Here is a 142,935-nt window from a genome sequence, read left to right as displayed (position 1 = left end):
TCTCTTCACTCTCTGGCCACTGCCCATCTACCTCCTTGGTTCCTTCACACATCTTGCCTTTCCTGTGTCTGCCTATCTGCGTGTCTTCCATTTGTGTTTGAAAATCTTCCTTAAAGATTTCTCCACTTAGGCTCACGACTCTTTTAAGATTAGACGAGTCTTACATGACCACCTGTCACACTCTCCATTTTACATGTGGGTCACCTCAGGCTCGGAAAGGGGGTGTACCTGCTCTGTGTTTTGCAGACTAGATGACAGTCTGGCCTGGGCCCAGCCCTGAGTGTGGCCCTGCTGCTGCTGTTCCCTGGGCTTTACTGGCTTTCGTGTATTCTGTTCATATTCTGTTTTCATGTACTCATGTATACTGTTGTCTTGTATTCACAGATGGGCATTGCTGAATGCTATGTAGAACCCGGTTAGAAGTCCCTGGTATCTTTCCTTAACCCATTTTGGCATTTTTCTTGTTCTTATTCCAAGGTACAATGTTCACTAGGGACTTGCTGGAGACTTGCTGAAGGTGGTGGGAATTAGCCAGTCCTTGGGTATTAGTTGCTTGTCTGACTACATTGCTTTTGCATTGTGCTCAGGTGGGATGAGTAAAGGAGATAAAGGTGTCCCAGGAGCCAGAAAGCAGAGGACACAGGGCAGCCTCGACTTCTTTCTCTTGATTAAATGTTGGCAATTGTATACATATATAGTAGTGTATCATGATTGTATTCATCACGATTAACCTTTCTTATCCCTATTTTACTCCCGCTTACTCCTCTTTTCTCAACTAGTTCTTCTCCTTGCCTTAACACATATGCGCGTGTGCATGTGTGTGTGTGTGTGTGTGTGTGTGTGTGTGTGTGTTGTGTTTGTGCTGTGAGCTCAAGTGCAGATCTTGTGCAGGTAGCCACAGCTGCATCATGTTTACACAATGGTGTATGTGTTTGTGTGTGTGTGTTTGTGTGTGTGTGTTTGTGTGTGTGTGTGTGTGAGAGAGAGAGAGAGACAGAGACAGAGAGAGACAGAGAGTGACAGAGAGACAGAGACAGAGACAGACACACAGACACAGACACACACACAGACAGAGAGACAGAGACAGAGACAGACACACAGACACAGACACACAGACACGCACACACACACAGAGACAGAGAGAGACAGAGACAGAGAGACAGAGAGACAGAGACACAGAGACAGACAGACACACACACACACAGAGACAGAGAGAGACAGAGACAGAGAGACAGAGAGAGAGAGCGAGACAGCGCTCAAGTGCAGATCTTGTGCAGGTTGCCACAGCTGCATCATGTTTGCAGTTGCAGTGGCCACACCTTAGCCAGAAGTTAGCATTCCACAGCGGTCCTCTTCGTTCTCCAGCATCCCCACCCCTGCCTTCATTTCTGGCCATGTGGAACTTGTGGCGCTTGACTGAGCCTGCACCTCCTTCAAGCGAAGTGCTGGTCCCTCTGTCTGGCATGCAGTTTGCCTGGTGAAAATGCAGTGGAGTTTGAAATGTCAGTCAGATGCTTCCTCCTTCCAAGCTCTGTGTGTTTCTTCGCGTGGCTCTTACGTGTCCTTCCCTCATGGGGCGCTGAGCCTCACTGACCTGCTTCCCAGCCCCAGCGTCCGTGCAGCTCTACCTGATGTGTGTATCAACCAATGGCTGTCTTCACCAGAGAGCACATCACCCAAGGAAAGAATGTGTGCTTCATTCTTTGTGTGTGTGTGTGTGTGTGTGCGTGTGTTGGTAAGTATCAAACCAGTCTTACACACTTTAATTAAATATCTGCTGCTGAACTACATCCCTGGCCTCAACCCTCTAAATGTGTTATCTTGTCTTTTCTCTCTCTCTCTCTGACTTTTGAGACAAGGTCTTCCTCTAAAACCCAACTGGCCTTGAACTCTCTCAGCAATCCTCCTGTCTCAGTCTCCTGAGTGCTGGAATCGGAGGCATGAATCATTATGCTCAACTATTTAAACCTTTATGTTCTCCCCTGGCACATAGTGGGACAACCATACGTAGTTGTTGAATTCATTAGGTACCACTGAAATTACACTCAGGGTGGAACACTTCTTGTTGTGGTTATTTCTCTCATGGGAGGAGTCATTTTAAATTCTCTGGAAGTGTCAGGAACAATTAGGGTAAGAGACCGCTAGGCATTGTCTTTGATAAGATTACGGTGTGTGTCAAGCGGTAGAGGGGCTGGCAAGGGAGGGAAGAAGCAGAAAGGACATAGGCACAGCTGGGTGGAACCAGCTGCCACAGGAACAGGGTCACAGAAGAAAGGTGGTGATGACCTCAGTGCATGAAAGATGATGGGATGAGCCCACTGCACAACTGTCTGCACTCAGGAAGCACCTGCTCACCACAGAATTGAACTTGTCTCTCATCCAAGTGAGATTCTCCGTCAGTCAGGCAGGAACAGACACTGCCCATTGCATCGTCCTTCTAACTATGGCCACCAAGAGAAGAAAATGCACAGGGTGTGTGTGTGTGTGTGTGTGTGTGTGTGTGTGAATTGCTAGTGGTGAGCACTTCCCTTGATTGTGCCTTCAGATCCTGGCACTATCAAACATAGATAACAGATACTTTTTAAAAGCATAAAAGAAGAGCTGAGGGTGTGTGTCTGAGGCAGTCAGATGGAGAGTTCAAATCCAGCCAAAGGCTGTATGGTAAAGACCCATCGTTAGGAAGGAGAATGAGTTGGAAGCAGATCTTTTTTTTTTTTTTTTTTTTTTTTTACATCTGCAGGATGACAGTAGCCTAGATAAGCAATGAAAAGTTCTCAACTTTCTTGATGCTTGTCACTCTCCCCAGGCTGAGTGACCAGCAGCTACGACAGAAGAAGGGGACCTTTGACCTTTTGAATGGTAGAGACCTGTCTCATTTTCACCTGTGGACATGTCTGCAGAGGCGGAGTATTCTAAGCTGCACAGAGATACTTCTGGCTAGGAAATGCTGTCTGGGGTGGATAGTCTTCTGAGACTCTTAGGCCCTTGGAATTTTCCTTTAACGGTGAATCAGATCTCCTCAGTCAGTGATGCCTGGGAAGGAACACCTCACTCCTCTTAGCATGGCCGACCTACCATGGAGTATTTTGGCAGCACTGTATGGTGGGCTTAAGCCCTACAGTGCAGTTGCCTAACTGGCCTTGGATGTTGAAAAGCCTGAGCAGGAAGGGGAGGTTGAGTAAGTGACATTCAGGGAAGGTCATTTGCATAAGGAAGACTGGACTGTTTGGCTCCAGGATTCTTAATGCAAAAACATCAAGGAAAAGAGAATAGAACTTGAATTTCAATGAGAGAATATCATTTCCTTTAAGTAATGACGTTTAGCTTGGCATGGTGCCACAAGCCTGGAATTTCAGCACTGGGAGGCGTAGGCAAGCTCATCGGTTTAGGACTGGTGGATTTGAGGCCAGTTTAGACAACGTGAAACATTGTCTCAAAAACCAAAGCAACAAGAAAACCAACCTACTCCCACTCCAACCCCTGACTTTAGAGGAAATTATATGTGAAAAAAATGTCTATATGTGTTACTTTTTCTTTCCTGTAATGACAGAGCTTTTGGTTTGTTTGTTTGTTTTTTCATAGTTTTCTTTTAGATTTAAATTCCAGTTTTTTTAAAAAAATTGTGATTGTCTCTTGAGGCGGAGACTCACTTTGTAGTCTGGTCTGCACTAATTCCACAGCCTTCCTTCCTCCTGCTTCCTCTGTCTTTGCTAAGATTGCAAGTTTGAGCCACCATAGCCAGCCTTGAATGTTCAGATTTAGACCGTGGACGGCAGGCTCTTCAGATCGCATCTTGTCCCTTTGCTCAATCTCTGGTCCTTCCAATGCTTGCCTCTCATCTTTCTTCGGTGTATAGACCATCATGTGAAAGGGGGGATGGGGCGGGGAACAGCATCAGTCACAATAATTGGGGTCCAGAGGCAGGACTGAAGGGACTTGAAACCAACCTGGTTTGCAAAGTGGGTCCCAGGGCAGTCCGAGCTACACCTGAGACCCGTCTCAAAAATCAGAAGGAGAAGAAAGGATTGGTTGGACATGTGGTAGGAGTGTGACATTGTGTATGTGTATACTCCACTAAATTATTCAAAGCCTAAATAAGAGGTCTGTGGGTGTTTCAGCTTCTGTTTGCTTTTATTCAATGTTCCGAATTACTTAATACCTGCCATGTTCATGTTAGTAACATGCATGATATTATTAGAAAACTGTCAAAGCGGGGCCATCCAGATGCACGTGGCATGAACATATACACCCCCATATATATATATATATATATATATATATATATATATACACACATATATATATATAAATAAACTATATATATATATATAAGTAAACTATATATATATATTTGGGGGGAGAACTTTCAAAGTGACCCAAACATGATGTTACACACCAATAATCCCAGCATTTGGGAAGTGGAAGTAGGAGGTTCAGGAATTCAGAGACAGTGTGGTCTACATAGTCAGTTCAAGTCCAGCCTGTGCAGAACTTGTTTCAAGACAAACCAACCCCCTCTCAAAAAGAAAAAAAAACCCATAAAGCAAAAGTTACCAAAAATTCTTGACTAGAACAGGATAAGGTGGGGCAAGACTGAGAGTCTGAGGCATGGCGTGCATGAGTTCCCGACCAGCCAGGGCCGCAAACTGAGACCCTGTCTCAATAACCTACCACAGTCCCCCCCATCCCCACCCCTCAGGTGCTTCACAGGGAATATAGGCTATCTCGTCTTGTATAGAATGTGGCTGAGAGGACAAGTCAGCTGTGACTCTGTCCATCTGCCTTCAGGACTAGTCCGTGATGCTATTTCCTTCCGGGCCCTGAGGGCCGCACATCAGTTAGAACGTGATCAGAGTTCTTGGTTAGGACTGGTTAGGTTACTTCCAATTGGAAACTGGGGTAACTGTTTCCCTATAAGCCAGTTTTTTTTCCTTGGGGCTGAGGGCAAATGAAGAATGGCGGGGTGGGTCAGAGATGGAGAAGCAGGGAGCTGAGGGGGGTGTTTGTCCTCGAGGTCAGTGGTCCCTGGGACAAATTGTGACAAGGTTTATGTGTCACCCTCTTACTTCCTTGTCCTCTACTGGGTCTCAAGAACCGATCCTTCTTTGTAGGTACCTTAACAGGTCCTCTTTTGGGTTCATGTGTCCTTACATTTTTTGGCAGAGTTCAAAGCTCTTAAAATCTCTCAGACCTTGTGACCTTTTGTGATTCCTATATATTCAGCCTTAGTGTGTGTGTGTTGTATGTGAATGAATGCGTTCCTGGGTGCAAATGCTGGTGCACATGTGTGTGCATGTAGAGGACACAGATAATATCAGGTATCTTTCTCTACGATACTTCACCATTTTTCTTCTTTCTTTAGATAGTCTGTCATTGAACTCGAAATTTATTGATTTGACTCGATCGGCTAGCCAGCAAGCCCTAGGGATCCTCATGCCTCTGACTCCTCAGTGCAGAGATCACACGGCTTTTATGCGGGTGCTGGGGACCTGAACTCAGGTCTGCACACTTGCCATGCAAGCATTTAATCAATTGACTGAATCGTCTCCCTAGCCTCATGTTTTAAACCTTTTCAGAGGTTAAGTCAGAGGGACACCTGCAGTAGGTAACAAAGTCACTGTTTGGAAGTTGCAACAGCAACGGTGAGAACTGGCATTGTTAACAGGGTGTGGTCTTGGGTCAGCTGAGAGGGAAGCGGAGTCTCCGGCCTCGGCTGCAATGATCTCGCAGTAGGTCAGTGTTGCTCTGGGAGAGTCAGCTGCCAGTTGACTCCAGGCTGGCTCCTAAGTCAGTTCCCGAGTGTTGCTGGCGGTCGAATGAAGTTGGCACGCGGCTGGGACTGTTTCCTATGCTCGTCTGTGGGAAGAGGCCAGCCAGCAGGGCACAAGAATCCTGCAGCTGGCCTGGCTCTTGTGAGTCTTGTCCTCGTGCCTCTCTGGAACAGCACTGGCCTCTGTGGTCTCCAGACTTCTTTTTGGGCTCTAGGCCAAGCCTTCACTGGCCTCCTAGAAGTCATAGAAGCCACGGATCTGGAGTAAGTCCTGCTCTGACCTGATTCATTGTTCTTCCCTCATTGGTTTGCCTGTAGGTTTGGTTTTTCTGGTTTCTCCCCCCCCTCCCAACTGGCTGTTGAGACACATCTGTTCTTAAGTGTAAGATTTTTTTTTTACATACGTGGTCAAGTGACCTCAGTGTCTATGACACCTGGCAAACTATCTCACAGTGGTCACTTAACATGCGTCAAGGCTTCTGCTGTGTTTGACTTCTAGATATTCTCGCTTCTGCTGACTCAGTTAGCAGGATGAGTGTTCTGGTCTCTCAGAGTCCCCCTGTCCTTAACCCGAGATCAGATCTGTCCAGAGTTCAGTCAGTGAGGTCATTTCTGCGTCCTGCTTTGTGAAGCTCCAGGGTGAACACTGGAGCCCAATACAATAGTGGGCTCAGAGCAAAAGGACAGAGAACGCAGGGGCAGAAGCCTTGTGTCGAAGCCCTTATTTTCTAGTGCACACAACCATTTTATCTTACATTTATCAACCATTTTATCATACATCCCCCTGAAGTCTTTTTCTTCTTTAAAATATATAGACCAATGTATATTTCTTTACTTTTTAAAATTTAACATTGGGTCAATCGTGATAGCACATGGGAGACGGAGGCAGTAGGGTTAAAAGTGTCGGGATATCCTTGGCCTCATGGAACCTTTCAGGTATTGTGTCTCAAAAAGCAAGGTAGTAAGGCTTGGGCTGAAGAGATTGCTTAGTGGCTAAGCAGAGGACCCGAGTTCCGGTCCCAGCACTTTCATCAAGTGACTCAAAACTGCCTGTAAGTCCAGCTCCAGGATAATTCAGTGCCTCTGGCCTGCAAGGACGCCTGCACTTTACATACATACGTATAATTAAAAAATAAAATAAATCTTCCCTCTCCATACGAAGAAAGACAGAAAAGGAGAAAGCAAGCCAAGACATTATATATTGTTTTAAAATATAACATATAATGTTTCTACGTCTTAATATTTCCACATATGCAAATAGCATGTATTAATCACATGCAGCCTCCCTTGAGGTGCCGAGATGGCTCAGACACTTGCTGCCACACCTGGTGACCTGAGTTCTATCCCTGGGACTCACATGGCCCTAGGACTCACTCAAGGGCAAGTCAGCCCTCTGACCTCCACTTGTCTGCCACACAAAAGTATTTTGTGACATACACAGAATAAATAAAAATATAATTTAAAAGGTGATTTGAGCCTGGAAAGAGGCATGTCTCAAGCTGCTTTACTCATTGTTTCATTGTTGTTTCGTTTTGCAGACAAGGTTTCATTAAGTAGCTCTGGATATCTCAGAACTCACTACGTAGACCAGGCTGGCCTTGAACTCACAGATTGCCGTTTGACGCTGTCTGTTAGAATTAAAGGCATGTGCCACTGTGCCTACCTGGCTTGTTTGTTTTGAAAAGCTGCTTTAGAAGGTTATAGGAAGCACTCTGGGCATATTTGTATCCTGTGGTAGACTATAACGTCAGCCGGCGAGAGCTGATTATGTTTGTCATTTTCCAATGCTAATTCCAGGGACATGAGAAACCAGCCATGGTGGAAGTGTTTACACCCCAGAAATTAGCAAATGATTCAAATCAGTGAATCTAGTCTGCTTGGCAAACACTTATTAGCAGACTGAAAGAGACAAAGGTCTATTTTAATAGAGTGGGACTCAGTCATTTGCAAACCGGAGTTTTGACTCTTTGAAAACCAAACAACTAAAACCCAAACCAAAGCAATGATAAAATACCCCATTCGGTCATACTTGGGACCCCTTGGGTCAGAAGCCAGGATGAACAAGGAATTAGGAAGGTATTTTTTTAAAACAGTCTCCAATTGATGCAGCCAGAAAAGACAACAGGAAGTGATTAGGAACATATAGTCTGCCCAGACCTGCCTCTATTAGCCTACTTCCTCTCCCTGAGTTTCTTATCCTAAAGAACCCACCACTTCGCCAAATAATAACAATGGCCGGGAAGGAAGTGTTCAAAACATGGGCCTCAGGAGACATTTTATACGTAAACCACAACACAAGACAACCCATGCTACATTTCTTTGAATTTTCTCAATCTGTTGTGGTCGAGAAGTGTTATTTGACGCTGTTTTGAAGTTCTGAATGGTAGTTAGGTGTCATTGACTAGAAACACGGTATGTATGTAGGTTAATTAGAATCAAGTAATGTGCGTGTCTTTAGAACATGGCAGCTGGGGATACAGTTTAAGGATTTTTGTTGGGGAGAAGCTAGGGCATTGTACAGAGCAGACACATGGTACTTGTGTGTAGTCTTCACCCCCAAGAGAGGAAACATATGGAAAAGCAACTTGACCTCCTCTTTTAGATTAGGGAACCACAGCATCAGAGTGTTTGTCTGAATTGAAAGTTGTGAGGTGTCATAGTTTGAATATGCTTGGCCCAGGGAGTGGCACTATTAGAAGGCGTGGCCTTGTTGGAGTAGGTGTGTCACTGTAAGCGTGGGCTTAAGACCCTCACCCTAGCTGCCTGGAAGTCAGTCTTCTCCTAGCAGCCTTCATATGAAGATGTAGAACTCTCAGCTACTCCTGCACCATGCCTGTCTGGATGCTGCTATGTTCCTGCCTTGATGATAATGAACTGAACCTCTTAACCTATAAGCCAGCCCCAATTAAATGTTGTCTTTTATAAGACTTGCCTTGGTCGTGGTGTCTGTTCTCAGGGGTAAACCCTGACTAAGACATGAGGTATCTTGCATTATCATGGCTTTTACTTGCCTTGATTTTGAGCCTTTCCTGCAAGAGTGTACTAGCTTAGGCGAGCAAGAGCTTTTCTACAGGAGGGCACACAGGATGTTCACAACAGGAAGGGGAGAGACACTCGTGGGGGGCAAGGTTTATGAGGCCTGCTGTCCAGAGTCTTGACCAATCCTCGCAGACTCTAGGTTCTGAGAAGGGACTTGGTTGACCGCATTACTTCCTTGTGAAAGATTTACCTCTGAGTGACCTGGTTAATTTGCATTTACTCTTTCAAGAGTATGTAAGATTCACTGTGAAACTGAGTAGTGGACGGAGGCCAAAGCTGCTGTAGGATGGTGGAAAGTAGGGGAAAAGCCGTGAGCTGCTTCAGCTAAGAACAGCAGACGGGAGCTGGAGCCGAGACAAATTCTCTTACCCCTTTCTCAGAATTCATTCCAGGAATGCAATGGGGTGAGTAGAATTCTTTTAATTGTGTGGGGCCAGAGGTAGCTGAAGAGTTCTTTACTCTTTGTGAAAAAAATACCATAGCACCGGGCATTGAATAGAATATTTATTCTTTCCCCAGCCATAGTATAATTATCTGTGTCTGCCATAGGTTGTATTGTGATTGGCATGGAGATCTGAAACTCGTACCATTCAATAGGAGGAGCAAGCAGTAGGCGGTCTCAGCCTACTGCCAACCTTTGTTTCTCGTGTGTACTTGGAGAGCCTCAGCCCTACCTGATGAAGGTTCTGTCATGCATGAAGCGCAGCTCCTGACCTTTCATGACTGAGAGACAGATCATGTCTTTGGCATGTGTGTAGGACAGAGAGGTCGCCGATGCTTCTGTTGTCATGGCCTCTTTGTCTGGGAGTCTATACATGTCTGGTTGGCATCTCCAGATCTCAGCATCGGGGCTTCTGTTCTTGAAGCAACAGTCACAGGTGACCCCTTCCGTGTCCTGGAATGTTGAGTGGGAGCCTTTCAACCCTGGTGTCTGGAAAAGGTTGAGGAACAAGGAGGCAAGTACACAATCTGTGTTGATTTGAGAGCACTCAAAAAGTCATGGGCTAGTGGGATAAGCGTGGCCCACCACCACCTAGTAGTGTTAGGCACTTAGAATGGAAAGAAATCGCAATTAAAATGGTACTTTTACATTCAGATGATTATTAGTTATAGTGAAAATACAGTGAAGTGAAATTATTATCATATATATTTTTTGAAACGTGGTTTTGTTGTGTAGCTCTGACTATCCTCAAACCAGAGCCCTTCCTGCTTCTGCCTCGAAAGTCCTGGGATTACAGATGTGTGACACCATGTTTGTCTGTGAAGCAAATTATTTACTAGAATCCATCTAAGCATGACAAACATGAAAAAGGCCATTTCAGGGTGATACATGTTAGAATGTAGGTGGTAGTCATCAGGAAGACTTCTTTCCTGAAGCTTCTAGTTTTGATGAATAATGAATAATGGAAGACATGATATCTGCATACATAGTGTGTCTGCTCAGTGCCAGCCTGTCTTGTGAGTTTTAACTGAACTCCTGTAACACTCCAATAATGTGGACGCTATTTTGTAATGTGGGCGTCTTTTAAGGGTTGAAATTGAGCGCCCTAAGTGATCTTTCACAGCGTTAAGATCTGGACAGGCAGTCAGTCACTAGAGCCAGTGTTTGGCTCAATCCTTAGGCCAGTGTCACCTCAGGGTAGGGATCATTGGGTATATTGAACAAAAGAAAGAACTAGAGAGAGTATGGGACAGGCCAGAGAAGGAGTACATTCAAAGGCAGAGACAAGAAGCATGGGTGGAGTGAAGCTACACGTAGGAGATGAGAGAGCTGGGAGGTGACACAGCAGTCAAGCCTCTGCTAAGATAAGAGTGTGAACTTTGCTCCAAAATTGTGTGAAGGCCCAAGGGTGTGTATGTGTGCGCGTGCACAGGCATGCATGTGTGAAGGTACAAGCATGCATGTGAGTGTGCAAGCATATGCACGCTCCTTTTGGGGTTCTTGGAGTCAAACCCAGGGGCCTGAGCACATTGGGTAAAGCTCTCTAACCACTGAACTATATCCCTGGGCTAGCCCCAGGATTTTAAAACAGGAAATGACCTGAATCAATGGAAACACCTTTGTCAGTGATATCACTGTCATTGTAGAGGGTGGGCTGGAAAGTGGCCCAGACTGGCAACAGGAAAAGCAGTTGAGAGTCCATTAAAGTAATCTGGGTGTAGAGTGCTGAGAGACGGATCTGAGCAGCTGAGTGAGTGACAAGTCGACCATGGGGATCTGGGGGACAGAAGGAAGTACAGTCAGTCTGCCGGCCTTGATTGTCGAGTGGTGTGTAGCTGTATTGGGAGTTTCTGTGCCCATTTTGTTGATGCGTATACATTAATCAGGTCACGCAGTCTTTGTAAGGAGCCTTTTACCTTAGGTCTGAACAGACAGGCCATGGGGATCGAGAGGGGACTTAGGCTTGCTTCTCTGAGTTGCTCAGAACACAAGTGGCAGAGCTGGAATGCCAGTCCTAGGTTTGAGCTGAAAACGTCTTACTCCAGTAAGGCTCTGGAGGAGAATACGAACATTCAGGCTGCCCACTACAGAAGCCACTAGTCCTGTGTATGTTGAGTACCTACAGGGCAGCTAAGGACTGCATTTCTAATTAAGCTAAAGTTACACAATACTCCTATTGTGGACTGGTGGCCACTGTGTAAGTAAACTCAGCTCTGCTGTCTTTGGGAGTTGAATTATCTGTCACAAAAAGGTGAAGGTCACCCCCCACCCCATATGGATTACAGTGGATTTTCTAGTTGCTTGTAACATTAAATTATATTTATTCATTTACTTATTTGGTTTCAGGGGGCAGGGGCAGGTTTTTTTTAAAGATTTATTTATTTATTTATTTATTTATTTATTTATTTATTTATTTATTTATTTGTGTGTTTTGTCTGTGCATATACCTCTGTACTACATGGGTGCCTCATGCCAGCAGAGGCCAGAAAAGTGTAGCAGATCTCCTGAAACTGGAGTTACAGACGGTTGTGAGCACCATCTGGGTGCATGATAAAGCACCCATTTTATTTTATTTTATTTTAAATACGTATGTGAGTACACTGTAGTTGTCTTCAGACACACCAGAAGAGGACATCAGATTCCATTACAGATGGTTGTGAGCCACCATGTGGTTGCTGGGAATTGAACTCAGGGCCTCTAGAAGAGCAGTCAGTGCCCTTAACTGCTTAACTCTTAATAGCTCTCTCCAGCCCCCAAGCACCCAGTTTATTATGTTTTGACAAAGATTTAACAACTGTGGAGCAGTGTGTTATGTTAATAGTGATGAAGAAAAGGAAAAACAAGATTTGCAGGAGACCCCCCCCACACACACACCCATGCCCCCTTTAAAGGGCAAACATGGAAGCTGAGCTCAGTGCTGCCTATAATTTCAGCTACACGGGAGGCTGAAACAGAAGAATCTGGAGTTTGAGGCCAGCCTGCACCACATAGTTGAGGTTCTGTTTAAATAACACAAAACACAGCTAGGCATGATGGCCCACACCTGTAATCCCGGCATTGCAGAGGCAGAGAGCAGAGGACCCCTGCAACTTTGAGGCCCACCTGGGCTACATAGTTAAATCCCAGACTACAAAACAATACTTTGTCTCAAACTGAGCAAAGCAAACCCAAATCAAACGAAGCACAGGCAGGGGCCATGCTTAGAGGTGAAAAGAAGTCTTCAACAGAGAAGTGTTTGTGGATTTCGGTGAGTGGGGAAAATATTGAGCCGCATTCTGAACGCGTTATAAGTCTTTGTCCAGCTACTTCTCTTGACGGCAGGTTCCCATGGGAGCCGTTAAACAGAGCGAGCTTCCAAAGCCGGTAGGCAGATTGGCAGTTTGCTTCCAGCCTGTGATTCTTTTCCTAAGCACTATTTGAGACTATTAGGTGTGTTGTGTAAGAAGCTGGCAGTCTGTCACAATGTCCCAATCACATCTGTGTACTTATTTCTATTATTAGACTCTCCCATACTCGCTCGCCAGGTGACAAGCCGAAACTGATTTTCTTTATTTCTCCACTTCTCTGTTAACTCCTTTCTCTTCCTGAATGTGCCTCCCTACCTCAACTGAAACTGTAAACCCTAGAGTCATGTGTATGTGGAAATGTAATTCGGCACGGGGATGTAGTTATCTCTTCCAACTGTGATGGCCTGGCCCCGTTTTTTCAGGGGGAGGAGACCCGTTTTTTTCTCATTGAGCATTTCTCTTGGGGCTGAATGAGGGGACTCACTGAGGACCTGAGTTCAATCTGTAGGACCCACATGGTGGAAGGAGAGAACTGATTCTTATAAGCAGTTCTCTGACTTCCACACACATGCTGTGACGAGCATATATTCCCGCCCAAGAGAAAAATAAAAAAAGAATTCCCTCTGTATGGATATAATGGCTCAACAGTACAGTCTTTTCCTAGCGTGCTTTAGGCCCTAGATTTAACTCCCAATACTGCAAAGGCGCACGAGCATACGGAAATAAGAGCAGACACCAAACGCCTCGCCAGTCTCAGTTCTTACTTTGTGGTTCCTTGGCAGTTTCAAAGTATCTCTCAGGCGAGCCAACCGTGACTATTCAGTACAATTGGTATTCTCCACCTGCCACCATCTCTACGGTTTCTACAGCTCACTGCACTCTTATAGGCATGTGTGGTTACACAGCACATCTGACTTTTCGGAAAGAGTAAATCCCCTCTCTCCCTGCTAAGTGGCAGAGTCGAGACTAGAACCTGAGCCTTCGTGATTCCGGGGTGCGATGATTGGATTTCCTCGAAATTTAATCCCCAGCTCTATCCATTGAGGATTAAGTCATGACTAAGCACAGTAAGTCTTCATTTCTTGAGGAATTAGGCTAAGAGAGGATTAAGTGAGCTTGGCCCTGGGGAGTTAGAAGGCCAATAAGAAGCAAAGGAAGGGAAAACTCAGGCTTGTCTGTTCCTACCACATCCACAGTTCAAGAGAATTTATTTCTCCTTGTTTATTAGTCAAAGACAGCCGTAACTGTCACTTGCAGTGTTCTCAAAACTCCCAATTAGCGTGAGATAATTGTTGCTAATGCAGCAGTCGACAGATTATTGCCAAAAGCAGAGAAATGGGCACTTTCTTCTCTTCGGTCTGGGTGTGGGTGGCTTCCGTGAAACTTGGGGAATGCTGAGTTTTATCTTGCCAGCCTCATGGCATCTTGGGTCCACCTGAATCTCAAACACCCTCCAAGTTTAGGAGAACAGAACATCATTGCCTGGGAAAGGAAGAACTACCATACTCAGGAAATACCAGAAAAGGCTCTGGTCACAGTGGTGCCACGTGCCTGGGGTCTGAACTACTGGGGAAACCGAAGCCGGAAGTCTGGAAGTTCAAGCCCAAGGGATGTTGAGGGTCAACCTGGGAAACTCAGTGGTGCTGTCTCAAAATAAAAGAAGGCCCATGCCTCCGTGGGAGAGGACTGGTCAACACAGGAAAGGCCCTGGGCGCTATTGCCAGTACTGCAAAAATAAGACACTAAACTAAATAAAATATGGAAAACATAGCAGGTTCCATCTGCATCAGAGGGAACACGGGCATCTTCTTGTAGCTTATGAGGTCAGCCTGTGTTTGCTACCTGCGTGTCTGTTCCTTGGGGTGAGGAGAAGGATGCCAGTGTTCAGTGGAATCAAGGGACTCTGTCCAGCATGCATTTCAGTTTCCCCCACCATGGCCGGCCTTCTGGAGCACGCTTTGTGAATCACTGTGGATTTTCCCCTAGCCCTTTCCTGTGTTTTGAGTATTAATGAGACCCTATAGGACAAGCTAGTACTAGGCACGAGGGGAACAAGACTGGGACACTGCTGGTTCCTTCAGATGTGTGAAAGAATTCTGTGTGGGTGGGTGTGCATGTTAGTGTGTGTATGTGTGTGTGTGTGTGCATGCCTGAGTGTGTGAATGTGTGTCTGCGCATATAAGAGTGTGTGTATGTTAGTGTGTGTGATGGTTTGTACATGCTTGGCCCAGAGGGTGGCACTATTAGAAGGTATGGCCCTGTTGGAGTAGGTGTGGCCTTGTTGGAGTAGGTGTGGCCCTGTTGGAGTAGGTGTGGCCTTGTTGGAGTAGGTGTGTTACTGTGGGCTTTAAGACCTGCATCCTCGCTGCCTGGAAGCCAGTATTCTGCTAGCAGCCTTCAGATGCAGATGTAGAACTCTCAGCTCCTCCTGCACCATGCCTGCCTGGATGCTGCCCTGCTCCTGCCTTGTTGGCAATGGACTGATCCTCTGAACCTGTAAGCCAGCCCCCATTAAATGATGTCCTTATAAGAGTTGCCTTGGTCATTGTGTCTGTTCACAGCAGTAAAACTCTAAGACAGTGCGCCGTGCATGCGTGTGTGCATGTGTGCTCGTGTGTATTAGTGTGTTTGAGTGTGTGTGCTTGTGGAATGTGGAAGCTACATGTCAATATCGAGAGTCATTTCTCAGGCGCTGTCTCCCTGGTGTTTGAGCTAGGGTCTCTCACTGGCCAAGTCCTCTAGGCTAGCTGGCCAGTGAGCGTCAGAGCGCTGCTTGTCTCTGCGTTCCCAGTCCTGGGATTGCAAGCATGAACCACCTAGTGGACTTGGGGTATCTGACTCAGCTGGCTTTGAACTGCCCTGCCTCTGGGTCCTGAGTACTGCGGTGACAGGCACGTTCTGTCTCAATGCTTGAGTCCGTCCTGTTTTAAATTGCAATGCAAAAATCTCGTTGTCGAGACTCTGTTCTTTTACTGGCTCCAGAAAGAAATGGCCTGCTTTCTGTTCTCAAAGCTTCTCGTGCTTTGTGAAAGTCATCACTTCTCACGCTCGAGTGTAGGATCCATGTCTGAGTCACATCTTCTACCTGTGCAAAACGGCGCGTCTTCCATGGTGTGCCATCCAGCCTTGCACAGTGGTTAACGTGTGTCCCAAACCCTGGTATCTAAGCCTCACACATACCTGTTCTTATAAACCTTACTATGGCTTTGTGTGGGAAGAAGGACCAATCATGTCCCCTATCCGTAGCTGTCACTCGGGTAAGAGAGGAAAATATCGTGAGATAAATCACTCAGAGTCATATAAGTAAGAAGTGAGGTGTGATCCCTGGGAGGTTTGCCCTTTTCTGAAGGGAAATGCAGGAGTGGACTCAGGGGAGAGGAGAGGTAGCTGGGAGGGTCTGGGAGGAGAGGAAGGAGGGAAAACTTCAGTCAGGATATAATATATGAGAGAATAAAAAAAAGTGAGGTATTAATTCAACCTGTAACAGAGTGTACTGGACATGAGTCCCCTTCCTACTACAGGACCATGCTATGTGGCCTAGGCTTCATGGTCTAGACTCAATCATTGCCTTGATACTACCCCCTGTTGGCTTCGTTGAGTGTGTGCAGGCTTGTGTTCTTGTGTGTGTGTGTGTGTGTGTGTGTGTGTGTGTGTTGTGTGTGTGTGTGTGTAGAGTGCCAGAGGACAACTTTTGGTAGACGGTTCTTTCTCAACGCAGTATGAGTTCTGGGGATTGAACTTAGGTTGCAGGTCTCAGGGCTTGGAGGTGTCTTCACACACTGAGCCACCTTGTTGGCCCCGACTTGGTATTTATCAGTTACTTGGAACCACTACACATTTTGAAGGGGACCAATCATTTTTATTTCCTTGTTAGCTGAATTTTCCAAACCATGGAAAGACCAGAAGGGGGCGCTCAAAACTCGACTTGTTCTGGTGACCGAGGTGCTGGCTTGGTTATGATTTGGGAAACAACAGTGCCATCTAGTGGAGTAACTTGTTAATCTCAGGTCAAATCTCTCCCTCTCCTTCCTCCTTCCCTCTCTTTTTCTCTCCCTTCCCACCTTCTTTTTCTGAGACAGGGTTTCTCTGTGTAGCCCTGGCTGTTCTGGAACTCACTTTGTAAAGACCATGAGAGCCTCAAACTCATAGAGATCCGACTGCCTCTGCCTCCCTAGTGAGTACGGGGATCAAAGGCGTGCCCCACGACTGCCGAAGTATGGGATCTCTTTGAATTAACTTAAGTTTTATGCTTTGGATGCTAGAAGAAGGGTGTGGTGAGTAGGACCTGCCAACCTGTTATTGCCAAAGTAGACCAAGGCCAGCCTATTCCTCAGAGAGGCTGACATGCTCATCTTGGTCTTTCGGGTCAGTTGAACCCGTTGTCTATTATAAATGTTGTAAGAACCCCGAACTCTAGACACCCCTCTTCTGCTTTTCCTGCCAAGTACTTTCCATGGCGTGCACTGGCCCATCTATCTCGAGGATTGCCTCTGGAGCTGTGCGACTTGGAATTTCTTCCCCAGCTCCCATCCTCCACGGCGCTGCATAAGAGACCCCAGTATGAAGTTACACGGGTCAGCAACGCTGGAACAAAGTTCTGCTACGAGATGTTTTAAATATATATTATTTAAAACATATTACCAGGTTGTATAAAATTCTGCATTCTGTTTTGAGACAGTTTCTCTGTGGCCCTGGCTATCTTGACTGGCTTGGTAGATCAGGCCTGCTTCAGACTCACAGAGGTCCGCCTGCCTCTGCCTCCCACGTGCTGGGATTGGAGGTGCGTGCCATCACATCCAGCTTTAGGACTCTGCTTTTGAACTCAGCTCCGTATTCATGCAGCCCTCAGAGTAGGAAGAGCAGGGGTTGTGCCTGTCCCCTCCCTCCCTCTCTGCCTTCCTCCTCAGGCAGGGACTTGGTAGGTGGGGCAGATCCCAGTCAAATCTTCCTGGCAATCTCCCTCTCCGGTACCTTCCAAACCCTTCCCTCTCCTACTGCACCAGCTCCTTGTGGGCTTGCGTGAGTTGAAGAAGAATCCTGTCCGATTGCTTGACTAACGAGGTTGGAAGCTGTCAGGGCTTTGCCTACCGAGGTATACATGCTTGGGGATTCCGGAAGTAAGTTAGGACCTCCCTTCTGCAGTCTAGACAGCCGCGCAGCTGCCTTGGGCATCGTGACAGCGACGGTCAGCAGTTAGTGTCTTTTCTCAGCGTGGCATCCCGCTTCCACCAGAATGGTCTGCTCTCACTCGGGCTGGTAACCCCATTTCTTTGTGTAGTTGAAGTCTGCACGACCTCTCCCAAGGGCTGAGAAAGCTAGAGAAGTGTTAACGGTTCGCCTTCTGTGTCTTCTCCTCAGCAGCCAGCAGAGCAGCCAGCAGAGCAGCCATGACGATGATTCCAGCAGGTTCCTGAGTCCTCGAGTGCGCGAAGAGAGGTAAGTTTGAGGAAACGGGAGTATCGGGAGTATTGGGGGAGGAGTGGGAAAAATGGCTGAGAAATGGGGTGAAGCACTTCTGATGGATGCCTCTGCTGTGTGTGAGCGCTCCGGGAAGTGGAAGAGGAGGTATCTGGCCTTTATCCTTGGAGAATGAGTGGAAAGAGAAACTGTTGCCCAAGAATCCAGGGGGAACAACATTGTTGCAGATGCTGAAGGCATGGGGCCTCTCCAAGGGAGGAAGCCAACTGCAGACCAAAGGCTCTGGGCACGTTTAGGAGTTGAGTCATGCTTTGACTAGGCTCTGAAAAGAGAGGGTTTCTCTGTGTAGCCCTGACGGTCTAGAACTGGCTTTGCAGACCAGGCTGGCCTTGAACTCACAGAAACTACTTGTCTGTGCCTTCTAGGATTCTAGGATTAAACGTGCGCATTATACTTTAAAGATTGAAGGTAGCGTGGCTCAAGTAGGGAAGAGGGATTTTGTTTCGTTTTTGTTTGGGGTAAGAATGTTTTGTACTTGAGCAAGTCGTGTGTCCTGGGGTGGGCACTCATTGTCCCTGAAGGCCAGATCATTAGGAGTGGAGCAGATGTATGTGTTGGGGGTTATTGGAGAAGCGGTTGCTATGTTGATAGAAAGGCTACAAGGAGAATATGAAGGCTCCTGAAGAATTCCTGGAGAATATGAAGGCTGGGCTGAGGATTTGAGAGCTGCTGGTTCTGTGTTAGGGCTCTGAAGACCAGCCAGGAGCTGTTTCATTAGTGCTGTGAGTAGAAACCTAAGGGTTTCTAGTTGTGAATTAAAATCGGTTTTTATGTACATCAAGGAAAGATGATTGGACCTGCAGTGCTGAACCTTGACCACCCCCCCCCCCTGCCCTGAGCCTTTAGCACACAGAACACACACTCTGAATTATAGCAGGAGAGAGCAGGGCAGCAGATGGGGAGTTAAAAGAAAGCCTTAGTTGGCCTACCACAGGGGCCCTAGGGTTTGTTAATTTTTGGGTCAGCCTCTTGATAAGTAGCTTAGCCTGGGCTGGATTTGAGACCCTCCTGACTCAGTTTCCTCAAGCCCAGGAATGCCACTGTGCTTGACTTGAGATGTGTGTGTTTTAAAGGAGAAAATCAATTTACATTTAGAAAAGGTCATTTACTTAAAAGGTTTTCTTAAAAATTACGTTTAGTGTGTGCATGTGCGTGTGTGCATGTGTGTGTGCCTGTGTGTGTGTGTGCCTGTGTGTGTGTGTGTGTGTGTGTGTGTCTATATGTTTGGATACATGTGGAGATTAGAGGACCATTTTCAGGAGACTCTTCTGTCTTTTACCATGTGAGTCCTGGAGATTGAATTTGGTTTCTCCGGTTTGACGGCAAGCCCCTTTACCTGGTAAGCCATCTTGCCACCTCAAGAAACGTTTTTTTTTTTTTTCTTTTTGGCCTTGGTAGTTTTTGCCTGTAACCCAGCACTCTGGAGTCAGGGGTAGGGATAGGAAGATCCCTGGAAGCGTAGAGCCAGCCTGGTCTACATAGCTGCAAGGCTCCCCAAGTCACTTATACAGACCTTGTTTTGAAAAAATACAAACAAAATTATTTCGCAAGTCTAATATTGACTAACTTGAAAGGATTTCCTATGAAAAAGAACGTGGGGATTTTACTTATCAGCCAATGACTGACCCCGCTGCCTGGATCTCAACTGCTAGGATTACAGAGCGACCCTCCCACACCCTTCATCGGGTGGTCTTTGAAGGGGGTGTGCACGATTGTGATCTGCAGGAAGCTGAGCCGATCGAGTTACTGTATAGTGATCTGCTTTTCCAAAATGGATTTTACAGTCAAGACAATGGTTCTGAAGCAATGTCATTTCAAGAGCTGGTTGAAATCTGTGAGCTGGTGTCACACACCAGCACTCCAGGGGAAGGGACAGGTGGATCTCTGTGTTCTTAGCCAGCCTGGTCTTCAGATGAATTCCAGGACAGCCAGGGCTAAACAGAGAACCCATGTCTCAATAACAAAAACAAACAAACAAACAAACAAGAGCTGGTTGACAGAAGGAGGTTAGACCTGAAACGGCGATGTTCTTGGTGAATATAATGTCACTCACTTTTGAGCCAAGGTCTCACTATAGCTGGCCTTCCATCCTGCTGGGTACAGTCATGGGCTGCCACTCCCAGCTCTACATACAAAATCCTACAGAACAGAGTTGAAATAGAATTAGAGTAGCGTGAGTTGTAAAAGAGAAGCATCCCGCTCAGGTTAGAACGAAGGTTCATGCGACCCAACAGGCCTCACCAAGTAATGAACTCCCTCCCACTTTACAGGAGAAAGCAAGCCAGAGGCGGGGAGTGGGTCACAAGAGACTCTGTCCTGAACCAACATGCCAAGCTCTCTCTAAATGCTATGTTTGGATTCTTTTGCATTCTGTCCCATTTCTCATTTTTATGCCCATTATTAGCCCAGTTCATCTAGACTGGTTCAGTCCAGTCTAGATGAAGTCATTGTGGATAGGTAACCCCCCAAACACTAATTAGTCAAAATAATCAGTTTTGATCCGAGCATTCTTTAAACCAGAGTAGCTTATGCATTTGTATGGCTGTACAGACTTTTGGCATGAATACCCTAAAAATAAATGGCCGAGAGGTCCCTAAGCCAGCGCTCTGTGCCTGTGTGCTGAGTATCTCAGGATGAATACTGCCCAGTTTTTCAGTGTGATGTCCTCAGCTGTAGTTCGTCTTTTGGGATCTATTGCCAACCCCTCTCTTCCTGCCATGCTATCGGGAGCTAAGTACCGAATTACATGGAACCCCGACAGCAGCCTCCCCAGGATATCCTGTCTCTCGAATGCTGCTACTTGAACAGACCTGCTTTTGGTTGGCTGCTCAGAAACGGACACTGGTAAACATGACATTCAGCCGCCTTGTCTGGCCATGTGTACCTTCCTGAAAGGTTCACCTCTAGACTTGTAGCCCTCAGAAAACCCTCCTAAATTTCTTTCCCATCCAGAACCTGCCCAGTTTCCTAACCTCTCCAAAGTGGGTATGGAAATTATTTGTCTCAACTTGCTTGGTTTCTTAGTGAGGGTTGTACTACTGTGAATAGACATCATAACCAAGGCAACTCATAAAAACAACCTTAAGTTGGGGCTGGCTTACAGGTTCAGAGGTTCAGTCCATTATCATCAAGGTGGGAACATGGCAGCATCCAGGCAGGCATGGTGCAGGAGGAGCTGAGTTCTACATCTTCATCTGAAGGCCACTAGCAGAACACTGGCTTCCAGGCAGCTAGGATCAGGGTTTTTAAGCCCACGCCTACAGTGACATACGTACTCCAACAGGACCACATCTTCTAATAGTGCCACTCCCTGGGCTAACCATATGCAAGCCATCACACTTGACATCTGTCAGAAGTGTGCTTCGGGAGGGGTGGTCCCTGTGCGTGCTCCCATCTGAGCTGCCCAGAGCTGCCCTGAGTTTGCCATGGCCACTCCCAGTGAAGTCCTCCCTTCTTGGGTTCCTTCTACTTGTGAGAACAAGTTCTCAGGGTCATAACCTATACTTGATTCTTCCTTTAATACATTTTCACTCATCATTGGGCTGTAATGGACTGAGATTTAAATCTAAAGAGATCTTCTGTAGTAATAAGAAGGAGGGAGGCCTGATATTGCCTGTGCCCTGGATGGTCTCTGTCTAGCCCTACCTGCCCTTGGGAGTAGAGGGTGAGTTGGGGCAGAGTCAATGACACAGACTTGAGGAGCGTGTGTGTGTGTGTGTGTGTGTGTGTGTGTGTGTGTGTGTGTGTGTAGAGAGAGAGAGAGAGAGAGAGAGAGAGAGAGAGAGAGAGAGAGAGAAGAGACCGTCCAGCAAGCTCTCTCAGCACTGCTGCAAGCTCCTTTAATACACTCCACCCCCATTGGTCCCAAGAAAGCATCTCTTCTAAACAGCACTGTCTGATTGGCTGGCATTATTTGCACCAGCAATCCTTGGTCTCTCAGGCAGTCCTCAATCAGGTCCTCTTGCAGGAGATGCTTTTGAGTTTTTGTAGCGTCCAGCATTTACATAGGGGCGACCCTACTACAGGCCATGTGCCTTACTCTGATAGCTGAGCACGCGCTCTCTCTCTCTCTCTCTCTCCCTCCCTCTCTCCCCCCTCCCCGCCGTGTGTGTGTGTGTGTGTGTGTGTGTGTGTGTGTATAGAGGGCCAGTGATGCTGGTGGAGGTCAAAGGTCAATCTCTGGTGTATTTCTTCAGGTGTTATCCATTCTCTCTCTCCTTCCCTCCTTCCATTCTTTCTTTCATGTAGAAGAGAGGAAAGGTCTGTCATTGGCCTGGAACTCACTGATTAAACTAGCAGCAGGCCCCCGGGATCCATTTGTCTCTGTCTCCCCCTTGCTGGCTGTGATTATAAGCTCAGGCTCCTGGAGATGGGACTTCTGCTTATGTCAGCAAGCATTTTACTGACTGAGCTGGGCTTCCAGCCCCTCACTTCTCTGGAAGACTGCACTGTGTCATTAACAGCCACGTTTCCTGTGCTGTAAGTCTTTCCTGTAATCTTCCCATTTACTCTGTGACATTCCTCTGGGGGTGGGGTGGGCAGAAGCAGTAAGGACTATTACAGATGGACGGTAACCAAGAACGAGGCCATTTGTGACTGCCTCTAATACTCTGGATCATGAAAGCTCGTTTCGTAGAACAGGCGAAAATTAATATTGATTTTTTTTTTAAAAAAAACTTAAATTCTTTAAAATTATAGTTTTTTTTATAAGATGCTCTTTTAGTTAGTTTAATAAAACATTGATTCTTTTCAGACCTGTACAAAGTCCAGGAGGGACATAGTGTTTAGAAACAAGATAACCACCTTACACCAACCATACATCACTTGACAATAGAGTAATCCCCATGTGATTGTCTCATTGTGTGGCTATTACGGAATGCTCACATAAATGGAGATAGTTGTAACATTTCTATGAATCTAATCTTCCTGGACTAGCTCCATGGTGGACTGAAGTGAGCTGGTGTAATCTGTGACTGTCTTAACAATTATAAATGAACCATCCCTCTCTGGTCAATTATAAATGAACCATCCCTCTCTGGTCAAATGGGGCAACAGTGGTTTCTGGGGCAGCCGTGATGTCAGGGAGAAAGGTTAATTTTATGTAATGACTCCATTTACTGGGAAATGGGTAAGGAGTCAGAAGGAGGGCTGTCTCGGAAGTTGGACACTGCTACACTCCTGCCAGGTTTCCAGTAAAAAGGAAAAGTTGTGCACGCGTGTGTGTGTGTGTGTGTGTGTGTGTGTGTGTGTGTGTGTGTGTGTGTGTGTGTGTGCAGAACATTAATCCTGCTTCTAGGCGAGACCAGTGCCAAGCTGAAATACTAGTCTTCAGGTTCACCCTAAACTAGACCAATTAGCTTCTCAGGTAGCCAGAACTCACTCAGTCTGTCTCTCCCAGTGGCAAGGACTTCTTAACAAAGCCCAGATTGTAGGAAAAGAGCTGTTTTACTGAGGACCCTTTGTGTGAGTCAGGTGAGTTTCATGAGAACGTGGGCTCAGCTGACCTCATTACCTGTCAGCAGCAGGAAAGTTGAGAGCTGGAGAAGAGGTGCAGGTATGTAAATGCCAAGGCCAGGCTGCAGTTCCCTGCCCCTGCAAGCAGAGTCTGCACTCATGTAGACATCGCTGTGTGCAGGCATGCATGCCACGAGGCTTTATGAGCGATCCAAAGGATACAGCCAAGCTGCTCGAGCCCAGCTACAAGATGGGTGGAGGAGTGCTGGGTGCTGATGGGGCCTGCTGTATTGGTAAGGGCAAATACCTACACCAGGCATATTTTATTAGCAATACTTTTCTTGTCTCCTGAATTTTTGTTTCATTTTGTTTTCAAGACATGGTTTAGCAATCCAGTCTGGCCTCAAACTAATTGTATGACTGAGGATGATGTTGAAATCTTGTTCTTTTTACAATTTCCAAGTGCTGGGAGTAAAGGTCTGTGCCACACCTGACTTTATTTCTTCTTAAAATTTCTTCTTTCATTAATTAATTAATTTGAGGTGCTGGAGATCAAACCCAGGGCTTTTCAGATGGCAAGAAAACTCTCCCACTGAGCTACCTCCCTGGCTCTAAATGCTTTCTCATTGTTATTCTTTTGAGATAAAGTCTCACTACAGATAACTATGTAGCCCTGGCTGGCCTACATTGTAGTTACAATGTAGTTCGTGATGGTCTTTGATCTTGTGACAGTTCTGTGGGAACCTCATGAGGTCTGGGATTACAGGTATGTATCCCATCATGTTAGGTGGTAACTGAGTATTTTATCATGTATTTATATATATAATTCCTTGTTTTTTCACTCACTCACTCACTCACTCACTCACTCACTCACTCACTCACTCACATGCTTGAGACACTGCCTCACGGTGTAGCCCTAGCTGTCTTGCCACTCGATACATACAGATCAGTCTGGATTTGAACTCACAGAGATATTCCTGCCTCTACCTCCCAAATGCCACCATAAAGACATGCCACCACGTCTAACTGTAACTATACGGTACTTGGTTCTTCTCAACTTTAGTCTTTTCGTTTGTGAAGGTCTACTGTTTATAATACCTAGGGAAGAATAGCTAAAATACTGTATGTGAAGTGCTAGACTTTAGGTAGGTGATAAATAAACTAGGTACTTAGTAGGTGTTAAATAAATGGGAGGTTTGTTTGTTTATGTTGCTGTTTTTACTCTCATTTTGCCTCCCAGTAAGACTTGATTCTTGAGTGCAGTCATGCAGTTATGCTCTTCTGACCTATGGAAGCAAAGGCATGGAAGGTCTCATGAAGCCTGGCTGAGCTGAGAATGATTGGCAGTCGATAGCCACGGGGTGGCTCCAGTGGGTGTCGTTCACCCTTGTTCCTAGGGCAGCATTAATTTGGACTCAGTGGGGGGTATAAAATAACAACAGTAACAAAGAGGAGCGGAGTGAAGTTGGGAGGAGATGGAAAAGGAACGTTCGTGGAGGAGTGGGTGCTAGATATATGATCAAAATACATTATATGCATATGTGAAATTCTCAAAGACTAAATAAAAATGCATACCTAAGAGACCGTCCAGATAAAAAATGTGGGTGGGATTCGGAGCGCCTTCAAATGCAAAGTCCAGACAGTGGTGGATAAACAGACTAAGGAGTGACATCACCCTTCAGTCTTGTTGGTAATAGCGAAACACACTTGCAAATGGCTGTACGATGTCATTATGGACTTGAAATTATATGTTCAGTAACAAAACAATCCTTGTTAAGTTCTAAACTATGTGGTGAGTCCTTTCCATATTTTCTTAACATAGCACTCTTTTTGTGGTTGTTGTTGTTTTTGTTGTTGTTGTTGTGTTTGTCTTTTTGTTTTTCCCAGTGTTTGGGAGACTCAAGGCTGGAAGAAGTTAAGTACCTGCCCGGGAATGGCTTACTGTTCTTGGGGTGGAAGCTAGGAGGTGCGTCCCCACAGACTCTGGAGGGGGATGCTTCAGCTGAGAGCTCTGGGATGAGTGGGAGTGTCACGTGGACAGCCTTCCTGGGAAAGGGACAGGATGTACACAAGCACGGGGTTGTGAGAGAGCCGGAGAACACAGAGGGAGGGAGCTCAGGAACCACAGATACCTAAGTCTGCTGTCCTGGGAGGGGGCTTCTGCTAAGAGACTGGAGAAGGTTATCTGAGCAGGTGGAGGGGTCTTTGACGTGGCCATGTGAGGAGTGCTGTGGATTGACAGGAAACCTTGGAGGGATCTGGACAGATGGGATGCCCTGTGTCTACCTGGGCAAACTTTATAAGCAGAGGTTTTTCTGAGGAAGCCTCAAGTTGCTCAGGCTGGCCTTGAACTTCCCTTGTAGCCTAGAGTGGCTCCAAATGCCTGGAATGCACTTGCAGAGTTAGTGTTTAACGGGGCCTGCTTTTTCTTCTCTGCCTTCCGTCTTTCTTCTTATTAAAGGTAGGAATGAATTAGACAAACAAAAAATGCCCCGTTGAGTTTAATCTGAGTCGTTTACAAAATTGTTGAGGGTGTATTTACAGATGTAGGAGCCACCTATCAGTGGCTACACCACTGGAGAAATGTCTTTTCCTCCTCCAGCAACCATTAACTGGGTATAAATCCTCAGAGAAAGGTGGGGCCTAAGAGTCCCTCGCCCTTGTGCATTTGTGTGCACGGGGACACAAAGGTGTGCCTGTGAGGGCTACGGATCAATGTTGGGTGCCCTTGTTGAGGTGAAGTCCATTTTTGAGATTCTGGTGTTTGCTAACTGAGCAAGGCTGGGCGACTTTGCTTACCCAGCACTGGGGTTACAACTGTGTCTGCCTACAAATGTGTGGACTTTATTTCTGGCTGCCAGAGACTGAACTCGGAGTAAACACCTCATCGACTTCGCTGTCTTCAGGCCTTCTTGAAGAACAAACAACAGTGGTCCCACTGCGTGGCGAGGCTGGCTTCTAACTGGCAATTCTTCTGCCTCAGTTTCCCAAACGCTGGGGTGGCAGGTGTGTACCAAGATGTGCAGTGGTTTGAGAAATACACAGTTGGAAGTGCAAACAGATGAACTGGAAGCAGATAACACTTCGCCTAATCCAGTCTCTTAAATATTTACCGAGTGTGCACTGTATGCCATCCACTCTAGGCATTATCTATACAGCCGCAATCAAGTTAGCCACGTTGATGCTTACTGTCCAGTGAGCGGGAATGGACACCCAAAAAAGAAGCTCCCAAGTAATAGGAGATGCTCTGTAGAAAACGAAAGAGGGGGGATAAATCCAGCAAGGAGGGCGGTAGGCGGGGAGGACTTACTACCATGGCAACATTGAGACAGAGACCAGATGGTATATTTCTGAATGGTGGTAGCGAGGACAGAAAAAGAGGAGCCAATTAAAAATGTGAGAAATAGAGCTGACGAGAGTGACATCCAGGTTGGGAGGCTGTCCAGGATGAACTTGAGTCTTTCTGGCTTGTGCAGCCGAGAAAGGCATCATGGTCTGGAGGCTCAGCCCTTCCTGTGCTGTAATCATGGCGGAGCACGGTGGTTCTGAACCTTCCTAACGCTGCGACCCTTTAACACAGGTCCTCAGGTCGTGGTGACACCCCACCCCCTCCAACCATAAAATTATTTCATTGCTACTTCATGACTGTAACGTTGCTACTGTTACACATAGCAATGTAAATATCTGATGTGCAAGCTATCTAGCATGTGACCCCTGTGAAAGGGTCCTTTGACCCCCAAAGGGGTTGGGATCCATGGGTTGAGAACCATCGTCCTAGCACATGCGATACTGAGGGAAGATACCTGTGTGCCTCACACGTCTCCTTTGTAAAATGTGTGCAGTAATCATACCTCACAGGCTTGTGCAAATTAAACCCTTTGCATGGGTGATGATCTATAATAAGGATATGCCTGCTCCATGGCTAGTGTTTTGTATGTGCTTGCATTAAGTATTAATATATTGTGTATGTTCAGAAGAAGTTGGAGCGCAGCCATGATTAGTGGGTCTTAAATTCCAGCATCCAGAGTGTGAACTGCTACTTGGTACATGCAAATGGAGAGGCGGACTAGGCAGGGGTTGTGAGCTTCAGAGGGCACCTCTTAAAATGTACTCGTTTGGAGATTCAGGGTAATTTAGTGGAGAAAGACTTGCTGTAGTGCATTGGAGGTCTCCGATCCCTTCCCCAGCACTGCAAACATTCAAAGATCTGGGTTAGGCTGTGAAAGAATTGGATGTGCACATAAGGGTGTGGGAGGAGGGAGGTCCTCAAGAAGGCTGAGTTGAATCCCAGGCTGCTCTCCTGGGCTGTGCTCCTATCGAAGTGTCTGGAAGCCAGGTGTCGGGTAGGTAAGGAGGAGAGGCCCAGAGGGTAGGGAGAGTGACAGCATGATGCATGCAAATGGCACAGGTGCAGTCATAGGTGATGGAGGAGGGGAGACGGTAGCTTCAGGATCTCTTCTTCTGAGTAGTGAGGAATGAGATATCCCTAAGGTGGGATGTGAGTAGTCTGGAGGTCAGGTATTTGTCTGTCTGTCTGTCTTTCTATTTCAATTTTAAAATCACATCTCTGGCTCAGTGGTTAAGAGCCCCGACTGCTCTTCCAGAGGTCCTGAGTTCAATTCCCAGCAACCACATGGTGGCTCACAACCATCTGTAAAGAGATCTGATGCCCTCTTCTGGTGTGTCTGAAGATAGCTACAGTGTACTTATATATAATAAATAAATAAATCTTTAAAAAAAAATCACATCTCTGTCTCTCTGTTACTGTCTCTCTGTGTGTCTGTCTGTCTGTCTCTGTGTGTCTGTCTGTCTCTCTGTATGTGATGTGTGCATGTGCATGTATGTAGAGGAGCATGTATATCAAGGTGCGCATGTAGTAGTCAGAGACCAACTTTCAGGAGTCACTTCTTTCCTTCCATGTGGGTTTCAGGGGTGCCACTGAGGTTCTCAGTCTTGGCGTCAAGAACCTTTGCCTGCCGAAGGTCTAAAAACACCTAACTATTGTGCGTGTGCCTGGACAGGAATTTGTGCTCTTTTCCATCTCTCTAGTTTGAATGCAGCTCTCCGGGTTTGTTTAGCAAGAGCCTTCATTTCAGCCTGCTGAACAATCTTGCTGGCCCCCTAATTTAGTTGTTTTTTTTTTTTTTAAATCATCTAAGCAGTGGTAGTGCATACCTTTATTACCATAACAGCAAGGCAGAGGCAGGGAGATGTCTGTGTTCTCAGCCAGCTTGGGGGGAGGGGTGGGGAGAGAGAGAGAGAGAGAGAGAGAGAGAGAGAGAGAGAGAGAGAGAGAGAGAGAGATATCCAGGACACCCTGGGAGAAATCCTGTCAGGAAAAACAAAAGCAAGCAATGAATAAATGTCACCCACTGGGAGGCTGAAGAGAGAGCTTAATGGGCAAAGTGTGAGGACTGGAGTTTGTGTTTCTAGCGTCCACAGCCGTGTAGGGATGTAGCCCATCTGTAGTCCCAGTACTTAGGGAGTGGAGGTGAAGTATCCTTGTGGACAGATTAGCTAGCTGGACTAGTTGAGTCATTTGCAGGTTCCTTGAGATCTTGCATCAAGTAAAAAAAAGAAAGAGGGAGCAAGGAAGAACCTTGAAATCAGTCTCTTGCTTCCAGATGTGGGCACGTACACACAGACAGACAACCGTATCAGTTTCTCTGCTGAGTTCTTACCTTGGTTTCCCTCAATGATGGACTCTAGCCTGTTAGCCATAACAAACCCTTTCCCACACAGCAGCTAAGAAAGTCAGTGGCCATCATGTCCTGCTGGGAGAGTACCGTTGCTTCTGGCACAAAACTTGCAGATTTCTGCAGCGCAATAGCGCCACCTACCTGCCTAGCCCCTGCATTCTCCACTGACCTGCTCGACTCAGGTGATCTTTACCTTAAGGAAGGAGCCAAGTAGCAATCCCTCTGGGAGCAGTGCCAGCTGCCCCTCCTTTCCCTCCAGCGCCAGCAGCTGACATCACATGCAGGTACACCTCCGTCCTCCCTGTCTGAGGACAGAGGGAGCAGGAGCTTGCCAAGTGTCCAGACCACTGCCAGATGTGGAAGGATAGGAGAGGGCTCAGCATGGAGCCGTGGCTCAGAGAGAAGGCAGGGGGGACTATGATGCATTAGAACACACAGACCCTCTCACCCCGGGCCCGTTTTCTGTATGGGACAGCCGAGCATAGAGATTGTGTGGGGAGGAGTGCACTATCGTCCGCTGGGGCAGTTGCAGAGGCAGGGCATCCATGCTCCTCCAGAGTGAACCTGCAGCCCTCGAGGTCCTGGCCGCCATGTGGCCAGCCCTCCCCTGAGCCCGGCATGGTGCAGAATCTGCACACAGAGGCTGTCTCCTGCAGCACAGCCGTCAAACGGACTTGCTACTACCGTGTCTCCTGTCTGAGGAAGAAGCTGGCCTTTCTGAGAGCCAAGTAAGTGGTAGGGGCAGGTTAGGATTGGGACAGGTTGGGTCTCTTCACAGAGGCAGAAATAGTTTGGAACTTGGCTTCCAATGATTGCTCCCTGTTGAGTGACAGGTACGTTAGGGAGAGACAGATGTGTTGCAGGAGGCTGAAGGGGAAAAAGCTAAGGTGGACAGCTGATGAGGTGTGGACTGGGAGATTTAGTCTGTGCCCCACTGTGTGATTCCTAAGAGATCACTCGCCTCCCTCTGCTCTTCCTAAGTAGCCAGCTCGATGGCAGCTTTTGTTTCTGCCGTGGAAGATCAGTCAGTAAAGAGTTTGGAGTGCCTGAGAGAAAGGTGCTGGATTCTGAGTGCTTGGTCTCTGCGAGTGCTGAGGATTGCTTTTGACCGATAGGGACTTCAAGATGGAGGTGCGTGGGTTGTCCAATTCATGTTGTCATCTATTGTGCCTCTTTGCTTCGGGACTGGGTGTTGACACGGAGGTGTGAGTATTATCCAGATGTGGGGCACTTGTCTTAAGGCAGGCCCCTAATCTGGCAGAGCTGTGCTACAGTGGCCCCTTGCAAGACCATGCTATACCTTGGCCTCTGTGACAAGCAGAGAGCAGGAAGCTGGCTGGAAGGAAGAGGTTCAAGTAGTGAACGGGAGCCATGGCAATGGCTCAAGGGGGCATATAGACTTGTGCAAGCTGTGGGGAGACAGGGCATCTTTCTTTGGTGTGGAAACAAGGGCTAGCATTGCAGAAAGGGAGAATGGGACAGAAGAACGTGAGGAGAGCAAAGGAGAAAAAAGAAGGTAGTATAGGAAGCTAAGTGGATTTCAAAATAGGTAGGGAGCAGAGGTTGATTTTGACTTGATCTCGATGTTCTGTGTCTCTGTCTCCGTCTGTCTGTTGGTCTCTGCACACACACACACCCTCTAGTCACACAGGAAGCACAGACACAGATGCTTGTCACCATGTAGCCATGTACTGACTGTTCCCTGCCCAGGGTTTCTACTTTCCTCATGTTTTATGGATGTTGAGCTGGGCTGAGTCTCTCTCCTCAGCACAGAATGTGCCATGCACACAGTAGGCCTTCAGCAGACAATGCCAGTGCTGGTGGCCAAAGAGAGTTCTTCCTTGAGTGAGTTTAGCCCCTTCACTTTCTTCTCTTTTGTTTGTTTGTGTGAGTCAGGGTGTCGCTTAGTAGCCCGGACTGATCCGTAACTCAAAGTGATCCCCCTGCCTCAGCCTCCCAAGTGCTGGAATTACAAGCGTATGCCACCACAACTGGCTTTACTTCCTATCTTGGTACTAATCACTGACCTCAAGTGACAGCTGTACTTGTTTGTTTGATGCTTTAGTTATTCTCTCCCGCATTAGTCCTTAAACTTCAAGAGAGCCGAGATTGGTTCTCTGATTTTTTTTTTGTATTGTTGATGCTTAGTTCAGCCCCTAGTACCCAGTAGGTCCTGAAAAGATATCTATTGAGTGAGTCTGCACCACTGGATGACTAAGGCTTTTTTCTTTTGTTTAAGTTGAGACAAGGTTTTCTGCTGTAACTTCCAATGTCTTATGATCACGAGGTTCAGCGACATTATCACAAATAGAATAGTGCTATTAATCTTTGGACGTTCCATGACCGAGGAAATGGATTGATCGCTGACCGGCCGCCATGCGCTCCTTCTTCATCTGACCCACATACTTTGGGGGAGTGCTTGGTCTTGTGGTCGTGGGTAACAGAGAACTTGAGACCTGGAGGCGTGGCAGGGAAGCTCGTGGATGCCTCTGCCGCCCCTCTCCGTGTTTCTGGCTGAGCGCTGCCCTCGCTGGCTGGCAGCTCTGGTTGGTTTTGTAGCTGTCAGCAGAACTGTCTGCAGGTGTAACCATCACCTGCTCTGTGTTTCTCCTACTCCAGCACTTCTTCTCCGCTGGAGGAAGGGGGCTGTTAATTATAGCTCAGCGAAGCACCCTCTCTCTGCTGACACCATAATTGGGATCTAGCGTTGGACAACTGGCAGGGTGGAGGGTAAGTTTCGTTCCCCAGCTTTTCGACTTCCTGCTCGGAGGAATCTCATCCTCCTACCAGTTACAGTAAAGAAGGAATGTGTGTTGGAGACAACTTGGGCTTACGGCAAAGACTCCAACATCAGGCCGGTCCTACTCTGTGCTTCTGTCTTCCTTCTTAGACCAAGGCTGAGACGGGGAGTTGGAGGCCAGCGTCCTCTTCTCAATTTCTGATTCACGATGGAAGCTCAGAGCAGCTCTCTGCAGCTTACTGGTCTAAGCCCTGCAGTTACTGGACCAAGGGGTGATCACATCAGCATAGTTGCAGAGCCACATTCAGTGCATGTTACCAGTGCGTGGTGCACGTGCTCTTCCGTACCGAAATCTCAGTGTGTGGTTTGTATGGTGATGGGGAGAATTTAAGTACAGGATAAAAATACTTATAAATCCAAGTTATAACGTTCCCTGCATACGAATGGGTTAGTGTCACATCCTCTGGACAGTGAGCGATCCATTGTGTCTCCCAGGCTGTGGTTCTCAGCCCTGTTTGTGTTTGAGGCTTCTAAGAAGAGCTTGATTAATGTGCACATCCCTAGGCCTCCACCTTAACTTCACGTATGCCTGCACAGGCTCAGGAGTTTTCCAGTTTAGTGGGTATCACGAGAACTTCTGATGCAAGTTGTCTTAGACCTTGCTTAGAGGAACATATCCTTAGCCCGAAGCCTCCAGCGGCCCTGGTCTAAGCATTAGTTAATTTAATAGAACTGTGCCTAAGTAGGCTAGGCACACAACTTCTGTTTTCTCACTCTCTGTCTGGTGCATGGCCCAGGAGCCACTAACCATCTGCAGCAAACAGAAAGATGGTGGGCTGGGGGTGGGCTAAAAAACCAATCGTTTTATCTTATCTATTGCCAACTCTCTAGGTGACTTGGCGTTTCTTTTCGCTTTATCCTCAGGCCCGTGATTCCTATGCAGTGAACTGCTCAGTTCTCTGTTCTTCTCTGTCACTTCTCCTTGGTCTGGAGGCCAATGTCTTCCGTCGAGATGGAGGGAAACCCATTGTGATCCTGCTTTAGAATGGTCAGGGGAGCTGGGGAAAGAGGTGGAAGGAGTGGAGGATGTTTCTGTGCACCTGTGCCCCAACCCCACAAGTGCATAAACACAGATGCTCCCTTGGGCCGTCCTTTATATGACAGAGATGGATGAACTAGTAAATGGGATTCAGCATTGGAAACTCTGAGCTTGTTGGCTGACATCTGAAATTCTGTGACACGGGTGCTGAAGGCCCTACGATGGGAGTGACTTCACTTGCTTGGTTCCCGTTCCTCTAGAAATAAAACTGACCTGTTACCCAAGCTTCCTTTTCTAAATTACAGGTGGGTTCTCACCTGACTTAATGCTGTAAAAAGTTATTTTGATTATATATGTTATTACACAGCTATGAAACACTGGGCTAGAATTTGAACGAGGCAACTAGACTTTAGATTTGCTCTGTTAGTCTCTGCTAAGTCCTAGAGGCTGAGGTGAGGTAATATCATTACTATTCATTCATTGCCCATGAGGGCTAGGGAATTGCTAGCAGGTAGGGAAGACAAATCTCTTCTTTGCTAATTTTACTGTTTTCCCAGAAGTGTTTCAGGTGCAAGGTAGGGAGGCTTCCCAAAGCAAGGTGCTTGGGAGACTGGTGACCTGGGGTTCCTTTTCCCCTTAGTCGGCAGCACCTGCACTGAGGTATCCCTAAGGTTTTCTATGGCTGCCCTTCCTCACACTGCACAGGGGTTACATACACTGATTACAGGTGGTTAATTTCTAAGGCTTGGCCAGTTCCCCTTTTCCTACTTTGCCCCTTCCTACTCCTGTCTTCCTTCCTCATCTAAACTTCTTTAGAAACTCTTCCACTCTAAGCCCCCACTTATCCAGAGAGCAGCTCAAGTTTGTAAGACTGATTTGAACCTGACCCGTGCAGGGGTGGCTCTCAGGTCTCTGGCTTTTCCCAAGCCCGACAGTGTCTCTCTATCTCCAGCTCTCTGGTGCTCCATCTTACCCTGTCATGGTCGTTCCCACCCAGATTCTAACCACTTCCTCTCCTTTCCCCTCCACGCTCAACCAGGTCCGTGTTTCTGATCACCTTGTAGATTGTGGGGTTTTTGTTTTGAGGGAGAGAGGGGTCTCATGTAGGCCAGGCTGGACTCAGACTCACTATGCAGCCAAGGATGACTTTTAACTTCTTATCCTTCTTGCCTCCTCCTCCAAGTGCTGATATTACAAGCAAGTGACAACACGCAGGGTTTTGTGCAGAGCTGAGCATCCCGACTCAGGCTTCGTGAGCTGCATTCCTGGCTGGCCTTGAACTCATGCTGTTCCATCTCCGCCTTCTCAGTGATGGGAATACAGACCTGTACATTCATTTATTTTGTGTGGCCCAGCTTTCTCTTAGCTTCTAGCACCATTGGTATTGCCCTGTAGCATCCTTAGTACAAATCCTTATTCCTGGTCTTATTCTAGTGACCGTTTTGTTTGCTGTGCCTGCTTCAATGCCTCTGTTTAACCTCAAACAGCAGCTGGGTCTCTCTGCTGCCTACCTGCCCCTACCATGAATTCTGGGAGAGACTTAAAGTGTACACCCTGGGGCAAGGGGTTGTGTAGCAAAGGGGAAGATAGCCATTGAATAACAAAACAAACACAGACACCAACTCTGACTTAGCGTGTGTCAGACACACATGCAAGCCCTGTACAGTGTTTTCTGGCTTCATACGTGCTTTTTGAGTCTTGTAGCATCCATGTCTTATAGATAAGGAGACGGGGACACCGTCAGGCTAAGTAATTTACCCAAGGTTACATGGAGGTGAGCGGTTGAGTCAGAACCTCAGCGTTTCCTTATGCTCAGTGCTTTGCTGAAGGATGGTGGTTAACAAGCAAAAGATGAAAAAGTCACTCAAGCAGACATGCACTTGCAAGGGAACGCCCACTGCCCTTGCTCTCTTCCTGTTTCTCCTTCCAAGGAACCCATCTTTTATAACCAGAGAGTCTTTTAGACTCCCCATTTGTTTTTCAAGTTCCTTACAGTTCTTTGAATCTTTCTCAGCCTCATTGCCTTCTTTTCAGTTTACCATAGCACTGCATTCTAGAGAGAAGGGATTTAAGCGTTTTGGAAAAGACATCTGATTGTAGATTTGTAGTCTTGGTACAGGAATCAAAATCCAGTTGTATACTCTGCAAGCAGTGCAAACATGGCTGCCAAATGCCTGCTGCTCAGAACTACAATTCCCAGAATGCAGTGCTAGGAAAGTTTCTCTGACCAGGGTTTGAAACAACCACACTAGCTTCCTTTGTAGTCCAACCTCCCAACCAGCTGCTGCCATGAAGGCTCTTCTAGCAGAAGCAGGTGCAGCCTTCTGCGTCAGATCTGTGCTCAGGGAGCTGGAGACTGGATTTCCCATATCACTTTCCACTCGGCTGTCAAAACCCAACTTTCTCAAAGGCATCTGGGTCTTTATCACTTCCTCTCCTTAACTTGGTGCTTAAGTGCAGTGATTAAGCAGAGAGTGATACCTAGGGTAGAGCAATTCGTGTGAATAATTGCCCTAGACAGAGAATATTATAAAGGAGTGATTCTTTCTTGCACTTTCACTAACTATTAGGCAAAATGGAATGGGTGGGAGAACAGGGAGCTTCAGATCTCTAGTTTTAAAAGCAAGTGTATAGGCTGGAGGGGTTATTTCCTAAAGAATCTCTCAAGTCCTTTTTTGCTAAGTAGAAGAGTTATGGATCCAATGGCCCCTGCAGCAACTGTTTCTCCTCTTTTAAATATCATTATCAGTCTCTTCTTTTATTTCTCAGACTTCTCTTCGTACTCTGAAATAGATTCCTCCCCCACCATTGCAGGTTCTGTACTAAATTACATTCTGACTGAGACCAGGGGTTCAAGGCCTGAGCTGCCTTAGGCTTCTGCTGAGGCTCTCTGAACACTGCTGACACAAGTTCACTTTCCAGGAATACATGGCAGGTTTGGGTTTTTTTGCCTTATTGAGTCAGAGCTTGCTAAGCAGCCCTAGTTAGCCTGAAACTCACTATGTAGACCAGCTAGGTTCAAAGCGTGTGCACTCGCTTCTGTGTGCACCACCTTACCTGGTGATCGTCCTTAAGAACTGAGTAGGTAGATGGGTTTGAGTCGTCGGGGAGACGAGGCAGACTCCTGTTATCAGGAATTGGTCTCTGTGTGATTTTGATGAAACAGAATGTACTCCTTAGTAGGCACGGGCTTTCTGCCTTCTGTCTGCATGTTTGATTGTCAGCCCAGGCACAGAGAGGGGATTTGAAGGCCACACAATAGCCAGAGGGAACTTGTCAGGCTTCTGAGTAAAGAGGACCGTGTGATATAATCTGTGGAGTGGCACAGTCCCCATGCTCTTGGCTTTTTAAAGGAGTCTAGTAGGGGTACCCTCACTAAGTAGGAGAAAGGCCTCTTCTTGTCCCCCCACCAGTAGACTCAACAATGACCATAGAATGGGGGTGTATTTTAAAAAATTAAGCAGAGTTATGAAAAAATATTCGTAGACCTAAATTCTACTACAAGGTGAGGATTTTGGATTTTGGAGCATTTTAAATATTTTGAATTAGAACGGGCTCACGAGGAAACTGATGTAAGTATCTCTAAATCTGACACGATTTTTGGATGTGCAACGTTTCTGATCCCCAGCACTTGAGGTAAGAACCAGCACTCTGATCTCACAGAACACATGTATTAGGTGGCTGTGGCGGCATGAAAATGGATCTTCAGGTTTGAAGAACGTGTATCTGTCTCTTGCCTTAATTGTTGAATTGAGCATTGGCAAGGCACCTGGCTCTCCTTCCCTGCCTAAAGTGAACAGGGGTGGACTGCGGATTTGTTTTTATCTAAAAAGCAGTCCTCACTGGAAACCCCTCTCAGTCTGGACTCCAACTTTCGAGTTCTAGGGTTAGCCATCATGGGAGACTTCTTTAAATGTGCACACGAACTCTTCAATGATCTCAAGCTCTCTCCTAGTTTTTGATACTATTTTATCTCATAATTTGCCGTCTCAAAAAAAAATCTCAAAGGCAAATTGCATCCATTGCCATTTTATAGATTAGAAATAGAAAATTACATTTCATTTATCATTATTACTATGTATGTGCTTGACGCATTTATATATGGGTGCTGGTGCACATGCGCATGCAACAGTACACGTGGAGATCAGAGGATAATTTTCAGAAGTTGGCTTCCTCCTTATACCATGGTTTCTGGGGGTTGAACTTGACCTATCAGTCTTTTGTGATAGGTAGAACCTTTACCTGCTGAGCAAGCTATCTATCTATCTATCTATCTATCTATCTATCTATCTATCTATCTATCTATCTATTCTATATAAGATCTATCTGTCTGTCCATCCACATCTATCTATCTATCTATCTATCTATCTATCTATCTATCTATCTATCTACCTATCTTCCTATCTATCAATCCATCCATCTATATCTATCTATCTATCTATCTATCTATCTATCTATCTATCTATCTATCTATCTATCCTATATAAGATCTATATGTCTGTCCATCCACCCATACCATCCGTCTGTCTATCTATCTATCTATCTATTAGAATTTGTTTTGTTATTTGTGCAAGGTAGGGTTATATAGCTCAGGCTGGCCTCAAACTTGCTATGTAGCTGAAGATGACCTAAAACTTTTGATCCTCTTGCTCCAGCTCCTAATCATTGGGATTGCCGCATCCATTCCTGTTCCTGTCCATGAGCTGCTAGGGGTCGAACCCAGGACTTCATGCATGGGAATGGAGCACTCCACCAACTGAGCCTCATCCCCTGCCTCTCACTCGGTTTTAAGTGATATTTTCTCTTTTCTAAGTCTTCAGGAATTGGGAGGAGACTGAGGAGGCACAGAGAAGTGTCGAGAAACTGGGAATAGGTTTATGGAGGAAGATATGCATCCAGTTCATAGGAGGTTGAGTTTGGTTTTCAGTTGCTCACTGTGCGACCCTAGACAAGTCATTTGACAGCTACAAAGCTCAGGTTAGTCACCTTTGCGTCATGGGTCATAGAGTATCCAAGGAGATGCCGGGATTTGGAGACACAAGTGAATTATGGAGCCGTGTGAAAATGGAGAACAGACAGTTTTATTGCTCTGGTCATCAAGCCAGACTCATACGTTGATGCATACTGGATAGTGTCTGTGTGGTGATGTTCTGAGGAAGAAAGTAGGTCATTTTCTCTGTAATAATGAGGCAGAAACTCAAAATGTTAACAAAACAGTCGTTCCCTTTAAGGGCTATACCCACTGTGACGGATTCAAACAACCATGACCAAAGGCAGTGCTGAGATTGGATTCCAAGAAACTTGTGTGTGGAGTCAAGAAGACTTCGTGGCTCATAGACCACCTCGCTTTGTTACCTGGATCACAGGCAGATACGTTGTGTCTCCTGCAGGGGAGTGGGCAGCAGGGGAGAGAGACATTGAGGCGCCTGTAGGTGCGATGCCATTGTAAGGTTATGAATACTTGGAAGTGTCCCTTGATGATGAGTCTGTGTCAGGAAGATTTGTCTCCTGACAGAAGGGAGCAGGCTGGGCTTAGCAAGCCTGCTGTCTTATAGGGTCAGATTTTCTCCAGCATTATAGACACCATCTTCCCGATCGTCTAGGTAATATCGGGGAGGCATGGCCACACTTTAGATAGAAGCATCAGATCTAGCTGCAGCCAGCCATGTTTGTCTTGACTGCTGACGTTTTGGGCCTGTGTTTGCGCCATGTGCTTTTGCGTGAGGCCCTTGGACTCATGGCTGTGACGTTGGGCTTGAATACAGTAAGGTAATAAGAATGGAGAGAAATGAGGGAGGGGATGGACAAGTGATTATTCAATCCATGATTTCTTTCTCACCCTGGGTTAATGGACCCTCCTGGTTTTTGTATGGTTTAGGGGCTGGATTTTGAACAGGGTCTCAGGAAGAAGGGAAAAATTTTGAATTGAAAGAAAGACATCATTTCTCCAAGAACCATAGCTTTTTTTTTGGTATAATTTTATCTTAAAAATTACATTTGTGTATGTGCTTGTCCACACATGGCACAGTGCTCACTGTAGAGGTCAGAGGACAACTTGTGGATGTCAGTTTGCTCCATCATGAGTGTCCTGAGGACTGAACCCAGTTCTTCAGGTTTGGCAACAAATGCCTTACCCACTGAGCCATCTCCCTGGCCCAGTAATAGATTTCCTGGTAGATTTATTTAGTAAAAGCCTACGTGGAAATGACTTCTAGAGGCTGACATTCTTGCACTGATCTACTAGAAAAAAAATTTTTCCCCTCTGGGACTTAGATCCATAAGTTGTAAAGTGGACCTGTAAGCTTCCATTTTTTTTTTTTTTTTTTTTGGTCGCTCTATGGGCTTGAAATGCTGGACACACGGGAATCCATGTCCTTACAGTCAGGACAGGTGGGCCTTACTCACAGGGAGAAAATGACCACAGGAAGGTACTGAGGCATGCTTGAGGGCGTGGATCTGTTTTTCCACACCTTACTTTCTGTGGGGGAAGCGCAGCTTACAGCTTCGGCAGAGTGTTCTCTTAGGAGTGTTACTGTCTTCCATCGGTGCTCGGGCGGCGGCGGCGGCAGACTGGGTTCTTACAGCGGAAGACCTGTGCGGTGCTTTGGGTGCGCATTTTTTTTTCTTAGCAGCGTGAGCGGTCTGCTCTGCTTTTCCGCGAGACTGAGAGTACTCTGGCCAGTTCCCTTTGCTCAGTGGCCCTCTGACAGATAGAGCCTATCCCAAGCTGCCTGCTTTAAGGGCCAGAGAGGAAGCTGTAGTTGCTGCAAGCTGAGCTGACTGTCCCTGCTGGGCAGAAAACCTAGAGTGATGAATGGGGCTGGATGAAGTCATCCTGCTCCGCCAATCAGGCTGCTCCAACGGAGCTAGGGGCCTCTGCGGATCCAGCTTGGCTGCCTGCTGCTCTGATGTACCTTTAGACAGAGGCTGTGAGTCTCTGGGAGTGGAGTTGGGGGTGTGTGAACGGCCCGCCCCTGGCTTCTGTGTAGGCCTCAGTCAGTCTGAATGTTATTGCAAGGTGAGTGGCTTCACGGGGGAGTCCCTTTCTTTTCGCCGCCTTCTCCACTTGGCCGTGCCACTCAGCTCGGTGCCTCAGCTCCTCCTCGCACAGGACCCCTGCTTCCATCTGAGTGCCTGCACCTTAACACCTGCCCCCACCAACCCACACCTTCGCCCTTCCTCCTGCCCCCGCACTGGCTCAGCACCTTCCAGGAGCCTCGGTCCACATGTGCTCCTTGTCCTGATCTCTGGGTACCAGCTGGCAGTGATTGGGGCAGGGCCTCCACTCTGCGTCCTCTCCCCCAGCAGGGGGAGCCTGGGGAGACCCACACTGCCCTTCTGAGACCAAGTACCAGGGGAGGGGAAGTGAACTGACTGGGTCTCATGGGCATGTGGCAATATTGACTGCCTGCTTCCCCAACTGGCTGGGAACCCTAGGGTTTTTTCCCCCATTGCCAAAGGCACCAGGGGGCCCTCTGGAGAGTGGAAGTGGGTCTCATTCTCCTGGCCTTCCTTCCAGAGGGGTGGCATCCTCTTTCTGGGTGGACATTTGTGACTCTGCCTTTTCTCCCTGGATGGTGCTGCTGCTCCCCAGGCCAAGCCGGGATCATGGATCCGGCCGACATGGCGACGGCAAAGGTAGGATGGAAATGCTGCCGGCCGCACTGTGCGTAAGTGGTTTCACTCTGCGAGTTCCGCCTTTGGTTCACTTTCTCTTCCCCCCCACTTCTCCCTCAGCCCAGCACTCAGGAGCAGTCAGGACTGTGTCAGGAGAGGGAAATGACCTCAGGAGAGGGGAGGGGTGTGTCTTGTGCTACACAGCACACGGACCTCCTCTTATCAATGCATCAGACCTGTGGATAGAGGAGGATAGGAGTGTTTGCCTGGACTCACTTTCCATGTCTGATTTTTTTTTCTTTTCTTTAGCTTTTCTCTGTTTTGTTTACCTTCATCCTGTCTGCTTTTGGCTCTCCTGTTCCCTGTCTTCCTCCTCTGCCTCTTCCCCACTCTCCTGATCCACGGGCTCGTCCCGACAGTCTCTCAACTTCTGTGTTCTTCCCCTTGCTGTTGTGTAAGGGCTGGGTGGGGTGTTGTGGGCTGGACAGCCTTAGGAGTGGAGACAGCTCATCCTGCAGCAGCAGACATTGGCCTTGGGACTGGTGAGGCCTTGGTGCCTGAGTGACAGGCACTTTCCCCTCCCCAAGCTCCTGAAGGGGAACAGTGGCTGGGTGTTGTGCCTGTGGTCTTGGATACACCAGAGGGCGTTGTTGAGTAGCGTTCTTATTCTGGATGCTGCTGGCAACTAGAATTCTGCTTTTCTGTTTATTTGTCCAAACAAGGAGCCCGAGCCATTGGTGGTAGATGGGGCACTGGAGGAGGCAAGTCTCAACAGCCCTTCCCCAGCCCCTGTCCTGTGTACAAGGAGACACCTGTACTATGGCCTATGCTGGGGGGCCTGGCTGTTTGGCCAGAGGGCTGAGTCTCCATTCTCACAGAGGTGGAAGACTGGAGGAGGCTCAGACTTCTGGAGCAGGTTGGGCTCCCTGCGATGTGTATGGAAGAGAGTGCGAATGGTGGTCCAAGCAGCCAGGATGTTTGGACGGGTCTCTTGGAATCGTTGGCTTGAGTGATTCTTCCATTCCTCTATGCTGTGGGATTGGAAGCAAGTTACTTAACCTCTCTGAGCTTTCACCTTTTAGTCTATACGAAGGTGAAAACGACATTTATCTGTTGTTTACGTCAGATAAAATCTGTTGCACACTTGAGGAGAAGGAGCAAGGGAAAGAACTCAAATGAGAACAGATCACCCAGGACTGCTTCTCTCCTTCCCTACTTTCACGAATACTTAAATAACCAATCAATACATGGGATGGCATAAGGGGCTGGGCCCTGTTCCCCCTTGGCAATGTGCATTGGCTGTTATGAGAACAGGCATCTGGGCTGTGTTTGGATCTGAAAGAGTTTGCTGTAAGCAGTTTATTGTCTGGTTGGGATGCCGCTGTCCACGATTTGGGTGATGCTGAGGCCAGAGATCTAGCTCTTGAGGCTGTAAGTCGTTTGCCATCAACCTGCCAGCTATTAGGGCATGGAGGTGGGGTAACGTCTAGGCAAGGCATGGCATGGGGGGGCACTGGAGAGTTCCAGAGTGAGTTTGGAGACATGTGGTCATGCTGTGTCTTTATTTGCATGTGGGGGCAGAAGCATACACAGCCCTGTTTTTCTATACCTTAGTCTAGACCTCAGGTCATCTCCAGTCACCTGCCATAGAACCAGAACTTAGCTGGATCATTCCTGAGGTTAGCCTTTGCTCTCAGGTCCTGGACCACGAAGTTGCTGGAACTGAAACTATTCAATCTGAGGATTTCTTTAACCCTCTCTGATCCAAACAGTTATTTCCGGCATCTTCCATCTTGGCTCATGAACCATCGAGCCATGAATTGACATATGAGTACAAGGCCCATGAGCCTCCTGCACTCCTAGGCGGGACTTTGCACAGTATAACCTGTGGGGTGTTATGAAGACATCACCTGTGGTTTCCACCGGCTCTGCAGAAAGCTTATAACTCAAAGCTGGGGAATCTCGAGCTGATTCAAGATGCTTCTATAAAGGGGTTGATTGGCTAGGCCAGGCAGAAAGCCTGAAGCCCAGATACAAAGAGCCTATGTTATGACTGGATGCCCTGGGCCCACGAGAGTGTAAAAAAACCTCCAAATAGCTGAGTAAAAATTCCTCTTGTGACTCAGAGGTCCAAATACATGTAAATGCTCCTCCCTCTTACCTTAGCCCTCCCTGCTTTATTTCTGAGTTTCTGCTTTCAGAATTTGCCCCAGGTCTAACGCACAGAGCTACGTTGCTACAGAAAGAAATAGCTTTTTGAGGAGGCGTGGCCAGTCCCGATGACAGCATCCTTATTTGATTCTGTTCACTTCCTGGAGGAGGGCTTTGGAGGTGTGGCTTCACTTCCGGGAGTCTGGATTCTGAGACTCCCTTCTCATGACACTGCCTGTTTCGTTTTTTTAAGGTTCCAGTTTAAGGTGGAGGTGTCTCATGCCTTTATCTGTAAAGGTGTAAAGGATCAATTCTGCTCAGACAGGTTTTTGATCTCTTGAGATGAGAGACCAGAAGCATTTATGGGTCCTTTATTCGGGGAAGGTGTTTCAGAGAATAGCACATGGTCCTGAGGGTGGGTGGGCGCTCACTAGTTTTTGGGGACGGCAGGTAAGTAAACAGATATGACAAAACAAGATAATGACAGCCAGCTGGGCATGTTGGCACACTTTTCATCCCAGTACTTGGGAAGCAGAGGCAGGTGGATCTCTGTGAGCTCGAGGCTGGTCTGGTCTTCATAGAGACTTCCAGAACAGCCAGAACTACCGACTAGAGAAACCCTGTCGTAAAAGCTGAAGCAACAGCAACCACAACAAAGAAAAGCAAACACAAAACAAAAAGCAAGGAGACGAGGGCCAGAAGAGAAATGGCTGTCCCTGGGGGAGCACAGACGTACTTTTTGATTGGGCAGGCTGGGAAGGAGGTGGTCAGGAAAGTGGTAATGTGCTACATCATGTCGGATATAGCTATGACTGGGGGTACACAATTCTGAGTGCAGATGCTAGCACGTCCATCCTCTATTTCTGTGAGCTTGAGCGAGTTACCGTGGCCTTTGCTGGTCTGTTTCTTTGTGAATAACGACATCCGAACCGTAGAGCTGCCATGGAGATTCAAGGACATTGCTGAGTTCAGGTTGATAGTCACAATGGAAGCTGCTCACGGACATCTTCTCAACAGCAGAGAGGCAGGTGTCTCCATGGTTGGGCTTTAGCATGTGTGCAGAAGTCAGGGCTGAAGAGTACATGAGAAGTGCAAACACGGAGTAGAAATGTTGGATGTTCACTAATGGCCACTGCTCATGGATGCGCGCTCCCCCCCCCCAGTGGAAAATGTATTTTATTGCTTTTTGGGACTGAAAATGCAGTTTTTTCCTTTTTTTAAAAATTAATCATTCCATTAGTTGACATCTCAAATGATATCCCACTTCCCAGTTACCCCTTCACCAGCCCCCCTTCCCACATCTGCCTTCCCCCTCCCCTTTGCCTGTATGAGAATCCCCCCTCCCCTTTGCCTATATGAGAGTGCTCCCCCACCCACCCACACTTTCCCACCCCACCTCTACAGCATCCCCCTAAGCTGGGGTATCAAGCCTCTCTGGGACCAAGGGCCTCTCCTCCCGTTGTAAGGCAAGGCCATCCTCTGCTACCTATGTATCTCGGGCCATGGATCCCTCCAGGTACAGTCCTTGACTCTGGGAGAATTAAGTGGTCAGGCCAGCCTATATTGTTCTTCTAATGTGGATGCAGTCCCCCTCCTCTCCCATGGAGGCCTTCTCAACAGCAGAGGGACATAGCAAGCAGGTGTCCCCATTGTTGGGGTTTAGCATGTGTGTAGAAGTCAAGGTTGAGGACTAAATGAGAAATACAAGCACAGAATAGAAATGTTCCAAGAGCCTCATAAGATCCTGAGATAGCCAAAATACTAGGGATAGGAACTCTGAGCTATCATCAGACCTGCTTAGGAGCAAGACCCTCCCACTCCCTGGTAGAAAAACGGGATCGTTTCCTTATTTTGCTCCAGTCTTGATATTTTATTTACATATCAATGGAATGTTCTTTTGAGGTACATAGCCCAGGGTATCCTGAAACTCAGTGTGTACTTCAGACTAGTCTTACATTCAAAATAACCTCTCCACCTTAGTCTAGCCATTGCTAGGATTACAGGCATGAACCATCATGCCGGCTCATTTTATTTTATTTTTTAACATGTTGCTCTTTCTGTTTTAGGGCAGGAAGTCCTTGAGGACTGAGCTTTATGGGCTTTGTTTGTTTGTTTGTTTTTGTTTATTGAGATAGGGCTTCTCTGTGTAGCCCTGGCTGTCCTGGAACTCACCTGTAGAGCAGGTTAGCCTTGAACTCATAGAGGTCCACCTGTTTCCACCTACTGAGTGCTGGGGTTAAAGGTGTGCACTACCATGGCCCATTGAGTATTATGCTTTTTGCTTTAAGTCTACAGAGTTTCTGGCATCTTCTGCTTTCCACAGGAAAAGATATACTACTCAGTAATGTTCGTTGGATTAAAGGTAAAGACCAAGTGGGAGAGAGTACAGCTGCAGATAGAAAGAGGAGGACTCATGGGTAACAAACAGTGGCAGAAGAGAAACTTTAGCCATGGTTTGGACCTAGGGTTGACTGGGCTTACAGTCTAATTGAATGGGAGACGAGAGGGAAAGAACGGAAGGTGAGGTCTCCATCTCTCAGTGGATATCTTGATAATGATGCTGCCATTCATTGAAGTATTACATCAGGCTGGAGTCAGGAGGTGTAGACCTGGAGTGAGACAGTTTGAGTGCCACGAGCCATCTAGGTTAAGCTGTTCAGGAACAATGGAACCTGTGTCTGAGGTCAAGGGAGTGGTTGTAGATGGCTCACATAAACGTGGGTGGCCATCAACATTTCCTCCGAGGCATTCTTAAAGCATTCACGTCTCATTGGGAACGCCTGTGACCCAGATGGCATTAAAGCACAGAGATTTTCGGAAGACCCCGTCTCAGTTCTCAGGCACCTGTAGCTGATCAGGAGGCCTCTGAGTCACACAGGGAGACATTTCCAGATGTTTTTTTGAATCCCCGAAGGGCAACCATGCTAAGATATAAAATGACCACTGCCCCTACTTACACTTAAAAAATAATTTAACATGAAATTAAAAAGGAGGTACTGTTGAAAGTTAAAGAATTAAATATATTGATCCTTTTGAAATTTATTGTGTTTCCCTAACTATCCCTAAGCTCTCCATGGGTTCATGTACAACCTCCAGCATGGGGAAAAGGTGTAGGGTGGATACCTTTAATCCTAGCACTTGGGAGGCAGAAGCAGGAGCATTTCTATGAGTTTGAAGCTGACCAGGGCAGCCAGGGCTACACTTTGAGACCCTGTCTCAAACCAAACCAAACCAAACCAAACCAAACCAAACCAAACCAAACCAAACCAACGTCATGATCCAAACCAGCATTTGGGTGCCCTTGAACCATTAACTATGGCCAGTGGTATAATATGAGGCTACGGGTTCATTTACTAAGAGTGCTAACCACAAGACAGAGGAAGCTGAACTATTAACTCCCTTGTAGCAGGCTGGTCTGATGTCTTTTGGGATGGTGAAAGAGTCTATGCAGTATCAGAACCCTTAGGTGGTTCTAACCACCGCCAACACACGTCACTGGCTGCCTTCTCAGTCCTGGGCAGAAATAAGAAAATATCCCAAAGGTAGAAAGAAAGAAATTTCAAAATCCATACTCATTCAATTCAGTCTGCTGTATCCCAAGAAGTCAGTGTTTATTGTCAGTGATGGCAGCAGAACGCATTAACAAGCACAATTTCTGGACCTGCCACGGAAGTAGGAAAATGCCTATCTCAGTAAAGGATGTCAACAAATACTGGATACCCTTTTTTGGCCAGCGCTCTCAAACAAAGACCAGACTAATGGAGAAATAATCGTCACAAACTGACTTAGTGTAGGGTAGCCGAGCAGACCACCATGAGTCCTCAGCTGATAAATTAGCGTCATGTTTACAAACTGTGTCCATTTTGAAAGACACAGGGAATATGTCTTAATTAGATAGACCTCTCCCTGGGAACTTCTGTTTCAAGCTTTGTTATTCAGTTAAAGCTGTGTCTTATCCTTTTGTTAAAGTCCAAGGAGGCCGTCTTTGCAATGTTATGCTGTGCCTGAGTCCCGAGCATAGCATCCATTCAGTGAATGCTGACCTAATAAATACCACGGCACCGAAAAGACACAAAAATACCTAGGTTCCTGGTAAATACTTAATGCTGCGGGAATGCTATTAAACAGTTGTTCTGTTGTATCATTTAAGGCAGTACAGGTCTGTGACAATCGCATAATAGGAGAAACTTGGAAAAGGTAGAGACAACGCATGTCAGGAAGTAGAGCAGGGGGACAGTTGGCCCTTCTGGCACATGATGGTGGATCTGGGGACACTGGTTAGAAATCTCCATGGAGGTTGGGAAGCTTCATCACCTACTTACTCCATATGTGTTATGAACTGCCAAGAGCCTGGTGCCACTGCCCTTTTGAGTAGGTGAAGGGTGTGAGGCTTAGGGAAATAAGCAAGCTTTCTTAAAGGGCACTTGACTGTGAGGTATGGATGTGGACTGAAGTCTGATTCTAGAATCTGGTTGCTAAATCTGGTATACTTCCCTGGGACTAAGGCGAGTCTGGGGTCTGTTAGCTTACAGGCAATTCCATCAGGCTCCTCCCAGGAACCTAGCAACAACTTAAGGTCATCATCTGCAAGATGCACCAGGTGTGGGCTGGATGTAAAAGGACTGCTCGCCACCTCAGCGCTCTCTCTCTCTCTCTCTCTCTCTCTCTCTCTCTCTCTCTCTCTCTCTCTCTCTCCCTTCCCTTCCCCTCCCTCTCTTCCACCTCCAGTGCCTTCTCTTTCACCCTTTCCTTCTCTGTGGCCCCCTCTTCTCTACCCTCATGACTCTGCTCTTGTCTGTCTGTCCCTACCCTTTTCTCCAAGTCCTCACTCCTCTCCCTTCCCCCAGTAAACCCCCCCTTTTTTTTAAAAGATTTATTCATTTTATTATATATAAGTACACTGTAGCTGTCTTCAGATACACCAGAAGAGAGCATCAGATCTCTTTACAGATGGTTGTGAGCCACCATGTGGTTGCTGGGAATTGAACTCAGGACCTCTGGAAGAGTAGTCAGGTGCTCTTAACCGCTGAGCCATCTCTCCAGCCCGTAAACCCCCTTTTTACCAGTTCTGTTACATAAGTAAGTCAGGGCATGGGTCCCACAGGTGCCTGCTCACTGCATTATATTTCATGGGAGGGTCAGTTGAGAATGTGCCCCTCAGGGTTGGTTTTAAGAACAAGCCACTTCTCTGTCAACAAGAGATTCCTTCACCATATCCTTGGACTGTGGAAATGCGTAACACTGAATTCATCTGTCATTCTCGCCCTCCCCTCCCCACCCTGCCCCCTACGGCAGTGCTCATGTATCTTAATTAAAAAGGAGAACTCCTCACATGGGTAGGAGAGCAGGCAGCTGCTGTGTGTGGGTGGATAGGTGTTCCCTCCCTAGGGAATCGGAGTCTGTGAGGCCCTACCTGACTTCTAACTGTGGTTCACCTGGAGGTTCTCCTGAGCATAGAGGAGCAGCAGGCTATAAGAAACCTGCCTGGTCCTTCCTTCTGACATGGGACACGTGTGTTTCTTCTGTGTGTATAGCTACAATGGTGAAGGGAGGCCAGTGTCTCTTTCTTTGGTGGTGGGGTAGGGTTTCTGTGGCTAGTCTGACGACCAGGTTCTGGCCTTCTTGGAGCTGCCCTCTGTCCATGGGGAGAAGAGGTCTTATGAGCCAAGACATGGGGATATGTTTGGCATGCAGATAAACCAACCTCGAGGTAACAGGTGGGCCTTTGGGAAGTGGGAGAGGTTTTGGAATGGGATGAGAATGTGGGATGGATCCTCTTGGGTGTGGCATGGGGTCCTCTTTGAGAGTTCCTTTGACAGAACTGGTGACATTCTTGTGTCCATCAAGCCAGTTTCCTTGGAAGGGGAATGCCAGGCTGGGTGTCACGGCTTACCCTTTTAATCTCAGTACTCAGGAAACAGAAGTAGGAAGATAACCTCAAGGCTAGCCTGGGCTACAGAGTAATACCTTCCTTGTCTTCAAAAACCAAAAAAAACCCAAAAACTAAAACAAAAGAAGACAAAACAAAACAAAACAAAACAAAAAAAACCCAGCTATGTCAAGAGCAGGGAAGAGGAGTAGCTTAGCTGGGTTCTCAGCCCGCACGGGTGTAGCAGATCATCTCTGCGTCACCAGGCAAGAGAAGGTCCAAGGCTAGAGAGGGCAGAGGTCCTGCAGTCCTAGGTATCCCTTTAACTTTTAGCTTTTCCCATTTTTACCAATGACTACTGTCTTGGTTATTTTTTCTACTGCTGCGAAGAGACACCATGGCCAAAACAACTAATAAACAGAGAGTTCATTGGGAGCTTTTTTACATTTTCAAAGGGTTGAAGTCTACAATCATCATGAAGTGGAGCATGGCCGCAGGCAGGTAGGGCGCTGGAGTGGCGACTGAGATCTTTTACATCTGATCCACAAGTATGAGGCAGAAAGAAAGATCAGAAGAAAGACAGCTAACTGGGAATGACATAGGATTTTAAAAGCTCAAAGTCCACCTTGATGACGCACCTCTTCTAACAAGGCCACACTCCCTAATCCTTCCCAAACAGTCCACCAACTGGGGACCAAATATTCAAATATGTGAGCCTATAGGAGCCCTTCTCATTTCAACTTTCGTAACAGTTTTTCTTGAACTTGCTCAGGAGCCTAGTCCCATGATACCCTCAGATCTACCAGTGACCAGGTCTCCTGTGTAAAGTGGTATGCTTGGATATAAATGTACTCATATTATGTCATATCTAGGCTGCTTACAGTACCTAATGCAATGTGAACACCATGTACAGTTGTTCTGTTGTATTGTTTGAGGAAGTGAAGTCTGAGCTCATTCTGTAAACATGCAGCTTTTTCTGGGAATGTTGTATCCAAGGTTGGTGAAGTCCTGTATGCTGGACCTGTGAGGCAGAGGACCCGGTGTGCACTCACCCAGGAGCCAGTGATAGCTGGTAATGTTGTGAAAAGAACTGGACAACACCAAACCCTGGTTTCTTCTTTGAACAAATGTTAACCCTTTCCTGTTTAGCTGTTCAATATCGGAAACTCTTCCGGGTCACAGTGAGGTTCACAAGACACTATGTCTGCGCCCCCCACTGGGGTGGTCCGAGTGGTTGGTTGCCTGTCCTTGGCATTCCAGTCCTGCTTTCCCTTTTCTGGGGGCAGGATGGAAGCTAGAGTTGATTGGAGTCTGGTTTTGGCTCTGATCCTGCCGTTGTTGCCTGAAGGAACATTCTGGATTAACAGATTGTGAAGGGGAAGCAGAGACGAAAGTGATTTTTTTTGTCTTTTTTTTTCTGAAAAAAAAAAAAAAGATTCAACTTCAAGACCTTCTGTGAATCCTTAGGGTCACAGAGATAGAAGGAAACACGGACACAAAAAGCCTGGCTTACTCTGCCCATAGGTCTATCAACCTCTCCCAGCTTCGTGCAAGGTACCGGCTCCCTCCCTGGACTGTGGAGCTAGAGGGCTGGACTGTGCACCAAGGGTACTAAGGACAAGGGGGGTGCTCAGGAGGCTCCAGGCTTGGGAGCTGACACAGATGGACAGACCAGAAGGCAAGGCCAATGCCTACAGCCCACACTGTCACCCCAGAGCCTGTGACTAATAGTGGCAGAGGGTGGGGAGTGGTGAGGCAGGGGGGAGGAACAGGGAAGTGGTAGGGAGCACCTGATCAGTGCAGCCCTGGCCATCTGCCGGCCCCTCACACAGCCCTATTGACTACAATTTGGAGTTTGGAAGAGGATTCTGGCTAGGGGATGAGGAGAGGCTTGTTGTTGAAATGGAGTGTTTGGGAGGCTGCGCTCCCCCCCCCCCCAAGCGTTCCTCTCTTGCTTGCTTCCTGACCTCCAAAAATGCTCCTTAAATATAACACTCTCAGCGCCTGATGACTCTCCTGCCTGAGCTCGGAGCTTTGATTCCCCAGCGTGTGACTGCAGCACCGCTCTGCCCCAGTTTTGCCAGCAACTAGAGGCTTGCCAGTCTGACTGCCAGGCTGCTGCAGCTAGGTTTGCTGCCCTGGAGAAGGAATGGGCCGAGGAACCGTGGCCAGAGTCTGAGATACAAGGAGGGCCTCAGGGATCTGGCCATCCATTTTCTGCTCCAGATACAGAACTATTTGCTTGGAGTGACTTAGCAAGGTCAGGAGGAGGCCCAAGCCTCTGCTGTTGGGGAAGAACCCCCACTGGGGAGGTGCAGTCTAAAGTCTTGGATTCTCCCTTGAGTTACTCTAGTTGGCCAGATCCTTCCGTGGACCCTGACTCTTGAGTATGCGGTTTCTGGACTTGCTTTGGCCAAGAGTCCTGGGTGCATGGAAGTGGTCTGTTTCAGTTGAATGTGATCTTTGTTACTTTTCTAGGCCCTATCTGTGGATGAGGCAAGAAACTCCAGTCATTGTTTTTGTTGGGTAAGACAGTAAACAGCACCAGAGGCTTGGAGGAGACCAAGACTCCCAATAAAATAAAATAAAATAAAATAAAATCAAGGCAGGTGAAATAAACTTTTTAACGAAGTAAAGTCTAGAGCTAAGTAAAGTTTAGAAGTTTTTAACTAACTAAAGTTTAGAAGAATCACCCTAGGGAACTTAGAATAACACAAACCAACTGTATGTTGACCCAATGGGAATCTATAAGCCACAGCCCCAAACAAGTTCTGAAACACGAATATTATAAAACGAAACACCGTCATGGTCAGACCTTGCCCCATATCAGAGAAGATGGGCGTGGCAGTAGGCTCTGGTTACTCTGTTACCCTAAGCTTGTTTTCACAAGCATCGGGCAGCGTATTTACGAGAGACATAGACACAAGAGGGTCTTTAAAAGAGACCTAAAATAATGACAAACAGGAAAATAAAGCACTTCTCACCATCATAGTCTGATTTGGGGAGAGAAAAAGACAATATTTAGATTAGGCCTAAAGCATAGAGAAGAGCAAGTGAGTTTCTGTCTGCTCTTACGGTTCCCCTGACCAGCTTTTCCAAGGACTGGTTACTCTGTTGCTTGCTCCTTTGTTCAACATCAAGGCTTACGATTAGTTTTTATTGTGTGGATATGAGTTTTATGTATTCTTTGTGTGTTTACAGATGGACAGACAAAGATCTTCACTGACTCCCTTTCTTGTCCAGCCTTGTGTTTCTGAAGTTTATCCCTCTGTTGTATACTACAGTGCTGTGCATCTTCAATGCCATTTACCATTCTACTTGACAATGCTCTTCAGGCAGGGTCTTCCTTGTTGCACACTGCCTGTTTAGCCTTATACAATTCACCTTCGCCAGAGTATTTATGGGGCAGGGATACACTTGTTCAGCCTCTCCTGTCATTCAGGAGTTGAGCCAATATGCCCTTCCACTCGCTCTTTCTCAATACTTGATATCGTTTGATGTCAAAATTTTGGCCAGCCAGGCCCAAGCATTCAGGAGGCAGAGGGAGAGGCAGAGGCAGAGGCAGGGGCAGGGGCAGAGGCAGAGGAAAGGGCAGAGGAATTGGCAGGGGCAGATGCAGGGGCAGGGGCAGGGGCAGAGGCAGAGGCAGAGGCAGAGGCAGAGGCAGAGGCAGAGGCAGAGGCAGAGGCAGAGGCAGAGGCAGGGGATCTCTGAGTTTGAGGCCAGCGTAGGCTACAAAATGGGTTCCAGGACAGCCAGAGCAACACAGTGAGACCCTGCCTTAAAATAAATAGACAAATCAGCAAGCAAGGAAACAAACAAATAAAATAAATAAATAAAAATTTGACCCATCAGTTGGTCTGAAGCAGCATTCCGAATTTGTATTTTCCAAGTCCTCATAAAGGTGAGGACGGCTTCATATGTTTTTACTTCCTCTTCCGAAAGCCCTTATTCCAACTTTTTGCCTAGTTCCCTTATGTTTACCTCTCATGGACTTTTGGGAATTTTTAGTAAACCTCCAAACAGTCGGTTTCTCAATATATATATTGTGTGTATTTTCTCCTGGCAAGACATTTGTGCCCTCCTTCCCCCAACTTTCCTTTCAATGACTAGAAGTTGGTCATTTTAAATGTATAATTGTTTTCTTTTGCAGGGTGTGTGTGTGTGTGTGTGTGTGTGTGTGTGTGTGTGTGTGTGTGTGTGTGAGAGAGAGAGAGAGAGAGAGAGAGAGAGACAGACAGAGAGAGACAGAGAGAGACAGAGAGAGAGAGAGAGAGAGAGAGAGAGAGAGAGAGAGAGAGAGAGAGAGAGCCCCCAGGGAAGGAGAGAGGGAGGGAGAAAGGGAGGTGTGTGTGAGAGGAGAGCGCGCGTATGGAAGAGACAGACAGAGACAGATGGGGGGGAGGGGGGGAGGGAGGAAGGGAGGGAGGGAGAGAGAGAGAGAGAGAGAGAGAGAGAGAGAGAGAGAGAGAGAGAGAGAGAGAGAGAGAGTGAGGGATTGTTTAGGAGATTTTTTAGACTAATCATTGAGTTGATAGGACTTTGAGGACCTTTTGTTTTGTTTTATTTTGTTTTGTTGTTGTTGTCCTTTGTCACAGGTCAAGGATTAGGACTGTCCTGAATCCTAATAAAGGAATCATTAGGGTGAGATGTGACCAAATAGAGGCCTGGGGGTACCTACTGTACCAGAAAAGTGAGGTGTTGCCAAGCAGGGGCCCAGGTGGGCAAGGACACTGTGTTAAAGTTCCCTTTGAAGCCTCACTCCTAGTGGGCTTTTCCAGTTTCTCTCTGTGCTTTGAGGCCATGAAAACTGAAGCCCAGGATTGTTTGTTTCCCATCACTCAGTGTTTGAACTTTACATATTCCTAACTTTTGCGGTTTTACCAATACCACAGGCATTTTAAAATCATTTCCTTTTGACTTTCTGTGTTCCGGTCTGTGTGGTCATCTTGCGAGATAAAGGAGTCTTCAGAGCGTAGTCTTCTTTAAAATAATTTATGCCCTTCCTGAAACATGAATATCGTGGAGCAGTCAGCCTGCAGAGAGGCAGGCGGCATCTGGGGAAGGCGTGCACTCCTTCTGTGAACTTGTACCAGAGTGCTCCATTTCCCAGGGAGGGAACTGCTCTCAGGGTACAGAGTGCCACAGAAAGGCAGGCAAGTCCACAAGATGAGCATTTATCTATCTCTCAAGGTCTCCATGATCATTTACATCAGGGGTGTGCCTTGTTCCGTGTCTCGTCAGCCATGTTTGGATTCTTTGTGGACTGAAAAGCGTAGCGTTGGTTTCTGGAGCACTAGGAAAAATCCGTGATCCACAGCCAAGGGGAATCTGTGGATGACTGTCACCCGCCCCACCAGGCTCCCATGTCACACACACTGGCACTCAGCATTCTCAGTAATGAAGAGGTTGCCTTGGCTTAGACTCTCCATCCTTATTGGCTATACTTTATGGCTTGGCTACGTGAGCTCTTTTAAACCAGCACATCCGAGAGAAAAGATGTGTGTGTGTGTGTGTGTGTGTGTGTGTGTGTGTGTGTGTGTGTATGCTTTTGTGTTCTTACATGCTTATCTGTCATTCATATGTAAAACCATATGTTAAGGAGCTTCCTCTGTCATTTTCTTCTTCTATTTTAAAAGATTTATTTATTATATATGAGTACACTGTTGCTGTCTTCAGATACACTGGAAGAGGGCATCGGATCCCATTACAGATGGTTGTGAGCCATCATGTGGTTGCTGGGAATTGAACTCAGGACCTCTGGAAGAGCAGTCAGTGCTCTTAACCACTGAGCCGTCTCTCCAGGCCCCTCCACCCTTCCCCTCCTGTCATTTTCTACTTCAGTCTTTGAGGCAGTCTCTCACTGGACCTGGAGCTCATTGATTGGTGATCTGGCCAGCCAACTCAGGGATCTGCTGGCCTCCATCGCCCCCAGCCCCCAGCACTGGGGTTCCAATATGAACTTCTGTCCTATAGGTTTCTGCTTGGAAGGGGTTTCCAAGGTTCTTGGTTTCTTTCTTCATGGAGCCAAGTCTTTGCCTTGAGACTTTTTAAAATAAACATGCACAGGGATTGGGCTTGAAGTTTGACACGATTATGTTTATATCCCAAAGTTGCATCTTCCCGGCTGTTTGGCATCAGGCATACCAAGATGCTACCCTTGTTATTGCTCTGCTGTACCGTGTGAAACACAACCCTGGCCAAAACCTCAGTGTGTGCATGCACAACCACAACTTTGTACCTACCACACCTAGCTCAACAGCCGGCACCTCAGGCCCTCCACATACTCATGTTAGTAGTTGTTAAAGAGGGTTTCTATGGAGTTTCCCAAAGTAGCTGATGGCCAAAGGCCAAAGAACTTTAACTTTTCCAGAGAGTAATGTTTGGGGTACTATGGTCTGATGCTGAAGTGTCCCCCATGATTGGAGCAGTTAGGACCAATGAGACGATTGACATCTATATAGAGGACTATCAGTGACATTAGCCCAGAGGCTAGATCGTGGGAATTTGGATCACATTACCAAGACGTGAAGAAAATTCATTCAGTGCACCTTGGGAATCTGGTATACCTCATCAATTCCTGTGCTGAATGTATGGCCTGGACACAGGCCCAAGGATCCTTAAAAAAACACAGTTGGCAATGTCTTTTAGAAGTCCTAGTGGCATTTGAGCATCACCTGGTGTGGGGCTGTGCATGGAGAGGAATTCCACAGCTCTTTGGCTATCATGTCCCTGAAACGGATCCTAGATCAGGGTCCTAGAGAGTGTTTCTTCTGTGTTAGTCAAATGTTGGAGGGAGACAGCGATGATTTGAGTGTCAAATAGAATGAGGGTGGTGGGCGATGAGCAGGGCACTCACCACGACAGCTCCCAATGGGATTCCATGTCTCTGTTCGTTGAGAGCGATACCTTAGAGAGTCGAGCTTGGTGATGTGTATTTGGCCCAGGCGTGCCTGTAGAGTGTTTCGGGCCAGTTTTAGTGGAAAGGCTTATTATGGTTCAGCTGAAGGTTGCTATTTCATAATTAATCTCCTCTTTGTTCTCTTTCACTCGCCCGCATTACTGACCCAGATAATGGATAATATGGGGAAGGCCAGAAAGGAGCGAGTGGTACAGCCGGAGGAGAAACCGTTGGTGTGAGAACCTCCAACCAGAGTTGATTTGGGGAGCCACAGGCATTTCCCCCACATCAAATTCAGAGTCCACGTTTCCCCCCCTCGCTTAGTGTTATTCCTGGAGTACCTAAGTCTGTTTGCTTCTTGGGTTGGTGATGAAGTCCTAAGCCAGGCCAGGCTGTTGGAGCCACCTTGATAGGATTCTTGACCTCAGGTGACTGAAAGCCTGCTTTGCCACTCAGAGCTGCTCACCACATGCCCTGGTCATGTGGGCAATGTCCCCAGTAGGGGAAAAGAACTGTGAGTTCTCTGTGCTCAGAACTAACTGCTTGGGAGCTCAGAGCCTGCTGACTATCCCAGCTTGCTTCCTTAGGAGCTGACAATTCTACTTAAGGTGGTCTTGAGTAGCCTGTCACGGGATAGTACACTAACTAGGATTTTTCAGGTGTGCTCAGCGGAGGAATCCTGAAGTTGTCCAGGACCCCTTCCCTGCCAAGGGTGTGACCTATTAACTCACCTGGTTAATATTGCTGGGGGCCTGTGACACTAGTGACTATATCCCTCTTCAGGGAGTGGTTTTTTTTTTTTGTTTTGTCTTTTGCTTCTTCCTTCCTGGTACCGCATTCCTCCATGCAGCACACAGATCTCTGTCATCCCTGGTGATCTGTCCCATTCTGGGACAAAACATGTGCTGTGTCTTTAAATGGGCGGAAGTGGCTGGTGGTGCTTTGCTTGGGTACTGCATTGATTAGGAGATTACATGGAGCTGCCGCCTGGGGGAGGAGAGTGCAGGTTCTGCTAGGTCGGTGCTTGATCCTTCCTGCACTCCCTGCCTTTCCTTCCCAAGGCTGGCTGCTCACTGCCGGTAGGAGGTGAGGGTGGGTGGCTGGCGGCCAGCCTGACTGTGGATGCAACTCCAGGGCTCGCTCCGTTCAGGCTTACCAGAGTACCCATCCTCATCAGAGACTGGCAGTGGCGGCAACAGCCAGGGCAGCCGGCTCCAGCCTGGGGCTGGATTTGCCCAAGCTGCCCTTGGCCTCTGAGCCCAGCTGAGAGCTGGGAGAAGGGCAGTGGGAAGAGAAGCAGCAGGATCTCTCTCTCTCTCTCTCTCTCTCTCTCTCTCTCTCTCTCTCTCTCTCTCTCTCTCTCGTTCAAGTCACACTATATGGGATTCTGTTCTTTTGGGACTTCGTCATCTTTTCCACTATGTCCTGGGACCTCCGGAGCTGTGACAGGGATGCTAAGGACACGGTCAGTGGATGCTCGTGACTGTACTAATGAAAGGATTCAAGCTCTCCTGGTAAGTGGAGGATGGATAAGCTCGACCTCTTCCGTCTCTCCTCACCTGTGTGTTCCACCAGCCCCCTTCAGAGGTCTCCTTGAGACAGGCCTGCCTCACTGGGTGGGGGCAGCAAGGTGTCGAGGCAGGGATGACAAACCCTGAAGTTAGAATACCTGGCTCAGCCAGCACCCACGGGGCTGTGGTATTTTCTCTCCCAGCCATGTTCTCTGCGGTCAGGGGTTTGTAGAAGTTGAGAGGCTGTGGAATCTCGAATCTCACAGAATCGGAAAAGAGCCTCCAACTTTGAGGGGTCGGGTGGTTGTACACAGAGATGGAACTTTATACAAAGGTGCTTTCCTCTGGCTTGCACTTGTTCTGGGTTGGGGGCCTTGACTGTTTCCCCAGGGAGCGGTTTTTCCTTGTCATCACCGGGGGTGGGGGGGTGGGAGGGGTGTTAGCCACAGCTGAGGCAACCTCTGACTTCTCTGGGCAGCTTCTCCCTAAGGAGCGAGTGATAGGGGCTTGGCCCCATCTTCCAGGATGCCTGGCTAAGGAAGAGTGGACTTGTGCCTTAGGGCTTTGCAAGTGTTGACTCTTGCTGGGATTAATATGGGGCATGAGAAGAACTTCTGCTTTGGAGTGTGTGGGGATAGTTGCGTTCTAGCTGCAGCCGTAGGCAGAGTATTTTTACCTTCTATTTTAAAAATAAAACCCTTACTGTTCCCTCTTCTCCTTTGATCCACTGAGGACCAGATGGGTGGGGGGAACTGGCTTTTTTGTCGGCTTGAGAAACTGCAGAATTTGCTTGGAAAACTTTGTCCTACCAGGAATCTGGTACCCCCGCAGGGCGGCCTGTGCAGCTGCCTTGGAGGAGAAAGGCTCCCGGGTTAGGGAGGGAGGGCGCTTTAACTCCTTGAAGAGGGTGGAGGTAGGAGGAGGGGAAAAGCTTGGGGAAGCTCTCTGCAGGAATGCTGCCTACCTTCCCGGTGGACCTGCTGTCCTAGTTGACTGGGGGGTAGTGGGGGAGGGCATTCCTGAGAGTGGCCGGTTGAGCTTTAAAATCTGGGATAGGATTGAGCACTTTCACCAAGGAGTCTTAGCCGGGCTGCAGGTGACTTCTAGTTTCCTAGAAGCCCCTACCCAATCCCCAAGCCCCAACCCCAGCAAAGTGTAGCTCTCCCGCTGCTGTAAGCGAGAGCATTCTTGAGAGGGCCTCAGAAGGACAGAGAGTGGAGCTGAGTTCTGCAAGATTAGCTCATAATGACTGCAAGCTCCTGAGTGTGGTGAGAATTGGTGACCACCGCTTAGCTTCTCCTCACCCTGGGTGCCAGGGCGCTGAAGCCTTCCCTTTGAATCTGAGACAAGGACGTGCCGGCCCAACCGCTATCCTTGCCCTTGCTCTCTTGGGGGTTTGCCTGTCCCACTGTGTGGTAAACTGTGTCTTGGCATCAGTAATTCCAGGCCCACGTGGGTGGTCAGAGCTGTGTTCATTCCTCAGTAGAGTTAATGCAGGCGCCTCAGAAAAGTGCAGGTACTTCCGGAAGCACAAGGACCCTGGGCTCTTTATCAAAATCACTCAGCACTTTTCTCTGTTGTCAGCATACTCCGCCTGGGACCTAGGTACACTGACTGTCATTCAGATGAGACATCACTTTAACACTGGCGCTTCTTGGCTCAGCCTGGCTTGGTCCCTCGGGGAGATGCAGAGATGTTTGCCTTTGAAATCTGTCATGAGTATCTCTTGATGCATTTCAACAAGGAGAGCAGTGCTCAGCTGGGAGCTGTAATTGGCCAACCTTGTCTTCTTCAGATGAACAGAATCAGGGGATATTTCCGTCATTTATGCCGGTCTGGGTGCTGTTAGACCTGTGACCTTCTGTCTCATGAATGATAAGACACATTAGTCCACTGTGTCCCCTCTTTGCAGTCGGATTGTGGCTGTCTGGGGGTGAGAAGTGGCTGGCTCCCTTTGGCATTGGGTGTGCCCTGTTCCCAAGAAGCAAGACGATGGCCATCTTGTCCTGGGTAATACTGTCTTGCCTGCATGTAGAAGAGGATGGGGTTAGCAAGCTTTCTGATGTTTGCAGTCATCTCTAAGAACACTTCTAGGGTTCCTCCTATGTACAAGTGACAGAAAAAAAAATGGTGGTGCTTATGGTCCTAATAGGTCTTACTTATGTAGTGCTCTACCACTTATTGAAGTTTACTTTGTGCCATGCTCCATTAAGTACTTTGCATTTATTAGCACGGGCTGTGCAGTTCTACAATTATGTCTCCTCATTTTGCAGACTGGGAAGCTGAGGCAAAGGTTAAGATATACACCAAGAAATAATTTTTTTTTGCAGATGTGTCAGGGTTTGCTGTAGGGTCAGGTTGCAGTGATCCACCTGCTCTTGGTGATTCTTGCAGAATGCTTTCCCTGTATGTAAGACCACACTCTGTATTGCCCCATTCCTGCTCTGACGTCTCATTGGGTCATTTAACTAGACTGTGAAGATTGCTGACGAAATGTCTATTCTGTGTGGGAGCTGGGGAAACTGAGGCCTAGAGTCATAAATTTAGGTAACTAGTTCATACGCACCATTATATGTGTGTGAGCATAGACTTGTGTGCCTGTGTGTATATGTGTGCTTGCTCTGTGCTTGCCTGTGGAGGTCAAAGGTCAGCATCTGGGTGTCTTCCTCAATTGCTTTTGGCCTTATTCTTTGAGATCAGTTCTCTTCATTGTATCTGGAGCTAAAATTTCAGCTAGGCTGGCTGGCCAGTGGGCTCAGGGAATACAGTGCTTGCCCTGCTGCCAAGTTCATGGACCGTTCCCAACCTTTTTATATGGGTGCTGGGAATCCAGACTCAGGTCCTTGTGCATTTATGGCGAGCATTTTACCCACTGAACCATTTCTTTTTTTTTTTTTTTTTAAAGATTTATTTATTTATTATTATATAAGTACACTGTCGCTGTCTTCAGACACACCAGAAGAGGGCATCAGATCCCATGACAGATGGTTGTGAGCCACCATGTGGTTGCTGGGAATTGAACTCAGGACCTCTGGAAGAGCAGTCAGTGCTCTCAACCGCTGAGCCATCTCTCCAGCCCCACTGAACCATTTCTTAATCCCTATCATAAGCAGAGGAAAACCGTAATAATAGCAAGATGTTTCTCGGTTGCGAAGGTTCAAGGTCTGCAAATCCATGTACTCACTCATCCCTTCTTTTTACAAATTTGATTAAGTGTTCATTATTTGTAACCCTTTGCCTAGGAATGTAGTCGTTTAAAGTGTGTGAACAGTCATTCGTGACCTTAGTCTTCTAGAAGACAATTCTCTCGCAGGCAGAATGAGCCCCCCCTTCCCTGTGCACATGGTACAAGTCAGTCAATGCTACTGGCCAGATAAATGCAAGCAACAACCCTAGGAACTGTTTTCTGCTGGTGGAGCGACAGAGCGTGTTCTTGGGGTAAATGGCACAGGAGGGCTTTTGGATCTGGATTGTTAGGGAAATAAAGTTTTCCTTTGCACAGCAACTTCACCATTACTCACAGAGGTCCAAGGTTATTATAGGTGATGCCTTAGGCTACAGCTTTTCACAGTGTGTGTGTGTGTGTGTGTGTGTGTGTGTGTGTGTGTGTGTGTATGTAACTGACAAGTGGCTACATCAGTAGAGAAATCCTCCACCTTATTTCTCCTTTATCAGGGAGGAGCCTAATTAAGCTGCCTCAAAAGTTGCTGTAAGTCGGCCATAATTTATTAAGTCGGTCTTCAATCTGCTGTTGTTTTGGTGAGTAAGGTAAGGGTTGAGGTGGGAAATACCAACCGGAGGTGTTCTGAACAAATGAGTAAGGCTGTGACCGAGTTGCAGAGGGAAGTATACTCTTTACTCTGGAAGCCAGTGTTCCTCTGTTTCCACATGGCTGCTCTCCCCCACCTCGCAATCACTCTCGTAGTGATGTGAATTCCCTTAGAGCTTCAGAATAGAGCTCAGTTTTGTGAGGCCATTTTCTCCAGACTGCTGTCCCCACAATGGCCCTGGCAGACTATGCTGGCAGACCATGCAACATCTGTAGGGTCCCCTCAGCTCCTTCCCATCCCTGTTCTTTACATCTGCCCGCCCATGGTGCAGCGGTACAGAGCCTGAGGCTCCAGTAGACCTTCAGGAAGGCCAGTGTAGAAGAAGGCCAGGGAGAAGCTGCTTTTGTGAAAAAAAATTAAACAAAACCAACCGAACAGACAAACAAAGTTAAGAGAGCATAGTCCAACACAGCAGGGGAAGCACTTCCAAGGTGAGAAGTCAGTTCTTCATTTTCATTTTTTAAATAGGCGGATGTTAGGCCCCAAACCTGGGACAAATGGCTGCTTAGGTGCCCATACAACAGGTGTGAGGACAGATGAGCTTCCAAGATGCATTCTCGCTCCTGATTTAGGAGTTTCTTCCCTCCACCTCCCAACCTGCTCTCGACTTCTTCCCAGGCGACTGGAGAGTCCAGTGACTGGCCTTTGTCCTCCTATCCCGGCTATTAATGGTCAGCCATGACACCAAAGGTCAATTGTCCATTATTCTCTTCCTTTTTATATCTGTTCACGGTTTCCTGTTTCTTCCCCCATCTCTTGTCTAGACCACATACTTCTCTTTTGAGGGTCTTCCTGGGAGGGATGTGCTGTGAAAGACAAGGGAGCCCAGGGCGGGATTCTCCACACATCTCCTGTACAGCTTCACCACACAGCCTTTGAGAGGCTTCCCAGTAGGCAGGCAACAGTGAAGGCTGGGGTCTTTCAGTGGCTTGAGAGAGGATTCACGAATGGGAATCTTGTTACTACCTTTTAGCCTGCTGTGGGCCTGGGTAGGGGACTTGTGTTTACCTTAGGTGGTGATTTTTTTTTTTTTTTGAAAGTGTGGCATTAAATGCCAGTGCTGGGTAGACTAGTTGTCTTGCAGCTTCCTTTTTTTTTTCACAAATGGTCTAGAAAAAGGCCACAGTTTTTATAGAGCTACGGTGGCATGCTCTGTAGACTGTTGGAGTACTACTTTAGCCGGCAGGGGATATTGAAAAAAAAAAACAAAAAACCAACAGACCTCCATTTGAGAATATTAAATATTCATTTACAAACATTGCACCACAGGCGTTGCCCTCCCATGAACGCTGAGATTTATCGTTCTATGGGAAGGAGTTAGGTTTCCTTGTGTTCAGGGCCCTGAGTGCCGGTCATCTAAGATTTAAATCTCTCGAGAGACAGACAGCCCAGCGCGCTGAGGGGATCTGATGCTATGGGTTTCTTAAGATGCTAGACTGTTCTCATGTGTCCCCCCGGCTTCTACAGTGGTCCAGCAATAAACGTTACTTGCTTTTCTGTGTTTTTGTGGCCACCGTCATTCTTAGAAAGAAGCATTTGCTGTCTTACAAATCAGATGATGGGTACCCAACCTCTTGGCTTGAACCCTTTCCTCCTGTTTTTTGTGAGATTATTTCTCGAGAAGATAATTATTGTTTCTGGGGAAGAAGTTGAAGACAAAATACCTCTGACCTTGCCGAATTGTCTATAAAGCTGGGCATTTTTCCTTCAGTGACCTCTTAAGTGAAGGGATGTAATAAACCGGGTAATGCTCTGTAACTTTACACTCATTTACCAAAAAGAAAAAACCTTTTTATTATATCCATCTATTTACCTGTGTGAATGTGGAGGTCAGAGTCCATACTGCAGCTGCACTCTTTCCTTTCTCTGTGTGGATTCTGGGAATTGAAGTCAGCTTAGACCAGCAAGCTCCTTTAGCTGCCTTTAATGTCCTTGCAGCCATTCTTTTTTGTCTGTCCGTCTGTCTGATCTATCTAATGTATGGTGTGATGTGTGTGTGTGTGTGTGTGTGTGTGTGTGTGTGTGTGTTCCACATTTGTATACCGGTTATGTCACCTGCGTAGGCCAGAGGTCTATGTCACATCTTTCCTTCATAACTCTTCCACTTCCCTTGTGAGAAAGAGCCTCACTGAAACTGAAGCTCACTGTTTAAGCAAGCCCCAGGTCTGATGTCTCAGAGCAGGAGTTATAGGCAGCCACGCCTTTCTCCACAAGGCAGCTTTAGAGACCAGGCTGGCATGCTTGTGCAGCAAGCACTTTACCCACGAGCCAACTCCCAGCCCCGGCTAGTCAATGCTAACACTAGCTTTTGGCTTTTGCTTGCAGAGAGACACTGTGTTAAAGTGAGGATTGCAGGTTGGGCCAAGATAACCACCCCAAGTTTTTTTCACTGCTTATAAATTTAATTTATGATCAGTCCAAGTCCCCTCAGGTTCTGGTCAACACCGCCTTAAGCAGTGATTGGGCAGTGCAGGCTGTTGAGTCTTATGGAATCTTCTCCATAGTGACCACGGTGGGAAGGATGGTGTGGGTCTCATAATCTCCATTACACTTGTCACACCTGAGCCCGGCTGACTGCAGGACCCTCGGAGACTATGGACTTCTGAATGGAGCAGGGGTGGGCTGGGACTCCCAAGGCAGCACAGAGCCCGCTATAAATGATGGCTAAATGATGGTTCGGAGTAATGCTCGAAATGAGGGTCCTGCATTCGGATACTGAGGAAGAGCTCCTCTGACCCTAGCCAGGGTCCTATCATCAGTTCACAGCTATTTTATTTTATTTTATTATATTTTATTTTATTTGTAGACTTTGCAAGCCAAGATTATCCCAGTGCATTTGGTTTTTACTTTAAAAGATATTTTGTTTATTTATTTGTTTTTTGGCAAATTCACACCCTAGTACATTTTTTATTTTGTTGCTTTATAATGCTAGGCATTGGACCAGGGCATCGGACCACGGAGCAGTGTCCATGGCTCTCTTATTAGTCTTTTTGTTTGTTTGTTTGTTTGTTTTTAAAATATTTATTCAAAGACCTATAAATTGCCTGTTTGGTCTTTGAATTCACTCAATAGCCCAGGCTGGCTTTGAACTTACGATCTTCCTGTCTCAGCCTCCTGAGTAGCTGGGATTATAGTCCTTCCTTACCAGGCCCAGCTTTCTATGCATTTAAAAACGGCTCAAGAAACGAGAATGGCAAAATGACATGTAAAAATCAGATGACATCCCATCTACTTTTTTGGGGATGCGACACACCCATTGGTCACAGACTACGCATGGCTTGCACACTACCACACAGAGTGAAACACTGTTGACAGAGACCTGTGTCCTGCTAACCGGGGCTCCTAATGAAAATGGTTGCTGCTCCAAGATGATGTAAATACAGTTCTCCAGAGCAGCACACTGCTAACGTTTGTGGTGGATTCTTTTTAGCTAACAGGATTATTCCAGGGCCTTCATACTTATACCAATGATGATGAGGGCAGTGCTAACAGTAGGTAATGCTTATGCGAAAATTTGTCGCATGACAGGTTTGTTTCATTTTAAAATTTGACACAGGGCCTTGCTACGTCTTTCAGGTCTTTCTATGTTGCTAGCTTTGAAATCTCAACCTTGCCTTGAACTCCTAGTCCTCTGCCCAAGATCATAGAGTCTAAAACTCCTTGACGTGTCACTCTCACCTAGAGTTCACATTCTTTCTTTCTTTTGTGTAGCCCTGAAACTGTCCCTGTAGACCAGGCTGGCCTTGAACTCACAGAGATCCACTTGCTTCTGCCTCCCAAGTGCTAAGATTAAAGGCATGCACCACTACCACCACCCAGCCTTTCTTTTCTTTTATCTCTTGTCCTGTTTTAACTGACTTTACAAAATCAGAACTTGTGATTCTCTCACCTCAGCTTTCTGAGCGCTTTCTCACCTGCCCTGAGTTCCTGCATCCAGTTACTGTGGTTGCAAAGCCATTGGAGGGCAGGTCTGTGCCTCTGAGGAAAAAAACTGAGGTGTGTGGACTGATTTATGGGAACAGTGTTTGGCGATGTGAACATGGTAGAGCAGAACTGGGGCAAAAGGTTTGAGAAGGGGTGCACAGGACAAATGAGACACGGCTGATTCTTGAATGGAGGCCACTGACATTTCAAGAAACCATTAAGCCTCTGAGGTAGGGAGAAAAAGAAAAAAGCAAGAATAGTTATCAAAACCAGAGCAAGGACACCGTGGAAGAGAGAAAGGTGAGCAGTTCAGTGGAACTGAGGGGCAGAGGGTGTATATGGGTACTGGGGTAGAAGCTTAAGGGACAAAACACGGTTCAGGAAGAGATATCTTAGAAGATATGTAGTGTCCTGAGCGCCCCCCACCCCCCATCCCCACAAGAAAACCCTCAGGCCCAGGATGACCAAGAAGCCCTGAGATGCACTTTCCACTTCAGTGGGTATGATGCTTGTGGCGAGAGCTTGATGTTTGTAATCTGGTACCATTTGTGAAAAAGACCTTTGAAAAGAAACAGGACTGGGAGGTGTGTGTGTGTGTGTGTGTGTGTGTGTGTGTGTGTGTGTGTGTGTGTGTGTGTGTGTGTCTAGAAGAGGAGAAAGAGAGAGGCAGAGAGACAGAGACAGAGACACAGAGAGAAACAGAGGGGAGAGAGAGAACACTTAGGAGAACCTGCTTTTAGTTCTTAGAACCAACACACACACACACACACACACACACACACACACACACACACACACACACACACACACCCCCTTCCTTAGTCCTGTTAGAAAGGTGGTATTTAATTTGCCTCATATCACAGGTGACAAAACAGAGTCTCAGGGCCAAACGGCAGCAGAGAGAAGGTTTAAGAAGCTGAGCTCGAGGGTGTGAACTCTCAGTGTCTCCTCTCTGCCACTGTGTGGATCTGCTCAAATCTGGAGTTTAAGTTAGAGGGACGCTGCCAGGGCCATGTCCTTCTGGGCTGGGGTTTTCTTCATCCATGGATGCAATAGCTGTAGCATTTCCAGTGCATAGAATTCCTTTCCACAGGAAGCCAGGATCCTACTCAGATCTGACTTAGTAGCTGTCCCTTCAAGGCTAAGCTAGGAAATATTTAATTAAAACAGAGACGAGGGCTGGTGAGGTGGCTCAGCCTGTAGAATTGCTTAGTGCCAAACAAGAAGTCTTGAGTTTGCTCTCTGAGTTCTACATGGTAAGAGAGAACCAGCTATAAATTATCCTATTACCTCCATACAGAAATTGTGGCATGTACACACACACACACACACACACACACACACACACACACACACACACAGCATGAGTGAAGCCATTATTTTTTTTCCATTATCTTCATTATTTTCAAAATTCATTTATTGTAATGGATTCTTTGACTTTTTTTATTATTGCTAAATTAGGTTTTTCTTATTTACATTTCAAATGTTATTCCCTTTCCCAGTTTCCTGTCCATCAGCCCCCTAACCTCTCTCCCTCCCCTTCTATAAGGATGTTCCCCTCCCCATCAACCCCACCTTACCGCCACCCCCCAACAATCCCCTACACTGGGGGTCCAACCTTGGCAGGACCAAGGGCTGAGTGAAGCCATTCTTTAAGATTGACGACGATGTTCAAAGGCCCCAGAGTGCAAGCCTCAGAGAATGCAAATAGTTTCAGAACTGTGCTTTCACTGGACTCCAAACACCGTCTTGTCTCCTAGGGTAGGAGGTGGGCGATGCTGCAGCTTGCACTTAGTTGCAGTGCTGTCCTAAGTGATGGCCTCAGGAGGTAGGGCTTTTATAAGCCCTGCCCTGGACCTCTGGGAAAATATGCAAATGACTCTCTTCTTCACCGGTCTTCCTTCCCGTCTACTATTCTTGATTCTCTTACATTAAAAAAAAAATGGTAACAACCATATTTGCCTTAGGGGACTGCTGTGAGGATGGTCTGGTCTGTTATTGTTTGATGATGATGATGATGATGATGATGATGATGATGATGATGATGATGATGATGATGATGTTCCTTGAGACAGAGTTTCTCTTTGTATCCCTGGGCATCCTGGAACTCACTTTGTAGACCAGGCTGGCCTTGACCTCAGAGTTTCACCTGCCTTAGCTGGGATCAAAGGCATGTACCACCACCATCCAGGAGGATAGTCTGTTTTAAATAAGACAGTTTACGTAACCCAGAGGAAGGGGCCAGACACTCACAGCCTCTATGTGAATGTAAGGCGCTCTCAGAATATTGTGGTCACAGCCCTTGCCTTTCAACCAATCAAGATAGATTGCCCCATTCTACATGGAGATCTCATTATAACCTCTTCTGTGCCTTCTTAGGACTCAGGGTCACTTGCAGTTAGCTCTACCCTTCTCTCAAGTGAGCCACCTTTCAAGCTCTGTTTTGGCTGTGTTGCTAGAACTTTTCCATCTTGCCACACTCAGGGATAGACCACTTCACTGGAGGCTGGAACTCGCTCTGGTGTTGAACCACAAGGAAAGGTGTGACCTTAGCAGGACACACCCTCATCGCTAAGGTGATAGCAGTGTCACACCTGAGATTCCCGCTCCCCCCTTTTTGGGCTGATGAGCCTCAGAACCCAATGCTCCTACAGTTCTTTTCAAGTTTCCATCACATTTGCTTTCATTTAACTATGCATCCGATCCCTCTACTAAGAGTTCTTGAGCGTTCATTGAACCCAGCTGTAGGGATAAACATTAGGAAGACCTGGTCTTTGGGCTGGGTGCAGGTTGGGGAGGCTGCTGGCTGGGGTGGAGGAGCCAGAACTGGGCCCAGGTTCAGGATGCGCCATACAGGAAAATCCCACTGGATGGGGTTGCATGCTTCCCCTACTGAGGTGCAAATAGATTCATCTTTTAGTTCAGATCTTTTTTTGGACCCTCTCTCCAGAGACTAGGAGCCTCTTGTTTCATAATGGCTTCCCTGCAGTGACCTCCACTTTTATCCTTCCTGATGGTCATGGTTTTTACAAGGGGGGGGGGGTAGAAGGCATTAGGACAGGGCATGCAAAACTCCTTTGTTCTTTGTTGTCTTAATTTGACAGGCATGGAATATGCAAATTCGGGACCTGACCATTGGCTTTTGGAGGTGATTTGCTTTGCAGAGCACATGTCCTCCCCCCTCCCCCCACTCCCTGCCCCATTCTGCATTTATTTTACATATATCAACTCTGGCATGTCCGAAAGATTTCTTTTAGACTTCCAAATCACTTCTGAAAGGTTTCTATTTTGTTTTCTTGCCTTCTTTGGTATAAATAAACAAAATAATATTCTGGCGAGGCTCATCAGTAATGGGGGCCAACCACAGCCCCGCCTAGCCAGTAAGGAGTCATTGGCTAACCCAAGATGTTTGTAGCAGTAATAGTATTATCCCTTTTGACGAGTGCACACTGAGGGTGGGTTAAGCAGCAGCTTTGTCAAATGCTGAGAGTGGAGCGTGCAGCCCGAGGGTTGGCTTTTCTTACTTGCTACTGTCTTCTGACTAATTCTCCTGAGTATATTCCTAGGCATAAGCTAGAACCACTTTGGGGGCTGATCAGTAGCTCCGAATGCAGTGAATAACCATTTCTGGCACCAGTCACTAAGCCACTCATAGCCATCGTTGTCAGGAAAAGGATTCTAAATTAAAATCGCACACTGCTTTCTTTTCCTCCTTGAATTTGCTGCTCGGAAAAAAAATGAATGTAAGTCTCTGGCCCAAACCTTTCACATCCTCTCTGTCATTTCTGTTGTTGTTCTTGTGACAGGATCTCAGTCTGCAGTCTGGACTTATCTTGAAGTCATGGTGATCATCTTGCCTTAGGTTCCCCGGTGCTGGGATTATTTGACAAGTGTCATCATGGTTTCTCCTCCCAGTCATTTATGCTGGAAACCTCTCTAGCATTTTTTTATTTTGATGTGTCCTCCCCACCCCATTTTCATGATTTTCCCATTTTTTTTTTTTAAATTTCTAGTATAGTTTTTGAGGGTGGGCAGTATTGGGTATAGAACGTAGGTCATGTAGCGATATTCTCCTGTGCACTTATGCCCTGTGTCACCAGCCCCATTGTCTTTTTATTTTATAATCTCCTTAGTATTTCCCTTGGCGTGTCACAGCAGCCACCTGATTGATATCTTTTTAAAAACCACTTTCCTGCGCTGTATTCACTTGCTATAAAATTCATCTAGAGCACACGGTCCCATGGCTTTCGGTGGTCAGAGATAACTGTAGCCTTTACTATAGCTGCCGTCAGAACCCTTCATCACTTTCAGAAGACATCCTGTACCCTCAGCTAGCATCTCTTATCTCCCTTCCTGTGGATGACCCTTTCTGTCTCTGTAGCTCCCCTGTTCTGGACTTAGTTGCACATGAATGGACTCATGTAGGCTTTTGTGTCTACCCCCTAGAAAACATAGAGATGGACACCGTGCTGTATGTCTGATCTCCAGTCTGGCTCTGTCCCAACTCATCCCACATTTTGACCTGCCCTAAGTCTTCTATCTCAGTTTGGCACAGCACCTTCCCAGAGTCTGCCGGGTACCACTTGTTATCATGGAAATATTTGACTCTGTTGCTTGCCTCTGCCTGTGCAGATCATCCCTGCCATTTAGACTTAACTTCGTGACCACAGGATTGAAGCAATGCACGCCAGTTTGCTCTTATCTCAACTAGGAGTTAACCTTCCGTTCTCTGAGCACATCACCGGGGATCCCATCATGTTGTCATTCTGTCTTCTTTACTGTATTCTTTCATAGTTGTTTTAAACAAACAAACAAAAAACCAAAAAACCAAAAAACCAAAAAACCAAAAAAACAGAACTAAGTGAGTGTTTGAAGAAAGTGCATCAGTAGTTAGACATTTTTTTTTAATGACACAAATTTTCTTTCCGTTGGCATTGTTGACAAATCAGAAACAATAGAGTTGAAAGTAAGAACTATCCATCATAATTTCACTCCTTAGAGGTAATCACTTAGAATGTGGGCTAATATTCTTGAAAGTATTATTTGTCTATTATAGCTAGATGTTATAAAAATATAAAACTAAAAAAATGCTGTCTTTCATCCCCAATGCCCCAAGATATCTGCTAGATATCTTAATTCTCAGTCAGCAAAAGCCTCTCACCTGCTTTGCTCTATCCCATATCACACTGCCGAAGGCCTCTCTCTGAGCCTGGCAGCAATCTCTCTGCCTATCTAGTTCCCAAGACAGGTTTCCATGCCAGAAACACACATCCCAACTCTGTGGCGGCCCAGACCAGCCACTGCACACTTTCTTACACTTAAATCACTACATGAAAGAACACACAACACAATAACCTTTGGCCCGATTGATAAGATATAATTGCCCACCTAAACATACAAAGCCCAATACACATCCATCCCTTAAGAACATTCATAACAACCTGTAAAGGTACAGCGTGGAATCTTAACGTCACCCGCCATATTGTTCTGCTTCGGCTTCTCTCCCTGTCTCTCCTGTCTCTTCCTCCTTTTCCGTTCCAGTTTCCTCCTCTTTTTTTTTTTTAAATTTATTTATTTAATGTATATGAGTACACTGTCACTGTCCTCAGACACACCAGAAGAGGGCATCGGATCCCATTACACATGGTTGTGAGCCACCATGTGGTTGCTGGGAATTGAACTCAGGACCTCTGGAAGAGCAGTCAGTGCTCTTAACCACTGAGCCATCTCTCAGCCCAGTTTCCTCCTCTTTCTTCAAATTTTTCTCCCACCCATCCTTCCTTCTCATCCAATGACAGGCCTCCTTCTATCTTGTACCTGCCTCACCTGTGACATCATCCCACAGTTAGATGGATTTATAACTCATTGAATATAATTAGCAGTATATTCTTTTCCTAAATACTGAGTACTGACGTGTGCCTGTGTGTGTGTGTGTGTGTGTGTGTGTGTGTGTATGTATGAGCACAAGTTTGTACACAGAGAAGAGGAAGACATCTATCACTTTCTACCTTTTTTTCTTCAAGAGAGGGAGGCAGGATGTCTCACTGAACCTGTAGCTATATTGGTGGGCTAGCAAGTCCCAGAGATCCTCCTGCCTCTGGTCCACCTTCCATAGCTCTGGAGTTACAGGCTTATGAGACTACCCCTGGCTTTTAATGAATTCTGGGGATTTGAACTCTGGTCCTCAAACTTGCATACAAGTGTTCTTACCTATTGAACCATCTCCCTTACATTTTTTTTTAAAGATTTATTTATTTATTTTATGTATGTGAGTACATTGTTGCTGTCTTCAGACACACCAGAGAGGGCATCGGATGGATCCTGTTAGAGCTGGTTGTGAGCCACCACGTGGTTGCTGGGAATTCAACTCAGGACCTTTGAAAGAACAGTCAGTGCTCTTAACCACTGAGTCATCTCTCCAGCCCCACATTTTTTTTTTAATTAATCAAGTACTCTAGTGTTATGCATGTCTCAGACAGGGTTGCTTTCTGTCACTAAGGCTAGTATGAAACTTGAAGCCCCATTATCTTAGTCTTCCTGATGTTGGGACATGCAAGCATAGGCCTCCAGACCTGGTGACAGTTACTTGTATTGCTAGCCTTTCAATATGTATCATTACTGTCTAATCCATTTGCACTCAACACTTAGGTTATTTTTAAATCGTCAGCTTTAAAATAATGTCGTGACTAATATTCTTCAGATACAAATCTAGGAGCCAGATTTCTGGATCAAAGGCTTTGATTTATCATCCACATTGCTGCTGAAAGGTATTCCCAGACCATACACTTACCTGCAGGTTACGAGAATGTCTACTTGGTGTTAGCAGTCGTTACAACGACATGGATTTGTATTTCTTTGATCGTCGGTGCCATGCTTTTAGTTCCCCTTTCTGATTTATAGTCCTTCTGTGAACTACCTGTTTTGCTCTTTGCCAACTTTTCCTCCGCTGTCTTTTTCTTGCTAAGCACTTTTCCCTGTTAGACACATTAACAGTTAGATATTTGCCAGGGTTTTTGTAGGTTTGTTTTTTGTTTTTTTTTCTGTGTTTAAACTTGAGGTAGAGTTTGGTATGCTGAAGTTTATTTTAATGTGACCGCATCAACCAATCCTCTCTTTGTGGTTTCTGCGTTTGGAAGTATTCACAGAAAGTTCTTCCTCAACTTTGAGTGTATCCACCTATGCTTCTTCTAATGCCAATGTGATTTTACTTTCAAATTGATACATTAGGGCCAACAGGATGACTTAGTGGGTAAAAGTCCTTGCTACAAGTTGACCTCTGACCTCCACATGTATGTTTTGGCATGTGAGTGTGCTAACACACACATACACACACACACACACTCTCTCTCTCTCTCTGTCTCTCTGTCTCTCTGTCTCTCTGTCTCTGTCTCTGTCTCTCTCTCTCTCTCTGAGAGAGAGAAAGAGAGAGACATATTCACAAATACACAGGTATACACATGCGATTAGAAATACATCAGCACGCCGGTCTTTTGCAGAAGAAGGGCCATGGTTGCTGAATGGCCTCAGTGACCTTGATCTCCTGATCTTCCTGCCTTCGCCTCCCAAGTACAAGAATTATTTATATACATGTGCTTTCACACCCTTTCACCCTGTTTTGATATAAAATAACGCCTAACCATTCTGAAACTCCACTGCATCATGAATCTGAATCACGCGGTCTATGTGGACAAGAGACGGTCTTTAGTTGTGTGGGGAGAAGGGACTATGGCAGTCATGCGTTCTCCTCCAGCACGGGCTATGGGCTTGGTATCAACTCCCCCTTACAGTCCACCATTTTCCATCAGCTGCTCAGAGTCTGCTCTCAGTCATCCCTTTTGAAGTTCTCTCTCTCCCTGTGGATGGACTGTCTAATAATGCCTGTCTCAGTAAGCTGATGTAACACGCAGGAATTCCGTATAGGTTTGGGTGGATGGATGATGAGCTAACGGGTGGTAGCTGGAACACCGAGGGGAGGTAGGATGATGGGAGACAGCAGCCTCTTCCATCAGAGCAGGATTGTTCATGTTAAAAGCTCTGGAGAACGCTCACCTACCTTAGGATCCTAGGTAAATGGAAGGAGGAAAACGAAGCTCTGGGGTCTGAGAAGGCAGCAGGCTGAGGGCCAGGGCCCAGCCAGTTGGTGCTCTTAGACCATGCATAATATATTAACAGGAGTGAATTATACTGGGGAATTCCTCAGGATGCTAGAGAGCTGGAAATTGGGGGTGGGGGGATTTTTATCAGAGAGTTCTCCTTAGGCAAGAGGAGTTGGAAACAGATCTTCGAAGGAGTGCTGGGACATGAGGCCATGGCTTGTGGTCATTCCATGAGAAAAGAACAGTGATCAACTTTTAACTTTTTTTTTTTTTTCTGCAAAACTATTTTTTCTCACTTTCTTTTCCGTTTCATTTGCTTTCCATAAACGTTGTTTGTACAGTCAAGGATGTCGTTTTCAGTGACCTGAGCTCCTGGGTGGGAAACACCTGGGAGCTAGAAATAATAACTGTGAGAAAAATGGTTCCACTCACTGCTGCCTTTCTGCTGACCTTCCAGTTCCACTCATGGCCGAGGTGAAAGGTTATTTTCTAAGATTGAACTTGAGCACTGCAGGCACCCTTACTAGAATATACTCAATAAATTTCCAATATGCACATTTCTCTATAGCTGCCCTGGAAGCTGATGGAGAAGAGACTAGCTGGGTGCAATTCTTTGGGATTCAGGCATCAATGTGGGAGATGGCTACTCGAACATGAAGAACAGTGAGGTAGACATCTTGGGTGGTGATCCTTCAACCTTTAAGTCAGCTGAAGGAGGAGTCTCCATTTTCTGAGACAACCTCCGGGGAAGGGGGGCGGCATAAAAGAAGCCTTTGAGGTATAGGATGGATGAATGGATGGATGAATGGATGGGGTACTGTGGTAGACAGAGCCCAAATGTAGAACATAATTGCTGAAGAAACCAGTAGAAAGTCATTGAAGCCATGGTGTGGTGATACCCACCTGTCCTCTGATTGGAGACAGAGGCAAGATGATCAGAAGTTCAAGACCAACCTGGCAACATAGTAAGACAAGGTCTCAGACTGAAAGAAGTCATTGCACCTGGTTGGTAACTTGTCCTGGCCATCAGCTAATTGGCATGCAATTAAAATACTTCTAGTCCCCTGGTAGAAGAGCAAGAAAAAGGCATTGGCCTCTATATCTTTTGTCCTATCTGCCACCATTTCCTCCATCAGTGTCGTCTTCTCTTTCAGGAGCCAGACCTCTTCAGCTTGTCTGCTTTATTTGTCCTGTGGCATCACCACGTCTTTCATCTAGATGTTTCCTGTGGTTTTCCACCTCTGCCCCTGTAACAATGAAGTTGATTAATTGTGGCAGAGTCTGAATGGTCTTCAATGCCCGAAAAATTTATCCATCCTTTTTACAGAAAATAATTGCTATACCCTGCCATGGTTAGAGAGTGGATGTCTGATTTTGAGCTGTTTTAACGTGAAAATCTACTGTTTGTATCATGCCGTGCGAGAAAGGTCCCTTTCTCTTGGGACATATTTGTGGACTGGTGACGTGGGAATGGGCCTCTCTGAAAGACACACTCTGACCACCTGAATTGCTCTAACAATATTACTGCCAGAATATTATTAGTTTCTGATATTTTCTTACTGTTCCCTGTGTGCCAGTGTTAATTATAGAAAGCCCGGGGCTTGTAGGAATCGAGAAAGGCATCTAAGGTCATATAAAGTGGTAGGCTTGAGGATAAGTGCCGTTGTCCTAAAGGCTGGTCTGCATACCCCGTGGAGCCTCCAACCACTCTTTGCTCCCAATTCCTCTTTTCCAGGCTTCCTCCTTCCCCTCTGGGATTTCTGGATCTATCATCAGCCACCCTTTGCTCGTCTGTCTGCTGGGAATTTTGTTTTCCTTGGAGCGTCCATGCTTGGGCCAGTTTTCTTATGGGCCTCAACCCCTCTTACCAATATCCTTTTCTCTTTACTCTGACAGCCCCAGTCTTCTTTCTTTTCTTGGAGGGGGTGTTTTGAGAAACATATGGAGAAAAGTCTCCTGGGCTCCTTCTTGGTCACTGTTCCATGCCTGGGTGGAAGCTGCCACCCAGGTGGTCTCAGACATCTTCTGAGATAACTAGTGCCTCATAATGAGCTAGGATGGGGAGCAGAACATAAGGCCCCGAGTGGCCAGGGAGGCAGCCCCTGTGTAGCTAAGCAGGCATCTCTGACCTTTGTGGAGAGAGGGCGTTCTTAAAGGGACAGCAGGCTCTTTTCTTTCCTGGTGGCTGACTGCCAGTTCAGATGCCAGGGATTTGAAGAGGCCATTGTTCTGGTGCTGAGAGAAGGGCCCAGACCGCCTAGTCACTTTCTCTTTTCCCATTTTCGTCCACGTGTTCCCCCTCTGCTGTGCCGCATGTCAAGTGTGGGAGGACGGTGAGCTGTCTTGGGTCACCTGCTCCCCCTGCTTCCCTGCATCTGAAGACAGCCTTGTCTTTGGCATAGCCTGTGCTGGGCCATCAGCTCCCCTCCCCCAGTTATTCCTGTGAGGAAAAGAAAAGTCTCCATAGACTCCAGTTTGTCTCTGATGCGCTGTTTACTTGCCCCAGGTAGTGGGGTAGGTGAAGGATACAAGTGGCTTTTCTCCAGGTGCCTCACCAGCACCACCTGTGCTGAACACCTGAGATGCTGGTTAAACTTCAGGTGCTGGGCTTCAGTTCTAGAACTTCTGGGACCCCAGAATCTGAGTATCACTAGGCAACATAGAATCAGCCAGTGACTGACCTGGCTAGAAGTCAGAATCATGTGGACCCCTAAATCTCAGCCAGGTGGCAGCAGCAGCTTCCTCCTCTTCCTCCTCCTCCCCCCTCCTCCCCCCTCCTCCCCCTCCTCCTCCTCCTCCTTCTTCTTCATCATCTTCTTTATCTTCTTCTTCTTCCTCCTTCTCCTACCTTTTGGTTTGTTTTTGTTTTCAAGACTGTGTATCCCTGGGTGTCCTCTAATTCAATTTATATACCAGGCTGGCCTCGAACTCACAGAGATCCACCTGCCTCAGCTTCCTAAGTGCTGGGATTAAATGTGTATACCACTACTGTTAGGCTAGGCCAAGTAGCTTCTTATTAGTGGTCTTAGTCCACAGTGTTTGACCCCACCACCTATACCACTGTTTCTGTGTTCCTCAGAAAGTTTCTCAATCAGTCTGGGCTTCTGTCTTCTCAACTGTAAAATGGGGATGAAGTTTGACTTTCTTTACGGTTGGCATGTGGGTATAGAAAATTGCCTGCATCTTGAGGAGATCACCTTTTGAAATAATCCTCCTTTGGTTAGCCATCTTTCCATGGGGAGGCTTTCCTTGCTTTGGTAATTCTTAGGCCTAGCCAGTCAACTCCCGTTCAGTGCGTGTGCCTTATTCTTCCGAAGTGGGCCTACCATTTGGTCTCCAGACTCTACAAAGTGAAGAGAGAAATCCCTCCTGGATACCCACCTCTGGGCAGTGTCAGCAGGCTTGGAAAGGGTGTCACAGGAAGACCTTGGAAAGCAACCACATCTATAATGCTCTCTGACCTCTTCAGAGGGAATTGAAGGGAGAGAAAACAATCTGCAGGCCAGAAATAGCTAGACATAAATACAAGGTATTATAATTACTATCTACACCCAGCGCAGTCCCCAGAGTTAAGTTTAACTCTCGGCACGGTCTTCTAACCATGGAGAAGCAGGGTGGCCAAGGGTGTCTGAGAAGGGAGTAGGGGTGCCCTGACAGGGAAGTAGCTTGTACCCAAGGCTACACGTGAGGCGTCATTCTACAGGCTACCATAGATCTGAAATGGTGCTTTCTCTCAGCATGTACCCATTACAGCTATTTCTGTTACAGCCTCTTGGTTTTGCTCAACCATTATTTTTTTTGAACACAAGCCTGTCAGATTTCCCCCACAACTTGGCACCTCGCTCAAAGCTTCTTTTTTATCCCGTTCTCTATAACTGTATTTTACATCAATTGCTCAGTAGTTACATCTGCGCAGACGCTTACGAACTTGCACGCCACGGGAGGAGATTGGAGAGACATGATTAGCCTAGACTTGTTTGGTCTTGCTTTGTGTTTTCTCCCCACCAAGGTATTCTGGGAAATACTCGGGACTAGGACAAGGTTGCTGGTCAGATAGAGAAACCTAATGCTATTTGTGGGGTAGAGAGTGTGGATTGAGAATCCGTACTCTGAAACCCCACAGGCCAAAACGTTGGGGGTTGCCTTGACAGCACTCGTGGAACAGCACATCTGACTTTATGTGTTGGATTACAGTGAAAATACAGGTACACTTAAAAAAAAAGCCACGTCAACTTTAAGCTGTATGCACTCATTTAAAGGAAACAAAAATGAACTGTGTATTTAGACTTGGGTCCTACCATCAAAACCCACTCACCACCTTTCAAAAGGAGCAAAAATCTGAAGTGAAAACTGCTTTTGCCCCCAAGTATTTTTGTCTTTGTTTTTCCTTTCTGGCAGAACTGGGGGTTTTACCCAGGACCCCTGTGTGAGGTAAGAAGCGCTCTGAGGCACAGCAGCAACAGCCTTTGAGCATTTTGCATGAGGCATCCTTAAAGTGCATTTTATAGAGCTTCGTATCAGGGGTTTGGTGAGTCAAGTGCAAAGTTATTCGGAAGGAAACAAGCCAGGTCTCCAGAGCATGGCTCATGGATATTTTCCATTTGATTACAAATGTCAGCACGCAGAGACCCAGCAGTGGGCCGAGTTTGCTTAGCATCTATTCCCTCCCACTTGAGCATACTTTATGACTTCCAGGAAGCTACACAGGGCCATTTCTGTTCCTGGTGGGGGTTTAGACGCCACCGACTGCTCGGAGAGTCACAGGGATGGCTGGAGCACTGTTGATTGACACGTGTGTCCACCTGCTTTGGGAGGGGGACGTAGTCTCTGCTCCTCCCGTTGGTTAAGAATATTCGGTCCTTTGGAGAGTCATAGAAAGGACACCATTATTTTTGTTTCTTTTGTATTTCTATTTCTCTCTGGAGGAAGCTTCACAGAGGACAATTGCTTTGGGTAGTAGGCATTATATTGAACGATCAAAAAGGGCTGGAGAGATGGCTCAGAGGTTAAGAGCACTGACTCCTCCTCCAGAGGTCCTGAGTTCAATTCCCAGCAACCACATGGTGGCTCACAACCATCTGTAATGGGATCCGATGCCCTCTTCTGGTGTGTCTGAAGACAGCTACAGTGTACTCATATAAATAAAATAAATAAATCTTTAAAAAGAAAAAAAAAGAAAGATCAAAAGCTTTTCCATGATAGAGACTTGTGGTTGTGTCTCTGCCTCCCAACAATGCAGGGAGGACACACAATCTCAGTCCAGAATAGAAACATCAACGAAATAAAAGCAGGTAGAGAGTGTAGTGGTTTCCAGTACAGAATCGGAAGGTCCTGCGCTCATGGCTATTGTGAGGCCTCATTAGGTGTCTTCAGCTGCTGGCCCTTGTCCAGCCACATGTGATGTTAGGAGGTTTTGTGGAAGTCATTCAGACCAAAGTGAGGACTTGAAGCCTGCTTTTGAACCAGGAGCGTCCATTGCCCACCCCCTCCTGCAGGGTTTGGCTGCCCAAACTCTGTGGCACTCCCATTACTCCATTGATGAAGAATTAAAGAGGCCAGGCTCTTTTTTTTAACCCCCTTAGGTGTTCTCTATGCTTGCAGGCACACATTTGGAAACTGGTGTCCTGCAAGGCATCCCCTTAGACTGAGACTCTGTCGTTGGCTGTTTTGTGTAGAGTAGGGTTTCCAGACCGGTGCTCTCTTGCCTGTCTTCTTCGAGCAGTGTGCTCTCTTCTAGATGTGCTTCTGGCAACGCTGGTGGGACTCTCCCATTCCCTCCCTTGCTTAGGGTAATGAGGCTCAAGGTGAGTTATTGCCACAAGTTGCGCTTCTGTACCACGTGGACCTTTATGATCTCGTCCTTGGAAATTAGACTTTCACATTCCTTCCAGAATTGGAGAAGAAACGCGTTACCAAAGGTTCAGGCATGTTCTGTAGTAGCCCTTACACCAGGCAGGCCCACTGTTGCCAATCTCTTTACTTAGGCCTCTTCTGTCTGTTCTTTTCCAGTCCCTGTTGGGATGGACTGGAAGAGTCGAGCATTTAGAGATGGATGGAGTGCTTCCCAGTTGCCCACCGCAGCCATCCCAATGGTGTTTTATCTGTTCTCCCTGGAGAGAGACAGGTAGAGATGACGTGGCCAGAGGGGAGGAAGAAGGAAGAGCTGGGCTCAGCAGCCCTGGCTTGTTGGCTGTCACGTCCGCTGGCTGCGGTCAGCATAGCTGCTTTCTGCCTCACATTCTGTGGCCAGATAGCTCATTTTAAAGTGCTCGCTGGTAAAAGGTTAAAAAAGAGAAGCCAAGCAAGAATATAGAATTGTAGAGGGAAAATGACCCAAGGGTCAGTGCCCCCTTAGTTCCTTTAGACCTTTCTTGTAATTGACAAACTGAGGTCCAGGGTAAGGGGAGGATATGCCACCTACAGATTTGTATTCTACAAGGGTAGAAGTTGTCTTATAAGGTCAGTGCTGGGCATGCGACTCCTCCCTCAGCACAGATCATCCTCGTCAGATACAAGTCCATACTGTGTTCATCGCTGGGAAGCCTGTCTTGGGACACTAATCTGAGCATTCCAGGTGTCCCCTTCAGGGAGTATGACTGAGCATACTAACGGCCCTATGTGCATATGTGCATGAAAAGTGCACATGAAGAGAACACATGTGTAGACGGGTACCCTCTACGTTGGTAGTGAACCCAGCCTGGCACAGCCATTGATTCAGGTACATGGCGGCATTTCCCAATCTCCATGCATTGAATCTAGAAAACGCTCTCTGATTTCAACGTGACAGCCTTCTAGTACAGTACCGTCCAGATACGGTAGACAAAATGGGAGCTGAGTAAAGGTGCTTAGCACTGGTTGCCGGCACTTTCCTTTCCATCTGGCTTTTGTGTTGGCTGACGTCATCAACCAACCTTTTGAGACACGTCAGACGGCACACAGAGGCCCTTAGCTGTGGACTGTGGTATCTCATGTACCAGAATTCCTTCTTGAGTCACCCTGAACCTACCACGCTTCCTACTTTCACACACGTGCACATCTATATGTGTGCACACATAGGCTCCCCTACTTAGTTCCTGAAACAGTGCAGGCAGGGGGCGGGGTCTACCAATGCCGTTTTCATGGTGGAAGCTCTGTTAGCTACTGAAGCTGGGAGAGGTTCTTTAGTCTGAAGTAGCAGTGGGATTTGGGTAGAGGAGGAAGCTTTAAGCCAGTGGTAGGAGGGATGCAAGGTCTGTTCTTAGGCACATGTCAGCATCTTAACTGGGACACCCAGCAAGCGAGCTTCCCCCTTTAAGACCTTAATCCGGGGTTAAGAAGAGGCCAGTCACCTCTGCAAAGAGGTGATTTGGAGAGGGGCTTAATAGTCTGAAGTGGGCAGAAGAGTGGAAGCCGCAGTATGGTCATCTGCTTATTGCAAGGAGCTGGGACTTCAGAAGTTGCCAAGTGGATCCAGAGCCTTTGGATTTGACCCTTTCCTTCTTCAGCTTTAGCTGTGTGTCTTATCTACTTGTTGTTCACACGCCTTCCTCTGTGCTAACTAGTGTGTGATTTAGGACAGGAAGAAGGCCTTTAGAAAACTCAGAGATGGGGTCTTATTGGGAAATATTTTTGGAAGCAAAGCTGCTGCTCTCAAGGTCGGGTTGGAAGGACATGAGTCAGGACTGGGGTGAAAAGGAGGTTCAGCTTTCTTGTACCTGGAGTAGACTTTCTAGTACCCTGCAAGCTCCCTAGCTATCCCAAACCTATACAAAGGTAGTTCTTGTATCCAGGCAGGTGGATGTGGTCTGTCCCGGGGAGGGGCATAGCCTTGGGTGAGGCTGCTACCTGCGGTGAAGGGAAGTTCTCACGGAGAAATTCAGTTGTGTGGGAGCCGTCTGCAGCTGGTGCTCTGGGCAGGTGTGGGAGTGACTGAAAACAGCAGCTAAGGTAACCTCCATGCCGCTGTGTCCCCACGTTATTCTGGGGACTCAGGCACAGCACACTGCCTGATGTCTTCATCCTGAGTCACTCAGAGAGCAGAGTGATCTCCCTTGGACGGTGCTGGGGGCGGGTCTACTGAGATAGAGCCACGTGTGGAAAGTGGATGGAGTTAGTCGCAGACTGTCCACAATGGTGACTCTGCCACTGACGTAAAGAACATTCAATTAGGTTGTCTACGTTGTTGTTGTTTAACCCCTTTCCATCTCAACCCTGGGATGTGGGAAAATTCATTGACTTTAGTTTGCATCATTAAAAATGGATTAGTTTGTGGGGGGTGGGGTGGGGTGGGGTTTGTAGAGGAGGTTAATGGCAGTGGTGCACACATCTTTAACCCCAGCACTCAGGAGGCAGAGGCAGGCAGATCTCTGTGAGTTCGAGGCCAGCCTGATCTACAGAGTGAGTTTCAGGACAGCCAGAGCTACTACAGCCAGGGAAATCCTGTCTTGAAAAACAACAAACAAGCAAATGGGTTTGTTACCTGTACAAATTTTAAAGCTCTTCAGCCCTCATTTAGCCATTGTGCAGGCAGGTTCCTGGTTCATGGCTTTCCTGCTTGGACAATTACAATGATCTGTGCAGAAATCAGCCTGTTTTGGGATGTTCTCTATTTTGTGAAACTGAGCCAGGTCAGGCCCTTGAGCTCCTCAGTCCCACTCACCACCTTTCCTTCTCCATACTTTTTATATCGATTCTCTGATTTGCTCTGCAGTTCCTGGGCTCCACAGAGCCATACGTCACCATGAGCTTCCTATAGAATCATGACCCACAAGATCTTTCGTCTGTGTCTTCTCTAATCTCATTTTTTTCTCTCTCTCTGACTATGACCTTTTCAGTCCTTTTCTTTATACCAGGCATAATGTTCGGAACACAAGTGGGGCCCTCTGCTTTCTCTCGGGATCAGAACACTTTTGGTGCCTGTCACTGCACATAGATTCTTCCTCAGTGTCACCGAATGACTAGCTTAGATCCAGGACAACAGGATCTTCCTAGTCTATTTCAAAACATTTCTGAACATCACTAAAGGTAGCCACAGCAAAATTTAAAACCAAAAGGAACAAATAGACTTGGAAAATCAGAGAAGGGGAACGAACACTAGGATTTGACCGTTTTAAATTTAAGTCTTTAGACCTTGGTAAATCACATCTCATGTGTTTCATAAGCCCACAGGAGTGTTCTGGATCTCCTTGACTCAATTTTCTCTGCCGTGAAATTGAAATAATAAGGTTAAATGAGATATAACCCAGTGTGCCCTTCATTAAGTTCCAAAACAAGGAAGGGCTGGCCCTTTCCTTTCTCATGTGAAGTCTTATTCTATGGAAAATTGTTTTCACCAGGCAGGAAGATGTCATAGACTTAAAATCTTACTTCGAAATTTGAAGAAATTTTAAGATTCACGAAATTGAAGATTTGAAGAAATTTTGTACATTGCTGGCAGATTAGCTTAGAGTTGTCAGGACTTAACTGATGTGTAGAAGCACTTACCATTCTCTCTGTCCCCAGTGGGCTAGGATTAGGTAGGGGTTCACTTCTCAATATCTACTTTGCTATATCCAGACCCCAAATCCATGATGAAGTTACAGACGGACGCCTGACTTAGTGTCAGTAGCTAGAGCCCTGTAATATAAGCACATGGGTCTCCAGCATCAGCATCTTCTCCCTCTGAGACACTCCTTGCTTCAGGTTTTTATTGTATAGTCACCGTCATGTGAAGAATGCAGTATTAATAAGGGGCTCTGGCTTACAGCCGGGTCAGATTCCATCAGCGTACTCATTTGGACACTTCCAGTTCAGCTCTTGTGGAGTGGAGTCTGTCTCAAGTAAGCCATAGTGAAGACTTAAGGAACATTAGTTTTCCTGCATTAGTAGTTATAAAACCTGGAATATTCTGACTAGAATACAAGATGGCCAGAGCAGCCAAAGCTTTCAACACACACACACACACACACACACACACACACACACACACACACACACACACACACGCGCGCGCGCGTGCGCGCGCACAGGGAGAGAGAGAGAGAGAGAACTTAAGATCTAAAGTACAGTTCAATCAGCAGACAGAAACCGTGCCAATAATTTGAACAAGGAAGTTAGTATTAAGAATCATTATCAAGTGTTTCTGAAAAGCACAGAGAAAAAATGAAAAGTCAGGAATAAAAGTCACAGATCTAGTAGGACACTCATCCCTCTAGTCAGAAGCAGAACACCAGCTGAGGAATTAGCCTACAAGCGGAACCTACTGCAAGGCTCAGACTCAGTTCCTCCAAGAAGGTGTGTGTGGTTCAGGCTCAATGTATGTTGAAGTGCTGCAAAGCATTTCGTGTGGAGACTGCCCATTGGGCTCCTGTAAAGGACATTGTATCTATTTGTAGCATCTCGTAGCATCTCTCAATCGCCCTCTACTGGCAAGACCTAATGCTGTGTCTGCTTTCAAAGCAGAGCAGGGAACAGCTCCACCAGCACAAGGCAGGGCAAAGAAGGTGAATTTAGAGCCAAGGGGCAAAACCCCTGATAACTGGCCAAAGAAGGAACAATGAGGCAAAGCTTTCAAGGTGCCTTGCACTGCAGAACACTACAGCAGATTACACCATCAAATGCCTTTTACTCGAGCAGGCAATTATGGCAGTAGCAAGAATCCTGAGAAAAGCCAGATAACTGACAACCAACTTTCTAACCAGTTTGAAATAAAAGAGTTTTATAATTTATAGCAAACTTTGTGAAATTTTTATCCTTGTCCCTAGCATTTGCAAGATTCTTTATAGACATTATGTCTTTTTCTTCTTTCTTTGACATATCCCACGTATTTCAGGAATGCTCTGCATGTCTGTCTATACTTTACAAAAGCCCTCATGATTGGGATGATGAGATAAGACAATCAGATTCTTCTTTCTTTCTTTCCTTCCTTCCTTCCTTCCTTCCTTTTTTCTTTTCCTTTCTTTTCTTTTCTTTTCTTTTCCTTTCTTTTTGCCTATCATTCAATATCATTCCACAAAATCAGGTCCAATTAGAATGCTTGAGTGCTTCCTCTGGAAAAGTCTTCATTGTGATGCAAATACAATTCACAGATATAATAAGACTTACCCTGTGATCGCAGCTTCCCATTCTTGTCAACAACAATTAGGCAGTTGTGGTGAACAGTATACTGTGCAGGCAGCAACCTTCTTTACATAAAACAGTTGAATATTGCTGAGTTCAGTGAGACTATTTGGGTCAAGAGGATTTGCAGTCATACCTTTTTTTTTTTTTTTTTTTTTTTTTTTTTAATTTCTCCAGAGTGCTGCCCGGAACACTTTTCAGTTGCTTTCAGTACTGCAACAGGACTCTGAGAAACCTCACAGGGAACATGGCCGCTGTTTGCAGTTTCTTTGGGAAAGATTTACTTGAAGAAAGGCTATCATTTTTTACCTCAGTTTCCTAAACTAGTTTAAAGAAGAGCTATTTGGGCGTCTAGGTGCTTGTAGCTTAGCCGTTGACCTGTGGGGACTGAATTGGAGGCCAGCACTCACCCAACGACGTCCAGTTAGCCAAGTGGTTGCTGAGTGTGATTGACAGATGCTGTTAGTGAGTGGCTTGGGCCTTGAGGTGGAGGTCAGGAGCTGCTGCTTTTCCTGTAGTGTGATGAGAAGGAGGGAGCTTGTGGAAGACATGCTCTGCTGCTCCGTTATCGTAACTACAGCAAAGTCACAGGACCCTCCCTTTCACGGTCATCTGAGACATGGAGATTAGGAGCACCTACCTTTGATAATGTTGGTAGGATTACATGAAATCGGTTGCTTAGCCAAGTTAGATTATATTTAACCCAAATGAGACACTCGCATAAAGAAAAGAGAAACTCACATTCCGTAACCCAGTAGAGCAGTGTCTGAATTACTTGATATGTAACTTCTGAAGGATGTCGTCTATGTTGGGCAGAGTCGTCGAAGGACATGCTGGTGTTATGTTGGTATTTTTGTGTCTATATTAAAGACACTCCAAATCTGAAGCTTCGCGTGGTTATGTCTTCGTGTAAAACGTAGAGATGGTACTCAATAGAACCCTCATTTGAAGTTACACTTGTCTTTTCCCTGATCTTTTTACTATCGTTATGAGTATAAACCATGAACATGCTAGTAGTTCCATACAAGAGAAGATGAATCTGTGTAATTTATAATAGACCCGGGAACCTCTGAGAAGTCAACTCAGTGTGTTCAGCGTCACATAGTGGCAGGATAAGGATGTGGTCACCTGACTGTCCACCACCTTGCTTACTGCTGTCCCCATGGAGCTTTACTCAGTGCGAAGATATTGACAAGTCATCCTCAGTACTCCTATGTGCCGGGGAAGACAAGAGGGATAGCCTGGAACCTTCCTGGGGAGGTAAAACCAGCAGGGAGAACACAGAGTTTGCACTTGACTTATAAGTCATATACTTCCGTTTGTAAGGGGCGTCGTGGGGGATGCACTTAACTCTTTGTGGGTGCTTTCACATGCCTTTGTTCCATCGTGTTTTAAGTGATACATGCTTGTGTTTCCATGTATGCAATGCATGTATGTATGTATGTATGTATGTATGTATGTATGTATACACACATATTAAGTTTATATGTATAACCTGAGTCCCAGATAGGGGTGGTAGAGTGGCCTATTAAAGATGACAGATGCAAAATTACAGTTGGCTAGATGTTAAGTTTGGCCTCAGACTTGACTCAAGTTCAAGGCCATTCTGTAGAATAAAAGAAGAGGCAGGTAGGTGGTAGAGCCCACGACAGAGAAGGAAAAGTGAGTTGAGATAGTGTGTAGGTCCCTCAGCATGGCCAGTGTGTCTTTCTTTGGAACTGAGATGTCTCTAAGAAACTGACGTGGGGCAGACAGCCCAAACACACCCGTTTCCTTGATCCCACAAGCCTGTTATTCTGTCAACAGGAATTAGAAGGAAAAGGTCCTGGTGAGGCTACAGGGCCAGGACTTAAAGAATGAGCTGTTGCTTTGTTGTTTCTTTTTTTTTTTCCCTAGCAGATGCTCAAGGCGTGTTAGTGCCCAGCATGAGTTTGATGAGCAGGATACAAGTGGCAGCAGTGGGAGTAGTGATTATCTGTCTTCAGTCTGCTCTCTGTACACCGAGAGCAGACGGACAAGTACCATCTCATAGGAGATCCCAGAGAGTGAGAATGTATCTGGAAGCCCTTTGGTACTCATTGAGATCTAAGGGACAAAGCACAGGCATTAGAAAGCCAGATGCCCTATCCTCAAGAAGAGAATAGAGTTAGAATCTCAAGGGATTAAAGTTTAGGATGTGGTGGTCACTGTTCATGCATTAATCTGGGGTTGGATTTCCCTTTCTGCGTCCCTCAACAGACAATAGTTCTTCAAATACTACAAGTTCACTCAGGGCTTTTGACAGTGCTGTTGTAATTTGTATCCAAAATGTCCTCCAAGAGCCCACACAGTGAAGGAACGGTCTGTGGTGCTTTGGGGAGGTGAGGAGAGAGTGGGAGGTGGGGCCTTGTTGAGGAATGGTCACGGGAGGCAGTTTCAGGACCTCAGTTGCTCTCTTTGTCTGGGCTTCCTAAAGTTCACAGTCAATAGGTTTTTTACTCCTCACATCTCCACCATGGTGCACCAAGATAGGACCGGTGACCATGAAATAAAACCTCTGAAACGGAGCCAAAGAAAATCTCTCCTCTCTTAAACTGCTCGCTTCAGGTGTTTAATTGTGACCATGGAACACTAGCCCAGGTAACTGACGATCCTGAGGCCAGAATCAGGTGACCTGGGTGGCCAACTCAGCCTTGGCATTGCTTCCTTATCTTGTACTGTGACGGAAACTGTGCCATGAAGCAAGGGAGGGAGGATTTACTCTGGCCCACAGTTGGAAGGGACGTGGTCCATTGTGGCTAGGAAGGCATGGCAGTGGGAGGACAGGATGGCAAGTTCATATCTGGTGAACCAGGAAGCCAAGATCTCAAGCCCAAAGTGGGAGCAGCCTATAATTTTTAACCTTGTGGCTCTATGTCTGCCAGCGAGGCCTCGTGCTTATGTGGTTCTTGGTTCTTCTAAAACAGAGCCAACATCTGGGATTCAAATATTCAAATACATCAGCCTGTGAGGGGCCCTTTTCATTTAAACAACAGCCCCCTCCTTGCCGTAGTCCCTTCACTTCCAGGACTCAGTGTCTCCATCTGTTAGATGGGCGACACAAGCCTATTCAGGTGGCTGCATGGAGACTCGAATTGCTTCATATGAACACGTGCTTCACAAACGATGAATGGCCTGAAAGATATTTGTTAGCACAGTGACTGACTAGGATAGCAGACGGATATTCTCCCGGGGCATGTGAGGACCGATACTGCATCTCAGTGAATGGACAAAGAGAATACAGTTTTAAGAGTTGCAGCTTCGAATGTGAAAACTCAGATGACCCCACTTCGTCATGGAGGCAAGTGGTGCCTAACGTGGGTGTTATTCTTCTGTCTGTGAGAGCCTGACCTGCTTGGAAGGTCTGTCGCCTCCGTTCTGTTAGCAAGGTGCTGTCCTGAACAGCAGATTCTGGTCCCCGGTGCTGTCTTCCTTCTCCCTATTCCCAGGGCTCAGGCAGGGAAGCACAGCTGTCATCCTCTGAAGGACGAAAGCTTCTATTTGGAGCTCCTATTTGGAGCTCGGCACCTGTGTTTTTATTTAGCGACACCTCCTTGATACAGGCTGACCTAATAGGCAACACCTGGGAAATAATCGGTGACAGCGAGGGGAGCAGAGGCTCCCAGGAGCCTGGCCTTTTGCTTTGTCAGATTTGGGGATGAAGAGGAAATAATGCTTGCAGCCCCAGTAGCTCTGCCCTCCAAGCTGGCATGAATAATTGAAGGCTGGCTCGCTGACTGCACCAAAGAGTTGCATTATGTAAACCGGCAGGCTGCCCTCTCTCTCTCTCTCTCTCTCTCTCTCTCTCTCTCTCTCTCTCTCTCTCTCTCTCTCTGTGTGTGTGTGTGTGTGTGTGTGTGTGTGTTCCTGCTCGAAAGGGTGTGTGTCTGCCGCCTGTGCGCCTGCGTGCCTGAGCTTAGAACAGCTGTCTGTGAGGGAGTCGGAGAGGGAGGAAGGGAAGGAGACAGAGAGAGAGAGAGAGAGAGAGAGAGAGAGAGAGAGAGAGAGAGAGAGAGAGAGAGAACACGCAAGTGCAAAGGGACTTCTGCTCTGCTGCTCGGCCACACCAAATAACAGCCACAGAGGGAGGTGGAGGGGGGGAAAATAAAAGGGTGCCATGCTTAAAATTCCAGAGCAGTAAGAAACAGCAGAGCAGGAGAGCGCCCCCAGCCTATGTAAGCTGTGCTCCCAGTCCCCTCCCCAGTAGACACAGGGCTTTTGGATGGGTATGGAGGTGAGTGCCCTCCAACCTCCTCAGGGCCCCTGCTCCCCGCCCCCACCCCCACTGCCCAATGCATGAATGAATGAGTTTTCTGCACCGCACTCTGCTGCGTTCCTAATGGCTTCCAGGTTAGTGCTACCTTGTGCTGACGCTTGTGTGTGTGTGTGTGTGTATGTGTCAGTCTATCTTTGTTTCCTTGTGGGAATTTTGGGAAGTGGGCGGTTATGTCCTGGGGTGGGGTGGGGGCCCTGGGGGCCTGGAGCATGGACCTGTCTGTCTGGTTGTGTGCTTTTTTTTTTTTTTTTTTCCCAATCGAGGCACTGGCTGCTCTGGGCTGCCAAGAACACAGACCTTCGGAGGCAGAGTAAATCTGGAGTCCATGTTGATTGCTTCCGTTCTCTGTCCGGGGGGGATTGAGAGAGCAGCCAGTGTGACATCATGCTGCAGAAATACCATATTCTTTCCCCTCCTGGTCTTTTCTCCTTTCTTCCATCTTCCCCACCACTCACCGTGAGCACTACCTGGGCTGAGCTGAGTGGTTCAGCACTGAGAGGTGGCCTTGGGGTAGACTGGAACTTGGTGGAGTCCCCTTTACCAGCACGACTTAGTAAGAGCCCTGTGACTCAAGATCGATGGTCAGGAGAAGGAATTAATGGTGCGTCATAGAGGTGGCCAGGAGCTGCTGGGGGAGGCTGGACCGGCCATGTGCTTCTGTTCCCCCACCCACGGACTTCCTGTGGGTAGGAGGTGACAAGAGCGGTGACCAGGAAGATGGGCATAGATAATGCTTATCTAGAGGGAGAGGAGCATGCAGCATATGGATCTGGCCAACAGAAAGAACGTGTGAGAGCCGATGCAGGCAGCTTGCGACTGGGAAATAAAGGAACTTGCTTTGTTTTCCGTGACTTAGCTGGCACTCGGTTCACAGATTTGTCGTATGTTTTGAGAAAATAGACACCCAGTGGCCCGGTCTCACTCCCCCCCAAACCTCCCTGCATTATTAGTTATTTACTTGATTCAAGGAAGTGCTGGTTGCGGGTAGGGGGACTTATTCACCTCCCCCGGCCTCAGCCAAGAGTTCAGCCAGGGCTGCAGGAAGCCATCTCTGCTGTCTTTGACATTTATTAGTAAACTGTTCTGGTCCTTGCCTCAGCTCATCAGCTCACCTCGAAGCACTCCCCAGCTTAGACAAGTCCGGGACCAACATGAGAAAAGCTAGTCTTGGAAGAAGAGACAGAGAGAGGGGTGTTTTGTGGGGCTTCCTGAGGCAGGAGAGTAACCGTCATCATGAGTAGAAAGTAGCTCCTGAGGAACTTGTCGGTGGGCGACGAGAGGAGGATCTGCTGAGGTGATTAACTTGTTAGACATTGTGTGATTTGGAACTTGATATCAAGTGAGGACGGAATGAAGGGTGGGGACTTTTGCCATCCTACCTTCTTCCCCACCCTACTGACTCTAAACATTTCTGCTGCCACAGAGCGCAGACACACAGCCCTTCCAGAGTTGTGTGGCACTCCAGACAAGCAGTTTCCTTGTCTGGGGACACAGGAAAAAATGGACTTGTGGAAAAGATCTTCACAAACAGCACAGTGTTAGAGTAGGCTGATAGACTCTTTCGGTAAATACTTTGGCTTTGTGGGCCCATGGTCTCTGTGAGACACCTGAGGCTGTCTCAGTCAGTGGGAGTCACTCTGAGTAAACGAGTTTGGGTGTGTTCACAATAGAACATTTCCCGGGATCCCCAAAAGTTTAACATGGCTACATTTTTTTTATTTGTTTTTAAAAATATCTATTTAAAAGTATAAAATCTATGAACTCATGTAGGGAAGAATTTAAGGCCCATGGTTTTGTATCTAGCTTAGAGATATAAGCCTATCATCGGCACTTGAGAATAAGAACTGGGTGACTTCATCGCCGCACCGGAACTCAGGACCCGCCTAGTGAGGGGAAGTGGTGAGTGGGTGTGTTCCTTGTAGGGATGTACATCAGTATGTAACACGTGTAGACACCCTACCCTTAGCAAGGATGAGGTAAAAGCAAGTACCCAGAGGCCCAAAAGAGAAAATGACTAATTCTAGATTTCCCTGATTCAGAAGATGGCTCCAAAAATAGGTTTGCGCTCTGATTTCTTAAGTCCCTGACACGGTTGGGGGGAGGGTGGGGTGGGGTGGGAATCATTCTGCTCTATTCTGAGTCTGTTGGACCACCTCTGCGGTATTACAGCCATGTTTGGGCTCACCAGTATATTGGGGCTGTGATCGATTAGATTCCAATTCAGAGGACAGTGAAATTAGCCAGGGGCTGAGGAATCAACCGTCATGTTATTGGCAGGGATCAGCTCGTGTGGAGCGGCCTGGGAGCTGTATGAAAATATTGCTTAGAAAAGAAATGAAACTTATGTTGTGGTTGCTTGGAGGGGGTGGGAAGAACTTTGGTAGGAAGCTACAGGAAGTAGTTTGAGCTTTATTCAAGTTATTCAAAAGATCAACGGTTTGCATGCCAAATAATGGCTCTCATCACTTCATGTGTAAGAGCTACCAGAATAGAGACTGGCACGCTGGGAGCAGTGGCTGTGGGAAAGTGCCTGCTTCTAACTTGCTGGATCCTGAGTTTGTTTCCCCAGCACTGCAAACACAAGACCACAGCTAAAGGAAATTTGTATGGAATGTTGTTGGGGGGGGGGATGATGCTTCTTAATTTCTGAGAAGAGGTTTGAGGAAATAAATTTCACTTTCAATAAAGGAGATGAGGAGTGGAAATAGTTACAGCTCAGGACCTGACCTCATGCTTAAGAGAGCTGTAAAGAAAGAAAATGGTATTAGCTGTTATTTTTAAAAATTCTGGGTGTGGCTGAGCACACCTTTAATCCTAGTACTTGGGAAGCAGAGGCAGGCTGATCTCTGAGTTTGAGCCTGACCTGGCCTACACAATGAATAGCCAAGGCTACATAGCGAGGCCCTGTCTCAAGCACACAAACAGATGGACAGACAAACAAGAAAGCTGTTTTTTTTTTCCTTGAATATAGTTTCAGTTAGGCAGATGGACTCCCCCTCTAATAGTCCTAATTATTCTAGATACCCATGGCTTTAGCATAATTGTTTTATATAAAGTATATATGTGCTTCTGTGTGTGCACGCCCGCATGTGCCTTAGAGACCAGATGAAGGTTCTGGGGGTTTTCCTCTATCATCCACCACCTTGGTTTTTTTGAGACAGGGTCTCTCACTGAGCCAGAGTGTGTCGTTTTAAGTTAGGTCAGTTAAGCTAGACCAGCAAGCTCCTGGGCTCCACCCAAGTCCAGCCTCCAATGATGAGGTTTCCAGGAGTACACATCTACATCTGCCCTTTTATGTGTGTGTGCTGTGTATTTGGACTCAGACTTTTTTAATTTCGCAGTCGGTGATAAAAAAGAAATGAGAGCTAGGTTTGAACCTGAGGGGTCAACAAAGGGCTAGCAGGTGGCTGTACCAAGGAGGTGAGAACTGTTGAGAGAAATGGACAGGTTGCTGTTCTTCTGTGCTCGTCCTCCTGCCCATATAGGATCTTTTCATCTGACATAGTCCTGTGGGTATCTCTATTCCCTGTGCGGATGTAATCCTGACCACGGAGAAAGCTGCAGTGCCGAGCAGGTTGTGGGCTCAGACTTCCTGTGCCTGGTTTCTGCAGGCTTTGTCTAATGTAGCTCTGAGCCCTTCTGACCCAGAGATGCTGAGGCTCTCGGTGCTTTGCAATGTGTTGTTTCCCACCCTCCTCTCCGATCCCTGTGGGGCTGAAGAGAATGTACACTCATTTTCCTCTCAAGGTTAAAGCTAAAGCTGGGAGGAGGGGTTCCCCGTGTGATCAGGCACAGGGAAGGGGCTGAGTCAACAAGGCCACCTAATTTCTGCTCTACAGCCCTTTGGTTCTTGAGCTTCATTGCCTTGACCTATGATGAAGACAGAGAGAGAGAGAGAGAGAAAGAGAGAGAGAGAGAGAGAGAGAGAGAGAGAGAGAGAGAGAGAGAGAGAGAGAGAGAGAGATTGATTTCCATTAAATTGTAGTAGTTCCTGTTACATGGTGCTTGCTAACTACACTTCTTTCTCGTTCTCCAGATTAGACATTCCTTAGTCAGAGATGCTATTCCTCATGTCAAGACATGATCTTTTTGATGAATGGGATAGGATGGGGTGGGATGGGGGTCAAAACACATATATGCTTGAGTGAATGTAGAGTCCAGAGGGCAACTTCTCTGGTGTCATCCTCAAGGATGCCAACTGTCTTCATGAGTCAAGGTCTTTCATAGGCCTGGAATTCACCTACTAGGCTAGCCTGGCTAGCCATCTAGCTCTAGAAATCCTCCTACTTCTGCTTCCGCAGAAGCAAAATCAAAACCCATCCTCGTGCTTGCGAGGCAAGCACCAAGCACGTTACCAAGGGGAGCTCTCTTCCCCTCGCCCTAGCCCTGAGCCATTTTTATTTTGCTGAGGCTGGGGGAGGGGCCCATGATGAGCAAACTCAGAAGGAGCTGGAGATTCTATTCAGTTGAACTCCTCCTTGCCTTATTTGACTAGCTGATGGTCTCCCAAGTAGACTGAAAATCTTTTCCAAGGGATTCCTGAGATAGCTTAGCGTCTGCTTTGACCAGGTCCCGTATTCCTGAGCCTTGAAGATTCTGAAAAGCTTTGGGTAGAGTTGTACTTAGATTTGCCAAAGACTGCTAGCGCCAAGTTTAAAAACTGTTAAGACCCTACTCCGTGTCCAGTGTCATGTTTAACGTATATGGATACAAAGAACCATGACCTAGCCACTGCCCAGTGGGGCCCTGAGAGGGAATTTGTTTTACACAGAGGTGCTTAGAAAGCACTTGCTTGGTGATGTTAACTGAGTGAGATTAGCTCTATGTTTACAGAAAAATTCAGAGTAGTGGTGGTGGTGGTGATGGTAGGAGGGGGGAGAGAGCGAGAGCAAGAGCAAGAGCGAGAGGAGAGCGAGAGAGAGAGAGAGAGAGAGAGAGAGAGAGAGAGAGAGAGAGAGAGCGAGAGAGAGAAGAGAAGAGAATGATTATTGATGAGGTCTTTTTTTCAAAGAGACTACAGTGCCTTCCTGCATTGGCCTGTTACTGAAATTCTCATGCAGAGGTCCCCAGACTGTGCGGTCCCATGCATGGAGTAGAAGTGTAATCAGTAAGGCCCCTTCCAAACTACACTGTTGATCATGCAGCCAGCCCAGCTGAACTGGGCCCCTGTCTTTCCGTTGCTCTGTTAAGAACACTCTGATGGGGATGAGTAGCACACTAGCAGGGTCTGTCTGTGATTTTCTTATGCTTCAATTTTTAAAGAGTCTCTGTGCTATGAAATTAGGGAGTCGGTACAGTACTGTTTTCTCCTTCATGCCTCTGCCACACGGGGTGCAGGATTTAGGAATAAGACCCAGTTTCTTCACTGGGAATTTGTATTAAACTTTAAACCCCTTTCACTCCATGGGCAATTAGAGGAACATGGGCAGGTTTATTTTATTTTTAAAGACTCTCTTTCAGGTAAGGCAGACAAGGAACACAGGTTCACAGAAAGACTTGTCGGGGGCACCAGAAAGCTCAGAATTTTAAACCCAGATATTCTGATGTCTAGACAAAATGGCAAGGCCAGCCAGGAGTTTGGAAGTGATGTCATATTTCAGTTTTTATCAACTCAGAAGTCGGAATAAAGACTAAGAGCTGGAGATATAAGGAAGGCCGACTTGGCCAGCTTCACACAGGTATGTCTAAGGCAGTGCTAGAGTGGCTAGGCCTGGGGTCACTCAGGGCCTGCATGTGATCCCAGCATGTGGCAGTTGTTCCCATAGAGGCACTGGGGGGGAACCTCTCTAGAGATGAGACCCCGCCCCCCAGGAGTGTTCATTACAGAGAGAAAAAGTGAAACCACAAAAGCATGACTTCAGTTCCTGTAAGGTTAGGAGAGATAAAGAAACAGTGACGTGACGGGTGTGCGACACAGCAAGGCCACTCTGTGGGGGGACGGCGAGGCCACTTGGGATGAGTGGTGCTTAGCAAACTTGCACAGAGACAGCCCTTGAGTTTTGGTGTAATAGTGGGGGGGGGGCGATATGTGAAAATTTAGATGAGAACAGAGACCAAGTAGGAACCCTCAGGGGGAGATGAACTTGGGTTTGAGGAAGAAAATGGTCCAGGGAGACTGGAAAAACACAGGGATGCAGAGATACAAGAAGAAATGAGCAGAGCAGCTCCATGCCCTCTGAGTAGCTGGTGATGACTAAGGACAGACAGACCTTGGAGGATTCAAGTCTTTCTCCCCAGAAAGCACAGACAAGGAGGCAGTGAGGATTGGGTGTGGCCTGCGCCTGTGTGACCAGCTGTCCGACTTCTGACTGGCTCTGTAGCATACTCGGTGTTATCCACGGAGATGACAATTTGTTTGTCTTTGAACTATCCACCGAGATAGCAGCAGCCCCGGCTTCTCCCGTGCCCTAGAAGGACCCAAACAAACTTATTTTGTTTTTGTAGGAAGAGGGGCAAAAATGGGTCAGGCTGTTTTGGCATTTCAGGCATGGAGCCCCGGTTCCATTGCAGGCTCTGGTCTCCATGGAAATGAAAAATAGCGTTTGTCATGTCTGTTCCTGGTTTGAATTCCAAACTCTGGGCTCAACAAGCTGCAGGGAGGCCAGGCAGTGGGGAATGGGGTAGACAGAAGCTTCAACCATTGTGAAGAAGGGTCCTTCTCCTTTCCTTGAGCACGATAAGGCCTTTGCCCTGACCAGCTCTCTCTGTCCCCGTTACTTCTCTGGACCATGAATGCCAGTGTCAGGGTAACTGAAGTTCTGCTTTTCTCTCTTTGGCCCAAGACTTTACATGGATCCTGCCAATGTGTCACTTACTCAGTTAATTCATCAACAGCTGAGGTCACTGCTAAGACTTCTCCAGCAAGTATGTACCCAGTGGGAAGACGGCTAGGTGGTCTGGTGGCCACCTGGCTGCCAGTGCTTAATGGGCTGTGTTGTTACTTCATTAAGATTTTCTTTGGAAAGCAATTTTAAGCATTCCCTTGCGTTATTACGTTTTCCGTTGTGCTCTGTAGGGGCGGGCATGTATCTGATCGTGTGCACATGGATTCCAGAGGTCAATATCAGAGGTCAATAGCCCCTCAGATGTTGCTTTTGATAATTTTCCTCTCTCTATTCCTTGTTTGTTTACTTATTTTGAGACAAGGTCTTTCACTGAACCAGGAGTGCCCTAACTTGGCTAGACTGGCTAAACAGCCAGCCCAAGGGACTTTCCTCTCAGGACTGGGGTCACAGGACGCCGTTAGCATATTGAGCTTGTGGGTGCTAGAGATGGAACCTAGGGTCCTCGTGGTTGTGTGGTGAGCACTTTACCAACGGAGCCCATGCTCCTTGGATTCTAAACACCGGGAACGAGAGAAATCAATAGGCGAAGGCAACTGAGCCCTGGGAATACCCTGAGTTATAGACACTGAACCCACAGCGTCGTATAGACGGCGGCTCCACAGGATGTCACTGGGCATTTTTTTCCTGGAAGAAACTGGCTCCAGGGTGGAATCCTTCCAGGCTTAGACTTCAGGTTTTGGGGTATTCAGAGAGCAGTTCCATCCGTGACCACAGGGAGCTCTTTGCATAAAGACAACACTATAGTGACTCCGCGACCAAGGACCTATAGATCTATCAATTCTTTCTCCATTCTTCAAAGGGTGCTTTTGGGGCATAGTGGTTCTAGGGCTTTCCATGCTTTGCGCTTCAGCCTCATTCCGCAACCCAAGAAGCTGTACGTTGGTGCAAAATTCTTGAGCTGTGTCTTTGTATTGAGTGGGGAAGACTAATTTTTAAACGTAGCGATTGATTCTTCTGTAGGAAGGAGATGTCAGGAGAACTAGGGACCCAGCTGGGATTTGTGATTGAAGCCATTGGCCTCATGACGTCCTAGTGGGTCTGCCATTCCCACCTACTTTGCTATGGTTTTTGGTGGGCACAGACATTAAATTCAGAAACTCTTAGTGGACAAGCGAGACCACGAGGAAGAGTAAACCACCGTCAGTAGTCCTCTATAGACTCCAAAATTGGAGCTGGCGTAGGTAGGCAGGCTTACTGATGGAGGCATTTGCAAGCAGCATGTAAATTCTTTGCAAAGTGCCACGTATACACACCTGTGGCCTCCCTATCTCAGACACAAGAACACAGGCTGTGAGCAAACTCGAGGAAGGGTGGCTAATTCACACGGACAATTGCAGGGGGTTTATGAAGAACAAAGGAAGATCATCAATGAGACTTCAGAGTCAGCACGAGATGGACAAGAACCAGCTTTTGCCAGATGCTGTGACTGGCAGGGAAGGGCGAGGCACCCGTGTGTGCTAGTGATAATTAGCAGGGGACCACAAGCTGGGGGTACCCCATTGAGACCAGCTCTCCTCTACCACAGTCCCCTGCCTTTGCTCCATCAGATCTGCTTCAGGACCCTACACTTGCAGGTCATGTAATGAATTCAAAGTAACTTTTACCATTCCAGTGAGGCTGCCTACCTGTGGCACTGTGACAAAGACTCTGTGACCAAGGACCTATAGATCTATCAATTCTTTCTCCATTCTTCAAAGGGTGCTTTTTGGGCATAGTGGTTCTAGGGCTTTCAAGTGGTACTCATTTAAGATGCAGATTCTGAAAACGATCCCCTGGAAATCAGCTGGAGGTTGCACGGGGTCACGACTGGGATCCTGGACTTTCCTTTGGTACCTCCCCCAATCCTCCATGAGTCATACCCAGCAACATTTACATCTTTTACACAATAGGCCCAGGAGGTTGAGGAAAGAGGCCGAAGGATTTTAAGACCCATTATTTTTTCCCTGTGACTCAGCTATTTATTGGGACTGGCTATGCATCAGGCATTATGCTAAATATCTTCAAATGAGAAAAACCCAGTCTCAGGAACCAAGGTAACACAGGAAGCAAATGGCTTAAACGGGCCTTCAAGCTGGCGCTGCTCACATGACACATTGGCAATTTACCCTACCCTACTGTTTTGAGGTACAATGCCCAGATTTTTAAATTTGGTGCTCACCAGATGGCAGTGCCCCGGAATAGATCAGAGAGTCATTTTTTTTTTTTTTTTTTAAAGTTGCCAGTGCTCCTTGACACAGAGTATTGTAGCTGTGCATTAAGGGCTCCCTATGGCCGAGTTTGGGAATCTGATAGGGTATGAGCTAGGGTTGTGGTGCTGGTAAGACCATGAGATTGCAAGGACAGAGGCTGCAGCCCAAGCAGGCAGAGGTGCAGGGCACCCAGAGTGGCAGGCATATATTTTGCAGCATCGGGGACAGAAACAATCTTTCATAGAGACAAACACATAAACTCCAATAAAGAACACCAGCTGACCATTGCACTCTGCTCAGAGTTCCGAAAAAATGCACGGGTGGCCGATCAGGGAGCTGGCACTCTGACAAGGTCTGCCTGTGCCCGAAGGACCTCACTAGGGCTAAGGATAGGGAAGCCAAGAAAAGTAGTGCAGCTGCCAGGGCGTGCGAGGTGCAGGTTGGGGAGCTTGTGAAGAGAGTCGCTTTGTAGAAAGGAAACCTTTGTCCTTCGCTGCATTTCCCCATTGCTCAAGGATGTCAGCCAGACCCGAGTGTAGGAAGTGGGCTCTGACCACGCATAGCGTGAGACACTGTGGTCAGGCTCAAGGACATGCTTTCATTTTGTGAGCAAGGTGACTGGGACGGGAGCGAAATGGTCTCTGTTGCCAGTCTCACAGAGGTGAGAGTCAGTGAGTATCTTCCTGCTTAGGGTGGTCCTCAGGGTCTTAGCACAGCTATTGTTTGGGAGACCGGAGGGAGACGGGAGGATGATAGGACTCCTTTGAGCTTCAGTTCAAAGCTGTTTCTCATGCAGCTTCTTCTCACTCTCCGCATTTCCCACGCTGTTTAAGACTTTCATTCTGTCCCTGCTGCTTTTGCTTTCTCTCTCCTCTTTTTTTTTTTCTTTCTGCCCTTCTTTGACTGTCACACCTTTACCTGGCTCCGTTCTCTGAACCCAATTCTTCAAGGGAAGCTCTTCTCCTCTCTGTCTGTGTCTCTGCCTCTGTCTTTGTCTCCCTGTCTCTCTCAGAGACAATTCTTTCTAATACGACTTGTTGGATCAGGCTAAGGGCGTGCAACAGAGTTTAGAAAGGTAAGTTGCCACACCAAATGCATAGGAACTGGCTTTGTTTGCTTAGCAGTGTGTCCAAATCTACAGGACAATGGCTGATCTTTTAATAGGTTTAACAGTGTAGCAAGGCTAGTAATGACTCTGCCAAGGGGCAGAACTATGGTTACAGGGATTTCTTCTTGGATAGAAGAGGATTGGAGTGGAGGCCAAGCGTGGTGGGGTTGATGGCCTCCTACTATTCTGGATTTGATTATTATTTTTTTTTTTTTGCCACTGAAATCATAGTTAAGGCTATTAGACAAGTCCAGGCAGGACACCTTGATAACCTGAGGGAGGACCCTAGGACAGGAGGGGGAGGATGGTGTAATGAGCCTTAGGGAAACAGAGTGAGTAGGACAGAGTGGGGTGGAATGGGAGAGCAGTGACAGTGTCTTTGGAGAAGGACAAGGAATAGGCAGAGGTCTGGGAGGAAGAAGGCCAGATTTACTTGGCACAATACTGTTGGGCCAGATGAGTAGGGCTTGTGGCAGAGGGAACTCACTCAGTAACAGGCGGAAGCAAGAGAAACAGAGTGAGCATGGAGGTGAATTGGAGGAGAACTGGATTCTCATTTGGGCAACGTGAGAAGATCTAGTGGAGCAGAGAGAGATGACTCAGTGGACAAAGATGCTTGCCCCCAAGCTTGAAGACTTGAGTTCGATTCCTGGGACCCGCTGGGTTTGGAAGGAGAGAACGAACTCCCTAAAGTTGTCCTCTAATCCCCACGTGTGCAATGTGGTATGTGCATATGTGGAGGTCCCATGTAGAGCTCCCGGCTCCAATCCACACCCTACCCCCTCTCCCTCCCCGACGATACTGGGTGGGCTTGTGGACGCTCTCTCCTCTGTATTGAGTTTATCCAGGTGGCAGGGCATGGTAATCTTTACAAATGTCTCCATGGAGTATCTGAGGTTACAGCTAGATCTCCATGCAAATGTCACTGTCCTTTACATCCTGAGGCAAGGCCAGTGTGCGGTTTGCCAGACAGTTTTCCTGGGTTCTCTAGACTGGCTACTGTGCAGGTGGGCAGGGTCCTGCCCTTCCTTGCTCTGGGGCTCTGTAATCTCCCAGGCTAGCCCTTCCTATTTCCCCTGCCTTTTTCTGAGTGTCCCTCTCCCCACCCCTGCCTAGCTCTTTCTCCTTTCTATGAAAACAGAACAAAGTGAGTTCAATCTTTCCTCTCCACCCTTTTCTCTTCACCGCTTCTATTCTATTGAAAACACAAGCTAAATTTCAACCTGTACTGTGTTCACAGATTGTATACCTAGGTATAACTGGATTCAGTGTCGTGGGAAGGATGAGTAACTTTTTAGAGGTGAATTTGGGGTAGGAGGGGTTATGAGAATAAGCCTTCACCCTGAGCAGAACAGCATCTTCTCCCTACCGGGCATTTATCATCATCTTTTAAACTGAAGGATAGTGGCACTGGCTGTTATTAGCTCAACTGAATGTCCTAAGACACACAATGGTGCCTGCACCAGTGAGGCAGCTCAGTCGATAAAAGCGCTCACCGCCAAACCAGTGGCCTGAGTTCATTCCCCGGGACTCACACTGTGGAAGGAGGAAACAGACTCTGGCAAGCTGCCCTCTGACCTCCACAGGCATGCCCACGGCGCATGCATGACCGCACGCATACATGAGAAAAAGAATAAAACGCCATAATAATTTGTAAAAGACGTGCCTATGAAGTAGCATGTCTGTGAGTGCTTTGAAAAGCGAGGTTGTCATTATGAGCAAGTGTTGAAACCTAGTGTGTATAAAATGAGCTGGCGATATTGAGGAATTCTTTCAGCGTCTAATTATCTTCCCTAATAGCTTCCTGCATATAGTTAAAGCTCAAATGGGATTGGATGGGTAGATTCAGAGATGGATGGGTGACTATTTACATGTTTAACTGCTTGTTTCTAGTCCTATTTCCCCCCTTTTACGCTGGCGCTACTGCTCCCTGGTGGCCAGTAGCAGCATTACAATGCAGCATCCCTAGCCGGGTTGTCTCCTCAGCTTGTTGCCTGGGTTCCCTGAGCTGGCTCCTTTGCATGGGTCTCTGGCTGACCGTCACTCACAGCCTTCCTTCCTTCCTTCCTCTTCCCTCTCCACCTCATTCCCTGTCTCCATCTGCCCCTGCAGCACTGCCAGTAACTCCAACCGCAGCACGCCGGCCTGCTCTCCCATCCTCCGGAAGCGGTCCCGCTCACCAACACCACAGAACCAGGACGGAGACACCATGGTGGAGAAGGGCTCAGATCACTCCTCGGACAAGTCCCCATCCACCCCGGAGCAGGGTGTGCAACGCAGTTGCTCCTCACAGTCTGGTCGGAGCGGTGGTAAAAATTCCAAGGTGAGCAGACCATGCCGGAGACCTGGTTACCCCTCGTTACTTAGCCAAAGGAAGCTACTGGGTACTCATGTGACTGAATGGCCCCATGACTGTGTGATGAGGTCATGTCAGATCAGGGGCAGCAGGGGAGACTCTTGTTGAATCGATTCCCGTTTAATCATCCAGGGAGGGTCGTGAGTCACGTGCCCCCTTTCCGCCCCACTCCCCATCTCTCCGTAGCATCTAAGGAACTTCAAGACCCTTGAGATATGGAGGAAGCTCTGGGGATCAGGAAGAGTCATCTTTATAATCCTTCGTTAAATTTGACCCTTTGAACTGTCAAAGGAGCGTTATATGGGACAACTGTATTGCCAGGAAGAGAGACCTCAGGGAACCTTCTGGAGGGCTATTTTTAACCTCCTCCTTGGCCATCACCCGCCTTACCTTTGTCCCAACCCATGTCCTACTCATCTTGCAGAGAGGATAGTCATAGGGCTTTCCCATCCCTCTCAAGCTTGTCCTTGCTGTACCTGTGGGTCTGAGCACCCAGGCTCCTGGTCCAAGGATTAGCACAGAGGCCTCCCGTGGTTACGTGGTTATGGTTCCCCAGAGTTCCCCTTCCATCCCCAGGCCTCTGGCAATCAAGAGGCACCTCTATTCAGGTGCTCCTAAATCAGCAGGGCTTGAGAAAGGGGACCCCCCCACCGCCCCGGGAGGCTTGGGAGAAACCCCACTTGAATTTGTCTTTTTGATTTCTTGTTCTTCCTCTTCTCCCCACCGTCTCCCAAACACCTTCTTTGCATGCATGGTCTTAGTCTCACAAGCGCCTCTCAAAAGTAAGCCATCTTTTGTCTCTGTCTTTTAATCTCCCCTCTAGTATTGAATTGTCTGTAGTGCTCAGCACCCCTCCCCCCACCCCTGCCAATTCTGCCCATATGTCCTGCTTGGTCCCTTTCCCAGAAGGGCTGAACCCAATGTTCCCCACCCCCATCCCTTGGCAGGCTGGCTTGGAAGTCACTGAGGGACCACTCCCACTGCACCTGATGTCAGAGAACAGACCCCAGTCCCCCCCCCGCCCCCATCAGCACCCCTCCCCCCGTGTATGCCTGCTTCTTGAATAGCACCACTACTAGTGGGAATGTGTTTCCCTCCTTGCGTGGCACTTTCTAAAAGCAGAGTCCTGCAGAGGGTAGTTCCGTTCCTGTGGGTGTGGAGCCTCCACTCAGTCACTGTTGTTTCCTTCGACCCTTGGATGGGTGACCGTGACCTCCCTGGCAGAATCGAGGAAAGACCTTGAGATCTGCCTAGTTCATCTTTCCCTCCACCCCGGAGAGCTACTTGGCAGGTCACCCCCTGCGACTTGCTTATACTACTCTGGTACTCATTCGTGGTGTGCTGGGTTTCGGTTAAGGAGGGTACAGTACCAGAACATGGAGGTTGTTGACGGCGATAGCACCCACCAGACTCTAGGTATGTGAGTGTGGGAGGCAGACGTACCAGCCTCTCCCCAGGGCCCTGGGGTCTCCGAGGTCTGAGGAGTAGTTGGAGTTAGTAAACGGTGAACAGTTGGTAGCAAGGCAGTGCGGCCCAGGAAGTCGATTGTTGGGAAGAAGTGCAGTTGGAAGAAGCTGAGAGACGATTTACAACAGGGTCTGTAAGCGTCCTCCTCGGCAAACCACCATTCACTCCCATGGAAGAACCAGAAGCTCCCAGCTGAGCCTGCCCACTGTGTCCTTCAGGCGCCAAGTGTATTGTGTAGTTCTCAGGGTTTTGAGTGCCTGTTGCCAGCAGAGGAGAGCCTGGAGTGAGGAAGCCAGTGGGAGTCCTTTGTGTGTGTAAGAGGCTGGGCAGGTTCAGGCATGCCCGATACCTGGGAACAGGAGTTATAGAAGACCTTTGGTCACTACCCCAGTGCTCACTCCTCTGCCTTGGTTGAAGTATATACCAGAGGGTTCCCCGGCTCATCTGGAAGTGGGAGAACCCAGCCGGATATGGGTACCAGGTTATTCCCTCTCTCTACATCTGCCGAGTCTTTAGTCTTTCCAACCCTCAGGTGAAGTGTGCAGCTCTCTCCTCCAAGGCCAGCCCATTCGGGGAGCAGCAGGGTGCACAACCCCACTGGGGAGCAACCGAGGTCAGCCTGCAGCGTGCATGTGCAAGACACACAGACTGCAGAAGATCAACACAAAGTCACCACGGGAAGAGGGCGTTCAGTGCAGGGCCCAGTTAGTTACTGGACTGCAAGAAAGTGCCAGAGGGGTGAAGTCAAAGCTTTTAAAGCTGTTGCCCCAGGAACCACCCTTTCAAGGTGGCCAGATAGAGCTGTGTGGAAGGTCTGTGAGCTGGATCTGTTGTCACAACAGCTGGAGCTGGGGCATCCCTGACCACCGCCTGCAAAGAGGCCACCATGTATAATTTTTTTTTATTTTATTTTTTTTTTTTAGTATAGAATAGAGTCTATTCAGGGCATGGGGAGGGGAGTTAAGAGGGTAGTAGGAGAGAGGGAGAGAGAGAGAGAAGAATAGAGGCCAACCATGAGCACATGGAAAGAAGGTGGGGAGGGGAATGGGGAGAGAAGGGACAAAGGGGCAAGAGGAAGCAAGAGCAAGAGCCCCAGTGTGTAACTTCTATGCAGGCTGTAGGATGTCTCCTCTTCACAGTGTCTCTTACCCCTCCCCCTCTTTCCGACCTTCATTTCTTCCTTTGTTAGACACAGGATTGGGACAGGAAACCATTAGGGCTGCACCTTTCCCATCATAATCTCACTGGCTGAGGCCGATTCTTGCTTCTGCTTGGAGTAGGGAGCTCAGGGCTGATGATCACTCCCAGAAAGCCTTGCATTTGGGCCCCAGCTGCACTCAGTAGTGACGGCCTATGGCCACTAGAGGGAGCCAGGACATGCTCTCCTGCCCCTAGCAGCTCTGGAGAGCTGCTCTCCGCCCTGGCAGGCCTGCCAAGTAGATAGGCCCGCTCAATGCTTGGCTTCCGCCTCGCAGCTTAGCTCTCTGTCAGTGCTTGGCAGTGCCCGGTGCTCCGACACTGGTGCTCCTGTCGCCTTTTTGTTTGTTCGTTCGTTCGTTTGTTTGTTTGTTTGAATTCTAATTTTTATGGTTTTCTTTTCAGTATGACAGGCTTAATCTGATCAAAGTAAGACACTGTTTTGTTTTTTTTTTTGTTTTGTTTTCTTTGCCTCCCGGATCCAGTTTATGCTTTAATGTAGAGCTCCCGGCCCCGGTCTCCCTTCCCCCTTTCCCCACCTTGGCTCCCCTTCCAGACACCTTGAGCGTTCACGGTAGGAGATGCCTTTAGATGCAAGGGCAGGAAACTGCTACAAGGTAGCTTGGGTATGTTTCTAGGAGCCTTGTATTCCGTCTGGTCCTTGCTTGCCTGATTCCTTGTAGAAAAGGCCAAAGAAACCCAAAGCAAGTCCTCCAGGCCCTCCTCCTCCAGCTCCTATCCTGCTTCCAGCGGCTTGATGTTCTCATTCTCTCCCCCCTTTAACCATCCAATGCAGGCTCCCGGGCCTCCCTAGTTCTGCCCCGCCTTGAGCCCTAGCCCTCTCCTCCAGGTAGGGACATAGCAGTGTGCCATCCTCCTGGGCCTCAAGCCTCTCTGAGAACCTCTTTACAGGAGGTCCCTTTAGCACTCAGCCCAGGAATGCCGAACCTGGAGGATGTAATTCTTCTCCCGGAGGCAGGTTAGGAACTCTTCCTGCTGGGCCGTCTTGAGGGCTAGCGTGAGTCTCACTGGAGATGTAAGTGTAGGTGTCCTTGAGGTAGCCTCAGTGGCAGTAGAGAAGGAATTGTGTAGGGATATGGTCAGGCCAGAGCCTCCAGAGTTCTTAGGTTAAGGGCGCCTTTCTCATTTCTTTTAGTCCTTAGACATCCTTTCTGATATCCTCACTGTATAAGATAAGGAACACTAACCACAATGGTAGCACAGAGCTCGTTAGAGATGGGACGGCTGTCCCCAGCAGAGAGCTCTTGGGGTTCTGAAGCCGTTTGTGCCAAGTCGTTTCTTAAGGAGCTAGCTTCTTCACGTCAGTTCCCAGAAAGGGAAGATCTACTTCTGTCTGTGTGGGGAGAGGGGGTCAGGCACCATGGTTGGGGATGACAAAGGATCCCTATTCCCAGGGGCCCCCCTTTTCCTCCTAGGGTTGATTCCCAAAGTGCCAAGGAATGAAGTGCTTGGATGCAGCTGAGAGAGATTTCCCTCAGCTGGGAAGCAGGCGACCAGCCTGGGTCAGGGTTAGTACAGCATACGGTAACTGTGGACGAATCGCTTGATTTGTAGCCGCAAGAGTGTGCTTACTGTCATTATGATGTGAAATCAGCACAGCCCCAATTCTGTCTGGGCCTAGAGTCAGTTGTGCACACCCCAGAAAGATATATCAAATGGTGGTCCAGCTAGGTGTAACTTTCCTGCTCCACGCACCCTCTCCAGGCACGCACAGCCTTAGCCAAACTACTTAGATGGGAATGTTCAGGTCCAGAGTTCCTTCCTACAAGATAGCAACTCCCACTCCATGATGAAATAGTCTTGGCTATGTGGGTTTGGCTTTCAACTTCTGAAGACCACTGTGGTAAAAGACTATGCTTTCTAGATTAGACCACCATTCCTTTTGAGGAATGACCACAAAGAGTTCCTAGTGGAGGGGAACTGAGTGTCTGCATTGTCACCTGCTGCCCTGGTCAGGTGGGCTTGTGAAATTTGTGTGAGGGAGAAGCATAATCATACCTATGCCCCTTTCACTCCCTACCTCTGCCCACTGTGCTGTCTGGGTAGAAGCTCAAGGCGTCGGGCAGGTTTCTTGTTCAAAGGAAAAACTTGGTGATGGACATGGTCATCTCTTATCATTGTGGTCACAGTCACAGGTCCCTGGTTCATAGTCACCTCCTCCACTCTGACACACACACACACACACACACACACACACACACACACACACGCATATACACAGACACACACACAACCACACACACAGACACACAAATACACACAGACACACACACAACTATACACACACAGATACACAGACATACAGACATACACACACACACAACCACACAACCATACACACAGAGACATACAACCACACACACAACCACACACACAACCACACACACACAGACACTCACACACAACCACACACACACAACCACACAACCATACACACAGAGACATACAACCACACACACAACCACACACACACAGACACACAGACACACACACACAAACACACACACACACACCTTACTAGCTGACACAGTGGTTGGTCTGCTCTGCATTTATTAGCTGGCTCTTTGACACAAGCTCTAAGTTGCTGACAATGTATAGGCCCCATACCTCTGGTCTCCCATTGAGTCTTTGACCTGCTGGTAAAGTTTCTAACATCAGAACAGAATGTTCGTAAGTAGAGGTCGGAAACAGACAAGACGCAATCTCGCCATTCTTCTTTCATCAGAAGGTTTCGGATCCCATGGGGAGATCAGAATGAGAATTCCTCAACTACAGAGCTGAGGACAGGATATGGTTTTAGAATACTGAGTTATATCTAACACCATGGGTCGGAAGAAGCCTTCAGAGATGACACAATCTCACTCCCTTCCCCTGCAGAACCCCAACCATTTACTAGCTATTAGGAGGTCAGCCAGTTGTTGGGATAGAAGGAATTTACTCACCCGTTAGCTGAGAATGTAGTATAACTTTTTAGATACTCTCTTCTAAATCCCTTCACCAAAATATTCTACCTTGCGTTTGACAGGGGAGATGATCTGGAGCAGGAGGCCGTGTTGGGCTCTCTGTATACTTTGCTTCTAGTCAGAACCCACTTGGGGACTAGGTTTTGGATGCCTACCACATATCCCACATCCCCATCAGTAGGACCTGGCGATGGGGCTCTCACTCCCTTCTGGTTGAGTGCTAGCTAGTGCTGCCACTGCCTGCATCTCCAATGGCCCCAGCTGTGGTGGGGGCTTCCAGCATGGACTGCTCCCCGGGCCTCCTTTCTGGAGCTGTCTTGTGAAAGGAGGACCCTTCCGAGCATCGACATGGGAAGCATTCAGCTGCATTTGGATTCCTCCTCCCTGCCCACCCTCCGCTGTCTGTGTTACCTTCGCCCCAGGGGGAAGGAATACTCTGGCCACTTCCAGCGTCTCTTCCCTAACTAATTTTATTCTTTTTTATTTTGTCTTTTCAGAAAAGCCAGAGTTGGTACAATGTAAGTATTTCTGTTTCTCTTCTTATTGGGTAATAGTAAAACGGTGTGGAGGAGGCAGGGACAAGGGTTGTAAGAAGCATTGTCAAGTACAGTTTGGGTCTTCTAAATTTTTGCCTCTGTCAACCTCTTCCTCTCACCCCAAAACAGACACAGTAGTTCCATTCTACATCAGGATAGATAAGTCCTGGGGAGGAGGATTTGATCTGGGGACATGAAAGAAATGACCCACCTCATCTCTTTCCTCATTTAGTGCCCTGTATGAAATCAGAGAGCAGCCAGGAATGAGTGCCTGTTTCAAAGGCCAGGAAGAATTATGTGGCTAGGTGAGGCCTGGGGTATGAACTTAGGGCTAGCATTAGCATCACCAGGCAGACATCTTGTGAGGAGCTAGAGCTGAGAGACTGTGCTGTATGAGATGTGTTGCAAAGATGCGGTGCCCTTCAGAGCATGCTATATGATAGCCCGTGTCACAGACATGCAGTGCCCTCCAAAGCATGCTATATGATAGCAGACATGCGGTGCCCTCCAGAGCGTGCTCCTACTGAAGTCTTGGCTGCCTTCTGGTCTATAAGGTAGGGGCTTTCTTAGGTCATCCTTAGTGGCTGTTCATCCAGCTCTGGACTCTGAAAGTGCTTTGTGGAGTCACCAGCCCCTGTAAGGCCTCTATTCTCAACCTGTCACGTAGACTAGGCTGCACAGCCCTGGGCTCTTCTCTGGAACAGCAGCTGGCTAAATTCCCTGAGCCTGCCCCGTCCACATGTTCTGTACCATCAGGGGGATGGGCCAGCTGAGGCCCCCTGTGGCCAGGCCTCAGACCCTTGTCTTCCCTTCTTTAAGCTGATCTGTGCTGAGAATACCACTCCTCCACTCCACTCCCGCATGCTTACCTCCTCTTGTACCTCGTTCTGCTCCAGCGGGAGCTAAGGCTTGGAGAAGCTATCAGGATGGTGGAATGACAGGGTTGGAGGGAGCAGAGGAAGGGCTCGAGGTGACACGTGTGTTCCGTGTGGGGCTGTGGGTCCAAATCATCCTTCTGGGCCACATGCGTATCCCAACATGGTATTAAGCAGTCCCGTAAAGTTAGACACACGTCAGCTAACACTCTGGCTTCCCACAAGCTGCTCTGTGCCGGCCTATCCCAGAGGCTTATATTGATCTTCCGTCCACAGCCCCACTGAGCACCCCAAGGGGCCAGTGTTGATCTGAGGACATTGAGGATTCTGATGACAGTGGGTGGAAGAGAAGCTGAACTCCGCCTCCTATTGTCTCTTCTTTCTCTCTGACTCAGACCAAGGGTCTTCTTGCCTCTGGCCTCCTCTGGCTGATAGCAGCTCATATCTTGGAGGGAGGTGTGAGGCATCTCTCTCTCTCTCTCTCTCTCTCTCTCTCTCTCTCTCTCTCTCTCTGTGAGAGAGAGAGCTGTCCTGGCCCAAGCATCCTCCAACCAGTAATCTCCTTTTAAGTGGCATTGCAAGAATCCGTGTCACCGAAGGGATACAGAAAGCACAGCCTCAGTGCTATTGGGCAATTAAAACATCCCGATTTGAGCAGGCAGATCCTGTCTGTGATGCGAACGCTGTCCTTACCGCCCCCTTTCTCCTCGCATGACTCTTAGCACGGCTGCTCCTGTTTGTTCTGCTTTCCTGTCCTGTACGGCTTGAGGCTCCTTGCTCTCTGCTCCCACTCCTTTCTTCCTCCTTCATGCGCTTCTTTGTTCTCGGGTTTCCAGTCACCTGGCTGACTTTCCGTTTTCTTCCTGATCACTATACATTTTTTTTTAAGGCCCGGTACCCCTCTTTTCATCTCTGTCCTCCCTCAGCCTGGTTCTGAGGCTGTGATGTCTGAGCCCCCACTCAGCTGGATGACAGACAGGCCTCTTGGCTGGAGGATTTGAAAGAGGGGGCATCTGTCTGCAGTTGAACCTGACAGACCTTCGAAAATCCTCCGGGATGACCACCAACACATTCCTTTCTGCCTGCCCCGGCTGCCGCCTACCCTCCTCCTGGTCCTGCTATCTATGCACTGTAGAGTCCAGACTTGGCGTTGGTGCAGGAAGCAAAAAGGAATGGGAGTGGAGGAGGAAATAGGAACGGCAAGTGGACACGGGGAAACCACAGACAGTTTCCGATCGCCATAGCTGCAGTTGCTGAGAGCTGTGCTTGAGGCTTGCATAGCTGATAGGCTCTGGTCTCACTTGTGCAAGAGTTAGCTCCTGTAGGGGTTAGTCAGTAACTGCGATAGTGGAGAGGCAAGTTAGAAACAGAACCCACGCGGGCTGGTTGGACGAAGTCCTCTCACTCTTTCTGTTGAGACAGATGCCCTCGTCCCCCATTTTCCAGAGCTCGGTTATTAGTGTTGCCGGCCAGTTGCTGTCTGTCTGACCTGGCAGCCGTTTCCCTTGGGTTCTCTCTGACCCTGCCAGTGCATTTACCCTCAACATTGGCCCAGTTGCCTTGGCTAGGACTGGAATCTATGACCTGGGTCCTTCCAGGTCCACCACCTGTTGGATAGGCTTACCTGCTGGGCCCTGACTGGCTAAGCACCTTCTCTGAGTGCTGTGGCTCTGCCTCATACCCTTGTGTTCAGATTCATCACCAGGGAAACCTCCACTGACCCCTCCCCTCAGCACTACCCCCTCCTAGTCTACCCAGCTTCCTTTGGGAAGCTCGAAGTCTACCCTTGTTGTTGACCTGTCTTCCCTTAGACCTACCTTTCCTCTCCATTGCTGTCTGCTGCCGGCTGGCTGGATTCTGACCTTCACAGAGGATCCTGGTGACCTGTTCCTCTTTCCAATCTCTTTCCCACTGCTAGAGGCAGCTCACCAGCTGTGATAGATGCAAACTTCATCATCCCATGCGCTGGGGGCAGGCTAGAGTTAGGGCCCTACAGGGTCCTGACTACCGGAGGAGTACCCCAGACCTGGTCAAAGTCCCTGGGTGTGATTTAAGAGGAAGCCAGTTTCTACCATCATCACCAGTCTGTAGGGGGAAAAAAGCAACTCCTTTACCCATGACTAGCTACGGTGAGATTGTCTGCAAAATAGCAGGTTAGCATGACCTGAAGAGGTGAGTCACAAGAAGGGACATGGCCCCAGTGACACAGGGACAAGACTGTTGAGGGTGAAGATCGGGTCAGGGTGGAGTATGAAAACCCTGTCTGTGCAACTCTCCTGGGGCCCCACTTGCCTTTCACCCCCACAGCTGACCGGCTCATTCTGTTCAGCAGAGCCTCCAGCCTGGGAGTACAAAGGTGTAGTAGTGGTTAGGGGCTTAAGGGGTCAGGTGACCAGGCTTTGGAACTGTAGGCAGAGATAAGGATGGTCAGACTAAAGCTTGAGGGATTACCATCTGCCTTTTAAATATGATCCTTCCTGGTCCCGGTAGGTACTGGCCTTGCTGAACCCCAGGTGGGCAGATAGACCCTCCTACCTGATGTGTCCTTCCTGAGGTGTTAGTGTTTCCATAGCAACTTAGGGACAGAGCCTGAAATAGGGCAGCTGCTAGAGACAGTACCCACATTGCCTGTCCCTGTCCCTGTTAGGAAAACTGGCTTTAAGGACGGCAAAGAGGATTGGTGCCAGTCTTGGGAATGACAGGGCAAGCCCACCTGGCATCAGTCTGAGAATAGAAGGACAAAGCTTTATAGGAGTGGACTTGCAGGTGTTAGGGCAGCGGCGATGACATACTCAGTACCCGGTGTTTCCTCAGCACCCATCTGCCCCCAAGCTATATTTTCATCTATGACTTTGAGGAATCTTTCTGCTACCCCCATGACAAGTCAGTCAGCTCTAAACTTCACTCTCCCAGTGGCGGTATAACCATTCCAGGTGAGACCCCCCACCCTTCTGCACCCCTCTGCATTACACCCATGCCCAACTCATGTTTAGTCACCTTTCCCTTGTCATCTCATCCCACCCGCGCCTGGTTTCTGCCTGCCGCATTTGGCTGGAGCACCAGGTTTTTCTTTGTGTATCTTAACTGGTTTCTTCCTAGGTGAGGTCAATGCTGAACCCCAAATCCGCTCCCCACCTCCACCAGGCTCTCCCACCCCCTCCTTCCTGCTGAACCTGGAGAAAGGGTACCAGTTGGTCCCAGCACTCAGTGTTTGCCATAGAGTTAATGTTTAATTAAAGGCTCATTCCAGCTCCTGGGGTTCGGCCCTGCCCTGCCCTACCCTGCCCAGCCCTTGGTGAGGGGGTGGAGGAGACAAAGGCTAATATAGACCAAGACTCATCTCCTATGGCACTATCTCCCTGAGTTGAGTGTAAACTGTCCCTGTCTCATCCGGATAGTAACCAACTCAACTGTCCTGTGTCTATGACTAGATATCAGTGTTTCCAGGGAATTTCTGTTAAGTACCTGGAGCCTCCTGGAACTATGTATACCACCTGTATCTTGGGTGTGGTATGGACCTGAAAAGAGATATTGTGATCACTCTGGAAAATAGAATTGCTGCATCCACCTGTCACAGAATTTGAGGACCACTGATGCACAGAGAGAACGTGATCTTGTGATTGAACCAGGGCAGCGACTAGGCCCAAGAAGTCAACCTTAAAAAAATAGGGATCTCTGTGTGCGTGTGTGTATGTTGTTATGCATGCATGTCTGTCTGTCTGTCTGTCTGTCTGTCTGTCTCTGTATATGCCAATAGGAAGATAAAGAATACATTTATGTACTAAATAATTTTTACACAACATATGAAATACTAAGTGCTAGAAAAGATTAAAGGGTGGATCATTCCCAGTGAAGGCGGCATCCGACAGAGTAGGGTCTACCTTAGGATGGATGAGAGAAGGCAGGTATCCTTCAGGATGGGAAGGGGAGAGTGTTAGAAGACATCTTGATCAAGGATTCTTTCCCCTCTATTTATCCTCACAATGGCTGTCATGTTCTTCTTAATTGGTGTCTCTGGGTCTGAGACCCAAGAATGTGTATTCTGCGTGTTCACTGGGGTTATTTTAAAACATGCCAAGGTTTAAGCACAGGAAGTTCCCAAAGCTTATAAGACAAAGAACCATTACCCATGATGCACCAGCTCAAGGCCTTCCTGCTAGGGTAGGCCACCTGGTGTAGCGTAGGCTGTCTGGGTATTGCAAGGGAGCTGCCTCAGTCATTGCAAAGGTCTCGGAGTCTGTGCTTTCCTGGTTCCAATGCTGTCTACCCTTTCTCTACTTCTCTGTTTAGACCAGTGATTCTCAACCTTCCTAATGCTGCAACCATAAAATTATTTTTTGTTGCTACCTCGTAACTATAATTTCGCTACTGTTGAGATCTGTACTATAAATATCTGGTATGTAGACTATCTGATAGGTGACCGTTATGAAAGGGTTGGCACAAAAGGGTTCACGACCCACAGGTTGAGCACCACTAGCCAAGCACCCTTTCTGCTTAGATGTCATTTCGGTTGTCTCTTTCTTTTACTTGTCTCTTTCCATCTAACCAGGGTCCAGAAGGTCTGCTCTTGCTATTTTGCCCTCAAGGTCTGAGTAGCTGCCGGCCAATGCTTGGCTTTGATCCTATGCCTCCTTATATGGAAGGTAGGGTACAGTTCTTGAGAAACTCACATCAGGCAGACCTCATCTTCTCCAGACTATCTGTCTGTCCAACTTCTCTGTGACCAGCTCATTGGAAGTTCCCATGTTTGCTGCTGGTTGCATCAGAGAAGTTGCCGAATGGATGTGTTCCTTAGAAGGGGAGCTGTCCCTTAAGAAATCTCTAGTCTATTCAGTCTCAAATTTCATATTTCACCAGAGCTGGGATGCCCTTGGCACCTCCCCTTCCCTTCCTCCACCGAGAGCCCTGGCCAGCAACGTTCCATTGCAGGAAACATCTGCTGGTGAGGCCAAGCTAGGCCCGAGGTTACTGCAGGACATTGGCCAGGGCCATCACCCAGATCCTGTAACTTGAAGCATGTGTGGGGCTCTGGCCTTGCCCGCCCACCAGCCCTGCCTCCCTCCCTCAGGCCCCAGTGACTCTTAACAAAGAAGTCATTTGCTGGCCAGCTGAAAGGGGCACGGTCTGGAGGAAAAAGGGGTGTGTGCAGGGCTGGGGTGAGAGCAGGCCCTGTGTTGTAGCTAAGTGGTGGCCCTTTTTGCCTGGGTGAGATGTGAGTCACAGCGATCCTGGCCTGGCCCCGGGGGGATAGAAGCATACTCACTGAACAGGCCAATCTGTGAGGCAGAGCTGGACTAAGGATCAGGACCACCATGGGCCTCTCTGGAGCTTCTGAACCACTTGTGAGTCACTGAGTGTGAGTAGCCAGTGTGGAATCGAGGCCTCCGGAGCCAGCTGTGGGTCATCCTGCTCTGCAAAGTTTGCCTGATCACGTGGGGCTGCACTTCCGCAACTCACAGCTTATGTTGTGTACCTGCTGTATCTGTGTCGTCTGGCCTTACCTGGACTCTTGAGTGACTGCACCAACCAGGGAGTATTGCCTGACCACACCCCCTCGGGGCTGCCCCAAGACTGAAGACAAGGGAAGCATGAAGCAGAGTCCAACTGTGGGAGACTGGACAGCCAGCCCTCTCTGAGAACCATGCTTGTTGTTATCTTTTCACTCATGAGAGCTTGAACTGGGAGTACGGCTCTGAGAGCAGAAAGGATATCAACTGGGGTGGTGTAGACCCTCTGTGTAGAAGGCAAGAGAGTACTTCGTATCCAGTCCAGGCAAGACTCACTGTTTTTATTCTGAGGGAACCTGAGACTCAGCCTAAGGACCCAAGGTCCCTTGCCTGGGACATTTGTTGGGAGTGATGGAATCTCTGACAGAATCTGGGGTCCTCTGGAGCCTCCTGCTGGAACTGGACAGCCAGTCTCTGCTGTGGTACTTGAAGAGGCTCGCTGATGCACCTGTTGGTCCTGAACACCTCTGCTGGCCTGGATCTGAGAAAATCCCAGCCGTGAGTGTGTGACCCAAACTCTCTGTGTCCCTACAACTGTTCTGTGCACTCTTCCATGCCCCTTGTGGCCCTGCTGAGAGACTCGGATTTAACAACCCTCGAGCGAGTCCTTTGGCCATTTTGTAGAGGTGAGCCTTGCCTCACCGTTGGAAGAGAGTGCTTTAAGAGTACACAGGAAGTGGGTATAGAGCACTAGGTTTCCCAGCATAGGGGGGCATAGCATTGTAAGCCAAGTATGCCCATCAATGTGTCTTTGTGCTTTTAGTACAGAGAGACTGGCCTACCATCTACATCAACAGACAGTAGAATAAAACCAGTTAGGTGGTACAAATGTGAGAGAGGAAGCTTTCCTCATTCCTCCCCACTGCTATACGCACAGAAGATCATTGCCTCCTCCTGCTTGCTTCTGAGAGAGATTGTACCCAGACTTCTGTGTCTCCATCTCTGTGGGCTCTGGAGCTCTCATTGGATATGATAGAGGCCTGGGGAAGAGGAAACTGTGGGTGGAATTTGGAACTTGACATCAGGTAACTGGATGGTTAGAACCCAGTTACTCTTGAAGAGGATTGGGGGCTACCACCTCATGCAGGAACTTTGCAAAGACTCCTCCAGAAATGTGAGAGGCTAGCTAGTGGGAGTCCTAACGCGGGTGACTGTCCCTTCCCACATGAGTGCTGCTTATTGGGAAGCCCTGTCGGCTTCTTTTTTGGCAGTTGGATAGGACCCTTGTTCCATTCCTGCTAGGTTTTCACATTCCTCAGGCAAGTTGCTTAACCGCTGCCTCATGTTTCGCAAGTATGGAGCGGGAGAGCGACATCTCCGTGAGGGATGTATGTGATGGGCTAGTGCTTGCTCTTGGATGCTTATTCATTCGACAGTAGTCTAGAAGGTGAGTTGGATATAATGAGGAATATGAGCCAGGTCGTTGAGCAAGGGTTTCCTATGTGTGGATTCTGGTCTCAGAGGCTGGGCGGCTGCATGGGGAGCATTTGCATAGTATTTAGTGATCCTTGGAGGACTGTTATATCGGGTCTTTCCTGGCTACAGAAATCATAGGATAGTTAAGATTCCAGATGGCTTCCTCTCAGTGGTCTGGAACCCTGGTTCAAGCACATATAGATGGTTTGGGAAGTTTGAAATTATATGGTAGCATGGTGTACTTTGGGAAAAGGTAACCGGGCCTCTCATAGTACACGTGTAAGTCAAGAGCAAAAGCTTGAAATTCAAAGTATAGACAGGTTGATGAGATGTTTCTTGTTTTCAGCTCTTCTGTTTCCTCCCTCTTAGAGCGTGGACCCAAACTGAACTTCCACTGTTTTCTCTCCAACTTGCTTCCTGTTTCCCTTCCTTTAGTCAGAGTGATAGGCTGTACCTCAGTCTGGGAGTCTTTGGTTCAGATGCGAGCCGTCTCCAGACTTTGTTTCCACGTGGGTCATTTAGCCTCATAGAAAGTTGAAACATGAACGTGTGTAGTGTCCATCCCTCACCAGAATGTGAGTTCTCAGGAAAGTGGGTGGGAGGGTAAGAGGCCAGAAACCACACGTCACTGCCAGCAGGACCATCTGTTCCTCAGGCATGGGCCCCTGGTGGAGGGTTAGCAGCCATACGTGTGTGTGTGAGTGTGTGTGTGTGTGTGTGTGTGTGTGTGTGTGTGTGTGTGTGTGTGTGTGTGTGTGAGTGTGTGTGGTGTGTGTGTGGGTGTTTGCGGGTGGGTTTGTGTGGTGGGGTGTGGGGGTGTGGTGTGTGGGTGTGTGTGGGTGTGTGTGTGTGTGGGTGGGTGGGGGTGTGTGTGTGTCGGTGGGTGTGTGTGTGTGTGTGTGTGTGTGGGTGTGTCTGTGTGTGTGGTGTGTGTGAGTGTGTGTGTGAGGTGTGTGGTGTGTGTGTGTGTGTGTGTGTGGTGTGTGTGTGTGTGTGTGGTGTGTGTGTGGTGGTGTGTGTGTGGTGTGTGTGTGTGTGTGTGTGTGTGTGTGTGTGTGTGTGTGTGTGTGTGAGTGTGTGTGTGTGTGTGTGTGTGTGTGTGTGTGTGTGTGTGTGTGTGTGTGTGGTGTGTGTGTGTGTGTGAGCACATGGCCTGGTGGAATGCAGATGTGTCTCTGTCCTCGAGTGTGGCTCTCCCTAGGTTGTACACCTTTTGTTTTGTGTTTTGAGGCAGAGTCTCTGTGTAGCCCTAGAGCTTGCTCTATAGACCAGGCTGGTCTTGAATTCAGCCTGGCTGGTTATATACTCTTTGCATAATCCTTGAGTGCCATTCATCTATGGCCACCCTTCTTTTTTCACTTGCATTCATTTTAAAAGATTTTTTTAAAGATCAATCTATTTTTATCTTGCGTGCTTGCATGTGTGTCCATGTGAGGGTGCCAGATCCTCTAGAACTGGAGTTACAGACAGTTGTGAACTGCCATGTGGGAGCTGGGAATTGAACTTGGATCCTCTGGAAGAGCCACCAGTGCTGTTAACTGCCAAGCCATCTCTTCAGCCCTCTTTCTTCTCCCTTTAAAAAAAAAATACTTTTAAGACTGTGTGCTCTAAAAGGGCAGAATCCCTTATTATTGGACTGGCTGGTGGGGTTTCTTTCTTTCTTTTTTTTTTTTCTTTTATTGGATTTTTAAATTTACATTTCAAATGTTGTCCCCTTTCTTGGTTTTCTCTCTGGAAACCTGCTATCTCCTTCTTCTATGAGGGTGCTCCCCACTCATCCACCCATTCCCTCCTACCTCCTTGCCCTGACATTCTCCTACACTGGGCATGAAGCCTTCATAGGACCAAAGGCCTCTCCTCCCATCGGTGCCCACCAAGGCCATCTCTGCTACATATGTGGCTGGAGGTCTATCCCTGTGTACTCTTGAGATGATGGTTTAGTCCCTGGGGTTTCTGGGCATGTGTGATTGGTTGATGTTGTTGTTCTAATGGGGTTGCAAACCCCTTCAACTCCTTCAGTCCTTTCTCTGACTCCTCCATTGGGAACCCCATTCTCAGTTCAATGGTTGGCTGCGAGCATCCACCTCTGTATTTGTCAGGCTTTGGCAAAGCCTCTCAGGAGACAGCTATATCAGGCTCCTGTCAGCATGCACTCTTGGCATTCGCAATATTGTCAGGGTTTGGTGTCTGTATGTGGGATGAATCCCCAGGTAGGGCAGTCTCTGGATGGCCTTTCCTTCAGTCTCTGCTCCACACTTTGTCTTCATATTTCCTCCTGTGAGTATTTTTGTTCCCCCTTCTAAGAAGGACTGAAGCATCCACACTTTGGTCTTCCTTCTTGAGCTTCATGTAGTCTGGGAAACTTGATAAGTTAGTCTGTGGGAATGAGCCTGCCTGCAAGGGACGACAACATATTTTTAGATCTGGTTCTCTATTCTGTACAAGTCCCTGGTCCTCTCCTGACTTGTAGGGTTTATGGAGAATATACGCTCATCTTGGGATCTACCACTTAATAGAAGTTGGGTGCCCTTGGGCATGGGGCTTTTCCCTTTCCTCAGTTTTCTCATTTTACATGTTTGGTAGATGCTTTGGTAAGATTAGGGAGGGGAGTGTCAGACTTGTGTACCAGATGTACTTTTAACATCACAACATTTTCCCGGTTATTGGAATTTTTCTCTTAGTGCCATGTCTTCTAATTTTTTTTTAAATCATGTCTTTAGTTCACTGTTAATCATAACAGACTTTGAGAAGTACACGTTGTCCAATCCTCTTCCAAGTCCTGCTAGCGAGGCCCTCAGGTCCTTTCCACTGCCAACGCAGAGCTGGCAGAAAGCAGGGCAGTGACCACTATCATCATGGTCCCCGGAATCACTTGAACATTTCCTTCCTTGCTTTCTGTTCTTAGGATATATGTGAACCCCAATTTCATATTTCTCATTGACCAAAACTGCAGGAATGGCTTTTCAGGACAAGGTCCTCTATGCTATTTCTCCGTGCCCCTTTTTTAACCTGGCCTCCCAGAGACTATGGGAAGAGAGAGTATATTTGTCTTTCTATCACATAAGCATCTGACAGCCTCTACCCCAGCACCCACTATCTCTAACCCTATAGTATGTGGGTACATTGCACTAATCTTGGCTGTTGTCCTGCAGGTGCTAAGCCCCACTTACAAGCAGAGAAATGAAGACTTCAGAAAGCTCTTCAAGCAACTCCCAGACACGGAGCGCCTCATTGTTGGTGAGCTAGTAACCTGGGAAGGGGCCAACCAGGAAGTCTGGGAGTTCCAGAGAACTCTCAGGCTGCTTCTGACCAGAGGCTGAGAGCCAACACAAGCAAGCGGGTGGAGCCAGCCACATGGCGAATACACATCTGTGACACAGACATCTTAAGTCCAGATCTTAGGATCAAATGCCATTCCTGTGGCATCCTCGAGAGCCCACCCAGGAGGGATTCAAAGACATCCTTGACCTCTGCAAATGGCGGATCCTTAGAACGGGTCACTGTCATGGTAGAAAAAGATTAGAAATTAATGAAACAGCACTGGCCTTTTTAAAAGCCCCGCCAGTCGTTGGCTGTCATACTGATTTGCTATCCTGCCACCAGGCCAGAGTGTCCTTCATCTCTTCTGTGTTCTTGTCATGAGATGTCAGAGACTTCCATGGCTACACAACTAGTCAGCAGCAGATGCCTGGACTCCCCCAGTGCTGGAGGGAGGGAGGGACAGCATGCTCTCTGAACACTGGTTTGCCGATCATGTCTCCTGCCTCTGAATTTCATATCCTGCTTCCTATACAGATTACTCTTGTGCACTCCAAAGAGACATTCTTCTTCAGGGCCGACTCTACCTCTCAGAAAATTGGATCTGCTTCTACAGCAACATCTTCCGCTGGGAAACTCTGGTACAGAGCTTGGACTTGGGTTGGTGGGGGAATCATGTGGGATGCATCTCAGTGGTGATACTCTTACCTAGCATGCACAAGGCTTCTCTGTGCTTGGTGCCCAGGACTGCAAGAAGAAAAGAAGAAAAAGACCCAGACTTGTTCCTTTGGGCTATCATCTTGGCCATGACTGAACAAGCTGCCTTCATTTTCTTCCTTTGCTGACTTTGTGTTCTTCCCAAGCCTTTATATTATGTATACTGATTTCCCCCCTTAATAGATAGGGTTTCTCTGTATAACCTTGGCTGTCCTAGAACTCACTCTATAGAACATGCTAGCCTCAAACTCAAGAGATCTGCCTGCCTCTGCCTCCTGAATGTGCAACATCACCTTCCTGCTTGCTTTTATGTTGTTAACACAAACCCATGCCTGAACACTGGATACCCAATTCTGAGTTCCAGTCATGAAATGTCTTCTGCCATGTGTATCTTTCCATCTCTTGGGTGTGGAGGGCAGCATAAAAACCAAACCAGAACAATCAACCAATCAAACAAACAAAAAAGCAAAGCAAAAACATTTTTCTTTGGCCAATGTAGATAGCTATCTGGTATGAGTTACAGCAGAGGGAGACATAGCAAAGTAGGAAGGGCATTGGCTGTAGGGCTCAGAAAAATTTTATTAATTGTGATTTTAAATTAGTAGGTTTATTTTTGTCTTTGTTTCCTTATCTTTTAAAATAAGATGGAGAAAGATTGCTCAGATGGCATTAAAAGACCATCCAGCACCAACATTCTGTGTTTTTATAAGCAGAAAAATGACAGGTCCTCTGCCCATGTAGCATCTAGGTTGTAGAATCTAGGTACCCATGGCTGGCGATAAGGCCCAGCTGTTCCCTAGTGTATGACCTCTGTGACGTAGGCTGTAAACTATATGATCTCTAAATTAATCCCTTCCAGGGCCAGAGGATGAGAACCAAGATTTGATTTTGTCTGGTAACTACTAGTGCCAGGTAAACACTCCTTGCACGATTGTACTAATACCCTCCCTTGCTTGTTACTCATGCTCTGTTACCATGGGGATGCCAGCTGACAGTTCGTTTGAAAGATATCTGCTCCATGACTAAAGAGAAAACAGCTCGCCTCATTCCCAATGCCATCCAAGTCTGCACTGATTCAGAAAAGGTATGTGTGGTCAGCTTCTGTCTCTTGTACCTATGTGCCTTCCACATCCCGCTCCCCCATGCTCCTGCTCCTGTATTCTTGCCCTTAAATCACCTTCCTCTTTAGACTCATGGGCTTGAAATGGCAGGCAGTAAGCCAGGTACAGTTGTTCTAGAAAATACTCCCTGGGTGAGCAGAGTGGTTGAAGGCTGAGCAGGGGTTAGGGTAGCATGTTAGAACTTTGAACTTTGAGCTAGAACACCTGATTTTTGAATCCCGTCACTATGTGACTGTAGACTGCATTGGATAGCCTTCATATGCAACGGATTTTGCTGAAGGTTTTGGGTCAGTAGGTGTGTCTCATTCTGCTTATGTAGTACTCCAGCTCAGCTCTTACCCAGTTCTACTTGGTGAATACAGAACATTTATATTTTGGGGGTAGAGGGGTGGGCAGACACGATTTAGAACTAGATTAAAAAAAACACAGAAGAAAGTTGGTAAATATTGAAGAACTTGGTTACTGTGGGCACCTAGAGACTTCAGGTACCTAGTGCTTACAGTTTTAGATAACGGACAGTCAGTGGCATTTGAGACTGTGTATCTTGACTAAAAGAAAGGAGGACCACGTTTCCATTCTATCTGTTTCTCTGCATCTTCTGCTCCATTCTAGCACTTTTTTACTTCATTTGGAGCCCGGGATAGGACGTATATGATGATGTTCCGGCTCTGGCAGAATGCTCTCCTCGAAAAGGTAAGTCCTGAAGGGGAAGTGAACACAGAGCCCCTTGAACCAAGAATTCATACAATGGATACTTGCCAAGAAAGGGAAAATCAGTGCTAGTGTTAGTGGGTCTATTAACAGCCCTCATTCCCCATGTCTAGGAGTAGCTGGCCAACACAAAATAGATTCCATGTTTGTTGGTGTTTGCTTCTGGTTTTGTCTTCTCAATTTTATTTCTTTTACACACACACACACACACACACACACACACACACACACACACACACACACACAGAATTTGTTTTGATTTTCGATTTTAGATTTTGTTTATTTGAGAGAGAACAAAAGAAGGAGTCCACAGATTTAGTTTGGAAGGATAAGGAAAGCGTTAGGGCGAGAAAGAATATGATCAAAATATATTATATGAAAAGAATTTAAATCAATTTCATTCCAGTAAATAAATAGGTAGATAGAAAGATAGACAGACAGATAGATGATAGACAGACTGGCAGACAGACAAACAGAAACATGATCGGTAGGGGGGATTGGCTCTATTCTTCAGCCTGGGAGGCCATCTACCTATAATGTTCTTTTCACTTGGATATTGTCCCAGTTGGGTCGTGTGCTTTTATTGTGCTATTGCCAGCCCTAAAGGAGCTGGTGGCTCTGGAAATCTTCTGCTAGTAATCTTGACTTGCGTCCTCAGTAGAGTCAGCTCTCTTGTGAGACTGTCCCAGCACTGTCCAGAGTAAGGCACCTGTGACTTCAGGTACGTTAGTCCCACTGCATTATCCATCTCCAGGGCTTGGGTAGTCAGGTGGAATGAAGCAGTTAGCGATAGAAATGGCTGTTGTGAAGGAAGCAGGTTTCCTATCCATAGGATCTCCAGAGGAAGCTTGCCATGTCGGGTTGTACCAGGCCACATGGAGAAGCACTGGTCATACTATAGAAATATTTAATCTCAACCTGGAGTTTCTACCTTGCTTTTGACCATTTAGTTCCTAGATAAAAGACACACACAACCTTTATATTTATCATAAGCTTTAGTTAGAATAAGAGCTGGGCACATATCTATCTTCTATGCTATTAAGTCTATTTCCCAGCCAATAATCCCATTATATAATTTACCATGTTTCATCTGGGCTGCTCTTAATGCCAATTAGCCAACCCACATGGCCATTAGGAGATTCTTACCTGATGGTGCCTTCTCTTCTCTTCACCTTCTTTTTTCTACCTCGTGGTTCTCCAACCCCAACCTGGGAACCCTAAACCCTACCTATGTCTCTTCTGCCCAGCTATAGGCTGTCAGCATCTTTATTTACCAATCATGGATAACTTGGAGGGCAAGGTCACATAGCATCACTTGAATCTTTCTGTGGTCTCTGGGAACAACCAGTATTTAGCATAGCAAACAACCAAACCTCAATAGGTCAGGAGGCAGGGGGAGGGGGCAGAACAATGGATTAGAACCTTTCCTGTGGCCATCTTGGGAAGCCAAGTGATGTAAGTGTAGGATTAGTCACTGGTAGTGATTTCTGTAGGTGCCCAGCATCCAGTTCTAGGGTACCTGGTCTTGAGAGAGGTAACTGGTCAAGGTGGAGAAGTGGGATATTTGTATACCTGTGAGTTGTTTCTAAGAACTTGCTAATCCTGGGAGAGTCCACCCTGGTCAACAAGACACTGAGTCTCAGAGAATTGTCAATAAAGAAAATTAAAAACCTCCGTTAAGATAGCCACCAACTGACGACTGGTATGTTTGAGTTAGGTTATGAGGAAACACAAATGGAATATTACAGCTCATGTTCATAGAGAGTTCCTATTTTGAAGCTGTCAGATGTTGGGGGACTATCCAGGCTAGAGAGAAAAAACATAAGGGAAAAAAATTCCTACATATAATATGTCCCTTCAACTAGGTCACCATGTAATTGACATGAGTGTATTAAATACATGTATGTATCCATCTCGACTCTAGTCTGAGCTAATTGTTTTCTGGAGAAAACTCAGTAATTCAATTCTAGTCTGCATCTTCTTCTAATTTGAACCTTTAGAGCCCTGATATAGATCTTGGTCATCTTCCAAAATAACTCTTATTTTGACTAGTGAAAGTCTGCTAACCGTGCTTGTCCCTGACTCAGGGAGAGTGCGGAATGTAAATGGTGGAGCAGGCTAGAGTATCATTTGACAGACAGCAGATGTGTCCCAGGCAGGAAGAAGGGTGTCCACAAAGGCTAGGGACAGGAGGGGAGGTCTAGATAAAAGATCTTAGTTATCACTGAAAGCTAGCACTCAACACCTGCTTGTCCAGAGACAGGACCCAACCGCCATTGTCAATGGTTCTAAGTCAGAAACCTGGAAAGCTGACTCAGTGTATTCTTCTAGATGCCTAAACCATTTCTTCAAAGTGTGGGTCTGGAGACCTCTCCCATTATTTGGAAAGTGTGTTATTGTAAAGATTCTCAAATGTTTGTTTTTTCTTAGTTATTGATCACACCTGCTTCTCTTGCACTCTTGTTTCCCTTTTCACGTACTTGTTGGTCCCACCTCCTTCCCTTCTTTCCGTCTATAATCACTCATGGTCTCCACTCATGATCTTAGCTTCTTTGACTTTCCTTTGCTTCTCTCTGGAAATTGTACCCTATGAAAACTAGCTTCTCTCAGGACAGTGTTTTTAAAGAAGACCAATAAACATACTCCCCCATCAGGAAACACTAGAAACTCTACCTAGCCTTGTACACAAATTGACCACCCCTTAGAATAAAGAAAACATTCAGGTCATCAGGAGAGGGTCAGCTAGGATAACCTTCAACTTATGTGGTGTTGCAAGACTGAGTCAGGGCACCTATGGGTGTTCAGAGATAAGGTTGGCCCTAAATTTACACTGGTTTCTTTCACTTAATGCCGGACCTCATCAGTAGGGAAAGCAAGAGATGGGGAATTTCCCAACCTCAAAGGGCCAGTTAATCCCACTCTGCAAAGCTGTGTTGAAGGTACAGACAAGGAAGGTCCATGTCCTTGGCTTTGTCAGAATTGACATCATCAGGCAGGAGACTAGCATCTGACTGGGACATGTGAGGTGGATGGTATTGTCATAGAGATACCCTCTCTATACAGTTGGGGAGAGAGTCCTTTGGTTTCTTTCCCTGCAAGGTGCCAACCTGGGTATAGAACTTCTGTGCAGGGTGGCAGAGCCGGAGGGAGGGAAGGAGGATCAGAGTCTCGGCTCTTATCTCCTGCAGCCCCTATGCCCCAAGGAGCTCTGGCACTTTGTCCACCAGTGCTACGGGAACGAGTTGGGTCTAACCAGTGATGATGAGGACTACGTGCCTCCAGACGATGACTTCAACACGATGGGGTGAGTGTGGCCTTGGGTGAGCTTCCCAGAGGACATGGGGATCAGAATGACAGTGAGGACATCATTTGGAAAATGACATCTGAGTAGCACCCTGCAGGAAGCATTGGAGGGAACCAGTGCTTCTGGCAGAGGGAACAGTAACTGGGCTATGTGGCTATCTGAGTGGTCAGAGATGAAGCCAGCAAGTCAAGGGAGCAGAGACTAGTAGCCTTTTGGCCAATGTGACAATTGGCTTTAGGCAGAAAGAGGTGGATAGGTTTATAGTAGACAGTTGATAAGTTCTGACCTAACATCTAAACAGGACCAGTCTGTCTTCCGTGTTTGACATACACTCAGGTGGAGAACAAGGGGGAACCTGTTCAAAGGTTGCTAGATGATATAATGTAGAGGAAAGAGGCTTGTGGTGATGTTTTGGACCAGGAAGGTTGCAGTAGGTCTGACAGGAAATAAAAATTTCTTGATGTCTTTTGAAGGATCTGTTGATAGCTCAGAAGCAAATCCCAGGTTGACTTAAAGTTTGTTGGTTTAACTCTTTGGGAGAATGGAGTGGTTCTAAACAGATGGGGCATACTGTAGACAGAAGAGCTTGAGATTAGAAGATTGGTTTCAAGCAAATGAGGATGTCTGCAAGACAAGCAGGGAGATCATGTGAGCTTTTGAGGTTAGATTTTGGCTTCATGAGGATGAACTAGGTTTGGACTAGGGCTTTAGACTCTAAAGTCACTAATGGATAACTATGGGCTTAGCTCAGTCCTCCAAGTGACTGAACATAAAGGATGTTCAAGGTCTAGGCTTGGAAGCATTCAGCAGGAAGGGGAAGCAGAGAAAGTTCTAGAAAGGATATCTAATGAGGCAGAAGATCTCATACACTAGAAGCTAAGAGCAGGAAGTTAAGGGTGGGGGCTCTCACTGTATGAACTTCTGCAGGTAGGTTAGAAAGACAGGGAGAGTCAGCTGACTGACAGTGGTTAGGTATGTGGAGACTAGATGTTGCTGTGAGAAGCTAGTGAAGTAAAAAGCAAGGAAAGCCCACTGAGGCTACAGCACTTAGGCCTTGGCTTGGTACAGCATTAGCACTGGTGTCATATAAGCTCTATCATACTCTATTTGCTGATGTCTAAATGGGACATAATGATTTACCTGGAGCTGTAATACATGCAGATGCTACCAAATGTACAAGTCAGAAGTTAATGCTGGCAACGACTGTATAGGTGATGATTGCATGCAGCGGGATGCTTGGCGTGTCTCTAGAATAACACCTACCTTCGTTCAGGATGTACAACTAAGAGAAGCTCGCTAGTTACAATCTATAATTTGGACAGTACTGGTGAAGGGGGGTACTGTACACAGAGTCCAGTCTTAGTTGATGTTTGGGACAGGAAATATTTGCTCAGAGCCCAGATGCTAGATTCAGATCATGGAACGGGGTTGGGATCCAGCAGGAGAGAGTAAGATGAGATATCTTTATGTTTAGGTAGATATACACCTAAGGAAGGTATCTAGAAAAGGTGGTTTTTCAGATAGTTTCAGGATAGGGAGAGGTAGAATAAGACAGGAATGAAGCTCTAGGGGAACAATGGGGGGAGGGGGTGGTTGGTTGGTACAAGATCATAAAGAAAAGAAGCAGAAAAGCGTGTAGTTTCAGACTGACAGACAGGCCTGCATTCTAAGATTAGCTGGTGGCCTCCACCACAGAGACTAACCTGAGCTCATGGGGTGTCTTCTCCAGCTACTGCGAGGAGATCCCCATAGAAGAGAATGAAGTGAATGACAGCTCATCCAAAAGCAGCATAGAGACCAAGCCGGATGCCAGCCCACAGCTGCCCAAGAAGTCTATCACCAACAGCACACTGACATCTACGGGAAGCAGTGAAGCCCCCGTCTCGGTATGGGTGGTAAACTCTGCGCAAATCCCTGTCCTGAGTAGTGGCCAGTGTCTCCCAGCTTAATTAATCCCACAAGAGCTCCACTGGGAGCAGGGAAGTGGGAAGGGATCCTACCATGGTCACCATGATGTTATGGTATATTCTAAAGGTCCAAAGCTAGATTCTCAGGTCTAGTTAAATGATTTGGTTTGATACATGAGATGAAAAGTATTCTCAATCTTCTAAGAGTGTAGTTCTTGATGGCCTACTGTAAGTCAGCTTCTTTTTTTTTTTTTTTTTTGGATACCTTTCCTGGCTTACTATTTCCTTCCCCCTCCCCTCTGGGGAGCTTTGATTGAAAGTCAAAATCATACATGAATATGGAACTGTAGGTATTAACTGTATGTTAATTGCCTATTCACCTATGTCGTGAATTTTGTTGAGTTCCTTTGTAATTTATTTTCCCACTATGCTAGAATTTATGGAGGCTATGAAAATGTCTATGAGCACCTTTCTCCCCAGGAACACTGTTGCGAGAAGTCAGAGCTTTCCAGAAGGAAAGAGGGTTAGGGCACGTGTCTGCAAGAAGGCCTTGGGTTCCTTGGGAAAGAACTCTCAGAAGAGAGAACCTTTTATTCCACATTTGGCCAGGCGAACCAGCAGTAAAATGAAGACATTGATGGCTAGCCTTCATGTTTTTTGTTTTTATTTATTTATTTATTTATTTTTACTGCTGAGATTAGCATTAAAATAGAATTGATTCCCTTCTGGTGCCAATGGGAAAATGAAGCCCCAGACACGCCCATGAAGCCCTCTGAGCTGCTTAGGAGAAGGGTATTGTTTACAGGCAGGCTGGCATTGTAGTAGTGTGGTAGGAGTATAGCTCCAGAAAGGACCTAGAGTGGGAGTATCACCCGTAGACCAGTGCACTGTTTGAATGGCATGAGTATTGGTTCTGTGTGCCCTCTGTGCACCTCAACACAGTCCCAGCACCCACCATTAGCCCAGCTCCTGAGCAGCGTGGCTGGGAACGGGATGACTTTTAAGGCCGGGTTGCTGGTCTCCCTTTGGAGAGAGTTGATCCACAGAGGGGAGCACTGGTGGGTTATTCTTGATCTCCACTGCAGTTTGATGGCTTGCCGTTGGAGGAAGAGGTGATGGAGGGTGACGGGTCCCTAGAGAAGGAACTTGCCATTGACAACATCATAGGGGAGAAGATCGAGATCATGGCGCCTGTGACCTCCCCTTCACTAGACTTCAATGACAATGAGGATATCCCCACCGAGCTCAGTGATTCTTCAGATACCCACGATGAAGGTGAGCCTCTGAATGCGGGTAAGAGAATCCCCTTCATCTCTCCATTTTGCAACATGAACGGAAATGCTTATCTGGAGTCAGAAGCTATGTTCTGCATCTCAGAGTGTCCCCCAGACCAAGAGAAGAGAAGTAATGCAGGCAAAAGCATTCACAGTGAGCCCAGCCACCCTTCTCTTGGTAGTAGCACCCACATCAGCCTTGGAGATATTGGTGCCCCTGGGATGTCACCACAGCCTCTGGTCCTCCTCTGTCACTGTCTGCTTCATCCTCTCTTCTGTACAGGAGAGGTCCAGGCCTTCTATGAGGACCTAAGTGGAAGACAGTATGTGAACGAAGTCTTCAACTTCAGCGTGGACAAACTCTATGACCTGCTGTTCACCACCTCACCCTTTCTGCGGGACTTCATGGAGCAGCGGCGCTTCTCTGGTCTGATCTGCGGGCTTGACCCTCCCTAACTGTCCATCTTTTCTCCCACTGACCCTCTTCCTCCTTCCCCTTCTATTTTCCTATCCCTGTCCCTATACCACTCTTTCTCCCAATGTCACAGGCTCCTCTTTCTGGCCTCATGTGGTGCCAAACATCCTCTAGGTTACTCTGTCCCTCTCTGTCTCTAGTAGTGAAGGTTTTCATATGCCCTCTGTCCAACAGACTCCAAAGATTTCCCAGGGAGCAGGCCCTGTCAGCTCTTTGTCCCCACAGGGCTCTGTGTCTATCATAGGGTAGCTGTTCTGCAGTTTGGGAGGTGCCCTCTGTATGAGTGTGTTATATTGGCTTGTTCAGTCCTTAGCTGTGCCGTGTGTGGGTCTCCGGGTTCCTGGCACTAATGTGTTAGGATTCTCAACACCAGGCTCTATTTATCTGCCTGTATAAAGTAGCCTAGAAGTGCCGAGTGAGGATTCATATCCAGCACCCTGAGGGCTCCTGCATCCATTCTCCCTCTCACTCCAGTTTTTCCCACAGCAAAGATGTAACATTGCCTGGCAGAGATGGCAATCATTCCCTTGGGGCACAAGCTCTAGGCAACAGGGCACCCTCTGAAAGAGAGGCACCTTGAGGCCATGGGGTGGGTCACACTCCCTGGGGATCGAATGGTCTTACCACAGTAACTTCAATGTTGCCTGCACCCCCGCAGGTGGCCCCGAGACCTCCTGTCCCAGTCTTGGAACAATCAGCATTCTGGAGCTCTGTGTAGAATTTCGGCAATGCCACAATGGGCCTCTTTCTGCCCCAACTCCACCTCCTCTTCGCCACTTCCCCCAGCTTTCAAACTCCTATTGGCTTTCAGGGGAGGGGGGTTGGTTGTCAGGAGTCAGCATGGAGTGAGGAGTTCATCAGAGGGGAGATTCAGACAAGCAGTGTTTGCTGCTCCCCACCTTCTCAGTCTAGACCTCATGTCTACCTTCAGATATCATCTTCCACCCATGGAAAAAGGAGGAGAATGGAAACCAGAGTCGAGTGATTCTCTACACTATCACCCTTACTAATCCTCTGGCTCCCAAAACGGCCACTGTCAGGGAGACACAGGTGAGTGGGGAGAAGAAAGAATCAAATGAGTGTGTGCTTGGAAATCCCGTCACATCATGAAGGATGAAGACGGGACTTGGGAAGACACCTCTGGATCTAGGCTTGGTTAAATCTTAGAGATGGCTGCATCCAACTAGCTCAGATGCTGCCAACCCCAGTGACGTCACACTTCCCATCCAGGCATCCAGGGGCAGGGACATTGAGAAAGGTGGTGGTCCTACCTGGCCTCTCATCAGTTTTGATCAGTGGTGCTTTCCTACCCACAGACCATGTACAAAGCAAGTCAGGAGAGCGAGTGCTATGTGATAGACGCCGAAGTCCTCACCCACGATGTGCCATATCACGACTACTTCTACACCATCAATCGCTACACACTCACCAGAGTGGCCCGGAACAAGAGCAGACTCAGGTGTGCTGTGTGAGGGCTTGTGAGGGTGCAGGTGGGAAAGACATTCAAATTACACAGTGCCCGTTTGCTCCTTGGGGAGAAGGGGAGCTGGAGTACTCTCCCTTGTTATGTCCTACCCGGAGCCTTCCTCCACTCCTTGCCTTCCCATCCTGCCTTTCTTCTTCTCCACCTTGTGTCCCTTTGAACACTCTGCGTCTTCTTTGGAAGATCTTTACCAGGCCCTACTGTTGGTTTTCTATGGTTTATGTGGAACTATGTGGGAACTTGAACTACATCTGTTGGGCTTTTTAGAATAACTCCCAAAGATGGACTTACCCTCATTGATCAGAAGAGTAACTTGATCAGGAGTCATGCCCCAATACGTACTGAAGCTTAGCCTTTAGCGCCAGGACCCTGTGCTCTGTGTTCCATGTCTTAATGGCGTTTCCTATTGTTTCCATTGTTGGTCAGTGAGCTCCTCTAGAGCAGGAATCTTGACCTGATACAACCAACTCTCTGTACTCGGCCTACTCAGATCACAGTCAAATAAAGACTTAGTTCTGTATGCGATGATGCCTACTCAGAGCAAGGGAGAAATATGGACCACGTTAGGAGGAGTACGTAGAAGAGGGAGGAAAACCAGCACACATACCCCTTTGAAAACCATCATGGTTGATGACAGCTACGCCTTTGCAGGAGGTGCTAGTCCATTCTCGATGCGGACAATAGATGCTGGGTGGGAATGTAGGAAGGGTCCAAGCATGGCCATGGGGCGTGAGGGAACTACTGACAGCCGCTCATATACCCAAGGAGGAGGCAGAGAGCAGGGCTTCCATGTGGGAGGGTAGGGTGTAAAAAAACTACTATAAGAGCAGTGGACGGTGGTGTGGCCAGTGGTTGGGAGAGAGAATAGTCAGAGAAGTGTTGAGGTCTTGTGTGTAGCATGAAGGCAGGCAAGTGAGAAGACACTTGACACTCCCTACTTGGATGTAAAAGGGTTTGACCTTAGTTTCTAAACTTCTCTTGATTGGCTGGGAGGCTGTAGAGTATATACTGTACTCCCCCACCCCAATATGTCCCAGGCAGTAGCAGCAACCTATTCTGATCTTCTATACTTCCAAACCTGTTTTCTCCATATGAATGACTGATCGTGTCTTTAACGGCCTGCTCCTCAGGGTCTCCACAGAGCTCCGCTATCGAAAACAGCCCTGGGGGTTTGTGAAAACTTTCATCGAGAAGAACTTCTGGAGTGGACTGGAGGACTACTTCCGCCATTTAGGTGGGTGCCACAGTTATCAGGTCATCTAAATGGAACCTTTCCCTTCCTGGCCTAGACAGCTGTTGGCCACCATTTGGGGAACAGAAAGCCTGGAGAATAAGGGACTTTCTGAGACTGTGTATTAGTGTCATTGGGTTCTCAATTCTGCCCCTGAAATGAGCATCAGGTTTGGTATGCCCGTGGATATTATCTTTCAAGAGACTGTAGTGATCAGGGGCTGCGATTTCGCCTCTTCTCGAATGGACCTGAGATGATGTGATACTGCCATTGAGTCATTATAAGAAAGATCTGCGGGCATGTGTTCAGAAGTGTGTGATATGTCATAAATTATATACACGGAGGTGCAGAGGTTTGAAACACGGTCCTAAGCGAGATTTAGCTTCACAAATACTTGACATGGGCCTTTCTGAGGGTTATCTTCCCACTTGGCCAGCCTCCCAGGATATACTGTAGGAATATGGTACTAGTAGAATGCTGCTTCCAATGGCCAGTATGTTGGGTTAAAGCCATAGGCCTCTGATGTGGCCCTTTTGTGTCTGACAGAGACTGAGCTAACCAAAACCGAGAGTACCTACTTGGCTGAGATACACAGACAGTCGCCCAAGGAGAAGACCAATAAGTCTTCAGCAGTCCGGAGGAGGAAGCGTCCCCATGCCCACCTGCGGGTACCTCACCTGGAAGAGGTGATGAGTCCTGTCACCACCCCCACAGATGAAGATGTGGGCCACAGGATCAAGCACGTGGCAGGTATGTTCCAGGTGGGAACCGTTGTGTAGATTGGGACCATGGGATGAAGCTGTGTGTCTCTGTCATGTATGCTCACTTGATTTACATCCTGAGTAGAGTTTGTCCCTTGTCCCTCACAGACCCACTAAGCTCCTGCCTGTCTTATATGTCTTCCCCTTCTATCCCACCCTTTGAATTCTGACATATATTCTCGGTTGTGGAAACCTGGGGCTCCCTAAGGAACCTAGAGACTGATGGTGCCAGTGTTGTACAAACTGCACTTTGCACATGCGTGTGAGTTCATCAGAACTTCCTGGGGACTGGAGAAAACCACTGTTGCCCATGCATTCCCCTCTCTGGCCTCAACTAGAGCACTCATTGTTAGCATTTTAGATGTCACATTTGTGATCAATGTCACATTTAAGTAGACGGACTAAGAAGTTACGCATCCTGCCCTGACATCATGTAGCTGATTATAAAGCCGGGACTGGGAGCTGCTGCCCCTGGTCTGTCTTCACCAGCCAATCATCTCTCCATATCCTAGGTCCAACACTACCTTTTCTCATTTGTTCAGTAATTATCTGACCGAAGCCTTGACCTTGCAGACTTTACCTCCTTGAGTTGCAGGGGAGTGGCAGGGCTGGCGATGTGATCACGTGGTTGCTGCTAGCCTGATGCATGGTCCCCTGGTGTTCTTGCTTGACTGGTGTCCTGTCTGTGGTGTGGGGATTTGTGGGCTTGGAGAGAATGACTGCCTGTTCATTCTCCCACAGGTTCCACGCAGACACGGCATATCCCGGAGGACACTCCTGATGGTTTTCATCTGCAAAGCGTGTCCAAGCTGCTGCTGGTTATCAGCTGTGTGTAAGAGACTGCAGGTTCTTCTCCCACCCCGGCTCCCACACCTTCCCTCCCCTGCCTGGTGCAGGAGAATCATTTTTAACTCCCAAGCATGAGTTTCCCCTTACGTTTAGCCTTCCCTCCTCTTCGTTCCTTTGTCTTCTAATCTTCGCTATCAGTTGCCTAGTCCTTTGGTGCCCTTTCTGTTTCCCTGTATCATACTCAGCACTTCCTGAGTGTTAGCCTTCTAGGAAGAAAATGGTGTATAAGGCATCTGTCTGTGCCTTTTAGGAGCTCAGTGTCAAGTGGGTTAGAGAGGCAGGGTACTCAGAATCCCTCCTCAAGATAAATGCTGACTGACAGAGATGCTTCAGCACGTTTTAAGAGTCCATTAATTTATAAGAGGTCCTCTTGAGTGTCTGCTCTGTACCCAGCATGAGAGCCATGCACAGAGTCCTCCCTGGCAGGGTAGCCAGACAAAATCAATGCTTCCAGTCCAGGGAGAACAGATGCTTATTTCGATCTAGATGACTTATAATTAGCAGGACATTATAAAACCATAGGTTCAATAGCTCGAACACTAAGTTGAGCTAGGATGATGAGAAGCCAAAAGAAAAGAAGGCATAAGATAGGAGAACACAGCTGTCTGGTGTGCGAGCCCTTGCCATCAGTACCCAGGATATGCTAGACCATTTGCACAAGGGGCATTGAGAGATGCTAAGCACAGCTCTTCTGCCTGGCTCAGCGTATGGCTAGGGATGATGTGTGAGAATGTAGATGACACAGGCGGACGAGCAGCACAGCCAATTCTCATATGTGTGCTCTTCCTTCTGGACACCAGGCACCAGACCACCTCTAGGCCAGTTTTGCTCCTTTGACCCTTCTGCACCTCTCTCCAAAACATCCTAGACGGTGTGAGGCCACATCCTTCCTCTGAGGCGAAGCTCACAAGTGACACAGTTAGACCAGCATTGCAGTGGTGAGGTGAATGGGTAGACAGACGCTGGAAGCAGTGTGGGTGCTTAGAGTGATCTGCATCAGAGGGCCCACCAGACTGAGAGGACGGAATGGGGAGGAGAGATCACAGATGGAAGCCTCAGTTACCCTTTAGTTCAGTCTCACAGGAAGTCCAGCTGCCCACAGGGACTACCGGTGCTTGTGTCAACAGAAATTTGGACTGTAGTTGCCAGTTGTCAGAGAAGACATGCTAAAATCTAAGTGTCTGAGCTGCAACAGGTTATCTAGCTGAGGAGGACAGGCCTTTGCTGATAGGGGCCTGTCCCTTAGAAAATGGAGTAAAGTCATTGGTATAAATGAGACCATCCCTGCGGCAGAAGTGTAGCCAGAGGCTACCCTGTTGGCTCCTTATAGGGGAAAAACCCATGGGAAACACGAGAAGGGTTCCTGCTACTTGTCAAGGCATAGCATAGCGGCACATATTGAGGAGATGGGCATTCAGGTGACTGAGCATGTGCTGACACAGTTAGACGATGGCATTGAATGTTTGCATGAGAACATACGACAGCACCAGGAACCATGATATTACAACAGCGAGGACAAAGACAACTATAAAACCCATTCTCAAATCACCCATGCATGTGATTTGTATCTGATAAAACCATACCAGGTATCGGACACTGGTGAATAAGAGACTGTAACCTTGGTTCGTTTTGTATTTACATGTTCTCTGCATCTCTCAGTTTTACTTAGAGAAGGCCCGCTCCAACGGGCAAATCCCAGAGGTATCAGCTAACTCTGTGGCTTTGTAAATTTAGGATAATCAGGCTTCCTGACCCAACACCCCACAGCCCTAGCTGGGGTTCTGATAGCCTGCATTTAGAACTCACCGATCCAGACATCCAGCACTGCTTACCCTGGCACCACCCTCCATGCGGTGACTCAACCTCCCACCTCCTTGTCTTTGTTTGGCAGACTGGGGAGTCTTCCCTCAGACAGCACAATGACCTTTACTTAAAACATTCAGGATTATAAACACAAACCCAGATGTAAGGTGGTTTGCTATGCGACATGTGTTGAGGGGGTGGGCATTCAGCTGATTCAGCGTGTGCTGATACAGTTAGACGGTAGCATTGAATGTTTGCATGGACAATGTAGAGTAGCCCTAGGGACTTCCAACTGACAGATGAAGGGACACTTCCATCCATTGTGCCCAAGAAATAAGTAAGACCTCAGGCATGACTATTCAACAGTGACTTTGAACAGTCTAAGACACTGTCTACATCATGTATGATTTCTTTCCTCTGTTGACCCTCCTTTCCACCATGAATTGACTTCCCAGATTGGCCGTCTTCTCCCTTTCTGTGTGTACCTGTCCTTCCCAAATCCGTTCACATTAAGAACCAGCTCTTGATGTAGGCCTACTGCTACAGGTTTTGTTCCTTTCCACTTATAGAACAACCCTAGTGGGTTGAGTACAATGTCCCTTGTGAGAAAACAATTTCAGGGTAGATGGGAAACTTCACAAAGTTAAAAAAAAATACTTTAAGTGATGCACTAAGACTTTTAACCCCAGCTCTTCCTGTCTCTGGGTCTTCTCCAAATCTCCACCTTTCCCTCTATCCCATGAGCTTCTCTCACAGAGTGGCCTAGGCAGCCACAGAGGTGGAGAGAATTTTCCCTAGCTTCTCGACTGACTCTCCACTTCCCCTGGTATCCTGCAACCTCTCACCCTTGGCATCCTTGCTCCTCTCTGCTTCTGATCTCCTGTGACACTGATAAGTCTAGGGAGAAGACACTGTGTCTTCAGGGAAATTCCAGGACCTGTAAGGCTTATCAGGTCCTCCTCCTGTCCTGCCCTTCAGGTGTCGCGTGACCTTGGGTTGATAAGGAAATCTTCTCTGGATTTAGTGCCTATGGAAAGCTAAGGGTCCACAGCCACTTCCCCTCCATCCTTCCTTGCCTGGCCTCCTTGCCCATTGTGTCTTTGCTGTGTGTGTGTATGTCTCATAGATGCTCACTTGCTCTCTGTCTCCATTGAAGTGCATCCCCCTCCTTCCTCACACTCCCGTTTCTAACCTCTGCCTCCTCCCTGTTTTTCTTCCTTGCTCCCATTAGGATCTGTTTCAGGTATCAGCTCTACGATTCCCCCCTTTACCTCAGTGCCCCCCCTTTGCCATCTTCCTTAGGCACCCAGAGTCAGGTGCCCATGGCTTCCCTTCTAGAGCCTTCAATACGTTTGCTTATAGCCCTCTCCGTGGCTCTCCTATTCTGTCACTGTCCCCCTAGACGAGGTTGCTTTTCTTTCTCCAGCCATTGCTACACACCCCTTCAACTTCCTCACCTGTAATGTCTCTGTGATGCTTGGGTTGGCCCAGTGGGCAGTCATATGGCCTCATGGGTAGGTGGGGGAGATCCCGGGCCCAGACTCCCATCTCACTGCCCTTGCTTTCCCTGTCTCTCTCTCAGTCTGGTGCTGCTGGTCATCCTTAACATGATGCTCTTTTACAAGCTGTGGATGCTGGAATACACCACACAGACGCTCACTGCCTGGCAGGGTCTCAGACTCCAGGAAAGGTAACGTGGGCCTGACCCCTTTGTTTTCGCCTTAACCTCACACAGTTGTCTGGGACTGCTCCATGGCCTGTGCTCAAAGATACCCCTTCGAGATGAGCCCGTAGTTCATCTCTACAAAGCTGTCCTTAGAGTTTCTGGGCAGTTGGGAGCCTGGGGTATTGAGCAGAAGTGAGAGCACTCTGGTGTGACTCTTTGTCCTTTGGGGGTCTCAGAGAAGAGACCAGCCCACTGAACATAACTCCAGCTGCTGGGTACCTTCTTCTACCCCTCAGGTTACCCCAGTCTCAGACAGAATGGGCCCAGCTATTAGAATCCCAACAAAAGTACCACGACACCGAGCTCCAGAGGTGGAGGGAAATCATCAAATCCTCAGTGATGCTCCTTGACCAGGTGAGATGCCCACAGTCCCTCGTCTTTGGGAGGCTGATCTCCTTCCCTTCAGTACTGAGAAAGCCACCACCTCCTCACAACCTCCTCCGTTTTTATGATCATCCTGGCTTTTACAGCTGTTCCTCAGTGAAGTATTAGAAACAGGAATTCCCCCAAACAGTAACAAACTAAGAGACGAACTAATAGCCAGAGGGGTGTAGGACATATTCTTAGACAGAAAAAAAATCCTATATAATATAGTGATTTGTCTCCCCAGAGGATATGTATGTCAACATTTCTCTGAGGTGCAAGTGAGGCCGTTCACACGCACACACTCACCATACCCAGAAATGGGATTCTTCCTACCCAGTGAGTGGATTTAGCAGAGCCAGAGAAGTCGAAGCAGTAGATGAGGCAGAGGGACCAAGAGTTCTCGGTGCAGAAGGGTGGAGCTGTTACCCTGATATAACAGAGTAGCTTACTGGAGCTGCTCGGCGATGATGTCATTATAACACCGTAGCTTACTAAAGCTTCTATATACTGAACCATTTGAAGATCCTCCAATTGATGCTAACCCTTTTAGACCTCATCCCATGACCCCCAAAGCATTAATTTCCTCTTATGGGGCTGATGAAGAACCTGCTTTCTCTCTGCTTTAACACCACCCTATATGTCTGGGAAGGACAGAACGGTTTTAGTCCCAAGAAATAGGAAGTTAAAATGCTCATGATGACTCAGCAAAGAGCCCCGAGGATCTGAGAGGCTGGGAGGAAAGGGCGATCGTGACCGTAGAAAGTTGGTGTTGTTTCTGGACTTCCCAACTGGGTGAAGCTGGGGTGAGGAAAAGTGTTCCAGGTCAGGGGAAAGATAGGCAGAAGGTATATTCAGGATGGAGGCCAAGTAAGTCAGAGTTCAAGGTGGCTCCTGAGAGCAACTGGATGCTTGTAATTTGCTGATATGAAGGTCACAAATAACCAAGCCCATGGGGTTCCCAGTACTGGACTGGCTGACCCCTTTCTATCTTAGGCTGGGGCCCCTGAGAACCTCCCGTGCTTTATAGACTTATCATTTGTTGGTTCCGTGTGACACAGGGATGGGCCACAGATGGGCGTGGCATGGTAGCTACAGCTCTGTGGACACTCACCGAGAGCACTCTCTTACAGATGAAGGACTCTCTTATCAACCTTCAGAATGGTATCCGGTCCCGAGACTACACAGCTGAGAGCGACGAGAAGAGGAACCGCTATCACTGACAAGGCAGGACCAGGGGTGGCTACAAGAGGCCTGTGCAATACATGTACATAGACCCTATAAATATATATAAATATATATATATACAGAATATAAATATATATTATATACAGATTTTAAAAACAAGAGATAATGCCTATGTACCAGGGAGAAGGAGCGGGAACTCCCGCCCCCTGTGCCGGCCAGAGCAGCGTTTCCCCCTCCACTGTGGAGGGACCGAGGAGGGCAGGGACCACCTCTCAGCACCAACCTCCCCTGATCCTCCTCCTCCCATTTTTTGTTCCTCATTCCTTCCCTTGCTGGCCATTCTTGGCCCTTCGAAGGGAAATGTGGCTGAGCCAAAGTTTATGCCTGTGAAGACCTTCGTTGTCTTCAATGTCGTTTCAAGAGGGCATTGCTTAAGGTGCTTCATTTCCTAACCCCCTTTTAATTTGTCTCTAGGATAAAAGAGAACCTGTTGTCCACCCCCCATTCTCGTTACTCCCCCCTCCCCCCAACCCAGCGCTTCCCCAGGCCTTCCCTTGGGAAAGGAAGAATGGAGCAGGCAGGAGCCCCATTCAAAGTCCCCCAGGAGGCCATCGGTTAGGACCACACTGAAAGCCAGGTGGTGAGGACTGTGACAGAGGCTGCATTTGTGGGCCTGGGCTGTGGGGCTGCAGGCTCCTGAGCTCTGGCATCTGAAGGGAATTCTTCCTCAACCACCCCCACCTCCACACCTTCTTCTGACCTGAGTAGGTTGTGGACCCCACAAGGGCTGGGAATTTCCTAAGTCTCCCACTCCCTTTCTCTCTGGTCTTCTCCCAGGCTGGATCTGGGGGAAGGGTCACTTTTTAGTGCCTAAAATCCTATTGTTTCCGTGTGCCCTAAGAGCACATTGTTTCTTAGCCAGGGTGGAGCCTTTTTGACCTTGTTTCAAAAACAAAACAACAACCTCTCTTATTGAAAGCAAGTCAGGTCTGTGGCTCTAATTTTTTCTCTTTGATCTGTGAGTTTGATGTCCAGGATAAGTCAGGGTATCCTAGTCCCTCGGGGCTTTGGGAGACAGAGAACAATCTAGAAACATGGATTGCAGGGCTTACCCAGAATCCTGTGTGAGTAGTGAGCATAGTAGCCAAGCCACTTTCGAGGGCTAACAGCGTCATGAACTCTTCTTGGTAAGGAGCCAGCGTTAGCAATAGAGGCAACTCTGTGCCACTGTGCATGGGAAAACATATGCGCCACTAGAGGGAGGGTTTGGCATGGATGCCACCTCAGTTCTAAGTTTCTCAGGTTTGGTAGTGAGTTTCTGAAGATATGTGTATAAATCTCTTTTAGTCTTTGACCTTAGTGAGATAGAAAGCCACCAAGGAATAAAAGGCAGATGTACATTGGAAACTTGAACCATCCAGGGCCTTCTTAATGTTAGCCCATCAGGACTCAGGTTTTATATGATCTCAAGAGGTCCTTCTGGGCAGACCCATCATCCTCCCTTACAAGTCTCTACTACTCTTCCATATGATGGCTCAAGGAATCCTGCCAGACCTTGGCAGAGCTCTTGGAGATCCATGGTAGTAAACATTGCTGCCAGGTTGGCACGAAAACTCCGTTAAGCTTGCTGCTTCTCCCAGGCTTCTGAAGGCCAGGGAAGAAGGAGACCTGGATTTCCCAGAGCATCAGTACAAAAGAAGAGAAGCAAGGTGCCAGTGATTAGCTCCACCAGAGAAGAAGTTACTTTCTCCTCTTAGAATTGTCCGAACATTCCATTTTTGGCAGTGAAAGAAAGGCATCGATTTTGCAGTGCCCCGGAGAGGTGTTGGTATTTCTTGAAGAGCAAAGCCAAAAATAAAAAAAATAAAATAAAAATAAATAAAGGCTGTACCTCCAGATCATCTTCTGATGGAGGGAGAAGAAGGCACCTGTGGTTAGTTAGCATTGCTAGCATTCTGAGAAAGCAGGGGTGAGGAGTGGATTTGTTTGTTCCTCTGGAGTGGACAAGACCTAAAAGACCGCTTGGTCGTTACTTGGTTGCTTTGAGAGATGCTGATGACTGTCAAGACCCACGAGCCCCAAGTCAAAGAAGGGAGGATGGTCCAGGGTGCTAGGCAGTTTCTTCTTGGAATAGGCAGAAGCCAGAAGCATTCCCAGAAAGTTTTTGAAAGCAAAATTGGAAATTCTCAGATTTATTGCACATGTAGTTCTTTACTTAAGTTTAATTGCTAAAGTAGCCATGAGTCTTTTAAAACAATTTCAAAGGTCTTCTTTGGGGGTGGGGTGGGGGTGGCGAGGGGGACAAAGTAAAGTAACAGAAGCGGCCCTAACCACTGAGAACTACCGTTCTTTGGCCTGCAGTATCACTTAGGGGAGGAGAGCACCTAATTTGTCAGGGAAAACCTCCTGTTTTCTGGTGAACCCAGATGATATGTGTTCATAAAGAATAGCCCCCAAGAATGACGACGGCTTTCTCCTGAGTTCCTTCTGTCTTAGCATTAGCTTGGGTTTTTAAACCTGGAAGAAACCAACGTATCAGTTTATTCTCAAACAACATCTTTCCTCCTCTTCGTCCATACTTTGTGAAGGAAGTGGGAATTCACCCCTGGAGCCAAAGTAAGTGGCCTGGACAATGGCCTGGCACAAAGCTAGTTGTCTGCAGGACGGCATAGAAGCTACCTGGCCTTTGATTACTTCTCCCAGCTGGCAGGTTTTTGTTCGTTTATTGTAGATGTACTTATAGTTTGATCTTTCTGTAAGGATTTGTGTGGCAAGATATTTGAGTGCTTTTTACTGGACTGGTGAGAGGTTCGGGTTTGAGTCTCCGGCCATATTATTGAAAAGTCGTGTGGCTTTGGATAAGTCCCCGACACTGAGTTTCAGGATCCCAAGTGTAACAGGAGAGAGCTGAAATAAACGACCTTTAATGTGGGATCCAGGCTTGACCTTGATTTGGAGGTTAGGCCAGGATTAGCGAGATGGGGAGTTTCCAGTCCTGGAAGATGTCCTGCCCGGGCAGATGAACTTTGTTCTTGGTAAGAGGTCTAGGGACCCCAGTGGCAGGGCTAATCTTGCTCAGCATTAGTACGAGAGCACGTTCCTTCCTTCTTTCTTTGGCCTAGTTTTATGGAACTGGTTTACACTTAGAAGATAACAGTAAGAAGAGTATCCTTTTGGATGGAGTCCATCTTCCATCTCCAGGCACTGTGAATCCTTTCTACTATTCATACTCCTCACTGATGGAGGAAGCAATGGGAAGAAGCCATTCCCAGTTCTAGAACTTCTGTTTTCCTCAGCCAAACCCCTGTCACAGTTTGAATAAATTATGAAACCGTTGCTAAAATCCTTGGCTTGAGTTAGGGCACTGGCATCAAAGGAGTGAGGAGGGCCAGGGAACCTCAAGAGGAATTTGCCACAAGTGGATTTTCTACTTGTCCATAGCCCCTCACCTATGCTGGCACTGGCCTATTATTCTCATAGACAGCATCTGTAGGATATGAGGTGTTGGGGAAATGACTGGCAAGGGGCAGATTCTTTCTGGACTACTTGTGCTCCCAGAAGGGTCCTTTCTGTGGCATATCATCCCACTTCCTTAGCTCTGCAGGGCAGCCAAAGCCAGCCCTGGTCATTAGGACCAAGGAGAAATAGCAATCTTCTCTCTTCCCCCAGGTGGCAGGGCTGTGATGGCCCTTCCTACACACCTGGACTCTGCCTCCCCACTTAGACTCTCCCTCCCCCCAACCCCATCCCCATCTCTAAGCTATGGGGCAATCGTTCCCCATTTTTCCTTTGCCATCCTTGACCCTCATCCACACACCCCGCCCCCCATCCTTCAGCAGGCTGGCCCCTCTCCCTTCCATGTCCAAGTCTTCTTCCAGAAGATGCATTTGGATCCCAGAGGAGTGTTTTCTGGAAGACAATCTTTCAACACCCCTACATTCCTGACATAAAGCAGGAATTTGCACATGGCGTAGAGAGCTCCCTCTCCCACCTCTCTGCCCAGTCTTGTTACCTCACTCCTGCTCCAGCCATTGTGATGGGCTCAGCCAGCTCCCTGTTCTGATGTGCCCTGCAAAAGCTCAGGGGTCTTGTGACTTGGAGAGGTCCTCAGCAGGCCTGGGAGCCCGGATTGGAGCCTTGGCTGCCGATGAGAAGCACTTACCTGCCAAGATTTGCTGATGCCAGACGATCTCCCCAGCATGTGAATGCTTAACGGACATTGCCATCTCTACCCCCTTGGTCCTCCTTGCTTCTTTCCATACAATAAGACACCTCAGAAGCAAAATGGCGGCCCTTGCTCCAGGCAGGACATCAGGCTGTCTGGGGAGTTGGCCCTGGGCTTCTGTGTTGTGTGCAGAGACTGCACAGTAAAACAGTCACTTTTGCCAACAAGAATGTGTGGCACCCCACATCTCCCTACCTTGCACTCTAGGGCCAGACCACTCTCTGCATGGACCAGACCATTTTCCCAAACCCATGGTGCTTCCCCCGACCCCACTCAACCTACATTCTGAGGTGGGGAGGGATGGATCAGAGGCCATAGTGGCCCCCTGGATAATCCTGACTTGGGGTGGAGTCGGGTGAGGCAGAGGGAGCAGCACCCAACACCTGCACTGGGCCACAAGTGGAAGAGAACACAGGTTGGTTGCAGTTGGGTTGCCTGACCGTCTGTATTTGGATCTATAACTGTACTTTGCCTGGCGCTGTGCGCAAGGTCCAAAAACTTATTGCTAGTACCTAGACACATACAAGGCTGTCCAGCCAAATCTTAATGTAAAGTAGCTAGAGCCATGGAAGTTCAGTATGAATTAAAGGAAAAAAAAGTATTGAATTACAAATAATAAATGGTGTGTGTGTGTGTGCTTATTTGCTTGGTCCATTGGTATTCTTCATCTCCAGTATTTCTGACATCCTTAGATGTGCTCAACGGCAAGTCCCGAAGGCCATGAGCACACCTAAGTGTGGCCCACACACAGGTCCCCATCTCAGGAAGAGAGGCAGCATGATTAAATGGAATGGCTGAGTTTTTTATTTGGGGTTTTGAATTTTTATTATTTTTTTTATTTAACTCCTGTTCATTATTTCTTATTTTTGACAAGCTTATACAGGTTTATAACATATTGGGATTCGATCCACCTCCAGTACCCTCTCTTAATCCCCCTCCCAGCTCTGGTTGTTCCCCTCCTACCCTGCTGTCTTTTTGTAACTAATTGGATTTAATTAGGTCGCTAGTATGACCGTGGTGTTTATCCTTACTGAAGCATAAACAATGTCTTAGTGGCTCCATCACTGAAGAAAATGCCTCTCCCTAGTAGAGGAGTAGAGCCTCATGTGCTGCTACCCCATCCATGGTGGAATGAGAGGCCCAGTCTTGTTTAGGTCTCAAACAGCTTCTGTGTAATCACGATCAATGGCCAGACAGCGAACAGCACTCTTCCTCATCCTCCTGCTCCTATGGCCTTCCTATTCTTTGGTGTTTCAAGAGCCTTAGAGAGGGAGGACTTTATCTGTCATACACGAGCATACAATAATCCCTCCTGTCATCTCAGTGTTTAGGGATAAAGTCTTTTATAAAGAAGTGTGTGTGTGCATTTCTTAAAGTGGTAGCTGGAGCTATACTCAATAATTTTAATCTTTAAATATTTCAAACAGATTTTAAATTATGTGTATATATGTTCATGCCTGTGTGCTTTTGAATATAGGTGCCTTCATTGGCCAAAAAGGGGGTATCAGATCTACTGGAGCTGGAGTTACAGGTGGTTGGGAGCCATGTGACATGGGTACTGGGAACTAAACCGGGGTCTTCTGACCGAGTCACAAGCACCCCTAACCACGAAGTCGTCTTTCCAGTCCGATTTGTAGTCATAATCAGCGTTAAGCTGGTAGAGCTATGGTGGTGCACATCTTCAAACCCAGCACTTGATCTCTGAGTCTGAGGATAGCCTGGCATACAGAGTGAGTTTCAGGACAGCCAGGACTACATTTGGAAAACCCTTGACTCCCCCACACCCCCCAAATACACAACAATTGTGGTAGACTAAATCCTCACTCTTTCTTGTTATACTTT

General features: G+C 47.5%; 2 protein-coding genes across 9 annotated transcripts in view; both read left to right on the top strand.

Annotated features, from left to right (window-relative positions):
• The window catches only part of LOC116908152, a 124,859-nt gene extending 94,958 nt beyond the window's left edge, over positions 1 to 29,901 (top strand). The window contains exons 3-4 of the mRNA XM_032911455.1: positions 17,897 to 17,974; positions 29,727 to 29,901. Of these exons, the coding sequence (XP_032767346.1) occupies positions 17,897 to 17,974; positions 29,727 to 29,901 (253 nt within the window). The remainder of the gene's footprint in view (positions 1 to 17,896; positions 17,975 to 29,726) is intronic.
• A 10,041-nt stretch (positions 29,902 to 39,942) lies between these two features.
• On the top strand, positions 39,943 to 141,713 carry Gramd1b (GRAM domain containing 1B). Of its 8 annotated transcripts, none has more exons than XM_032910047.1 (20): positions 39,943 to 39,966; positions 100,472 to 100,682; positions 106,861 to 106,881; positions 117,850 to 117,934; positions 118,493 to 118,596; positions 119,661 to 119,756; positions 120,406 to 120,486; positions 123,693 to 123,808; positions 125,538 to 125,694; positions 126,801 to 126,990; positions 127,273 to 127,416; positions 128,396 to 128,514; positions 128,781 to 128,923; positions 130,078 to 130,181; positions 130,725 to 130,928; positions 131,681 to 131,771; positions 134,823 to 134,834; positions 135,174 to 135,281; positions 135,554 to 135,671; positions 136,814 to 141,713. In XM_032910047.1, exons 2-20 carry the CDS (start codon positions 100,569 to 100,571, stop codon positions 136,901 to 136,903), a joined length of 2,097 nt encoding a protein of 698 aa, XP_032765938.1. In that variant the 5' UTR covers positions 39,943 to 39,966; positions 100,472 to 100,568; the 3' UTR covers positions 136,904 to 141,713. The 8 variants fall into 8 exon arrangements, with proteins under 8 accessions (XP_032765938.1, XP_032765932.1, XP_032765933.1 ...); XM_032910041.1 differs by lacking the exon at positions 39,943 to 39,966 and adding an exon at positions 40,562 to 40,586; XM_032910044.1 differs by lacking the exon at positions 39,943 to 39,966 and adding an exon at positions 56,430 to 57,000.
• Positions 141,714 to 142,935: the final 1,222 nt, after the last annotated feature.

The sequence above is a fragment of the Rattus rattus genome, chromosome 8 (assembly GCF_011064425.1).
Source record: "Rattus rattus isolate New Zealand chromosome 8, Rrattus_CSIRO_v1, whole genome shotgun sequence".
NCBI lineage: Eukaryota > Metazoa > Chordata > Mammalia > Rodentia > Muridae > Rattus > Rattus rattus.
Note: the sequence above shows the minus strand (reverse complement) of the source record. Positions and strands in the feature narration are given on the sequence as shown.

Coding starts and splice junctions, on each gene's coding strand:
- Gramd1b (XM_032910043.1), top strand. CDS start 88,242: ATGAATGAGTTTTCTGCACCGCACTCTGCTGCGTTCCTAATGGCTTCC. Junction 118,597..119,660: donor TCTTCCGCTGGGAAACTCTG/GTACAGAGCTTG, acceptor TGGGGATGCCAG/CTGACAGTTCGTTTGAAAGA. Junction 135,282..135,553: donor GGTCTCAGACTCCAGGAAAG/GTAACGTGGGCC, acceptor TCTACCCCTCAG/GTTACCCCAGTCTCAGACAG.